General features: G+C 42.6%; 1 protein-coding gene across 1 annotated transcript; it reads left to right on the forward strand.

Moving 5' to 3' along the window:
* Positions 1 to 4,411: 4,411 nt before the first annotated feature.
* LOC132404596 (stearoyl-CoA desaturase 5-like) lies at positions 4,412 to 102,342 on the forward strand. Its single transcript, XM_059988869.1, has 5 exons — positions 4,412 to 4,718; positions 11,170 to 11,300; positions 74,529 to 74,734; positions 86,165 to 86,397; positions 97,060 to 102,342. The coding sequence occupies exons 1-5, from the start codon at positions 4,562 to 4,564 to the stop codon at positions 97,248 to 97,250; spliced, it is 918 nt and encodes a 305-aa protein (XP_059844852.1). The 5' UTR covers positions 4,412 to 4,561; the 3' UTR covers positions 97,251 to 102,342.
* The last annotated feature ends 41,837 nt before the right edge of the window (positions 102,343 to 144,179 follow it).

Consider the following 144,179-nt stretch of genomic DNA (forward strand, 5'->3'; position numbering starts at 1 on the left):
GTTATTATTGTTGCAAGTACCAGGGTACAGTGAAATGCTTGTCTTGCATGCTGTTCATGTAGATCAAATCATTATGCAGTATATTGAGGTAGGACAAGGTAAAACTGTAACAGACTGAAGTGTAAAGGGTACAGTGCAGGTAGACGGCAAGGTGCAAGGCCACAGCAATGCAGACTGTGAGCTCTACAGTCTGTTTTATTTTACTAGGGAACCATTCAATAATTTTATAACAGTGTGGTGGAAACTGACCTTGAGTAGAGTTACATGCTTTCAGGCATTTTTATCTTTTGCTCAGTGGGAGAAGGAAGAAGATAGAATGTCTGGGGAGTGGGGTCTTTGATTATGCTGGCTGCCTTACTGAGGCAGCAAGAAATATCCACAGAGTCCGTGGAGGGCAGACTGGTCTCTGTGAGATGCTGAGCTGAGTCCACCACTCTCTGCAGTTTCTTACCGTTATCAGCAGACCAATGGCCTAGCAATACATCCAGACATCTCACACAAAATGCTGGAGGAACTCAGCCAGCCAGGCAGCATCTATGGGAAAGAGTAAACTGTCGACGTTTCAGGCCGAGACCCTTCATGAGTTGATGTAGACACATGCTCTGACCCCTCCCCTTCTCAAAGGCTCTCGTTTTCATTAGCATTTCTTCATCTTCTTCCTGTACTCCGATTCATTTTGTTTGAGATACAGCCCATGACAGTGGTGCCATCTGCAAACTTGTAGATGGATTTAGATCAAAGTCTGACCGTGCATTCACGAGTGTACAGAAAATAGAATAGGGCACTGAGGACACAGTGTGTGGGGCACCAGTGTTGAGAAAATTCATGGGGTGTTGCTACAGTCAGAAGTGAGGATATTCATTGCTGGTTACAATGTTCAACTGCACAGCAATTTCAGCTGTCCAAACTTCCATTCAGGAAGACCTAGATAGCATTCCAGCGGAGACCGATAAAAGGCCACTTAACATCCGTCCCAGAAAAGTTGCAGACAATAATCATCTCCGTCAAGACAGAATCTAATCCTACCCTTGCCCATTCAATGATATTTCCATTGCCGAGACTGTCATCGATATCCTGGGAGTTCATAATGACCAGAATCAAACAAGCGGCTGATGTCCTTCAACAAGACACTCACCCCAGGTCCTTCTCACCATAGAACAAAGCATGAGATGGAATACAAGATGAGTACAGCTCCATTTAGCCCAGGGGTTCCCAACCTCCTTTATGTCATGGACCAATACCATTAAGCAATGTGTCCACGGACCCCAGATTGGGATCCCTGATCTAGAGCAAACCACCACCCTGCATTTAGTGCTACCTACCAATGGCATGCAGCACCTCCCTGCTGCTACCCAGATGCACAAGGCAGCAAGCTCAGGGGGCCATCACTACCAGCAAGTTCCCTTCAGATTCGATGAATCTAAGTCCTAGAGCTTCCTGCTTGACAACGTTGAGGGAGTACCTTCACCGAAGCATGTCTCACCACTACCCCTCACAGAGAGAAATCTGTGGAATACTCTGCCAGAGACTGCGGTGGAGGCCAAGTCTATGCGTATATTTAAGGTAGAAGTTGATTGTTTCCTGATCGGTCAGGACATCAAAGGATATGGCGAGAATGCAAGTGTATGGGGTTGAGTGGGATCTGGGATCAGCGATCAGCCATGATGGAATGGCAGAGCAGACTCGATGGACTGAATGGCCTAATTCTGCTCCTATGTCCTATGTCTAATTGAAGAGGACAATAATACTAGCCTAGTCTTAGTACCCAAGTCCATATATACACCCCACCCCCAAAAAGTAAATGTAGTTATCACAAGAACTTCTAACTATGTCTCTCCACCCCTGTGGTCTTACTGCAGGCTCCCTGACTTCTGGTTCTGAAGGAATCTAATGGCGATTGACTGTTTTAAACTCCCTTGTGACGGTACTCAAGTTGTGGCCTGGTTACCCAGCTGCTGAAACCCATCTGCGAGATGGTTCCTCTCGTGTCGAATGCAGACGTACATCTCCCGCAGGGTAAGCTCTAGCTGCTGGGTGTACGTTGAATGCTGCTGTCTAGGCGTTTTTAAAACGCGAGAACCTAACAAATGGGGCTTACCGTACTCATCTTCCCCAAGCCTTCAAGAGAAGGGTCTCCAAATTCGTGTGTTCTGGGCAATATATTTTAATGGCTTCATCGTTCCCTCTAATATTTTTTAACCAGCTGTGCGGACCAATCATTGAATTTGTTACACAGACTGAAAATTGCGGGCACTTCAAATGTTTTGTTTGTAAGAGGCATTGTATAAATATTTAGAATGAATGGCTCCGTGGCATGGGGGGGGGGGGGGGAGGGGGTGCGGGAGAATTACAACGACACCGCACAGTTCAGCGGGACCAGTGCTTTTGATCGTTTTGGTAGTAATTTGATGGCACCGGCCGGGGAGCCCTGTAGTCCCGGGCTCTCTGGCTTGAGTTCTGCCTCCGTTACTCCTGATGCGCACCTCCGGCCTCCAACTTCGGTCACTTTGGGTGCACGCTCCAGTCTCCATTCTGTCAGCCTGATCGTTCATTCCGGTTGCTCTTGTGTCTGCCGCCCTGGGTACACGCCCCACCCCATGCTCCGTTATCAGTCAGTCCGGGTGCACGCCCCCCGGTTCCGGTGTCTGTATGTCTGAGTGCACGCCCCCCGGCTCCGGTGTCTGTATGTACGCCCCAGCAGGCTCCGGTGTCTGTATGTCCGGGTGCACGCCCCCCCGGCTCCGGGGTCTGTATGTCTGGGTGCAGGCCCCCCCCCCCGGTTCCGGTGTCTGTATGTCCGGGTGCACGCCCCCCCCGGCTCCGGTGTCTGTATGTCCGGGTGCACCCCCCCCCGGTTCCGGTGTCTGTATGTCCGGGTGCACGCCCCCCCCGGCTCCGGTGTCTGTATGTCCGGGTGCACGCCCCCCCCCCGGCTCCGGTGTCTGTATGTCCGGGTGCACGCCCCCCCCCCGGCTCCGGTGTCTGTATGTCCGGGTGCACGCCCTCCCCCCGGTTCCGGTGTCTGTATGTCTGGGTGCACGCCCCCCCCCCCGGCTCCGGTGTCTGTATGTCTGGGTGCACGCCCCCCCCCCCCGGCTCCGGTGTCTGTATGTCTGGGTACACGCCCCCCCCCCGGCTCCGGTGTCTGTATGTCCGGGTGCACGCCCCCCCGGCTCCGGGGTCTGTATGTCTGGGTGCAGGCCCCCCCCCCCGGTTCCGGTGTCTGTATGTCCGGGTGCACGCCCCCCCCGGCTCCGGTGTCTGTATGTCCGGGTGCACCCCCCCCCGGTTCCGGTGTCTGTATGTCCGGGTGCACGCCCCCCCCGGCTCCGGTGTCTGTATGTCCGGGTGCACGCCCCCCCCCCGGCTCCGGTGTCTGTATGTCCGGGTGCACGCCCCCCCCCCGGCTCCGGTGTCTGTATGTCCGGGTGCACGCCCTCCCCCCGGTTCCGGTGTCTGTATGTCTGGGTGCACGCCCCCCCCCCCGGCTCCGGTGTCTGTATGTCTGGGTGCACGCCCCCCCCCCCGGCTCCGGTGTCTGTATGTCTGGGTACACGCCCCCCCCCCGGCTCCGGTGTCTGTATGTCTGGGTACACGCCCCCACGGCTCCGGGGTCTGTCGGTCCGGGTGCACGTCCCCCCGGCTCCGGGGTCTGTATGTCTGGGTGCACGCCCCCCCCCCCGGCTCCGGGGTCTGTATGTCTGGGTGCACGCCCCCCCCGGCTCCGGGGTCTGTATGTCTGGGTGCACGCCCCCCCCACGGCTCCGGTGTCTGTATGTATGCCCCAGCAGGCTCCGGTGTCTGTATGTCTGGGTGCACGCCCCCCCCCCCGGTTCCGGTGTCTGTATGTCTGGGTGCACGCCCCCCCCCCGCTCCGGTGTCTGTATGTCTGGGTGCACGTCCCCCCCCCCGGTTCCGGTGTCTGTATGTCTGGGTGCACGCCCCCCCCCGGCTCCGGTGTCTGTATGTCTGGGTGCACGTCCCCCCCACGGCTCCGGTGTCTGTATGTCTGGGTGCACGCCCCCCCCCGGCTCCGGTGTCTGGGTGCACGCCCCCCCCCCGGCTCCGGTGTCTGGGTGCACGCCCCCCCCCGGCTCCGGTGTCTGGGTGCACGCCCCCCCCGGCTCCGGTGTCTGGGTGCACGCCCCCCCCCCCCGGCTCCGGTGTCTGGGTGCACGCCCCCCCCCCCCCCGGCTCCGGTGTCTGGGTGCACGCCCCCCCCGGCTCCGGTGTCTGGGTGCACGCCCCCCCCCCTCCGGCTCCGGTGTCTGGGTGCACGCCCCCCCCGGTTCCGGTGTCTGGGTGCACGCCCCCCCCCCCCCCGGTTCCGGTGTCTGGGTGCACGCCCCCCCCCCCCCGATTCCCTGCCGAGGAAGGTGTTGCTGCAGTCGGCGCTACAGGTTGAGCCGCGCTGATGCCTGGCTCTGATTGGCTGCGCGCTGCCAGAAGGCGGCCGGCTGCCGGGTCCTGGGTCCCGAGCTCCGCTCACTGGCGCGAGATGCCCGTTCTGTCCGCCTGAGCGCGCTGGCGCCGAGGTGAGACGACGGGCGCACTGGCCGGCATGGAGCGTGAGGAGAAGACGGGCGGTGGGCGGCCGGAGGTCCGGCCCACGCACAGCATCGTCTGGAGGAACGTCGCGCTGATGAGTTTGTTGCACCTGGGCGCCGTGTACTCGCTGAGCCTCGTCCCGTACGCCCAGCCGCTGACCTGGCTCTGGGGTGAGTGAGCGGCCGGCCGCGGGAAGTCGCCCCGATGGCGCAGCATCTTTCCCCGCCGTCCAAGTGGCGTTGGCCCGGCGCCCAGACTCCCTCCAGAGCAACTTGCCCGCTGGGGTAAAATGTCGAAGTCGCTCCCGAAATGAATGCTTGCTGTGGTACTGGGGAAACTGCGGGTCTAGCGGGCGCCCTTAAATACTCTGAAGGGTGAGAAACGAGCACCCAGACAGTTGGCGACCCCCAGCCGCCACTCAGTCTCATCAGTACCGACCTCAACTCTGCTGTCTTTGCCCCGTCTCCCCATTTCACACTCCTCCTCTTACCTCCCCCCCCCCCAGCCTGTCCTTTCAGTATCCCCCTTCGCCTCCCAGCCCCTGACATTTCCGTCCCCCACTCGGCCCTTTGCAGTTGTGACCCATGATGGTCCAACTTTATTCCTCTTCAGCCCCGCTTATTTTATCCCCCGTTTCCAAACCCCTGCAGCCTGAATTCTCAAAAAAAATCACCCGACCTGCTGCTGAGAGCGCAGAGCTGCATCGGTGAATGCACAAGTGTAACAATGACTAATTGTCCACGGTTAAAGAATTTTCATGCATTTGAATACCAGTGGTGAGAAGAACACGTTTTTAATCGCACTGATGGTTTGTACCACGGTGCTTGCTGTAAAAGTCTGCAGTGGCTCAGGGAAATTGCATTCACAGAATGACACATCAGATTTGATTTCCATAAGTATCAATGTCTGGTCAGGGAAAGGGAATGTATTAGTGCTTAATCTGGTATCATGTGAATAATTGAACATTCTTAATTCGATTTTAAATGGTTATTTGCTTAAAAGTGCATGGTGAATGTTTGTGACCCTCTTTAAATAACTCGTTTATTTAACACTTTCTTAATGCAGTACTGTAAATGCTCCCACGGCATTTTACAGGAGTGTAAACCAACACAATTTGACGTAGAGCCACAGGAAATTAAAGGTGATTAGTGGTTTGGCTAGCGGCATTTTTAAAGAGATGGGAAAATAATTAGAGAAAGGTGTTGCCCTATTCAGATTAATTTCAGTCTGCAAATACAGATGTCAAGAAATGTTATAAATTTAATTCCATTGAGGTAATCTTGTCTTAATCTATCAAGAGAGTCAAAATATTGCCAGTCATAGAGTTATGACTGACAGAATTCCCAGTCTGGGTAAATAACATAACAATAACTTTCTATAACATGTAGGAATTCAGTGTTTCTTTAGCTGAACAGATTTGCAGCTGCCCTTTATTGCAGAATTAATAGTGAATAATTTATGTTTTACATAAGCTGCAGCAAGTGCAGCTTTTGTCTAAAGATATAAATTATTAGATAATCTTGAAGTTAATTAAATTAGCATGAACTGTTTAATGGAAATTCAACAAATTGTTTAATGTTAACTTAAAAGCCAAATAAAACTATCCTTAACTAAAAGGAAGTTGCAGGTCTTGAATTTTGGGTTTGAAATCTGAATTGTCTGATATTCAAACTTTAATTGTTGTGCCTCTTGGGTGACTGTAGGCATGCATTCACATACAGAAAGTCAACAGGACATGCATTGATTCAAAGCAATATAAAAGGTACCAGTGGTAAGCAGAAAATTAAACCTTCCATTATTACAAATCCACTATTTAAAGTTATAAAAACATATTGACATAGTTATCCAGTAAAATGTTAAAGAGAATTCGATGAGCTTGGTCACCCTTTTCGGTCATCATGGATGTTTTTGTTTAAAAAAAATATTGAAAACACCAAGTTTATAAGCAACTGCCTATGTTTAATCAGAAACAGCTGTAATGAATGAAATAAGACTTAAATTAAAATGTAAGATATTTCTTTTTCTTTTCAAGAATTTTCTGTAGATTTATTTTGAAAACTAGCCTTATTCAAATGGAAGTGATGGCAGTAATCTTTATTTTATGAAAAACAGTAAGTTGCATTTATAGAGCATGTGTTTATAACTCAAAACACCCCAAGGCAGTTCACAAGAGTATCAACAAACAGAATTTGACAGGACATATGTGAAGATGCTAGCAGAGGTGACTGCCACCACTGGGATCTTGTCTTTGATGTCCACAGAAGTTATTGTCATCTCCAAATTGCTTTAGGTAAGTCATAACAGGTGTAGATAACCAACACAAACAGAAATTAACTTCTCCAATAGGCTACAGTAGTGATTAAAATCAGGTTTAATAACACTAGCAAATGTCATTAAATTGGTTGTTTTGCAGCAGCAGTACATTGCAATACAAAATAAAAACTATATAATAAGAACTATATATGTAGTGCAAAAAGAGAACAAATAAATGAATCAACCATAATCCATAAACTTGAAAACATTGTCACAGTGATTCACTCTGCATTACAGAAAAAATTGTCCTTAATAGCTGAGTATTAAATTGTAGTTGTCAAAGACAACTAGCAATTAAAAATTGGATGACTAAAAACTTTGACAGAGATTTTTGGGAACAGCAGGATGAGAGGTAGAGGTTTAGCAAGAATTTCGGATGAGGCCATATTGTCTAAAGTATGGCAGCATAAGTAAGTAAATAATTTGCACATTTAAGCCAGAGCACAGTATGTCTTGTTCAAATTTTGTGTAAAACTTAACTTCTTGTGCACAACCTATGCATACCACTTCCTAAAACTTTGCATAAAGGGAATGAGTTGTTCAGAGCATGAGTTAGTTTAGTGACTTTATTTTGCATTTGTTGTCAATTTGTTTTTGTCAGTCACAGTGGGTACATGAACTTCTGGTTCAAATTCAATTGTTCAACCATGAATACAGCCAGACGAGACAGCGTTATTTACACTGGGGCCAAGTTTCAAAACACAGTACAGTACCAGTAGTCACACACAGAACAAGGCACATTTAGTGCATACAAGTACAGTGACTTTCCATAAAATTCCATTTCGAGATCACAATGGCAGAAGCAGAAATTTAGGGGCTTGCTAATTCAAATGAGTTTAAAAATAGTCTTATGTACAGCAATTACATAATCCCTCTGCTTAAATGTTAAGAGTGCGATATAGTTTTGTGCCCACAGAGAAATTAGAGTGAAAAGATTCAGTAAAGTTCTATTATGAAAGTATAGGTGGTATCTAGGAACCGATGTTCATTGTTTAGCTCATAACAAGCAACATACTTTAATCAACGAAAGCAGTATATTTAGTTCTACATATTTTTCCTAACGCTTTATATTATACATTTTAAGAATAAGAGTGCATTGAATTTCAGCCACATTAGGATTATTACTTTTTTCAATTTACTCTTCCTGCTAGGCTTGCTGCAACATTAATCTGTCAGTAATATCAGATAAATCTTTTGGATGTGAATCTCTCAGTGTTCAGATTTCTCTCCAATGTTCCCAAGGTTGTATATATCATCCATCACTTTTTCACATCTTTTCAAATTTTAGGGAATAGAGAAAATAATGGGTTGCTTTTGCACATATGGTTACCTTTAAAACAATGTGGGGAAAAATGAACTTTGGGAAAAGAAGGAAAATCAATATTCCCAACACATAACATTAAAACTATTTCTTAACTGGTTAGATCCTGGATTATACTTCCTATTTTCGGACATATTGAGAGTGAAGTTCAGCTTTATTGGAGCAAAGTAAAATTTCTTATTGAATTTGCAACCTATTTTATACTAATTTTCTTTATCTGTGAAGTCAACAGGAAATAAAATGAGAAAGTGTCACTTTTATGTTGCCTTTTTTTGCAGAAATGCCCAAGACAAATTTATAGCGATGTCTCCACCACACCCCACCTCACCTCACTACCGGTATTTAGAAAAAATGATCCTGTGTTATCTCATGAGATACTTTAAAAGATAGATTGTTCCAGACCGTATTTGGAGTTTCCGTACAGTTTGGTCATCCCATTACAGGAAAGATGTCAAAGCTTAGGAGAGGGTGCAGAAAAGGTTTACTGGGATGTATACTGCGTCCGGTGCGGCCTTTTATGTATTGGTGAGACCCAACGCAGACTGGGAGACTGTTTTGCTGAACACCTATGCTCTGTCTGCCAGAGAAAGCAGGATCTCCCAGTGGCCACACATTTTAATTCCAGGTCCCATTCCCATTCTGATATGTCTATCCATGGCCTCCTCTACTGTCAAGATGAAGTCACGCTCAGGTTGGAGGAACAACACCTTGTATTCCGTCTGGGTAGCCTCCAACCTGATGGCATGAACATTGATTTCTCTAACTTCTGTTCATGCCCCCCTCCCCTTCTTACCCCATCCCTTATTTATTTATTCCCCCCTCCTTTTTACTCTCTCTCTGCCCCTCTCACAAATACTCTTTGCCTATTCTCCCTCTGGTGCTCCCCTCTGCCTTTCTTTCTCCTTAGACCTCCTGTCCCATGATCCTTTCCCTTCTCCAGCGGTGTATCCCTTCTGCCAATCACCTTTCCAGCTCTTAGCTTCACCCCTCCTCCTGTCTTCTATCATTTCAGATTTCCCCCTCCTCTATCTTTTTCAGTTAGTCCTGAGGAAGGGTCTCAGCCTGAAACGTCAACTGTACTTCTTCCTATAGATGCCTGGCCTGCTGCGTTCCACCAGCATTTGTGTGTGTCACTTTAACAGGATGTTGCCAGGATTAGAGGACATGGGCTATAACGAGAGATTGGACAAACTTAGGTTGTTTTCTTGGGAGCGGTGCAGGCTGAGTCAAGATCTGGTAGAGGTTTATAAGATTATGAGAGGCATAGAAAGAGTAGACGAGTATCAAAATTTTTCCAAGGGTTGAAATATCTAATACCATGGGTGTGCAATTAAAGTGAAAGGGGTAGTTTCAGAGGGGTTATGAGGGGTAAATTGTTTACAGATTGTTGGGTGCCTGCACTTAAGGTGAGAGGGGTATTTTTCAGAGGAGATATGAGGGGGGTAAGTTTTTTTTAAGCTAAGTGTTGGGTGCCTGGAATGAGCTGCCTGGGGTGGTGGTAGAGACAGAAACATTACCAACTTTTAAGAGATAGGCACATGAATGTGAGGAAAATGGAAGAACATGGACACTGTGTAGGCAGAAGAGACTAGTTTGATCATTTGATTATCTAATTACTAGTTGGCCATTTGATAACTAATTTAATTGGTTTGGTACAGCATTGTGGGCCAAAGGGCCTGTTCCTTGACTACTGTTATATGTTCTGTTTTCCAGCCCAAAATGCTCTTAGTTATTTTAATTAGGTTGGGATAAAAGGGAATGCAAACATTGAAAATCTGAAAAAACAAACATTACAGGTATCCCTATTAGGCAAAATCATCTAGAGCATTAGCCCCTTGTTAGTGTTTAGTAATTGTGTCTGCTGTAGTTTTGTGAGATCTGAGGTAGTGGATGAAGCCAAAATAGAAATTGCAGACTCTGCCTCAGGTGGTACATATTGGGGTGGGTGGATGGGTGGTTTAGAAGGCAGGGTTATTGTGTGTTTGTGTGCTGAAGTCTTGGTGTCATCATTTTGAGTAGTCACTGCACAGAGTTCCCAAGAATCAGTAGCACTATTACCATTTTTCGAAGGAGGTGGATCTTTTCCTCTGTCTTAACTTTGTCACTTGCTGTGATAGAGCTCTGAATAGATGATCTGTTTTGGAAGTATAATATAGACCATGAATTTGTCATCTGAGCTGATTAAATGTAACTTGGGACAGAAACGTTGCCCTGGAAAAAGATGCTGATCACTTGCCCAGTCATTGGGTTTGGATAAATGTGTTGAGTAGCAATGGTTAGGCATGTTGAATCACCAGTGAGCCTTGTTGTAGGAGTCCATATCCCAGAGGTCTGTAGGAGGGCATAGATGACTGCTTCTAGGAAGGCCATGAGCTTGGTGCCAGGTTTGAGATCTTTTCTTTGGGTAGCCAGAGTCTTTGCTGGCATGGTGATGATGAATTTCATCAACATCTGCCTTCATTAAGCGGTGACAAATCAGTCTTGTTTCTAAACGCAATAAATTCTGCAGATGCTGGAAATCCAAAGTGAGACACACAAACTGCTGGAAGAACTTAGCGGGTTAGGCATGGAAATGAAATGATTTTTCAGTCCTGAAGAAGGTCCTTGACCCAAAACATTGACTGTCCACTTCAGTGGATGCTGCCTGGCCTGCTAAGTTCCTCCAGCATTTGTGTGTGTGTTTTTTTTAATGGGTGCTACATGACATGCTACGTATTTCCCTGGTTTTGTTTTAGTATTGTGTACACTTTGCTCAAAAATTTCATGTTTGCAATATAATTTGGAAATTATCCCTTGGGTCAGGCATGCATCTATCTGCTTGAGGTTAAGGAGTGAAGAAGCAATTATTTCACTAAAGAGATGAATAACAGTGAATGCATGGAAATCACTTGCATGACTCACATTGTTTTACTGAATGTCCCAGCAGGCAGTCATGAGCATAGGGATAAAAAGTGCCATGATATTAATCCCACTTTTCTGCTCCACAGCTTATATTTGTTTTCTGATAACGGCCCTCGGAGTGACAGCTGGTGCACATCGTTTATGGAGCCATCGGTCTTACAAGGCAAAACTGCCACTACGGATGTTCTTGGCTGCTGCCAACTCCATGGCTTTTCAGGTGACCCTTCTGACTGTAAAATGTTTTAAATCTAGCATTAATATCTTGGTCATTAAATTGTGGATATACTTAAATTTATTATGTAGAAATGAATTTAAATCAAACAGTCTAAAAATACATTTTGATCTAATTTTTATTTAATATGAAATATTCTACGTTTTATTTGAACTTGACTTGCGTTTAAAAAAAAATCACTGAATTTAAACCCTTTGGCTCCATGCAAACATTCTGTTACCCATTTCATTCAGTCCTTTGTATTTTATTGGATCAGTAGAGAGTTTAATATCAGCGATCTGAAGTATTCTTTGTAGTAAGCAATTAAAATATAAACTTTAATCCATCTAGGATGTGATGATGGTGCATGCCATAGGCAATGAATCTGTAATATATTAATATGTTAATCATGAAAGAATAGGATGTGTAACAAAAACAGTTTATTCTGCAAGAGACTAGACTTAATAGCTAGTGAGTCACAATTAGTTCTGTGAGTGGGATTCAAGTTAAATAATGTGGCAATTAATTACACACTGTTTATGCTACACTTGAGTTGAATTCAAATGAATAAGACTTCAAGACAAGTGCTGCTGTCAAATGAGCTGTGTTGCTGTGTGAATTGACTTACAGGCATCAATAACTAATTTGTTGATACTGACTGCAATTTGTAATGAAGCATGACTATGGACATACCTTGGAACACTATGTGAAATATTATCAAATGACGTTTTGGTAGGGTGACACATGAAAGTCTGGTTTAAAGGGTGATCATAATGACACCTTAGATATCTGTATTCTCTTGTTTAGTAATTTACTTACAAACTAAACATTTTGCCCAGAATTTTTAACTAGTTGCTTTTCTGAAGAACCCCCAATCCATTTAATGCTTAGATTTAACTAATATCTCTTTTGCCTTATTTGATTTCTATATCAAAAAGCTGAGTAAGAATTCTGAACCAGAGTTGGTTTTTCTCTGTTAAAATCCCTTTATTGAACAATAGTTCTAAAGGCAGAGGCTTAGAAATTCGTCTACATCCACTAAAGGTCTCACAACCCTTCCATGTTGGAAGTGCATATCCATATTGGTAAAACATGTCCACTGACATCCAGGATTTCTACTGAAGTTTAATTAAGACACTCTGATATTAGGATACTCCTATAGCCATATTGACACTAACAGAATGGATGAGTGGGTGGTATTTTGGGTGGTATTTTTAAGTAATCATCTAATCGTTTTAGAATCTTTTAATATGGCTGTCTATTTGAGCAGTTTGTACTAGTGATGCTGACCTGAAATGTTCTAATTTTGAGATAATAAAATAGAAGGGAAGAATTTTGTATGGAAATCTCATTCTACTGTAAAACCTCTTGCTGACAGGTCTTTTGAGGGCATATATGACTGCGCATACTTTGAATTTGCCAACAGGGCAGCTTTGTTTTATAGAGCAATAGTTGTGTTCCTACAGACAAATGTTTCACACAGTCACAAAAATGGTGAAAACTTGGCAGAAGCCCTCAAAAACAGCAGATTGTCAAGAAAGGCCACTATAAATTATGGTCAGAAATTGCTTTCGACTTTTGAAGCCTCATATTTTTATACAGTGGTTTGAATGTAACTTCTAATATTTTGCTCTTACGATATGGCAGATCACTTGTAATTCTTTAATTGAGAAAAACAGCTGAAAAATAGAATTGATTTTGGTCAGGCTAGCACTTTGAGGAAGTTTGTTTTTCTGGGCCCTCTTGCAAGCAGTAAGTCTTGTTTATTTGCAATTACTCATATTCTTCTGCCCTACGTTGAGCTGAGGCTGCTTCCTTTCCCCCCATTATCTGATGATAGAAAGTAGAATATGAATTCTAAAATTGGGTATCTAAATTTTCAGCAACAGCCTTTCTAAAATAGCATGTGACTGACTTAAAAAAAAGTTGATGCAATGAGGTAATTAAGCTGGAAAAAGGTGTAGAGAGGATTTAAGGGTGTTGCTGGCACTCAGACTGAGTTATGGGGAGAGTTCAAACACATTGCAGGGGGTTGGGAACCTGAGTGCCCGGGAGGATAGTGGAGTGGATATGGGAACAAATGTTGTTAAGTCTACATACAGAGATAAAAATCAAATGGTCAAGCAATGTTCTGAGTTGTGTATGCAAGGAGTATTGTAGGAAAGGTGGATGAGTTTAGAGCATGGAATTGTAGCCATTAGTGAGACTTGATTGCAGGAGGGGTAGGACTGGCATCTCAAAATTCCAGGATCCTGGTGTTATAGATGTGAAATAGCAGGAGAGATTAAAGGAGAAAGGTGCCATTACTAGTCTGGGGGAATATGTTCAAACAGGCCAGACTGGAGTGCTAGTCTATTGAGGCTATATGCCTTGAAATGAGAAAAGAAAGGGATGACTGTGTTAATCAGATTATATTATAGACCACCCAGTAGTCAGCAGGATTTAAAGGAGCAGATTTCTAGAGCGATTGCAGACCGTTGTGAGAAAAATAAAATTGTGATAATGGATGATTTATCTTTGCAAATACTGACTGGGATTCCCACAGTGTAGAAGGGTTGGATGGGATAAAGTCTGTCAAATGTGTTCGTGAACATTTCTTTTATCAATACATAGCAAGCAGAGAGTGAGATAATGTATATTCTATTAGGGAATGAGACCAGTTAGGAGATAGAAGTGCATGTAGGGGAACACTTTGGATCTAGTTTCAAGATGATTATGGAGTAGGATAGATCTGGTCCTTGTGTTGAGATTCTGAATTGGAGAAAGGCCAATTTTGATGCCATCAGAAAAGATCTGGCAAGTATAAACTGGGATGGGTTGTTTTCTAGCAAAGGGATGCTTAGTAAATGGGAGGCCTTCAAAGGTGAAATTTTGAGTGTACGAGGTTTGTACGTTCCTGCCAGAATTAAATGGCAAAGCTTTCTTTTTTCTTTTTACAATATTTTTATTCAGAAGAAGAAAAAAAGATTTACAGAGTGCAACACATAGGTACATCTCAACATAACTTGTGTACATTCATATATTGTGATAAAATTGATCAAAATGTTATAGCATAACACATAAAGGTATACCACTCTGTAATCAAAAATTTAAAGATAGGTCATACATCATAAAAGAATTTTTTTTTACATTAAAAAAAGTCAACCCCCTACCAACTACCAAAGAAAAAAAGCTGATGGATGATAATGGATAAATTAGTAAAGAAAACATATTGGCTTAAGAAGAGAAGATAAAAATATACATAAAAGACTGTGCACTGTTAAACTTTATAAATTGGAAAAGTAATTTAGGAAAGGTCCCCAGATATCATAAAAAGATTGTTTCGAATTTAAGACTGGGCAGCGAACCTTTTCTAAATTTAAATAAGACATAATATCACGCAGCCATTGAAGATGTGTAGGAGGGGTAGACTCCTTCCATTTAAGCAAGATTGGTCTCCTTGCTAAAAGAGAGGTAAAAACTAAAACCTGTAGGTTAGAAGTATTTAAAGTTATATCTTCACCTGCAATAATACCAAACAAGGCAGTAGGGGGATTTAGGTCAAATTGGACCCTAAAAAGTTGTGAGAAGGTATGGAATATTTCCTGCCAAAACTTTTCAATTTTAGGGCAAAACCAAAACATGAATTAAAGAGGCATCCCCAGAGTTGCATTTATTACAAAGTGGAGAAACATTCAGATAAAAACTGGACAACTTCTGTTTAGAAATGTAAGCTCTATGAACCACTTTAAATTGTAGAAGAGAATGATGAGCACAGAAAGATGATTTATTAACCCGTTTAAGAATTTTATTCCATCCAGCATCAGAAATCTGACAATTTAGGTCATACTCCCATGCTTTTTTAATTTTATCTAAAAAGTCTTGTCTAGATTCAATCAACAAGTTATAGATACCAGTAATAGAACCATTAACAAAAGGTTTTAAATTTAAAAGACTGTCCAGTAAATTTTTATCAGGATCTATAGGAAAAGTAGTTAATTGGAAATGTAAGAAATCTCTAATTTGAAGGTATCTGTAAAAATATGTTTTTGGGAGTGCAAATTTAGTTGACAATTGGTCAAATGAAGCAAGAGATCCTGAGATAAATAGGTCCCAAAAACACTTAATACCTAGTTCATCCCAATCCTTAAAAGACTTTATCAGTCATGGAAGGGATAAAAAAGTAATTAAGGAGAATGGGAGATGATAATGAAAAATTTGCTAAACCAAAAAATTTTCTAAATTGAGACCAAATCCTTAAAGTTTGCTTAACAATTATGTTATTTTATTTGCTGAAATAGAAGAATATGATCCAAGAAGAGAGACAATAGAGGAATTTTTTACAGAATTAACTTCTAAGGAGACCCATGATGGGCAATCTTTACGATAAATATAATAAGACCAGAAAGTAACTTTCCTTATATTGGCAACCCAATAGTAAAATCTAAAATTGGGTAGGGCTAATCCACCCATCTCTTTATTTCTTTGTAGTGTTACGAACCCTGTAACTGGGTATCTTACCAGCAAAGATAGGAGTATCCGTTGAAGTCTGATGGTAGTATTTTTAACAGTATTTATTAGTAAAAATACACAAAAATAATATCAATGCAAATATACAGATAATATGACATCAATACTAAACCTGAAAGTGCGGGTATAATAATAATCAATAAGAAATAAGCTCTATCGTTGTCTAGGGGATAATGAATTGTCCGATGGAAATATAAAGTTCAGTTCATGCAGGCTGCTGTAGTTGCTGGTCACTGTGATGCAATTGTTGGAGAGAGAGAGGGGGAGAGAAAAAGCAGTAACAACTATTAACTTGCCGACTTTCCTTTTACGATCTTGATCCTTCGATGCGTTACTGTTGTGGCCATTTACGTATGACCCCTCCGTCCTTGAGCTAGACCGTTCCGTGGAGGACTCGTCACCTAGGCAAGGGTGGACACACACAAGCCCCCACTGGTCTCGTAGCGTCTGTCCTGGTGCGTCTGAGGGGTGTTCCCCAGACCCTACTTTTATCCCCACTCACGGGGTCTCAGATGTCAATCAGGTTGGGATGATGCAATCCCTCAACCAGACCACTCTGGTTGCCCCCTGAGGGGTTTCAATGAATAGAACAGTACTCAGTACACGATTCCTTCTCCAAGAGACAATAAAAGTAATCTCTCTCTTTGTCAATAGGAGACATTTCAACCTGTGCTGTGCCCCTCTCTCATAAATTTGTATGAGCTGTTTATCTCTCTCATTTCCTTTGATAACAGCATCGGAATAGTAGCGATTTGCGATTCTCCAAGGGGGGGGTGCATTGGCAATTCTGTACCCTTCTGCCTATCAGAGTTGCTCCTCATTCGTAACACCCCCATCCTTCTAAGAATTTTTACCACAGGGAAAAATTAACTAAGAGTCTTACAGAATTTCAGAATCTAACACAATACAAAACAGTTTTTCACTACAGAGTAATACAGTTATACATTCAATTTAGCATCTAAACAGTTAGCGATTACATTGTCACTTCCTTTAATATCTTGTACCTTAACAAATTCCTGTAGCACCAGACTCCAATTTAATAACCACCTATTTTTATTCCTTTTCTTCAGCAAAACAAAACTAAAGGGTTGTGATCTTAAGTGTATAATACAAAATGTGAACCAATACATGTGTGATTATTCTGTAGTACATTACAAAAGATTATGCAAATACTAATCTTTATTTTACTTTTAAACTCAACAGTCAATCTTCCATGGTGGTGTCTTTATTATTTACATGCTTTGTTGAAATCCCTTAAAACCAGATTCTGTTATTTAAAGTGGCATTTTTTTCAATCTTCGCCCCTTTTCCATTTAATTCTCACGTGGTTAGCTTGCTCACCAGTGTGGAATAGGTTTTTGCATACTCCTTTCATAGAAGTTATTTTATCAGCAATGTTTTCCAAACTTAGCCCATCTTCTGAACTTCCACACAATTCTTTATTTTTAAGCAAGTCGTTAGTTTTATCTTCAGGACTCTTCATTCTATTAGTTTTCAGTTTAATATCTGCAAGTGATCCCTCTTTGTCCAAACAACATTTCAAATTCTGCCTCTTCACAGCACACCCTTGAATAACATTAGCGAGTGGGATACCTTTTCATTCCAAATCAAACTGTAATTGATTCGCAGGCACCTTGTTAACAAGCCATTGTTCCTTCAGCCTGGTTACTGCTTCTGATACCAATCCAGACTTTAAATTTTCTTCATTCAATTTAGGAACTGCACTTTTCCCTTCTCCTTTAATAATAATATCCACATCACCACCTTTTATCTCCTCACTAACTTTTAACACACCTTCGAACACAAACAACTGGGAATTCTCACTTCCCACTATTACCAAGGTTAACCCTTTCTTCATTGAACCAAGTCCATCTGACCCACAAGGACTGCATTCCTTTTTAACTGAATCAGATACCTCAGACTTTTCCTGAGTTTCATTACTAGGTTCAGTACCACGTGCGTCCACATCTTGAACACACTCAAACGGGACATCTGCCTCTTCCAGGCTTTCAATACCCGTCCCCTTTTCAAATTCTAAGTTCCCCTGATCCTCCCAGTTACTTTCTGGGCAACTCCCTTCTGGAGTAAACTCAACCCTGCGGGCTGAAACAACCTCATCTGCCAACCCATCAGACTCCTTCAAGGTAATGGCATCCTTTTCATCTAGGACTGCCCTTATTTCATTATCGGGAACACATTTAAATTCTTCAACTTCTTCAAACAGATCTGTCAAGCCAGACAGATCATCCATGTCCAACCCTGGACCTTCTAACAGCCTTATCTGTTTCTCGTTTTTACTCTGTGCCTCTATAAATTCCCTCCTGGTTAAGGGTAGGTCTGTCTCCTCTCCATTACTCTCTTTCACCTCCCTATTCTCTGTTTTACCACCCTCTAACCACTCATGGTACAGGGTCAGTAAAAACGTCTCAGCCAATTCGATACAGGACTCATTTAAACTGGTCTCTTTCTCAGCTGCCTTTCTCGACGTGCTGCGAGTGATCGCACATGCGAGATAGATCTTGGAACCTAGGGGCGGGTCATCAACACTTACAGGCTTGCTCGTCAGCTTCACTGCTGAACACACGTCACCACCTGCTAAATTGTTACCAAGAAGGACGTCCACGCCTTCTTTTGGGAATTCTACTTGCACCCCTATTTCAACTGGTCCAGATACCAGATCACAATTTATAATGATCCTATGCAAAGGTACAGCTTCTGTCCCTTTTCCTATGCCTCTCAAAACTACCTCTCCCGTCTCAGGACCAAAATCTAGTACCTTACCGAGAATCAATGACTGCTGAGCTCCAGTATCTCTCCAGATTCGCACGGGAACTGGTGTTTCTCCCTCTTTCACAGACACGGTCCCTTCTGAAATAAATTTCTCACGCCCCTCTCGTATTCTATCTACCTGGGGCTTTCTCGTCGATTTGCTGATCGACTCAATACAACTTGTAGGGACTGCTGCTTTCCCTTTTCCTGTCTCCTTCCTCGGAGCAAAGCACTTAGATGCAATATGACCAACCTTTCCACAATTAAAACAGGTCAAGCCAGGAACCTTCCTGCCAGCCTACCTTTCTTCCTCCTCATTTTTACCACTAGCTCCTGGCTTAGTTTCCCCTTTAGCCGGCAGGCTTTCTCTACCGTCCCTACGGTCTTTCTGATAACTTTTATTCGAGAAAAACTGTCTTGTGGGTTAGGGCATATTCATCTGCGAACCTGGCAAATTCTGATAAAGACTTATTCGGCTTCTCGTTCAAATACATCCGGATATCATCTGAAACACAACCTTTAAATTCCTCAATCAAAATTAACTCCCTGAAACGCCGAAAATCCTCTTCCACCCTTTCTGCTGCACATCAGTGATCCAAGAGCACACCCTTCTCATAGGCGAACTCTGCATACGTCTGATTTCACACTTTCTTTAAATCTCTGAACTTTTGTCTATAGGCCTCAGGTACCAATTTGTAGGCCCGAAGAATAGCCTGTTTTACTTCCTCGTAATTCTCATACTCCTCCTCCTCCACAGACAACGCCGCATATGCCCATTGTGCCTTCCCTTTTAACACACTTCGTAACAACGCCACCCACTGATCTCTGGGCCACTTCTGATTCACTGCCACCTTTTCAAAATGCAAGAAATAACTATCAACATCCGTCTCCTCAAACGGAGGTACTAACCTAAACTCCCTACTAACATTAAACCTCTCCTCTCGGTCTGCCCCTTGAGCTCTTCACTGTTGCCTTAACTTCTCCATGTCCAGCTCATGCTGCCTCTGTTTCTCCTTCTCCCTCTGGTTTTCAGCTCTTCTCCTTTTCAGCTGCTTCCAGCTGTTTTGACCTAATTTCATGCTCCCTCTTCGCCTCTAACTACTTTAGCTGGAGCTCATACTCCCGTTTCCTCTGTTCCGTGTCCAGCCTCAATTTTTCCAACTCTAACTGAACCGTCCCACTAGCTGGTACCTTTTCAGGGGTAGGTTCCGCTACCTCAGCCAAAAACACCTCCTTATTAACATAATACTGAACTCTGGCCTTCTGTATCTCCCACTTTTTCATTGACGACTTCACCTCTGTGAGTTTTAATCTTTTCACAATATTTACGAAGTCCGACTTTGTGGCATCCTCTAGTGCCTCCAGAGTAGGTTTTTTTTGTAAATTCGTCTACGTCCATCTTTGCTGGTTTCCCATCTGGTTACCCATGCAACCAGATCCAAGTCTGGACTTAAAAGCCCAATGCACTGGCCTTCCAATTCAGTATCAATTCTCGAGAAGAGGCCCCAAGTTGTTACGAACCCCGTAACTGGGTATCTTACCAGCAAAGATAGGAGTATCCGTTGAAGTCTGATGATAATATTTTTAACAGTATTTGTTAGTAAAAATACACAAAAATAATATCAATGCAAATATACAGATAATATATGACATCAATACTAAACCTAAAAGTGCGGGTATAATAATAATAAGAAATAAGCTCTATCGTCTAGGGGATAATGAATTGTCTGATGAAAATATAAAGTTCAGTTCAGTTCATGCAGGCTGCGGTAGTTGCTGATCACTGTGTTGCAAATCACTGTGTTGCAATTATTGGAGAGAAAGAGGGGGAGAGAAAAAGCAGTGACAGCTATTAACTTGCTGACTTTCCTTTTACGATCTTGATCCTTCGGTGCATTACTGTTGTGGCCATTTACGTATGACCCCTCCATTCTTGAGCTAGACTGTTCTGTGGAGGACTCGTCACCCAGGCAAGGGTGGACACACACACAAGCCCCTACCAGTCTCGTAGCGTCTCTCCTGGTGCGTCTGAGGGGTGTTCCCCAGACCCTACTTTTATCCCCACTCACGGGGTCTCAGATGTCAATCAGGTTGGGATGATGCAATCCCTCAACCAGACCACTCTGGTTGCCCCCTGAGGGGTTTCAGTGAATAGAACAGTACTCAATACACGATTCCTTCTCCAAGAGACAATAGCAGTAATCTCTCTCTTTGTCAATAGGAGACATTCCAACCTGTGCTGTGCCCCTCTCTCATAAATTTGTATGAACTGTTTATCTCTCTCATTTCCTTTGATAACAGCATCGGAATAGTAGCGATTTGCGATTCTCCAAAGGGAGGGGCATTGGCGATTCTGTACCCTTCTGCCCATCAGAGTTGCTCCTCATTTGTAACAGTAGGTAAACTTTACTTAAATAACTTTACTTATTATTCCAAATATAAGATGTTAAAATTGAATCTAAAGAATCAAAGTAGGTCTTAGGAATAAAAATAGGTAAGGCCTGAAAAAGATAAAAATTTTAAAAAGATATAAAAATTTAGGGAGAATCTTCATTTTAATCAAATTAATTCGGCCAATTAGGGATAAAGAAAGAGGAGACCATTTAGAAAGTGTCTTTTTCACATAATTCAATAAGGGGTTTAAGTTTTCTTTAAATAAATTTTTGAAGTTTTTCGTAATTGTTACACCTAGATATGTAAATTGACTTGTAACAACTTTGAACGGAAATTTGGCATTTGATGACATTAGGTCATTTAAAGGAAATAGCTCACTTTTATCTAAGTTCAGCTTATATCCTAAAAAAAAACTAAACTGGGAAATTAAAGAAAGAACCGAAGGTAAAGAAGTTTCAGTGTTAGAGACAAAAAGTAAAATATCATCAGTGTATAATGAAATTTTATGAATCATACCTTCCCTTAGTGTACCAGAAATGTCCTTAGATTCTGAAAGTGCTATTGCTAAGGGTTCTATAGCTAAAGCAAAAAAGTAAAGGACTAAGAGGGCAACCTTCTCTAGTTCCCCGCTGTAATTTAAAGGGCTTAGAAATTTGGGAGTTAGTAATAACCTGAGCGGTAGGAGACAAGTAAATTAATTTAACTCAACGAATAAAATTACGCCCAAAATTAAACTTTTCTGAGGTCTTAAAAAGATAATTCCACTCAATCCTATCAAAGGCTTTTTCTGCATCTAAGGATAATATACACTGATTTTTTTTTGGATGGTGAATATGTCACATTCAATAACCGATGTATATTAAAATGTGAGTAATGATTTTTAATAAATCCTGTCTGGTCATGTGATATAGTAGATGGTAAAATATTTTTAAGTCTTCAAGCTAAGATTTTGGATAAGATTTTTGCATCAACATTTAATGAAGAGATCGGTCTGTATGAAGAACATTCAGCTGGATTTTTATGTTTTTTTAAAGAATAAGAGCTTCATAAAAAGATTGAGGGAGTTTACCTGATTTAAAGGGCTCTGATAAAACAGGATAATAAATAAGGTTTAAGTAAAGTAGTGAAAGTTTTATGAAACTCCCCAGGAAAGCCATCAGTTCTTGGGGTCTTACCAGAATGTAAAGCACGTGTAGCCTCAGCCACTTCTTCATTGGAAATAAGCTGATCTAACTGTGTTAGGCTATCAGCAGACAATGTAGGAATGTTGATATTACTGAAAAAAACATTCATATAGGTATCGTCTAAAGAAGAGTCAGACTGATACAACTTAAGGTAAAAGTCTTTAAATACGTTGTTAATTTCAGAATGGTCGGATATCTTAGTACCATTATCTTTAAAAATTTCTATGATTTGACGATTAACTGTAAAAGATTTTAAGCGATTGGCTAATAAACTACCTGATCCGTCCCCGTGAATGTAAAGTTGAGTTTTATCTCTCAACAGCTGTCGTTCAATTGGGTAAGTCAGCAGAAGATTATACTTGGATTTCAGTACGCTTATTATATATACTTGGATCTGGAGATGGGGCATACTTTCGATCAAGATCTTTTAATATTGCTGCTAGGTCAGACCTTTCTTTATCAGCTTTTTTCTTTATATAAGTAGAGTAAGAGATAATTTCTCCATGAATATATGCTTTAAAAGTATCCCAAACTATAGTACCAGCAGTATCTCCTTTAAAATTTTCTTTAAAGAAAAAAGTTTTCCAAAAACTTAAGAAAATTTTTATCCGATAACAATGATAAGTTAAAACGCCAACTTCTATTTGGTACAGAGCAAACAGGTAATCTTAAAGCCAGAAGCACAGGTGCATGATCAGACAAAGCAATCTCCTTATAATCACAGGATCGAACCAGTGGAAGCAAGTTTCTATCTATAAAAAAAGTAGTCAATCCGAGAGTACATATGATGAACCTGAGAGAAATATGAATATTCCTTTTCTTGGGGGTGTAAAAAATGCCACACGTCGATAATACCACATTGAAATAGAAAAGATTTAAAAAATAGGACTGATTTATTAGTGACAGGGGTCATACTTGAAGAGCGATCTAATATAGGGTCAAGCCAAAAATTAAAATCTCCACCCATCACTAAGGAATACTGATTCAAATCAGGCAGAAAAGAGAAAAGACGTTCAAAGAACAAGGAGTCATCTGTATTTGGAGCGTATACATTCGCAAATACGATTAGTTTATTCTTAAGACTACCCGAAACAATAACAAAGCGCCCATTTGTATCAGAAATTACATTATGTTGAATAAAGGATACATCCTGATCAAACAGGATAGAGACGCCTCTCGATCTTGATTGAGAGGGTGAGTGAAAATGTATACCCTTCCAACCTTTGAAAAAGCGTGAAATATCATCTTTACGAATATAGGTTTCTTGGAGAAAGATTATACGAGTTTTAATTCTCCTGATATAAGAGAAAATCTTATTTCGCTTAACAGGGTTATTTAGACCTTTCACATTAATATACTCAGTTTTAATAAAAGAATCCATCAAGTATCCTTTAGTAATGTATAAAAGGTAATCACAGACATTTAGATAGCGAATAAATAAAACAGTAAAAACCTCCAATCAGCTTTCTGGAAGAACCTATTTTCCCCCCCTCCCCCCTCACCTCCCCCCTCCAAAAGAGAGAAATCAGCCAAGGGAGGTTGAAGACTAATTCTAATGTTCCCAACCCAAAACTCCGGTGGCTCAAAAAAAAATGTATAGCTGAGCTGAGTAAACGATTGTAAATATATGTATACAAAAACAAAATATCAAAGTAAATAAGTTCACTATTTACGAGAAAAAACCATGGGAAAATATAAGTATTAATTTCAGTAAATAAGAAAGACAAATAGGGAAAATCAAATAAAGAAAATCAGTAAGTAAAACAACATATACTTACCGGCTACAAAGAAAAGGATTAAAGAAACAAATAGAAAATAATTAGAAAGGGAAGTGGTTTAGATAACTTCCTACATGACTAATTTAAGGCCTTCAAGGGAGAAAAAAAACCAAAATGACAAAATGTAAAATAATGAAAAAAGCAAAAACTAGCAATAGAATATTGTATACTATTGAAAAACAGTAAAAGACCGAAAAGTGTATAAATAATCAAAAGATAGGAAAAATCTGAATGAATTTAAAGTAAAGCAAAACACCCTAGTTTCATTCCTCAGTAATTACTACATGTATACCCTACATAATTACTTTCAGTCAAATTACTAAAAGGAAGGTAAAAATAAAAATATGACTGAGAGAATATAACATTTTGTTTAAAAAGAGCTGTGAAAAAGTAACATTAGGACCCATAAAAGGCAGAAAACAACAAAAGAGAAAATGGATGCAGTCTGCCTGCATATTTTGCATAGTTTGAAAGATAACAAGGCGTCAGTTACTTAAACAAATGGTTAAAACTTAGTAAAACCAAGAAACCTTGTTATCAACAAAGCACCAATTACTTGATTGAACACCTGAAATTAAAACATTTAGCATAAAGCAACTCGAGGTTAAATTTAAGCATGGAGACTATGTAAAAATTTCTTAGCTTCTTCAGGCTTCGTAAACCAAGAAACCTTATTAACAGAAGTAGTAACCTTGAGTTTACACGGATCTCTGAGAGAAAGGCGACAGCCAAGCTTAAAAAGATCAGACATGACCTCTTTAAAAGCCTGTCTAGCTCTTAAAACTTCCGGTGGATAATCTTGAACGATCCTAAACTGTTGATCACGAAATTGTAATAAGCGTTTCTTCCTTGATTCATGAAGGATCTGTTCTGTAATCTGATAGTTATAATAGCGAATGATAATAGAGCGAGGTTTGGCAGGATCCCAGTTAGGCAGGGCAATTCGGTGAATGTGCTCAAATTTTGGTAGTTCCTATAATATATTGGGGAATAAATCTTCTAGCATTTAAGCACAAAAATCGATAGGTTGATTACCCTCCAGTTTTTCAGGAAGCCCAAGAATTCTGATATTGCACCTTCGGCTCTTAGTCTCCAAATCTGTCAGTTTCTTCAGTAACGTGTCGTATTTTTTAAGTTGTTCCTTAGAAATTTTCTTGAAACCTTCGATATCCTTCTGTAACACCGGCAGAGATTCTTCGTGTAGTTTAATACGAATTTCATGGTCATTCACAGTCTGCTGTATACTTCCAAGTTTCCGATTAAGCGTTTTCAGTTCAGATTTAACCAGGTCAAAGGATTTCTGTAAGAAGTCAAACTTGGATTCCAAGTCATCCAGTTTATCCAGTTTTTCGAGTCTCTCTGACATTTGTTGAGACATTTCAGCCAAAGTCTCTAAAGTAACATCTTTTCTAGAGTGTTTTCTACTCATGGTGCTCTCACCGAAGTAGGTTTAAACAGCAAAGTAAGTGAATAATTTCAGAGCATGTAGCTACTGCAACCTACTCCATTACAGCCACCGGAAGTCCAGCTAAATGGCAAGGCTAACATGTTTAGGGGACCTTAGTTTTCGAGAGTTATTGTCATCCTGGTTAAGAAGAAGATGATGCATAGCAGATATAGTCAGCAAGGAACTGATGCACCATCAATAACTCTAGGAGACTGGAAGTGAACGATAGGCTTTTATTAACAGCGAAAAGGGAGCACGACCATGTCGAAGACTGAGGGAGGAGCAGTGCCCCAATTGCCTTTATACAGGGGTCTGTGGGAGGAGCCACAGGAGCAGTCAGCAGAGGGGCATGTCCAGACAGGTATACATAGTTTACCACAGGAACAAATTAAGTACTTGAGTATAAGAAGTGCAAGAGAAATCAGGGGTGCTAAAAGTAGGCATGAGGTTGCTTTAGCTGACAAGGTGAAGGACAAACTCAAGGTTGTCTACAGTATATTAAGAGCAAAAGGATAGCAAGGGACAAAATTGGTCCTCTTAACAATCAGTGTGGTCATCAATGATTGAGGTCAAAAGTGATGGAGGGAGAACTTAAATAGATTTTTTTGCATCTGTATTTTCTCAGGAGTCAAACACAGGCAATAGAGGTGAGGCAAAGCAGCAGTGAGGCCATGGACCGTACTCAGATTACAGGAGGAGATACTTGCAGTCTTGAGGCAAATTAGGGTAGATAGATCCTTGAGGCCTGACAGGATGTCTACTCAGACCTTGTGGGAGGCTAGTGCAGAAATTGCAAGGGCGCAAGCAGAGATGCTTAACAAGTCCTTGGCCATGATGAGGTGCCAGAGGATAGGAGGACAGCTACTATTGTTTTACTGTTTAAGAACAGTGAAAGAATAAGAATTTTGTCTAAGAATAAGCAGAGAAATTGTAGGCTGGTGAGACTGACGTCAGTAGTGGATAAATTATTGTAAGGTATTCTAAGGTTCAGGATATATAAGTATTTGGGTAGACAGGGACTGATTAGGGATAGTTAACATGGCTTTGTGCGTGTTAGGTCCCGTCTAACCCGTCTAATAGTTTTCGAGGAAATTAACAGGAAAGTTGATGAAACAAAAGCAGTAGATGTGGTCTATGTGGACTTTAACAAGGACTTTAACAAGGTCTCACATGGGAGGCTGGTCCAGAAGGTTGTGGCTCAGCATTCAAGATGAGGGAGTTAATTAGACTAGACATTAGTTTCGTGCTTTTCTGAAGACCTGTGCCTGTTGGTGTGTAATAGGGGTTAGTGCTGGGTCAAATGTTGTTTGTCATCACTATCAGTGATTTGGATGATGATGTGTTAAACTAGATCAGCAAGTTTGTGGATCACACAGATTGGGGGTGTTGGACAGCGAGGAATGTTATCAAAGTTCACAGCAGACTCTAAACCAGCTGGGAAAATGGGCTGAAAAATGGCAAATGGAATGTAATGCAGACAATCAGAGGCAGATAAGGTAGATATGTGGAATGCTCTGCCCCAGAAGGCAGTGGAGGCCAAGTCTCTGGATGCATTCAAGAGAGAGTTAGATAGAGCTCTAATAGATAGCGGGGTCAAGGGATATGGGGAGAGGGCAGGAACGGGGTACTGATTGTGTATGATCAGCCATGATCACAGTGAATGGCGGTGCTGGCTAGAAGGGCCAAATGGCCTACTCCTGCACCTGTTGTCTATTGTGAGGTGTTGCACCCTGGGAAGACAAAGTTCTGCCAGTCTATTGTCGCTGTTACCATCTTCTATGTAGTGGTGTGCTGAGCAATGGTCTCAATAAATTGATTAGAAAGGCTGGCTTTGTTACAGAGTCAAACTGGACACACTGGAGGCTGCGGTAGAACAAAGGACCCTCCAGAAAATCCTGGAAATTCTGGACAATGTTCCTCACCCTCTGCATTCCACCTCAGTTGAACAGAGGAACACTTTCAGTGATAGACTAAAACAGCTGTGCTGCTCCAGAGAGTGTTACGTGAGGTCATTCTTGCCCTCAGCCATTAGGTTCTATAATGAGCCAACCTATAGCCAGGGAAGTGATGAATCCCTCCTGTTAAACTGTTATTCACCTTTGTTTAACACACGCTGTTATCCTGGTACTGAGGACTGTGGTAGAACAAAGGGATCTGAGAATACAGGTCCATAATTCCTTGAAAGTAGCATCAGAGGCAAATAAGGTTGTAAAGAGTTCATAAATCAAATTACTAAGTAGTGAAGTTGGGATGTTATGTTGAAGTTGTACATGATGTTGTTGAGGCCTAATTTGGAATGTTGTGTGTGCACCTACCTACAGGAAAGATAACAAGAAGATTGAAAGAGTACAGAGAAAATATGCAAGGAAGTTGCCAGGTTTTGAGGACCTGAGTTATAGGGAAACTGAATAGGTTAGAAATTTACTCCCTGAAGTTTAGGAGCATGAGATAGAGGTGTAGAAAATTATGAGCGGTATAGATTGGGTAAATGCAAGGAGGCTTTTCCCACTGATGTTGGGTAGACTGAAACTAGAGGTCATAGGTTAAGTGTGAATGGTGAAACATTTAAGGGGAACCTGAGGGAGAACTTCTTCACTCAGATGGTGGTGAAAAAGTGTAACAAGCTGCCAGTGGATGTGGTAGATGCAAGTTTGATTTCAACATTTGGGTAAGTACAGAATGGGAGGCGTAAACCAAAAACATAAGAGAGTCTGTAGATGCTGGAAATCCAAAGCAACACACACAAAATGCTGGAGAAACTCAGCAGGTCAGGCAGCATCTATGGAAATGGATAAACAGTTGGCATTTCAGGCCTAGACCCTTCTTCAGGACGGAGAAGGAAAGGAGAAACTGCTGAGTTTAAAAAAGTGAGGGGAGGGAAAGAGGCTAGCTGGAAGGTGATGGGTAAAGTCAGATTGGTGGGAAAGGTCAAGGGGTAGAGAAGAAAGAATCTGATGAGAGAGGAGAGTGGAGGTGTATGTAAGGCTATGGTCCAGGTGTAGGTCGATGGGACTAGGCAGAATAATAAGCATAGACTAGGTGGGCCAAAGGACCATGTTTGAGCTGCAGTGCTCTATGACCCTAAGTTGGGATGTGTTGGAATGTAGGAGTATGAGGGAGGATTATAAAACTGAGAATCGTAGATCAGGTCAATGTGCATAGTCTTCTTCCCATGGTTGGGGAAGTTGAAAACATAACCTTGATCATGGGCTCCTGTGCTTTGTAAATAGAGGAAAAGAGTGTAAGGTCAAGGAAGTCATGATAAATTTCTTTCAAATATGGCTCAGAAACAACTAAAGTACTTAGCCCAATTTTGGGAGCCATAATCTAAGATGAAAGTCAAGAGTGCACGGAAGAAATTGACCAACATGATTTAATTTGTGTAGATGAATTGGATAAGTTGTAATTCTCCATTTCAGAATGGAGGAAGTTCTGAGAGGGTCTGAGATACAGATAGACAGACATACTTAATTGATCCCGAGGGAAATTGGGTTTCGTTACAGCCGCACCAACCAAGAGTAGTGAAGAAATATAGCAATATAAAACCATAGATAATTAAATAATAATAAGTTAATCATGCCAAGTGGAAAAATAAGTCCGATACTCTGAGGGAGGAGTTGTAAAGTTTGATGGCCACAGGTGGGAATGACTTCCTATGACGCTCAGTGTCACATCTCGGTGGAATGAGTCTCTTGCTGAATGTACTCCTGCGCCTAATCATTACATTATGGAATGGATGGGAGTTGTCGTCCAAGATGGTATGCAACTTGGACAGCATCCTCTTTTCAGACACCACTGTCAGAGAGTCCAGTTCCACCCCCACAACATCACTGGCCTTACGAATGAGTTTGTTGATGTCTGCTTAAAAGTGGATGGCGAGAAACACTTTTTATTGGTACAAAAGTCAGAAACAAAGAATCCAGTATGAAGGTGAATGCTTAAAGAAACAAAAATAGCATGAGCAAAAGTTTTGTTTTAATTTAGAGCTATTGCGTTTTGAGATTATACAGCTCTGGGTAATGAAGAGGCAAATTCAGCTGTAGTATTCAAAAGTGAGCTGGGTAACTGATTGGTCAGTATTGACAGGGCTGAGAGGAATGGTACTTAGCTGCTTTGCTCTTTTATAAAATCATAATGGATTTTTGGTCAAGTGGACAAGTACCAATGTGTAATCTTCTGATATTAGCTGCATGTGTCCGCTGTAAGACTACATACATCCTTCTTCCCTTTCATACTTTGGAGCAGGGGGTGTCATCTAGACTTTTTTAATCAGCTGAAGGTTACTTTTAAGAGAAATACGAGGATCTTTTTTATTCTTGAAATGAAGATTTTTCCAAAATTTCTAGAGTAAAAATAATAAGATCATTACCATGTTTTAAAGTGTCTACAGCATCATCTTTATAATTTGTTTTCAACTATCATTATTTTCTTTTAGTTTTAAGGCATGTTTTATATTTTTAATTTTCTATTGTAACATTTGTTTGTGTACTAGTGGGGATTTTCCATGGAATGATTTTTCAGAAATGTGTGGTTGAAAAATGTGTGGTCAGCAGCTTCCCGAACCAGTGAATTATTTGTCCTTTGTCGCCATGGCTGCTGAAACATCAATGCACTATACTGCTCAATTAACTTGAGAAATTGATTACTGTTTGAAGAGGATTGAGCTCAAGTTCCCTCTTTGTTAAGAATTACAAGTTCTGTATCCAGCTATTAGATTGTAAATTTTAGTGGAAAGAACAATATAAAATTATGATGGGCATTGATTTGGGAGAATACCCTTTACAGTTAGAAACTTGGACACAGAACGGTCTTAATTGAGAAAGGCTTCCTTGTATTTACAGCTGAAAGGGTAAAAGGCCATTATGTCATGGAAGATTTGCAAATCATGCTGTTTCCCTCCAGAATTTGTGCATAATAACAGGTGAGTTTTATTTACAAGACTAGGCAAGATTTGGCCCCAAATCTGCTTCCTTATCTTAGTTTAGCATTTGAAAGACTGGTTCCCCAAACAAAAGCTGTCTGCAGACATACAGAAAGTGTACCCATGGGGTCATTAATCAGATAGATGTACCTAATTAAAAACTCGGGACTCGGTGTACAATGATGATCAATATATACTTGTAGACTGACTATGGTGACCTGAATTGAGTTATTGTATTTTTACAGCCACTTCTACATTATCTGTAATATAATGTGATATGAAAGCATGGTGTGTTTTAAAATCTAAAATGTGTTTCATGCTGGTCTTTCTTGCAGACTTTAGGCTTCAGGTTGATTTTAAACAGAATGCCTTAAGGTTATTATTGCTGCTGTACACCTGTACTGAGTGAACCACGTGTTCTGGACCTGAAGAGTTGACTCTGATTTATTTCCTGTGGATATTTCTTTGACCTGATGAATATTTTCATTGTCGTCTGTTTTTATTTTAGTTTTACAGCATCTTTAGTTTTTATTTTCATTTGCATGTGTTCAGATTGACCAGCTTTTGGTGGTACAGGGCCTGCGGACTTTTCTGAGGCATTTGATGGGTGGCTGCCGTCATGTGCCATGAATCTAATGTGCTCTAAATTGTACTGGCCTTTCATTGCTCAGCAGCCTGAAACCCACTTGGCATAAAATGTCATCTTCCTGATTTAAAGTTGAAGGTAATGAATAGCCTTTGTATAATAGTTAATAAGTTTACAATCAGCATTAAGCAGATAAATAAAATTATAGGAACTTTTATCAAACTCCTTGGAGTACAGAAATTTGTTTTGATGTGTTATTGGCAGTGTTGTGAAGAATGCGCAGTGAGAGTTCAAAGAGATGTAAACAGTCTAACTGTAGACAAGGACATGCAGGTGAATTATAATGTGGTAAAATATAAGATCATCATAAGTAGATATCAGGGCACTTTTTGAATGGTGCAGGATTTAAAGTGCTGGTGTTCAGAAGGACCTGGGTGTTTTAGTACACAAATTACTAAAAGTTAACTTGGAGGCAAAGTAAACATTTAAGAGGGCAAACAGTATTTTGGCATTCATTGCAAGAAGGTTTGAGTTAACATACAGTGCCTTATAAAAGTATTCAACACCCAAACCTTTGTTCACATAAATGTGTATTACAACCAAGTATTTTGGTCAATTTAACTGAGAACTTTTATTTATGAATCACATGCCCCTTTTTCGCCCCAGAAGAGCCCAAAGAAAACAGGGAAAATTGTAAAGCATAAAACTAAAAACTCAGAAACTGATGTCAGCAGTTGAAAAGCATTTATCCCGCTTTGCTCAGTACTTAGTTGAACCACCTCTTTCAGCTATTACAGCCAGTAGTTGTTTTGGATAAGTCTCTATTAGCTTTGCACAACATGATGGAGCACAATTTGCCCATTCCTCTTTGCAAAATTGCTCAAGCTGTGCCAGGTTAGTTGAGGAGAGACAGTGGACAGCAAACCTGAGGTCTTGCCAAAGATGTTTGATCGGGTTAAGGTCAGGACTCAGACTGGGTCATTCCAGTATATAAATTTTCTTATTTGAAGCCACTCCATGCTTGCTCTGGAAATGTGCTTTGTCTTTCAGCAGGACAATGATCCAAACTTCAAAGTATGTTTGTGGTATTCAACGTTGAAATTCATCTTCCCACAGACAGCCATAAAACAAAGAAACATCATAGAACCCATTCAAAGAAAACATCAAACATCCAACGTGTACATAAAAAGAACAAATCACACAGCGAAAAAAAAACAAGCGTAAGACCCAGAATATAAAACCGTCTCGGAATGTTCATAAAGCTTAATTCAGTTCAGTTCAATTTTGCTCTGTGCCATTCATTGAATGCAGGCTGCAAAGCCAGTCCACCCTGATCAAGATAACAATTTAAAATAAAAGGAGTAACCAGAGACACATCATAACAAGAAATACAGAGTCTAGTCCACAAACTGTGTTGATTAAACCTTGCCCAAGACCCTAGATTCTGGCACCATTCTCCAACAGCATTGAGCGGGAGAGAGTGACTGGTCAGATGCATGCACCTTCTTCCGGCAGCAGTGAGCGAAAGGGAGAGAGAGAGAGAGAGACTGGTCAAACAGGTAGATTGTGCTGAACACCCACTCACCTTCTGCTCTCAGTCTCGTTGACATCAGTCTTGCTCTCTGCTTTAATCAGAGTTGATCATGGGCTCGCAGCTTCTTGGTCTTCAAGCCACACCCTGACCTCATGGAACTCCCTCAGAGACAGCAAACCATCAGATCACTCATTTGGCCCAAAAACATACCATCAACATGTAAATCACAGGTTAAGAACATAAGAGATTTGTAGAACATTTGTAGTGAGATGCTGAAGATGTTCTATCAGTCAGTTGTGGAGAGCGCCCTCTTCTTTGTGGTGGCGTGCTAGGGAGGCAGCATTAAGAAGAGGGATGCCTCACGTCTTAATAAGCTGGTAAGGAAGGCGGGCTGTGTTGTGGGCACAGAACTGGAGAGTATGACATCGGTGGCAGAGCGGAGGGCGCTGAGTAGGCTACGGTCAATCATGGAAAACCCTGAACATCCTCTGCACAGCACCATCCCGAGACAGCTTCAGTGGCAGGTTGCTATCAATGCAATGCTCCTCAGACAGGATGAAGAGATCATTACTCCCCAACGCCATTCGGCTCTACAATTCAACCACCAGGGGCAAGACATGTTAAAGTGCCGGGGTTAGGACTGAGCTTAAGTTACCACTCAATGCACTTTAGTGAACTTTTTAAAAGCTATTTATTAATGCTTTTTGGGAGGGTGATCTTAGATGCATATCATATTTATACTGTTAAATACTGTATGTAATTAGTTTTGCTACAATAAGTGTATGGGACACTGGAAAAATGTTGAATTTCCCCTTGGGGATGAATGAAGTATCTATATCTATCTATCTATCTATCCGTCTGTCCGTCCGTCCGTCGTTGTGGATTGATCTAGGCCTCTGCTCCTCTCTGCAGTTTGTGCATTTTCCCCATATCTTTAAGTGCTCTGGTTTCCTTTAATGTTCCAAAAGCCCAGATGTTACCAAATGACTACTACTAGTTGGGTTGAGTTATTTATTTGTGGTGTGTTCTCTGAATGCTTGGCCATTATATACTTATCAATCAGCTGATTGGTCATCATTACGGAAACTCATTTGTGCTGTAGGGACAAATTAACAGCATGCTGATGATGTCTCTTCGTATAGTGATAAAACATTTGTAAATGAATTGCCGAGATCGGAGAATAACTCAAACCAACCATCAACCACCCAAGCTGCTCATTTTCTGACTAATTTACTGCTAGGTGTAGTCAATGGCATACAGACCAACGTGGAGTTGATAAGCATGTGTGTGAAGAAATGTGGAAAGATGCAATAGGACAAGTGAAATTTCTGCTCGGGAGAGGGGTGGCTGGCAAGAACCTGCTGAACCAAATAACCGCTATCTGTATCTTAAGGGATCAGCTTTATTTGGCACAGACATTCCCATGTATTAGTAAATTGCTGTGGTGTGTTGGTGCTACAGGGAACAAAATTATAGTACTCAGTGATTGTAAGGAATTTTATAAAATAGTTAGAAGACCAGATATGGAATAAAATGTGCTGAAATAGGTAAATACCAGCATATATTTACAATGTGAGTAGCATTATAAAGAGCATTTTATAATATTTATGGTGTAGTGACTGAGCTAATAGAGGGTGGTAGAATGATCGATCAGATTAACTGCCTTGGGGAAGAAACTTCTAAGATTGTTATAATAACCCTATAGTAGTTTCTAGAGGAGAGCATTGGTAAAGACAATTTGCTGGGTGGGTAATGTTCATAATATTTTTTTTTCCTGACTGCTGCTTTGTCCTGGACACACAATTCTTACAGTAATAGTAGACTGCAACCAATGACCTTTTCTGCTATCTAGACAGTTCACTATGGTTTTTGTATATTGTGAGAGGTTGTTGCACCAAACCAGACAGCATTGGTTGATGTGAGGATTCTCTTTATGATGACAGTGTAGAATTGCACCAGTATATTCTGGGGCAGATGCAGCTTTGCCAACTGCTGCAAGAAGTTAGTAACTTTCCTGTAATACCATGGGTTCTTAACTCGGTAAGCAGCATCAAGTGGCACCTTGTCAAAGGCATTCTGAAAGTTCAGATATACATCCACTGCATCCCTTTTGGCTATTTGACAAATAATCTGCTCAAAGGATTCCAACAGGTTTGTCAGGCAAGATTTTCCCATGCTGACTTTGTCTTGACCTGTGTCACCAAGTACTCCATAACCTCATTCTTAACAACTGATTCCAGTATCTTCCCAACCATTGAGGTCAGGCTAATGGGTCTATAATTTTTTTTCTGCTACCCTCCTCTCAAAGAGCTAGCTTGCTTTCATATTTCATCTTTTTCCTTCTAATGATTCTTTTAGTTACTCTCTAGTTTTTTAAAAGCTTCCCAATGCTCTAACTGCTAAGTTTTGCTTTGTATGCCTTCTCTTTTGTTTTTACATTAGCTTTGGCTTCCCCAATCAGCCACGACTGTACTATTTTGCCTTTTGAGTATTTCTTCATTTTGAGAATATATCTATCCTGCATCTTCCTCATTTTCCCCAGAAACTCATGCCATTGCTGCTCCACTGTCATCCCTGTCAGCATCTCCTTCCAATTTACTTTGGCCAACTCCTCTCTCATACTACTGTAATTTCCTTTACTCCACTGAAATACTGCTACATCAGACTTTACTTTCTCCCTATCAAACTTCAAGTTGAGCTCGAATCATATTGTGAACACTGGCTCCTAAGGGTTCTTTTACCTTAAGCTGCCTAATGTGCACCAGTTCATTACATAACATCCAATCCAGTATAGCTGATCCTTTAGTAGGCTCAACGACAAACTGCTCTAAAAAACCATCTTGTAGGCATTCAACAAACTCACTCTCGAGATCCATTACCAGCCTGATTTTTCCCAATTGACCTTTTCTATTTCCTGTTGTAATCTGTGGTCCACATCCCAGCTACTGTTGGGAAGCCTGTATATAATTGCCATCAGGGTCCTTTTACCCTTGCAGTTTCTTAACTCAACCCACAAGGATTCAACATCTTCTGACCCTGTGTCACATCATTTTACTGATTGGATTCCATTTTTTTTTTACCAGCAGAGCCACACTCCCCCCTCTGCCTACCTTCCTATCCCTCTGATACAAAGTGTTACCTTGGACATTCAGCTCCCAACTACAACCATCCTTCAGCGATGATAACATCATACCTGACAATCTGTAATAGTGCAACAAGATCATCCACCTTATTTCTTATATTCTGTGTATTGAGATATAACACTTTGAGTACTATTATTTGCTACTCTGTTTGATTTACATCCCTAATGCACTGTAAATCACCCTGCTGGCTGCAATTTTGTCCTGTCATCTGCCTGCATGCTATCTTTGCTTTTTTACTATCTGTCCTAATCTGAGTTCTTTCATTCCAGTTCTCACCCCTCCTGCCATGCCAAATTACTTTAACCCCTCCCTAAATGTTTTAACAAACCTGCCCACGAGAATATTGGTCCCCCTTAGTGTCAGGTGCAACCTGTCCCTTTTGTACAGGTAATATCTGCCCCAGAAGAGATCCCAATGATCTAAGAACCTGAAGTCCTGCCTCCTGCACCAGCTTCTCAGCCATGCATTAATCTGCCAAATTATCCTGTTTCTATTCTGTGGCATGTGGCATAGGCAGCAATCCAGAAGTCACTACCCTGGAAGTCCTGCTTCTCAGCTTTCTACCTAGCTCTCTAAATTCTCTTTTTAGGACCTCTTTGCTTTTCCTTCCTATGTCATTGGTGCCAATATGTACCAAGACATCTGGCTGCTCTCCCTCCCTGTCCAAATGTTGTGGACGTGATCTGAAATGTCCCTGACCCTTCTACCTGGGAGACAAGATACCATCTGGCTGTCTCTTCCACGTCCACAGTGTCTCCTGTCTGTTTCCCTGACTATTGAGTCCCCTATCACTACTGCTCCCCACTACTCCCTCCTTCCCAGTGCTGGTCTCTGTGACATTCCCCTGGGAGGTCATTCCCCACAACAGTATCCAGAGTGGTATACTTATTTTTGAGGGGAATGGCCACGGGGTGCTCTGCACTAACTGATTATTCACATTTCCATTTCTCCTATCAGTCACTCAGGTACTCACCTTCTGGAACTTCAGGGTGATTATTTCCCTGTAACTCTGATTATCTCCTCACTCTCCCGTACAAGTTGAATATCATCCAGCTGCTGCTTCAGATCCCTAATTCGGTCTTCAAGGAGTTGTAGCCTGATGCACTTCACACAGATGTAGTTCTCCCAGGACTCCAACATCGGCACGAAGAACACGCAACAGCCATTTACTAACTAGGTACACTAAGAGGGGGAAGAAAGGGAACCATACAAAAACTTACCTAGTGCCACCACCGTCTCCAAGCCGAAGCCACTTTTGAACCAAAGCTTGACGCTCCTACTCTCACGACTAGCCTACTCCCAACAATGGCTGTCCTGCTTGTCCCTTTTAGTACTTTTATTTAGTTCACCGTGCTTTGCTCCCACGGCTGATTGGTCTCCCGGAATCCTGAAAGCCTGCAAAGCTCTCCTTTTAAACAAGTGTCACTGACCTGTGAGAAAACTCTGCTCTGCTCCCGCTGCTGATTGGGCCTCCAGACTATCCTCTTATTCCTCTAAATTCTAGAAAATATTGTCTCACTTTATGATTAAACCCACCAAGTCTAATGGATCTTCTATACCAAGTACATCTTTTCGTAGGTAAGGAGGCCAAGAACATGCATCATAATTAGACTATGATCATAATGACGCTCAATACAATTGCAAGAGGCTATTTTATACCTGCCTTTAGATTCACTTGTGATAATTGATAACAAAACAGAAAATTCCTTGCTTTTTTAATTACCTGCTTGTCTTCAATGACTTGTGTACCAATGCGTTTTTCTCTTTAAGCATCAACACATTCCAATTTTTCACATTTAATAAATGCTCTTTTCTGTTGCACGAGAGTGGTAACTTCACAATTTTCACATTGAATTCCATCTGCCATTTTTTTGCCCACATGCTTGTCTATATACCATTGCGGCTACTTTACATCTCCATATACTCAGAATTCCTCCTATTTTACTTTGAAATGTTTGGTCCCCTTGGTGAATTTGATTGGATTGTGAAAAGCTGGGGTCCAAGCACTGATTTCCTTCACTATTCCATTGTGAACAATCCATCAATCAATTACCACTTTTATTCCAAATCATTGCCTCTATTTCCATGTGCTCTAACCATTATTTAAACAACCTTATTAATAGAATTTTGTCAAATCCAGATACACCACATCTCCTCTTATTCTACTCATTGTATCCTCTAAGAACTCCATTTGAACAGTCAAGTATAAGGTTCCTTTTGTAAATCCATGGTGGCTTTGCTCAGCTCTATTACTTTTGTAATGTTTTATTACATTCAGTATTTCATTATAGATTCTCTACCACTAATGTTAACTTAACAGGTCTGTAGTTACCAATTTTGTGTTTCTTCTGAATTACTGGGATCACTCTGCAATCCACAGGAACAATTCTAGAACCTGTAGAACTTTGAAAGATGATAGCTAGACTCTCCTGGAGGCATTTCTTTCAAAACTCTGGAATGTACAGTATATCAGTCTTTGGCATTTATTAACTTCAAAGCTCACCGACTTGACCAATACTAGGTTTCCTCTATTCTTCATTCTCATTGGGCCCTTAGTTCTCTAATATAAGCACCTACAAGGTACAACAGCAAGAATCTGCTAGTTTTTCTGATCTTCATTTGCTGAAAGTCCAGCCTCAAAAAGGATCACAACCTTGACATGGTTTGGTGGCTTGCATGCCTCAGTGACCCAGTGAGTATGTTGGCTGGAGTTGGGGCTTTATACTTTGTCTCTTGGTAGGGTCACCCATGCCAAACAGGTCAAAGGGTAGTAGACAGACTAAGAGCGGTCCGTCAGTACTCCAGATTTGGGGGTTCAGCTCAGATCTAACAAACCTGATTGGTAAAACAAAATTGTTATGGAAACAGCAAAGAAGAATCCTCCTACATTTGAGTGCAATGGTGTTCCTGAATATCTATCCTGGGCTTGCATGACTGACAGTGAAATCTGAGAGAGGAAACTACTGACACGTTTGAAGGAAGCCGCAACACTGCCAGAGATGGAGGACCTTCTTTGCTGCACTAGACACCAGCGGTATAGCGGGCAGTGCAGTTTAAAAAAAAGTCCAAAGACCTATCAGGTAGGTTAATTGGTCATTGTAAACTGTCTCATTATTCGGTTTGGGTTAATCAGGATTGTGGGATTTTGGGGGTGTGGCTTGAAAGGCTGAAAAGGCTCCACTCTGCACTATATCACTAGATAAATAGTGCACCCAATCCTTGCACCTGCTGCTATTTCTGGTAACTTCTGCAAACCACTGCTGGATTTACTGCTGTTTTTAACTTTTCCTTATTGGTCACTCATGAATTGCTTTCCCTATTGGGTAATCAAGGAAGGTGGCTCAGATATAATCTTGTTGTTTAATGAAGCAGGTAAGTGTGCTGACTGGTGTTGTCCTCATATTCTTGTGACCTGTGCTGCTGTTTATCACTGTATGGTATTCTTAATGAAAATTTGAAGAACCAAAGTAGCTCAGATCAGCATGGTAATAACTGTAGAGCATTTTCACAATCAGAATCTGGTTTAAACTCACTGACATATGTTGTGATATTTGTTTTGTAGCAGCAGTACAATACAATAAATAATAAAAGGAAGGCTGTTAATTGCATTGTAGGCGACACAGAAAGTACAGGAGGCTAATTCCAATGTTGAGAAGTTGCTTTGAAGAAACATTGAGCAGATTGGGCCAGTGCTCAAGAAAGTATGGAGAATTCAGAAATGACCATTTTGAAATGGTAAGATTCTGAGGAGAAATGATGCTGAGATGATTTTGTCTTTTTCAAACAAGGCTATTTCAAACTGGGAGGGGTCATTTTTTTTCAGGGTCATCCTTTAAAATGAAGAGGGTCGTCTTTGAGGGAGTGAGCTGATGCTTAACTAAGAAAAGTGTGGAGGTGAAATAATCGAATGTATTGCAGGTGGAAATTCACAATTCTAATGAGTGTGGGGGAAAGGAGGAGGAAAATAATGTTGGCTGTGTTTAGGTGGAGCAGTTATGAGAAGACAGTTGACCTATTTCTTGTATTTTGATTATTTGTGCAGGTAAAGGCCAGGTTTTCAAAAGAAAAATCAGTAGTATACAGCAATTTTGTTTGTAAATCATCTTTCATGATGGTTTGGGAGATCCTCCAGATTCTGTGGTAAAGTACTGCAGTAAACTTTGTTCTCTATGCTATCCTGTAAATTAATTGCCCTAAATGTGTCAAGAATGTCTACTCCTAATGTTTAAAATAGCCCGAATTTTGGAAATAGTCCAGTAAATCATAAGTAGATTATCAGTAATTCCACTTCCATACTTTGTGAATCTTCAGGGTTGATTTTATTAGGAGAACTAAGTGAATGTTTTTAAGCCTTCTTGACTTTCTTTTTAATGACAATTGTGGCAATAGTTTATCTTTAAATAAGTCATATGATGGAGCATATTTGAATATGTCATTTACTGAATATGATCTTTTTAAGGGGTTTTGCATTTATATTGTCTTTTTATTTATGTGAAATTAGTTGTTTTGATGTAATGCTGGATCTGTCATTCTCTGTCTTTCATACCCATTTATTCTAATTTGAGGATTTCTCCAAAATAAATTAAGTTATAAATGGTGATTATCAATCAAGTGGGGAATTCAGGAGAAACTTTCTTGCCCAAGATATGTTTAAACTGTGAGCATACTTAATTAACCGAGAATAGTTGAGGCTTTGATATTTTTAGGGAGAGACTAGGTAAGTTTGTGAGAGAGGAGGATAAAGGATAAAATGATAGCAAGTAGAAGCTGAATTTAAAAGCATAAACCAGTTAGATCAAATTGTTATTCCTGTGCTGTAAAGCTAATTTATTTCACCTTTTTTACCTACATGTTTTTTTTCATTGTCTCAGTCATTTTGTATTTCTATTTTTTTCTGTTTAATTAATTTCATTCAATTAACATAAGGCATTTCAATTTACTAAAGTGAGTTTTGGGCTAATCCTCTCTGTCCTCTAGACCTTGACACGTCTCTTTCCTTCCTTTGCCTCTACCTGTGGGACATCATAGATGTGAAGTAGGTTGCCTGTGTTTATCTACTATGTGCTGCCCTTTTCTGTGTGACTGATAAGTAATTGTAGCTGTGATTGACAGATTGGTGGGGCTTGTGCCAAGTCCATGGCAATGTGCCTCCTTCACACTAAACAAAACATGCACCACCCTTAACTTTTCATAGTAGTTCTGGCACTATAGTGAGTCTTGGCTCTGAGTTAACCTTTGGAGTGCTTCCTCAAACAATGGCTACATTTAGATGAAATAGCTTTTTGCAGGACTCCAAGTGAAGTGTTAAGTGGGTTCACAATTGAAATGATCACTTCCAGGCATAAGTAAGCTCTAACGTATCTCCAAGACACTTCATCTGGAGAGGATATCGAGGTGAGGTCCTGTGCCTTTAAATGAGGAATTGTCTTTTTTTTCTGGATTATTTTATTGGAAAGTATTGACTTCTCGCTCCTTTACTGTGGCGTAATGCTTTGACATTTGGTGTCCTGATGCATGGTCTTGGCCCAAAACACAGACCATTCCACTGCTTCCACAGGTGCTGTCTGCCTTTCTGAATTTCTCCGGAAATTTGTTTCACATTCCAGCATTTGCAATCTCTTGTGTCTCTCTGACAATGACTAGTGCTCTCACATGCCCAAGTTGGATATTAATGACTTCTGCTGCAAAAAGGAAAAAAATTGGCAAACACTGGCTCAGGGGAAGTTTATATTGATGAAGCTGCAGCACAGTACCACTGCAATCTTTTTATGCCAAACTTAATCAGGTTTCGTTCTAAGGGTCATAAATAACATGCTTATGCAGGTGTTGGTAATAGAACTATATTCATTTCATCCCTGAAGGGTAATGCATTTAGTATAACTTGGCTGTTTTAATGAAAAGTCCACTGTTTCTCATAAACAGTGACCTTGTAATAAAATGAGATAGTTGAAATGCATAATTTGTGTGAAAGTGTAATTTAATGAACCACCAATAAAATTAGTTCAAAATATTACAGTTTTAAAAAAATTCCTAATTGTTAAAAATATCATTCATAAACTGAAAAAGCCAAACACCTTGAGAAGTTATAATAATATTGTCTATCGTGTATTGCTGGAATAATATGCATTGTTAAAAATCTGTCTTTATAATTCATTTTAAAGATCTGGTATTGCCCTTTACAAAGTGGTGGTAAAATACCTTCTTGAATTACTGCAGTCTTCCTATTGAGATTGCACAGTGCTTTTGATTAGGGATTCCAGGATTTTGAACCTGCAAAATATTTCCAAGTCAGAATTGTGTGTGACTTAGAGCAGAACCTGCAGAATGTAGCATTCCCATACATTTACCCATGTCCTTCAGGATATTATACTGCAAGACATTTTTAGCTATTATGTATACTATTTTAAGCTGGCTTTTCTGAAACCTTTCAAAACAATTTATGTCATCCTTTTTCACATTCTGTTGTTGCTTGAGAGAAAAAAAAATCTCCAATTTAGCTGATTGTAATGGGTTTCAACAGTTCCAACCAGATCCCCAGCTCATGGTAATGAACTAACAAGTTGGATGCCACAGTAGTGTAGTGATTAGTGCAACACTATTATAGCTTGGGGCTTCGAATTTCAGAGTTTAATCCTGCTGTCCTCTGTAAGGAATCTCTGTATGTTCTCCCAGTGTAATGTCTGGGTTTTCTCTGGGTGCTCTGGTTTCCTCCCACAGCCTAGAGATGCACCGGAGGGGTTAATTGACCATTGTAAATTGTCCTATGATTAGGTTAGGGTTAAATCAGGGTTGTCAGGGGTTGCTGGGCAGAGCAGCTCGAAGGACTAGAAGGGCCTATTTTGTACTGTAAATAATCTTGTTAATAAAAATCACACAGTTCTATTATGAGGAAGTGTTTGATTTGTAGAATGGTTACCAGAAAAACCTCATAAAACTAATTCTAATTCTGCTGAAGGCCTAATACTGTTTATGACGTTAAAACTGAATTGCCCTTTTATGTTCATTGTACACAAATATTTGAGATGACATTCTGCACAGTTTTAGGTGAAGTACTATGCAGCTGTGTTGTGGAATTATATTCTGACACAGAAGACTTAACCTAACATGCAGCATTGATGTGAGTATAATATGTAATTGTCTAGTAATCTATAAAGACATCCTAACAAGAGACAAGTTTAAAGTGAGGCTTGTGGCTCCAATGAGAAATTCCCTTGCTTTTGCTTTGAATTGGTCCATTACACTAGTAGCTGCAGCCTTCTGGTTAAATAGGAAACTAGACTTGAGTTGCTTGAATAAACAGCAAAAAACACGAAAATCTGCTTTGGAACCAGATTTATTTAGTATTGGATTTTAGTCAATTATTCAAAAGTAGCTGGCACTCTTTAAAGTACACTAGGTTAGAAGATGGACTGTCCTGGAGCTGAAGGCTGTTTAAATTCCGAACCATGTATTGATTTTGGTGCTCGGGCATTGCAATTACTTGAGTAAAGGGAAGCAGAAATTGGTGCTGTTCAGATAACTTCAGAAGATTGCCCTGAAACTAGATAGCCTAGCTGCAGAAAAATCTTAGTGCGTCTTTAATTGCATCAGCACCTTAAGCTAAATGAGAGATCTGAGATGTTCTATCCTGGATAATTTTTCTTCAACAGTATTCTTCCCAGTGAGTGGAAAATTCTCAGTTTGGACATTGTAAAGTGCACTGAGCAGCACTGTGAACCGCACATTGCATGGTATCAGCATCTGATCTGTTCTGGTAGCCAAGGAATTGCAGGGAGGTGCAGTTGGGTGTTTGACGGTTGTGTGGGGTGAGTTTTGGTTGATGTATACAGTGTAGGAAGTGTGAGGAAGTGGAGCTTTCATTTACAGAAATTGTACAGGCGCAGTATCAGTCACTGCATTACTGGAGAAATTGACGATAAAACCAAGCTTGAAATTCACTAGTGAACTGTGCCCTGACAGAGTATAATCATTTTTGAGAGTATTGAAAAGTGCTAGACCAAAATTTCTATCCTAAGCAGCTTGTTATGATGTTCTAAGTCTTGTGATAATATACTTTCTCCAGCCAAAACCAGGTATGACTCCAGCCACATTTATTCAAGAGTCCATGTATTTACTTAATTCTTAGTTGATTTGGTGGAGGTTGATTTATTTACACTCAATTTCTGGGGGCTAGTTAGTTATATCAGAAACCAGTGGAAGATCTATATACTCTGCCACAAATTGGTAATTGGGAAGATTCAAGATTCAAAGTACATTTATTATCGAAGTGTGCATGCAGTGTACAACTCTGAGATTCTTCTTCCCACAGACAGCCATGAAACAGAGAAAACCACAGAATCCATTCAAAGAATAAACATCAATCCTCTCTCCCCCCCCCCCCCCGGTGCAAAAAACCCCAAAATGCACAAATGGTGAAAAGTGAGTGAAAAATACACAATATAAAACACAGTGTTTGTTATCCGCAGGCCACCTCGATTCAAAATCGGCCAAAATAGCAACAAAAAAAAAGGAGTGAACAGAAACAAGCTGATGACTTGTTTTGACTTTTGCACTGAACTTCTTGATGATGAATGGACTTGAGATTCTTGACGTCATCCTGGATTTTGGACAAGGGCTTCCCATGAGCGAGTGAGAATATTACACTTTTTTAGGGAAGTATTTGAAATCTTTCTTCAATCAGTTTCTCATTCCACCCTTTACTTTGACAGAGTTTGTAGTCAATTACCTATTTGGAGTCTGTTAGACATGTAACAGATAGATAATCTGATAGATAACAACCTGCAGATAGATAATCCTGCAAATTGGAGCTGTTGACTATAATTAGAGGCCTAATGCTGGGAATGTTGGATCTGTGAGAGAATGCTGACTTGGTTTGTTTATCTTGCCAGTGGAGACTTTGGAGGAGCTCCTTGAGGAGCCAGCTGTTGTATACTTCTGAGATGCCTATCAGTGAGAGGACAGAGGATATTAAATCACAGGCTTTATTTGCAAACACGCCTTTTCTCCGTTGTCTGAGAACTGAGCTGTCACTGATAGAGTTGATCTTTTTTGAGAGACTTCTTCCAAGATTTGGACCATTGTCCATTTTTCCCAGGGTCTTGGCTGTGACTGAGGGCAGGTTGGTGGAGCTCTGTGCTTCCATGATGATCTGTTCAAATGTGTGCATTAAGAATTCAATGACTGAGGTTAGATGACTTTGGATCTAAAGACAGGATGATGTAGATTAAACAATTTCCCATTTGCCCTATAAATAACCACTGCTTTAACAGTGAATTGTGGCAGATACCATGCAGCGTTGTTGTGAGAATAAGTCTTGCTTGATACTGGTCCATACTCACCGAGGCTGTGAGGAACCCATTGATCAAAGTCATGGCTTGCATGTCAACTTTCCCAGACTGACAAGAAGAAGAAGAAAAGGCCACATGATAACTGAAGGGCAGCAAGTCCTTGGGTGAAGATAATGTACCTGTTGAGTTCCAAAAATTGGTGGAAAGGAACTTCTGACACAAATTCACAACCTCATCTTGGGGAAGTGGAGGACCAGCCAGGGAACCTTGTAATCTCCCTCCATAAGGTAAGTAGCTAGAAGAAAGGATGTTATGACGAATTACAGAAAAATATGCCCCTCTGCTGTAGGGGAAAATCATTCTTCCTCAGTAGCACTACCTCCATCTGGTGGTTGAACTGCTGCTTCCTGAATCAGTGTTTCAGGGAAGAATTAGACATGGAACATAGAACAGTGCCATCCCTTTGATCCATGATATTGTACCAGCCTGTAAGCCACAATCAATCTAACCATTCCCTCTTACACAGCCCATAACCCTCCATGTTTTACATCCACATGTCTATTTATGAGTCTTTTAAATGTCCTTTTCTATCAGCCTCTATCCCCACTCCCTTCAGTGCATTTCAGATATCCATTATGGTGTTTATTTAAAAAATATCCTTCCTCTGACATCTCCTGTAAGCTTTCCACCACTTGCTTTAAATTCAAGTCCTCTGGTATTGGCCATTGCCACCCTGGGGAGAGAAAAAGGTACTAGCTTCCCACTCTCCATGCTTCTCTTAATTTTGTACACCTCTGTCAAATCACCTCTCATTCTCCATTGCTTCAGAAAGCCCGAACTCGCTCAACCCTTCCTCGTATGACCTGTCCTCTAATCCAGGTAGCATCCTAGTAAATCTCTTCTGCACTCTCTGAAGCTTCCACATTCTTCCTATAAAGAGGTGTCCAGTACTGAATGCAGTCCAAGTTGAGCTAACCAAGGTTTTGTAGAGCTGCAGCTTAACCTTGCAGTCTTGAACTCAAAGGTTTCAAAGGTGCATTTAATGTCAGAGAAATGTATACAATATACATCCTGAAATTCTTTTTCTTTGCAACCATCTACAAAAACCCCAAAGAATGAATGACAGTTAAATGTTGGAACCCCAAAGTCCCCCCCAGCTCCCCCTTCCATACATAAGCAGCAGCAAAGCAATGACCCCCCCCCCCCACCAGCAAAAAAAAAGCATTGGTGTCCCTCCACCGAGCACTCAAGCATGCAGCAAAGCATCAATAAAGATACAGACTTGCAGTACCCCAAAGACTATTCATTCACCAGGTAATTGGACATACCATAGGCTGTCTATCTCTCTCTCCCTAATAAAGGAAAAAGAAGTGTCCGAGTTTCATAGCGAGAGGGGAGACATAACAAACAAGTCGCTGATTTATGATGTTAAAAGTCTGTTGCGTCACTTCTTCTGAGCTCTGTGCCCAAAGAACTCAAGTTTCTGGGCACACAGCCAGCAGCCAGCTCAGTACTTTTGATCTTCCATCTCCCACAATACAGCTGCTGGCAGCACCGACCTTGAGTCTGCCTGCCTCCAGGGCCATGAAATCCTGGAACCCTGGAGGCTTTCTAGTCTTCTAGGCCGTGTCCTCGGTATATCGAATATCAGCCAATCAGGAGTCCCTGAGAGTGGGGCCCATTCCCACAAAGAACCGAAGTCAATGTGTAACTCCAGGTTAGGGTCTTCAAAAGAACCCTGAAAGGGAAAAATAGAGATATTAAAGATAGAAATAGAGCTGTTTGTGAAGATGTAAGCAAAGAGATCACTGTTAGGTGGCATTGTCCTCCTAAGCTGCACCCCAGCTGATAAAGACCAGCACACAATATGTGTTCTTAATCACCCGATCAACTTGCATGGCAACTTTTAGGGGTCTGTACCGGGAACTCAAGATCCCTCTGTTCCTCCAAACTGCTAAAAATCCTGCCATTGACCTTGCACTCTGCTTTCAAGTTCAATATTCCAAGGTGTATCCCCACATCACACTTACCAGGATTAAATTCCATTTGCTTCTTCTCTGCCCAACTCTGCATCCAGTCCATATCCTGTTGTAACCTTTGACAAATACCTACACTATCTACAGCACCTCCAATCATCATGTCATATGCACTTCCACGTCTTAAGTCATTCATAAAAATCAAAAAGAGCAGGGATACCCAGAACAGATTCCTGTAGAACACCACTAGACATGGACCTCCAGGCAGAATAAGCTCCATCTATGACTACCCTCTGCCTTGTGTAGGCAAACCAAATCCCCTTGGATCTTCTACCTCATGATTTTCTGGATGAGTCTACCAGAATGAACCTTGTCAAACACCTTATTAAAATCCATATAGACCACATCACCACTCTCCCTTCATCAATTTGTTTTGTCGCTTCGGAAAGATTCAGCCACATTTGACCTCCCCACCCCTCACACAAATTATGCTGTTTATCCATCATGAGATTGATTCTCCAAATGCTCCTGAAGCCTCGCCGATAATTTGTCCACTACTACTACTGCTGTAAGACTTGCAGGTCTATAATTCCCAGGATTTTTCCTTTTATCTTTCTCGAACAATGGAACAACATTTACCATCCTCCTATCCTCTAGTATCACTCAGTTGGCAGTGAAGGCACAAAGATCATCGCCAATACCCCAGCAATCTCTTCCCTCACTTCTCGAAGTAACATAGGGTAGATGTCATCTAGCCCTGGGGGCTTATCTATCATATTTTACAGAAGCTCTAATGCTTCCTGTTTCTTAATCTCAGTGTGTTCCAGTACATGTTGGACAGCCAAGTCTCTGTAATGACCACAACATTGTAATGCTACTTACTGATCTATGCTGTTAGTTCATCACCTTTATTCTTAATACTTCTCCTATTACAGTGCACACATTTCAACCCATCAAACTGACTCCATTTATACCCTATCCACTTGCCTATCCTTCTTCACAGTCTCTCTGCCCATAGCGTTATCTGACTTAACACACTGATCCTCACTCTCCTGCCAATCTAGTTTAAACCCATCCTAAAAGGTCTAACAAACCTAACCCACAAGAACACTGGTCTCTCTTGAGTTCAGGTGTCCCTGTTCCTTTTGTACAGGTCATACTTTCCCCAAAAGAGATCCAAATGATCCATAAATCTGAAACTCTACACCAGTAACTCATCCATGCATTCATATGCCATATCATCCTATTGTCCTTACTGGCACATGGCACAGACAGCAATTCAGAAATTACTACACTTGATTCCTGCTGCTTAGCTCCTTCCTAACTCTCTATATTCCCGCTACAGGATCTCATCCCTTATCCAGCCTATGTAGTTGATCCTTGTCAGTTCTATTCAGTTTGACTTGTACAGTATCCAAAGCACAGTGCTGTGCTTGTCTAACTAGAGACATAGTGAACATGATTTTTTCTGTACATTAACTCCAAGAGACAGGCCTTGTTGATTTTGCTAAGCCATTTCAGTCCATTGGTTGAATTTTATGAAGCATCTGACTCAAATTTGCTAGCTCACAGTATGTTGTGGTCTCCTATGTCTGCTACCATTCCTGTTTCTCTTCTAGTATTTTGCTCTGTCATTATTCCCTGTTCCTGTGCTAGAGTGGACCCTGACTTCATGCCCTGAGGTTCACGCAACCCAACTACCTGCCATACTCGGGCTGGATTAGTAGTATACCTTTGTGAAACATTTAGTGTTCAAATATGGCCATGCTCCTTCAGTTCACCTAGGTTAAGATGATATGCACAAATTGCTGCATACAAGCAGAATGCTTGGTCTGTTCCCCAAATCAATAGTTTGGGCATGGAATATATTCACAGTTGTTTGGGTTGTGCTCAGAAAAGCTGAGGTTGGGCTCAGACTGGGCCTTTGTTTTATAGTTCAGCAGACCTTTGGTCTGGATACAGCCACTTATGGATAATTTTGTAACTTAAGAGAAATGATAACTCCTTTCATCCGCCATCTCCAACGGGATCCCACTACCAAGCACATCTTTCCCTCTCCCCCCTCCCCTTTCTGCTTTCCATGGGGATCATTCCCTACGCGACTCCCTTATCCACTCGTTTCCCCCCCCCCCCCCCCCATCCCTTCCCACCGATCTCCCTTCTGGGACTTAACCTTGTAAGCAGAACAAGTGCTACACCTACCCGTACACTTCCTCCCTCTCCACCATTCAGGGCCCCAGACAGTCCTTCCAGGTGAGGTGACACTTCACCTGTGAGTCAGCTGGTGTGGTATACTGCATCTGGTGTTCCTGGTGTGGCCTTTTATATATTGGTGAGACCCAACGCAGACTGAGAGACCGTTTTGTTGAACACCTATGCTCGGTCTGCCAGAGAAAGCAGGATCTTCCAGTGGCCACTCATTTTAATCTCAAGTCCCATTCCCATTCTGATATGTCTATCCATGGCCTCCAAGATGAAGCCATACTCAGGTTGGAGGAACAACACCTTGTATACCGGCTGGGTAGCCTCCAACCTGATGGCATGAACATTGACTTCTCTAACTTCCGTTAATGCCCCTCCTCCCCTTCTTACCCCATCCCTGATATATTTAGTTTTTTTCCCCCCTACCTTTTTTTCTTTCTTTCAGCCCATCACTCTGCCTGTTCTCCATCTCCCTCTGGTGCTTCCCTCTCCCTTTCTTTCTCCCTAGGCTTCCCATCCCATGATCCTTTCCCTTCTCCAGCTCTGTATCCCTTTTGCCAATCACCTTTCCGGCTCTGAGCTTCACCCCACTCCCTCCGGTCTTCTCTTACCAATTTGCATTTCCCCCTCCCCCTCCTACTTTCAAATCTCTTACTATCTTTCCTTTCAGTTAGTCCTGACGAAGGGTCTCGGCCCAAAATGTCGACAGTGCTCCTCCTTATAGATGCTGCCTGGCCTGCTGTGTTCCACCAGCATTCTGTGTGTGCAGCTCCTTTCATCCATAGGTTTTGTGGAAGGTTTATGTTGGAGTAATTGTACATCTGAAATTTTAGCTGATTTGAAAGTAACCTTGAATACAGCAGAATTTGCATTAAACCTTAAGTAACAAGAGTTTGTCCTAATGACTTTCTGAACTGTAGCCACTTGCTGTAATGTTTGATTACACTGCAACCAATTTGTATATAGTGATATCCTGCACAAGGCAGATATAAAAGTGGAGAATCTTGGAATTCTGGAGACTTGTCATGAGCATTAAGTGAACAAGTCTCACATTTTTAACATTTGTTTTGTTTGTGTATGGTAGTGGTGTGGCTTGGGCTTTTGTCCTGAGAGTGAAGCTTGTGTTGCTGATCTGACTTCATTGCTTATTTTTAAATCTTGCTGAAATTGATTTATTACTGAATGGTTTGCCAAGCCACTGTATAAGTTATTAATAGTCAAACAGTCTGTTTTTGGTTCTCGTACAAGTCCAACTGAATAGTATTAACATGATCCTTCCCTGTTTTGAAGAAGAAACATTAGATCTACTCAGTAGGTTGAGCGGCATCTAAGAAAGATTATTGATGATTTTTCATCAGAATTGAAAAGAAACTGGTAAAATTGTTTCCAAATTCAACCTTGCAGTTGCAAATTTAACTGTGTTAAATTTGAATTTGCAACCTTTGAGATTCTAGTCCAATACATTAACATTTTACTGCTGTATTCCACTTCATAGCATGTATTATGTGGGGTATGCTGGCATTGTTAGTGACCTTTGAATAACTAACTAAAAAACCTAATTAGAACCAGGATTAAGGAAAAAGAAACTGATGCGACGGTTAAAGTAGGTCTGGCTATCTTCTGAGGATAAGGAATATTTAGTCCCCATGTCAACACAATAACCCCCCCCCCCCCACCCCAGAGATCTTTGGTATATCACTAAAGACTCGCAAATTTTTACAGATGTACCATGAAGAGCATTCTAACTGGTTACATCACCATCTGGTATGGAGGGGTCACTGTATAGGATCAGAAAAAAAGCTGCAGGAAGTTGTAAACGCAGCTGGTTTCATCATGGGCACTAGCTTCCTCAGCATCAAGGACATCTTCAAAAGGCGATTCCTCAAAAAGCCGGCATCTATCATTAAGGATCCCTGTCACTCAAGACATGCACTCTTCTCATTGCTACCATCAAGGAGGAAGTACAAGAGCTTGAAGACACAGCTTTTTAGGAATAGCTTTTTCCTCTCTACCATCAGATTGGTGAATGGAAAATGAGCCACTTTTTTTGCTTTAATTTGCTATCTTTTTGCACTACTAATTTAAATTGCTTTTAATCATCAACTTCATTCCTAGGTATAGTTCATTCAGTTTATAAAAGCATTGAAAATGCTTTTATAAACTGAATGAATGATACCTAAGAATGAAGTTAATGATTAATTAAAATTTTGTACCTGTTTCTTGTACCTTGTGTGAACACGTGTAAGTAGAGAAGAGCATCTAGCGTTGAGTAAAGGAGATGTCAGTTGTAACCATCAGGATCAGCCGGCTGCTTTATTCTAGAGGTAGACAGTCTCTGCCCCCCGCCAAACTTGTGAAATCTCCTTTGTGTGGATGCTGTGTGATATATTCCCCTGTTACAACTCAGTACCATGAAATATCAGACAGTACACCATATGCAATTAAACAATTAAGCTTTATAATTCTTAATTTGACTATAGGGTTACTAAAGAAAACAAAAAGAAAAAGGGCCCATTTTAATGAAAGTATTGTGCATGTTAGAGGTCATGGTTTTCCGTCCTTGAATTCCCCATCGATTTCCTCCGAGTGTCATCGACTCCCGGGCCCTCACTCCAAGTCCACTCAGCCCTGCGATCTACCAGCTCGTTCCTCTCACGTCTTCTCTCTTCATCTCTTGCCAACAAAAGACCGCAAATACCTCCTCTCAGACACATGAGAAAGAAATAACACTCCCTTCGTTGGATGGCGCACGTTCCATTATCTCCAGTCGTAACCCAGAGAAACAATTACATTAAATGTGAAACCTTATAGAGTGTTACACCCTGCAGTCGCCCTGCATTGCTGCAGAGTTCTCTTACTAGGTGTAGGCTCCAGGTTGGTCTCTGGGTCAACCTGCACCTCTTGTCCCAGAGGCAGAAGGTGGTTCTGATGGAGAATCTTGACAGGTCCATTCCCATCCTCTGGTTTCACCTGGAAAGTTGGTACATTTGGCATCTGACTCTCCACCCAGAGGTTGGCCAACTTATGTTTCCCTGGTAGCCTCAATTTCCTTATGAGGACTCGGCTTCCCAGCATGAGTTGGAAGAACCTCATCTTTTGATCATACCTCCTCTTGTTTCCTTGATTCTGCTTGGCAGCCATGACCTCAGCTAATTCATAAGCCTTTTTCATTTCCCTTCTCATATCAGACACATATTTCAGATAATTCTTCGGTGGTAAGTCACCATTGTCAGTCCCAAAGCAAAGGTCAATGGGTAACCTCGCCTCGTGCCCAAACATCAGATAATGTGGCGAGTACCCGGTAGCTTCATTTCATGTACAGTTGTAACAGTGAACCAGACGTCCAATACGTTGACTCCACCTGCTCTTCTTGCTGATCTCCAAGGTTCCGAGAATGTCTGGCAAGGTCCAATTAAACCTCTTGGGCTGGGGATCACCCTGCGGATGATGGGGAGTAGTCCTCAACTTCTCGACTCCAAGCATGCCCAGTAACTCGTGGATGAGCGTACTCTTGAAATCCCATCCCTGATCACTATGTATCTGACTGGGGAGGCCATAATAAATGAAATACTCCTCCATAACACTTTGGCCATTGTGGACACCCTCTGGTCCTTGGTAGGGAAAGCCTGCACATGTGTTGTGATGACTAAGACATTCACCATGTTCCTGACATCTGGCTGTATTGACAGGAAATCCAGATGCACCAGGTCTAGGGGCGTTGGCAGCATCTTCCTCTGTATGCATCGAATGTATGACTTGCAGTATTCTTCGACCTCTGGCTTCACTCAGGACCAGTAGAACTGGTTTCTGAGCAATCCATAGGCCTTTTCAACTCCCAAATGTCCAGAATCATCATGAAGTGACTTCAACACAATCCTCCGATACTTCTCGGGCAGGACCAGCTGAGAATGCCAGGGGTGATGTGACTCGATATAGGATCTGGTTCCTCAACTCCGATCTGGGCCATTCTGTCAGTAATGGAGGCACTACAGAGTGTTTTGTCTTCTCCACCTGACCTATGTCTCCGTTTTTGACTGCTGACCAAACAGTACTGATACCCAGATCATCTTGCTGAGCAGCTGCCACTTCTCCAGAACTCAGTTCCGGTAACTGGTTTGTCTTCAGAGCAGTCAGGCTACAGTAAACTGGTGGAATGGTGTCATCAGAGCACTGCCAGTCATCTAGCAACTGAGAGGTCTGCTCCGCCCAAGTCTCATACTCCTCTTCCCCCTCGGGGGTGGGTGTTATTCCAGAGAATATCTTTAGCTTCCAGTGGGGACCCTCTGCCTGTGCACTGGGCCACATATTCGCCAGAGAGGTAAGAACCATAGAACATTACAGCACAGAAACAGGCTTTTTGGCCCTTCTTGGCTGTGCTGAACCATTTTTCTGCCTAGTCCCACTGACCTGCACCTGGGCCATATCCCTCCAAATTGTTATCATCCATATACCTGTCCAAGTTTTTCTTAAATGTCAAAAGTGAGCCCACATTGACCACTTCATCTGACAGCTCATTCCACACTCCCACCACTCTCTGCGTGAAGAAGGTCCCCCAATCTTCCCTTTAAACTTTTTCCCCCTTCACCCTTAACCCATGACCTCTGCTTTTATTCTCCCCTGGCCTCAGTAGAAAAAGCCTGCTTGCATTCACTCACTCTATCTATATCCATCATAATTTTTTACACCTCTATCAAATCACCTCTCATTCTCCTACGCTCCAGGGAATAAAGTCCTAACCTATTCAACCTTTCTCTGTAACTCAGTTTCTCAAGTCCCGGCAACGTCCTTGTAAACCTTCTCTGCACTCTTTCAACCATATTAATATCCTTCCTGTAATTAGGTGACCAACACTGCACACAATACTCCAGATTCGGTCTCACCAATGTCTTATACAATCTCACCATTACATTTTAACTCTTATACTCAATACTTTGATTTATAAAGGCCAATGTACCAAAAGCTCTCTTTACGACCCTATCTACTTGTGATGCCACTTATAGGGAATTATGTATCTGTACTCCCAGATCCCTCTGTTCTACTGCACTGCTCAGTGTCCTACCATTTACGTTGTATGTTCTACCTTGGTTTGACCTTCTGAAGTGCAATACCTCACACTTGCCCGTATTAAACTCCATCTGCCATTTTTCAGCCCATTCTTCCAACTGGTCCAAATCCCTCTGCAAGCTTTGAAAACCTTCCTCACTTTCCACTACACCTCTAATCTTTGTATCATCAGCAAATTTACTGATCCAATTTGCCACATTATCATCCAGATCATTGGTATTGATGACAAATAACAATGGACCCAGCACTGATCCCTGTGGCACACCACTAGTCACAGGCCTCCACTCAGAGTAACAATCCTCTACTACCGCTCTCTGGCTTCTTCCATTGAGCAATTGTCTAATCCAATTTACTACCTCTCCATGTATACCTAGTGACTGAATAACTAACCTCCCATGCGAGACCTTGTCAAAGGCCTTACTGAAGTCCATGTATACAACATCCACTGCCTTCCCTTCAAGAGACCAATTTTATCCCTTACTATCCTTTTGGTCTTAACATACCTGTAGAAGCTCTTAGGATTATCCTTCACCCTGACTGCCAAAGCAACCTCATGTCTTCTTTTTGCCCTCCTGATTTCTTTCTTAAGTATTTTCTTACTCTTTTTATACTTCTCAAGCATGTTATTTCCTCCCTGTTGCCTATACATGTTATACATCTCTCTCTTCTTTATCAGAGTTCCAATATCCCTCGAGAACCAAGGTTCCTTATTCTTATTCATTTTGCCTTTAACCCTGACAGGAACATACAAACTCTGCACTCTCAAAGTTTCTCATTTGAAGGCCTCTCACTTACCAATCACATCCTTGCCAGAGAACAACCTGTCCCAATCTACGCTTTTTAGATCCTTTCTCATTTCTTCAAATTTGGCCTTTTTCCAGTTTAGAACTTCAACCCGAGGACCAGATCTATCTTTATCCATGATCAAGTTGAATCTAATGACGTTATGATCACTGGAACCAAAGTGTTCCCCTATACACACTTCCGTCACCTGCCCTAACTCATTTCCTAATAGGAGATCTAATATTGCGTCCTCCCTAGTTGGTACATCTGTATATTGATTTAGAAAACTTTCCTGAACAAGTTTTACAAACTCTAACCCATCTAGACCTTTAACGGTATGGGAGTCCCAATCAATGTGTGGAAAATTAAAATCCCCTACAATCACAACTTTCTATCTCCTGCAGTTGTCTGTTATCTCTCTGCAGATTTGCTCCTCCAATTCTCGCTGACTATTGGGTGGTCTATAATACAACCCTATTAATGTGGTCATATCTTTCCTGTTTCTCAGCTCCACCCATATATCCTCAGTAGACAAGCCCTCTAATCTGTCTTGCAGAAGCACTGCTGTAATATTTTACCTGACTAGCAAAGCCACCCCCCACCCTTCATCCCTCTGCATCTATCACGTCTGAAACATTGGAACCCTGGAACATGGAGCTGCCAGTCCTGCCCCTCCTGTAGCCAAGTTTCAGTAATGGCTGTGATGTCATAATTCCATGTGTCAATCCAGGCCCTCAGCTTGTATGCCTTTCCCACAATACCCCTCGCTTTGAAATATACACACCTCAGAAGATTATTACCACCACACACAACCTTACTATTTGTGACTGCATGAACTATTGAAATCATTTATTTTTACCCCCATTCCTCTATCTACTCTGGCACTCTGGTACCCATCCCCCTGCATTTCTAGTTTAAACCCTCCCCAATAATACTAGCACACCTCCCTGCAAGTATATTGGTCCCGTTGTAGTTCAGGTGTAACCTGTCTCTCTTGTGCAGGTCCTAACTGCTCCAGGAGAGGTCTAGAAATCTGAAACCCTGCCCCCTACACCAATTTCTCAGCCACGTGTTCATCTGCCAGCATCCTACTCTTACCCTCACTGGCACGTGGCACAGGCAGCAATCCGAAGATTACTACCCTCAAGGTCTTGTTTTTCAACTTCCTACCAAGCTCTCTGTACTCACTCTTCAGGACCTCCTGACTCTTTCTACCTATGTCATTGGTACCGATGTGTACCACGTCATCTGGCTGATCACCCTCCCACTTAAGAATGCTGTGCATGCGATCAGAGACAACCCTAACCCTGGCACCCAGGAAGCAACAAACCATCTGGGAGTCTCTGTCACGATCATAGAATCTCTTGTCCATACCCCTGACTATGGAGTCCCCTATCACTACCGCTCTCCTCTTCTTCCTCCCTCCCTTCTGCACTGCAGAACCAGACTCAGTGCCGGATATCCGGCTGCTGCAGCTTGTCCCAGCTAAGCCATCCCCCCCAATGGTATCCAAAGTGGTATACCTGTTTTGGAGGGGAATGGCCACAGGGGAACCCTGCACTACCTGCCCTTTCCCCTTCCCTCACCTGATGGTAACCCAATTACCTGTGCCCTGTTCCTTAGGTGTAACTTCCTCCCGGAAGCTGCTATCTATAAACTGCTCAGTCTCCTGAATGATCTGGAGGTCATCCAGCTCCTGCTGCAGTTCCCTAGCGCAGTCTGTTAGGAGCTGCAGCTGGATGCACTTCTTGCAGGTATCATCGTCAGGGACACCGGAGGTCTCCCTGGCTTCCCACATCTTGCAAGAGGAGCATTCCAACATCCTGCCTGGCATATTCTCTGGTCTGAACACAAAAAAAAGAAAAACAGAAACTTACCGGAACCTACCCTCACCTCTGCCTGTTTCTTGTTGAAGACAGGTTGAGCCAAAGCCGACCCACTCTGACTCAGTCTACTCCAATGATGGCCGCTGTATATGGCGGTCTTTTTTTTTTAAACCTTGGCGTGCTATGTCACGCGCCTATGGAGTCTAGCCTCTTTTCCCAGAAAACGACCTTCCCTCCGATGCTTCAGTCTTCCACTCTCAGCCTCTTGTTTTGATTGAAAGGGCTGATGCCAACTCAGAATTCTCGCTCTTCACTGGGGATGGGGAATAATTAGGCATTCCAAATGCGACCACTCCTTCTGTTCACTCCTCAGAAACGATAGAACCCTGTTCTTGAAGTCTCCGCCCCCCCCAGCTATGGGAAACTCGACTTGTGATTTGGCCTGCTCCGCTACACTCTCTTCTTCCCTGACGGTATGGATAGTCCACGGCCCCACTTCACCTGGGGCACTGATAGTACTGGGCAGCTCCACTGCCATTACGTCAGCGCTAGTCTACAGTAAAATGAGGTCTGTGCCTGCCATTTTATCAGACCTCCACCCCGCAATTGTAATTTTGCTGACAACTTTAACAGTACTCAATATGCACGCATTAGTTACCGATAACCCTATGGGGGCACACCACTGCTTCCCCCACTGGCAGCGTCCATACCAACAGAGACTTAAACACACAACCCACTGGTTCAGTGCTCAGGGCAATCACACAGCATCCAACAAAATCAATCCTGGACAAGCCTCCACAATTGTAACCCCCCAGGTTTGGCCAGCTGTACTAGTCTAGGGGAAGACTGTCTCTGCCCCTGTCAAACTGATGAAATCTTGTTTGTGTGGATGCTGTGTGATATATTCCCCTGTTACAACTCAGTACCATGAAATATCAGACAGTACACTATATGCAATTAAACAATTGAGCTTTATAATTCTTAATTTGACTATAGGGTTAGTAAAGAAAAGAAAAAGGGCCTACTTTAATGAAACAGTCTATTGTGTATGTTGGAGGTCATGGTTTTCTGTCCTTGAATTCCCCATTGATTTCTTCCGAGTGTCATCGACTCCTGGACCCTCAATCAAGTCCACTCCGCCCTGCGATCTACCAGCTTGTTCCTCTCACATCTTCTCTCTTCATCTTTCGCTGACATAAGACTGCAAATACCTCCTCTCAGACACATGAGAAAGAAACAACACTCCCTCCATTGGATGGCGCAGGTTCCGAAGGCTCTGCTATCTCCAGTCATAACCCAAACACTGCTGCTACAGAGAAACCGTTACATTAAATGTGAAACCTTATAGAATGTTACACAGTCAAGGGAAATACTCTTGAGATTTACATGATTAAAGTGGAATAGAAATCCCAACAGCATAGGTTTGCCTTTTGTTCTATAGTAAGGCCTGATTCTTACTAAGATTTTCTAACAATGAAAGACATTGTCGGTTGGGAATGAAGTATCTTTAAACTTGTGTGTGTGTGTGTGTGTGTGCGCGCGTGCGCGCACCCACCCGCCCGTCCGCCGAATGGTTTTAGATGTGATACAGAATGTAACAGTCAGTTCTTCTTTTCTTACAACCTTTTGAAATGTTTTTAATTTCCACTGCCAAATGCTTGTTTAGGTTCTAGCTACTATAATGTAACTTGGCCTCTTTAAAAATGAAGCATCTGAAAACATTGTGTACAAAGAAATCAGCTTTTCCTCAACAAGAATTTAACTAGGAGTAGAAGTAGCTTGGCTGAGCTATTGAACTTCTCTACTATTATGTAAGCTATGACTGAACTTGCACCTCAATTGTGGGGGGGGGGGGGGCCTAAGCTGTCCTTAGTCACTGATGAGGTGCTAGGGGATAGCTAATGTTGTTCTGTTGTTCAAGAAGGGCTGAAAGAATAAGCCAGGAAATTGCAAGCTGGTGGATACAGTAGATTGTCGAAGTGTATTCTAAGGGACAGGATGTATAAGTATTTGGATAGACGGGGATAGTTGGGGATAGTCAACATGGCTTTGTGCATGGTACCTTAGAGTTTTTCAAGGAATTTGCCAAGAAGATTGAAGGAAAGACGGAGGATAATGTTTACATGGATTTTAACAAGACCTCTGACAAAGTCATGTGTGAAAGACTGGTCCAGAAGGTTAAGTTGCTTGGCTGTCAGGATGAACTAGACAATTAGATTCAACATTAGCTTGGTAGAAGTCAGAGTGGTAGTAGATGGTTGTCTCTCTGACTGGAAGCTTGTGACTACTGGAGTGCTGCTGGATTTGATTGGTACTGGGTCTGTTGTTGTTTATAATCTATACTAATGATTTAGATAATGTAATAAACTAGATCAACAAATTTGTGGATGACACCAAGGATGGGGGCAGAGTGAATAGTGAGGAAGTCTGTCATAGTTTATAGTGTGATCTTGACCAGCTGGAAAATGGGCTGAGAAATACCAGATGGAATTTAATGCGGGCAAATGTGAGATGTTGCACTTTGGGGGACAAATCAATGAATGCACAGTGAATAGTAGGGGACTGGGGTATGCAGTAGAACAAAAGGACTAGGGAATATAGATCCATAATTCCTTGAAGTGGCATCACAAATAGTTAGGGTCATAGAGAGAACTTTTGGCACATTGGCCTTCATAAATTAGGACATTAAGTAAAGGAGTTGAGATGTTATGTTGAAGTTGTACAAGATGTTTGTGATGCAAAATTTAGAGTATTGTGTGCAGTTCTGCTCACCTACCTATCAGGGAAAAAATATTAATAAGATTGAAAGGGTGCAGAGAAACTTTACAAGCGTATAGCTGAGACGTGAGAATCTGGGTTGTTTAAGGGGAAGGTTGAGTATGTTAAGAATTTATTTCCTGGAGTACAGGAGAATGAGGTGAGAACTTTGATGCATACAAAATTGAGGGGATATAGATGGGCTGAATGCATACAGGCTTTTTCTCCTCAGGTTGGATGAGACCAGTGTTACGTACCTGTGGGTATTTTGTACTTGTCACGTGACAGTGGTGTTGAAGCTATACTGGACTTAAGGTAGTGGTCTTGTGATGGTGGAGTGACGTCATTTTCCTGCCAGTAGAGGTCATGTGACAGGTTTTTTTACACAGGGTATAAAAGTAGGACCCCTCCCTGTGAGGAGGGGCAGTTCGTGGCTGGATTTGCCATTTTGACTCCATGCCACTGCATGGTCCAATATTATGACACAGTTTGGTTGAAAGGTGGAGTTTTATTTAATGCCTGAAGTTTAAAAGGTCATTCCCGGCAGTTTCTTTATCATACTGCCAGTTAAAAATCAGTGGAGAGTGAAGATCGGAGTTCGGGAGTTAAAAGATTGAGGAAGGTCGATTTCGACGTTGAAACAGGTTCGACCTTGTTTGATCCTCATTCGGAAGGAATTTGTTGGCTGTCCCTATGGTAACCCCTGCAAGTGGTAGCAGAAAGGGGTTGGGCACAGTTTTGTAAAGGAAAGGTCAGTGCCTTTAAGCCGTTTCATTTTCATCTTCGTAAATTCTCCGGGGAAAAGTATAGTTCGACTGGGAACCGCAGCAATACGACGTGAAAGAGAATTTAAATCATCTTAAAAAGTCTCTTCTTTAATGGACTGTAAGCATTTTGAACTTTTGCAGTACTACTTTGAAGAACTGTTTTTGCAACATCATTTAAGAACTGTTTAAGCTTTATTGCTTTAAGAACTGTTTAAGCTGCCGCACAGCAGCTAATTTCCGGTTACGTTAGTTGTTTGTTTACTTTTGGAGGTGTGTTTTTCAGTGTTTAATAAATGTTTTATTTGTTATAAAAACCCTTGCCTCACTTGTATATTTATTGTTGCTGAATCCGTAACACTAGAACTGGACAGCATTGGTTTAGGATCAAAGATGAAATATTTAAGGGGAATATGAAGGGGAAATTCTTCACTCAGAATGTGGTGTGAGTGTGGAACGAGCTGCCAGTAGAGTGGTTTTTAAGGTTCAATTGTAACATTTAAGAGAGGTTTGGATAGGTACACAGATGAGAGGAATTTGGAGAGAGATTGTGCAGGTATTGAATTGAATTGAAAATACACGTGGACTAAGATGTTAACTGTCCTTTGCTATCATCAGTGGGTTCATCAGTTGATCTGCCACCTGTCTTCAGGAGTTTCAGCCTGCTTATGATCAAGACTTTCTCAAGGTGGTGGGCCAGCAGTGCTAAAGCACCACCTCCCACTGATGAGCTTAACAACTTGGCATCTGCCTCTACGGGAGTTGTTGGTCGCTTCCATTCAACAGATAGTCTACTCTTCAGGTGTCTATGCAGCTACTGAAGAGCTTACAAAAGATGAATACACTGTCCGACTATCTGCCCCTCTGGACGTACTTAGTCCACACCCATGATGATCCTGCCTCTGCTGCCTCAGCTACAGCCCTGCTGGTTGACTTGATCTCTCTTCTAGTAAAGCCAAGGTCACACAGCCGCTTCTGGAAAGTGAACACAATAAAGCCATGGCACCCTACTTTGAATGGATAGCATGAGACCTTCCACCCTCTCTCAGCACTCTGATCTTAATTCTGCATACTTGGTTAACTTGCGCTCATGGGCATCATCGATGTTGTCTTCCCAGGGGACTGAGAGTTCACCAATAACCACTTCTCTACTGGTGTCAGACCAGACGATTATATCTGGTGGACACAATGTGGTGAAAACTATTTGCTCCGGGAAACTGCCTTTCCCATCCAGGTTGGCCATTCAGTCATTGGCTGAAGAAAGTATGGTTGATCGTGGGCCTGTGCTGTACACCCTTGACTTAGAGCCTTCTTTCACAAATGATATGCAATGTTCTGTGCAGCAATGGGGCATGAGATAAGTTGTGTTATAGTACTTTCTGTTCAAGTGCTTCTGTTACAACTTTGAGAATGTTGTTACGTCTCCAAATGAACATGCTGCTGGAAAGATCGACTCTGCATGCACTCAAAATATGCTGAAGTTTTCCCTTCTTGCCACAAGCAGCATACCTGTCTGTCTTATCTTCATACCAGGTGCTGAGGTTGGCAGGCGTTGGGAGCAGGTCATGCACTGCTCTGTATAGAAAAGAGATGTGGAGCGGTTCCATCTGCCACAGGACATTCCAAGATAGATGTTGTTGTTCACCACTTTCCCACCAGGTCCAAGCCCCTTGTTTGGTCAGGCCAGCTGCTTTAGCTAACCTTTTCTCCTCTTCTACCTCTCGTATTTCATATGTTACAAGCTCACGGCGCTCCTTACCTGTAGAAGATGACCACCACTTGTGGGTTGTCCATCCAAGTCCCTGGCGGCCTAGCTGGGTAGCCCCAGCCGTCTCCTTGTGCTTCAATCTAGACTGCCTCATGAACTGCTGCCCGGGCTGACCACTTCCTGACTGATCTCACATCTCGCTGGATGTTCTTGATGACAGGGTCTTTTGAGTCTCGAAGCATCAAGAATGATCGTACCTTGGCTACCTTGACCTCTTCAACAAGGGATTGCACTTGTAAGGTAACAAGGGTAAGCTTTGTCTGGCTACTGTGGATTGCAATATTAGTGAGGCTGCTCGGTACTCCAAGCCACTTCTTCACATACTTGTTGATCTTCTGTTCCATTGCCTCAACATGGGACATTGCCACTTCATAGACAGTTAGTGGCCACATTATCCGTGGCATCTGTCCGTACTGCAAGCACCACAACTTCAACCTGCCAGGCAAGCCATGCTTGTCGACAGACATCAGACCTCTGCTGATCTGTTCTCCTGTCTCTTGAACCCTCTTGGTGTCTCTCAGCTCCTCTGTGTATCATCGCCCAAGGCTCTTAACTGGTTGGTCCTGAATGGATGGAATCTCCTCTCCACAAAGGGTGAAATGAAAGTCAACCAGCTTTCCTTGCCTAAGAACAAGGCTCCTTGACTTCTTGGACTTGAACTTCATTCTTCCCCAATCCATTAGCTTCTCGAGTCTAGATAGTACACTTTCCACTGCCTCCATGCTAGGACCCAAAAGGGTGAGATCATCCATGAACGCTCTTATTGGTGGCAATTCCCCTCCGCCATCAAGTGCGACACCTGGTCCCACTGATTCTGCAGCCCTCACAATGACCTCCATGGCTGACACAAAAAAGATGGGTGAAATCACACATCCCACTGTGATACCAATGTCCAAGCGCTGCCACCTAGTTGTAAACTGCTGAGTGGAAAACCTCATCCGGAAATCGTTGTAGTACTGCATAACGAAGTTCCTCACCTTAGCAGGAATCCATAGGAATTCCATCGCAAACTCAATCAAGACACGGGGAACGGAACCATACACATTTACAAGATCAAGCCAAACTACAGCCAGATTTCGTCTCAACCTTTTCAACTCCTGGATGGTATGCCATATCATACTGGCATGTTCAAGGCATCCTGGGAAGCCTGGTATTCCTGCCTTCTGCACAGATGTATTTACCAATCCATTCTCTATCACAAATGAAGATATTCTTTCTGCTAGAATGCCAAGCATAATCTTCCCCTCTACATTCAGGAGTGAAATTAGTCGGAACTGATTCAATGTAATAGAAATCTCTTCCTTCAGGATGTATACTCCTTCAGCCTCACTCCATGACAAAGGAACAACACCTTGTCTCTACACCACCTTTAACAATCTCCACAAGTATTTCCTCTTCACACTTCTTGAACACCTTATATGGCACTCCATTAGGTCCTGGCACTGAACGTGACCTTGCATTTTTGATGAACCGCTCGACTTCTGCCATTTTGGGTTCTGACAGATCGAACTTCACTCCTGGCTCGGTAGGCTTCACAAGCCCAGAAATGTCAAGCAAAGGAGCCTCCCTCTGTTCGTTAGAGTAAGTGCTTGTCAGGTGATCCTGAAGTTCTTGTTGAGAGATGTTAAGCTGCCCGCTCTTATTTTGTTCAAACAATCTCTTTGTGAACTGGTGAGGGTTCTCAAAGAATGCCTTTCTTGCCTTCTCTCTCTTCTTTCTCTTTTTACGCTATGACTCTGCACAACGGAGTGATGCTAACTTTATTTGAAACTGTTCTCGGAGATCAGCAAGCCTTGGTTTGTCACCCTCACTTGCTACCTTCCACCTTTGTCTCAACGATCTAAGCTCTCTCCTCAACCTACTAATCACCTTCTGGTGCCTGCTTGGTTGCTGTGTAGGCTTTGCTTTCTTCAACTCAACTAAACCAAATCTGTACTTTCCAACATTATCAGTCATATCGCCCATCACTTCCAACTTTCTCTTTGATGTTCCCCTGAGAGTGTTCTCAAACATCATACTGATATCCTCATCAAACATACGCCAAGTCTTCTCATCTGCCATTGCTGGCCACTTGACCTTCCTCTTCTTTACCACTTCACCACCGCCATCATGCAAAGGACCTACCTGGGTACTGTGGTCGGCAACCTGACCTGGGTTATCTCTCATCTGACCTGGAGTATGATGACTCTCTCCAGAGTGAATCTCTGTGGCTTGTGTATCTGGTTGAAAAGATCACATCTTCTGTGCTTGGTGAAGTAGTTGAAACTAGGCAGAAGATCAGGTCAGCATGGACTAGATGGGCCATAGGGTTTGTTACTATGAACGTAGAGCACAGAAATCTGCAGCACATTACAAGTCCTTTGGCCCACAATGTTGTACTGACCATGTAACCTACTCTAGAAACTGACTAGAATTTCCCTAGCACATAACACTCTATTTTTCTAAGCTCCATGTACCTATCTAAGAAGCTCTTAAAAGATCTTACTGTACCTGCTTCCACAGCCGCCACCGCCAGTGCATTCTGAGTCAAAAACTTACCCCTGACATCCCCTCAGTACATCTTTCCTCACAAGCTTCCTACAAGCTGTGTCTACTCTCCATCCTCTGCCTCTTCACTTCAGTTCACACCCTCCTGCAAATCTAGTTTAAACCCTCCCTAATGGCATTAGCAAACCTCCCCGCCAGGATATTGGTCCTCCTTGGATTCAAGTGCAACTTGTCTTTTTTGTACAGGTCACACCTGCCCCAGAAGTCCCAGTGATGCAAAATTGGAATCCCTGTCCCCCTGCTCCCAATTCTTCAGCAATGCATTTGTCCTCCACCTCATTCTATTCCTATCCTCACCGTCGCGTGGCACAGGCAGCAATCCTGAGATTTCGACTTTTGAGGTCCTGCTTCTCAGCTTCCTTCCTAACTCCCTATATTCTGCTTTCAGGACCTCCTCCCTTTTTCTACCTATGTTGTTGGTACCAATACGTACCATGGCTGCTCACCCTCTGATTTCAGGATATCTTGGACGCGCTCATACATCCTGGCACCTGGAAGGCAAACTACCATCTTTGTTTCTTTTTCGCACCCACAGAATCGCCTGTCTGGCCCCTTAACTATAAGAGCCCCCTATTACCACTGCCATCCTCTTCTGTTCCCTACTCTTCTGAGCCACCGGGCCAGTGTCAGAGGCATGGCCACTGTTGCTTCCCCCAGGTAGCAACTCTCCCCCCCCCCCCCCCCGCCAGCAATCAAAATGGAGTACTTATTGGGTGCTCTCCACTACCTGACTCCCTTCTTTCCCTCTCCTGACGGTTATCTACTTACCTGTCTCCTGTTGCCCCGAGGTGACTACCTGCCTGTAGCTCCTGTCTTATCACTTCCTCACTTTCCTTTCCTTGTCTCTTTGAAATGTACCTATGCAGAATGCCAGACAAATATCCCCTGAACATTTGCCACATTTCTGCCATACATTTCCTTGAGAACATCTACTCCCAAGTTTCCAAGTTCCTGTCTGATAGCTTCATATTTCCCCTTCCTCCAATTAAACGTTTTCCTGACTTGTCTACTCCTATCCCTCTCCAATACTATGGTGAAGGAGATAGAATTGTGATCATTATCTCCAAAATGTTCTCCCACTGAGAGACCTGGCACCTGACCAGGTTCATTTCCAAATACCAGATCAAGTACAGCTTTTCCTCTTGTAGGTCTATGTACATATTGTGTCAGAAAACTTTCCTGAACACACCTAGCAAATTCCACCCCATCTAAACCCCTTGCTCTACAACTTTTTATTAGAGAATCCACTGCTGATGTATAACCAAACTGCTGATGCTACTGTCACCTTACTTAACTATCAGAGAGGAAGGAGCCAGATCAGGATACAAAAAACAGAATATTAAGTACACTACCCCATTCAGGTACCGCAGCTGAGGGATATTGATAAGGATATCAGGATGTAGCTGGCTGTGGATTTTCCTAGGAAGCTGTTCCAAGCAATTAGGAGAGACTTGCTTAGCTCATCTATTGGGTGCACTCTGTTACTACCCATAACAGACAATATTGTATTCTTTAAGTGCTCATTTGTTTCCCCAGTGTGTTGCTATGTTTCTGTCAAAATGGAGTGCAAACACATTATTATCTTTCCTCAGCATCATCTAGATCATCATGTATTGTTCTTTGAAAGATGTGACAAAGTTTTTCTCAGTGGGAATTTACTTGCGAAAGTTCAAGCATGGATATTTGTTTTGTCTTGTGTGTGTTTTTGGTTTGTGCTTCTGGTTTGTTTCTTTATTAGTTTTCCATATAATTGGCTTGAGGGAGACACTGGTCATGTGGAATCCAGGTTAAGGTGATGGAAATCTCTGTTTCTATATTCTGGATATGAGATGGCCAGATTTCAGATGAATATCTGCATTTGGAGAAATTAGTTATTGTGGGCATGTAAATTGGGAATTTGAAATTAACATTTTGGAGTTTGGAATATTTGGGTCGCCTCCTAAAAGTTGCTTTTTACTAGCAAGAATTCTTTCTTCTTACAGAACATGAAAGATGTTGCTCAAGACTTTTGACATTGATTTTGAGAATTTCCAAATTCTTTGGAAAATAATTTTGATGCAATCGTATGTTTGTCACGTAAATTACAATTGAAAGTTCAACGTAAATATTGGGCTGGTCCAAAAAGAAGTTCAGCATTAACTCCTTCACCATCTTAAAGCACACATTTAGTGTCTAGCTGCTGCTGGATGTTCAAAATTAAAATAACTTGATTGTCTGTCCTGACACTACAGGGTTGAGATGTAGTCATAATGTGTATTAAAGTATCTGCCTCCTTGTATATTGTACTAGAGAACCGCATGGGTATCAGAATATGAACGCAAATGATCCCAAGGGACCATTTGTATCAAAACAAAATGGAGGAGGTGGAGAGATTAGATAAAGTACAAATCACAAAGGGAAATCTCTATTTTGTAAATGATTTCTCATCTACAGAAGGAGAGAAGAATTAACTGTGGGGATATACGTGAGGGTGAAAGAACACCCAAAAGCTCACTCAAAATTATTCCAAGCGGGAATAAAAAGGCTAACAAGTTTGTAAAACGGTGTTGTAAATGGACAGAGCGGTTGCAGATTGGCCAAGTTAGAAGACAGAGGGGCAACAGGTTAAGGTTATGGATTTGGGAGGAGAAAAATAAATAAATACTAACTGATAGAAGAAGCAGGGTCAGAAATATACAAAGAGTGCAAGGGAGTGCTTACTAAAAACTGAGTGGTCCTTTGTGAAATCTGTGGTTCCAAAGGCGGAATAGATAGATACTTTATTGATCCCAAAATAAATAACGGTGTCACAGTAGCATTCCAAGTGAACAGATCAAATATACAAATATTAGATGAGAAGTAAGAGAGAATTAAAAAAAAAGGTTGCCTCAACAGGAGGGGGTCATCACTTCCCCAGCTATAGGTTGACTCTTTATAGAGCCTAATGGCCAAGGGTAAGAATGAGCTCATATTGTGCTCTTTGGAGCAGCGCTGTTGTCTTGGTCTATTACTAGGTGTGCTCCTCTGTTCAGCTAAGGTGCAGGCAGAGGGTGAGGAACATTGTCCAAAATTGCCAGGATTTTCCATAGGGTTCTTTGTTCTGCTGCAGCCTCCAAGTGTGTCCAGTCTGTCTCCTATAACAGAGTCAGCCTTTCTAATCAGTTTATTGAGCCTGTCGGTATCATCTGTGTTGATGCCATTGCCGCAGCACACCACTGCACAGAAGATTGTACTGGCGACAACAGACTGGTAGAACGTGAAGGAAAGGACCTCAGTCTCCTCAGGAAGTATAGGTGACTCTGCCCCTTCTTGTACACGGCCTCTGTGTTGGTGTTCCAATGTCATCCAGTTGCACTCTCAGGTACTTGTAGGTCCTCAACACATCCACGTCCTCGCCATCAATATTAACAGGGAGCAGTGCAGGCTGTGTTTTCCTAAAGTCCTTTGTCTTTACTAATGTTGAGCTGCAGATGATTCAGCTTGCACCATTTGGCAAAGTCCCAATGACCCCTTCGTACCACGATCTATGGGGATAACAGAGAGCACGAAGTGCCCTGGAAACACTAAATGAAAGTGTAAGCCTTTAAACCCAATATTTCATTTAACCTAAGATGAAGGAAATAATGTATTTTGTTTCAGTGGAATTAATCGTGACTGTGGCTATGTTTGGTCTTGCTCTAGCCATTACAGTAGACAAATGTGTCAACAATGATGTCAATACTTAGAAATTTTCTGAATGGACGGTGTAATGCGAGGCAAACAAAAGAGGAAGAGAGATTTTAATTTGTATTATGCTGGAGTGGATGTTTTGATGTTCCTGGGTACAAATGTACAGTTGTATAAAATTCTAGAGGTGCCATTGCTTCCAGAGGGTTTAATAACTAGTCAGTTTTTAGGGCCAGTTATTGGGCAGCCTTCAAGTAATGATGGCCATGATCACACTTGTGTGAATGTAGTGATGGACTCTGTTTCTTGGAGGGCACAATTGCAAGATTGAATACAAGATCTTGGAAATGATGGTGGATTGTCCTGTTTATCCTTGGAAAAGGAAATACCAGAAAATTTTACAAAAAAGGACACTCCTCACTAATACAAATTTAAAGTCTCTCCATTACTGCAGAGGTGATCCAAAGGGAAACCAGGAAAGACCTCACATTGTCTCAGGTCTACATGACCATCCAAAATGGCTGGAATGTGCAGCAAAAATTTGTTTCCCTATTTTTACCAGCATTGAGATGAACTTGCTCTCAATAGAAGTTGCCTTGTGCATGGATTGAGAGTTGTTGTATCATCCAAGCTAAGAGCTAAAGTGTAGGAAGAGCTATATGCTGGTCATCTAGGTGTGGTCAAAATTAAATTGTTGGCTTGAAGCTTTGTCTGGTGGCCTGGGATAGATCAGCAGATCGAGCAGGTTCATGTGGATTTTGCCAGACCATTCATGGACACAAATTTCTTGGTAGTAGTGGAGCAGCTACAAAGTGGCTAGAAGTGTTCCCAGTAGCCTCCATTACAGCCTCACACACTGTCGATATGTTGACAAGCCTCTTCTCAAGGTCTGGTGTTCCAGAACATTTAGTCAGTGACAATGGACCACAGTTTATGGCAGAACAGTTTTCAGTCATTCCTGAAAATGAATGGAATAAGACATACTACATCTGCACGTTACCACGCAGCTGCAACTGGCTTAGCAGAAAGTTTCATCCAACGTATAAAAACGCACTTCGATCAATGTCAGCAGAACACACTATACTGACACTGAATCAGAAGCTCGCCAATTTCCTCCTTGCATATCCCAATGCAGCATACTCCACAAACAACAACTCACCAGCCATGCTGTTCCTGGGTTGTCCCTTGCACTCATGCTTGGATATCCTCAAACCCAATCTCAGAAGGAGTGTGCAGGACAAACAGCTGAGAAAAACCGAAGGTATTGGAGTATAAAAGTTGCATTGTTTGCTGTGTAATCAAAACTATGTAGTCAGCTTTGAACTTGCTATTTGCTGTGCATGTATCCAATTTAGTAGGAGAATGAACTCTTAAGAATGTAGAAGACAATGGTGTGTTAAGAGAGGCTAGCTAAGAGATGTAGCTTATGTAGTCAGCTTTGAGTTTTCTATTTGCTATGCATATATCCAATTTAGTAGGAGAATGAAATCTTAAGAATGTAGAAGACAATGGTGTGTTAATGAGAGGTAGCTAGGAGATGTAGGTTAGAACATGATTAAGTCAATGGGTAGAAACAATAGTGGCGGATGTACTTGTGATACGCAATTGTAGACTGATTGGATATGCTGATGCAGCTAAACCAGGAGATTGCTATAAAAAATGCTATGTACAAGGATCGGTGGGCAATCAGCGACTAGCTCAATGATTGTCTCAGCTTTGAATTGCAAATTAAAGTTTAACCCTTCTTGAAGAATCTTCTGCGTCTCCTGGTCGTTTGTGGGGCACAAGAAACCACAAGGCTTCCCAAACAAGAAGGTTCAGTTTTTCACTCCTAATCAAGCAGTCCTGCCAAGAGACTAAAGAGATGATCAAAAGTGGGTACTTTGAAAGATAAAGGACAGAACTGGATGACTTTCCTACACAGTGGAGATTGTTTCCAGATAATATCAGACACATCAGTCATTTGGGGAGGGCAGAGTAAATTGTTAGAGAAGAGAAGTGGCTGCCTCTGTCAGACCATTTCCTGCATTCTCAGAGTCTACTCCTACAACCACCACGGAACAGGTCCCAGAACCTGACATTGTTTCACAGCTCCAAGTCTCGCCTGCCAAGCAGAGTGAACCCCCTTGTCAGGAAAGACATTATCTCACAACAGTAAGAAATTCTCCACCGTGATTAAATCCTTAGACTTGAGTGGGGCAATTTAAAATATACTAGGCTCTGGGTATCTGTATAGAAGTTGTGTTATATGGTATACAGTGTATATAGTTGAGATACATTCTCTATTGAGTTGAAGTTTATAGCTAAGCAGGGAGGAGTGTTGTGTGTTTCAGTAGGTACTTTTAATGTCAGAGCAACGTGTACAATATACATCCTGAAATTCTTTTTCTTCGCAAACATCCACGAAAGCAGAGGAGTGCCCCAAAGAATGAATGACAGTTAAACGTTAGAATCCCAAAGCCTTCCCTCCCAGTACCCCCTTCCATACACAATCCCTCCCAGTACCCCCTCCCATGCACAGTCCCTTCCAGCTCCCCCTCCCATACACAATCCCTCCCTGCCCCCTTCACAATCCCTCCCATGCACAATCCCTCCCAGCACCCCCTCCCATACACAATCCCTTTGTACCCCCTCCCATACACAATCCCTCTGTACCCCCTCCCATACACAATCCCTCTGTACCCCCTCCCATACACAATCCCTCTGTACCCCCCCATACACAATCCCTCTGTACCCCCCCATACACAATCCCTCTGTACCCCCCCATACACAATCCCTCTGTACCCCCCCATACACAATCCCTCTGTACCCCCCCATACACAATCCCTCTGTACCCCCCCATACACAATCCCTCCGTACCCCCTCTCATACACAGTCCCTCCCAGTACCCCCTCCCATACACAATCCCTCCCTGCCCCCTTCACAATCCCCCCCATACACAATCCCTCTGTACCCCCCCATACACAATCCCTCCATACCCCCTCCCATTCACAATCCCTCCGTACCCCCTCTCATACACAATCCCTCCCAGTACCCCCCTCCCATGCACAATCCCTCCCAGCTCCCCCTCCCATGCACAATCCCTCCCAGCTCCCCTCTCGCGTACACAGTCCCTCCCAGCTCCCCCCTCGCGTACACAGTCCCTCCCAGCTCCCCCCTCGCGTACACAGTCCCTCCCAGCTCCCCCCTCGCGTACACAGCCCCTCCCAGCTCCCCCCTCGCGTACACAGCCCCTCCCAGCTCCCCCCTCGCGTACACAGCCCCTCCCAGCTCCCCCCTCGCGTACACAGCCCCTCCCAGCTCCCCCCTCGCGTACACAGCCCCTCCCAGCTCCCCCCTCGCGTACACAGCCCCTCCCAGCTCCCCCCTCGCGTACACAGCCCCTCCCAGCTCCCCCCTCGCGTACACAGCCCCTCCCAGCTCCCCCCTCGCGTACACAGCCCCTCCCAGCTCCCCCCTCGCGTACACAAGCAGCAGCACGGCAATCACCCCCCCACGTTAAAAAAATGCCTTAATCAATGCCTTCCACCAAGCGCTCAAGTGTGCAGCAAAGCAATAAAGAATAAGCAATATAGGTACTCGCAGTACCCCAAGGTATTATTTGAGTAAACTTGTGTGTGTGTATATATAAAATTCTTCACTTAATAATTTATTGAGTTACATGCACAAGTATGTGAATTGCGTATGTCATGTACTGTGTGATATGGATGTGCCTCACTTAAAGTAAACATGAAGTCAGACCCACATTTTGAACTTACAAAATGTAACAGAAAACCATACAATAGATGATTTGGTAAGGATATTTCTTTATACCTTTCCAAGCCTATTTTGAGCACATGTGGAGAATGACAATTAAGTATCTCAGTTTACTAATTTGGCCATGCTTTCAGGAGGTACAAAAACTGAATTACTGTGGCTATGATTACAGAGTGACCCAGTTACATTAATATAAGGTAGAAAGTGTTTGATGCACAGAGCTATGATTCTGACCAACCTGATACTTGGCTCAGAAGGGATTTAATCATTTTATTATTAATGAGAACTCTTGACAGATTTATGATAGGAACATAGAAAATAGGTGCAGGAGTAGGCCATTCAGCCCTCTGAGCCTGCACCGCCATTCAGTATGATCATGGCTGATCATCCAACTCAGAACCCTGTACCTGCTTTCTCTCCATACCCCCTGATCCCTTTAGCCACAAGGGCTGTATCTAACTTCCTCTTAAATATAGCCAATGAACCGGCGTCAACTGTTTCCTGTGGCAGAGAATTCCACAGATTCACCACTCTCCGTGTGAAGAAGTTTTTCCTCATCTCGGTCCTAAAAGGCTTCCTCTTTATCCTTAAACTGTGACCCCTCATTCTGGACTTCCCCAACATCGGAAACAATCTTCCTGCATCCAGCCTGTCCAATCCCTTCAGAATTTTATATGGTTCAATAAGATACCCCCTCAATCTTCTAAATTCCAGTGAGTATAAGCCTAGTTGATCGAGTCTTTCTTCATATGAAAGTCCTGCCATCCCAGGAATCAATCTGATGAACCTTCTCTGTACTCCCTCTATGGCAAGAATGTCTTTCCTCAGATGAGGAGACCAAAACTGTACACAATATTCTAGGTGCGGTCTCACCAAGGCCTTGTACAACTGCAGTAGAACCTCCCTGCTCCTGTACTTGAATCCTTTTGCTATGAATGCTAACATACCATTTGCCTTTTTCACCACCTGCTGTACCTGCATGCCCACCTTCAATGACTGGTGTACAATGACACCCAGGTCTTGTTGCACCTCCCCTTTTCCTAATTGGCCACCATTCAGATAATAATCTGTTTTCCTGTTCTTGCAACCAAAGTGGATAACCTCTCATTTATCCACATTAAATTGCATCTGCCATGAATTTGCCCACTCACCTAACCTATCCAAGTCACCCTGCATTCTCCTCACAGCTAACACGGCCGCCCAGCTTCGTGTCATCCGCAAACTTGGAGATGCTGCATTTAATTCCCTCATTTAAATCATTAATATATATTGTAAACAACTGGGGTCCCAGCACTGAGCCTTGCGGTACCCCACTGGTCACTGCCTGCCATTCTGAAAAGGTCCCGTTTACTCCCACTCTTTGCTTCCTGTCTGCCAACCAGTTCTCTATCCACATCAATACCATACCCCCAATACCGTGTGCTTTTAAGTTTGCACATTAATCTCCTGTGTGGGACCTTGTCAAAAGCCTTTTGAAAATTTAAACATACCACATCCACTGGCTCTCCCCTATCCACTCTACTAGTTACATCTTCAAAAAATTCTATAAGATTCATCAGACATGATTTTCCTTTCACAAATCCACGCTGACTTTGTCCGATGATTTCACCTTTTTCCAAATGTGCTGTTATCACATCTTTGATAACCGACTCTAGCAATTTCCCCACCACTGACGTCAGACTAACCGGTCTATAATTCCCTGGTTTTTCTCTCCCTCCTTTTTTAAAAAGTGGGGTTACATTAGCCACCCTCCAATCCTCAGGAACTAATCCAGAATCTAAGGAGTTTTGAAAAATTATCACTAATGCATCCACTATTTCTTGGGCTACTTCCTTAAGCACTCTGGGATGCAGACCATCTGGCCCTGGGGATTTATCTGCTTTTAATCCCTTCAATTTATCTAACACCACTTCCCTACTAACATGTATTTCCCCCCTACTAACATGTATTTCCCTCGGTTCCTCCATCTCACTAGACCCTCGGTCCCTTACTATTTCCGGAAGATTATTTATGTCCTCCTTAGTGAAGATAGAGCCAAAGTAGTTATTCAATTGGTCTGCCATGTCTTTGTTCCCTATGATCAATTCACCTGTTTCTGACTGTAAGGGACCTACATTTGTCTTGACCAATCTTTTTCTTTTCACGTATCTATAAAAACTTTTACAGTCAGTTTTTATGTTCCCTGCCAGTTTTCTCTCATAATCTTTTTTCCCTTTCCTAATTAAGCCCTTTGTCCTCCTCTGCTGGTCTCTGAATTTCTCCCAGTCCTCAGGGGTGCTGCTTTTTTTTTTGCTAAATTTGTATGTTTCTTCTTTGGACTTGATACTATCCCTAATTTCCCTTGTCAGCCATGGATGCACTACCTTCCCTAGTTTATTCTTTTGCCAAACTGGGATGAACAATTGTTATAGTTCATCCATGTGATCTTTAAATGCTTAAATAATTATCATGTGAGATACCTTATCTTCCTGTGAGCTGAAAGCAAGGTTTTCTTAGAATTACTCTGTACTTGTAAGATGACCTGGAGCAGAGACAAAGGGTTCTTCAAAAATGGCTGAGTCTTTTCTTTAATTTGTTTTTGTGTGTTTCCTTAGAATGACATCTACGAGTGGTCTCGGGATCACCGGGTACATCACAAATACTCAGAATCCAATGCTGACCCTCACAATGCCACTCGTGGGTTCTTCTTTTCTCATATCGGCTGGCTGTTTGTTCGTAAGCACCCGGACGTGGCAGAAAAAGGAAAGAAGCTGGATGTCAGTGACCTTCTTGCTGATCCTGTTGTTGTGTTCCAGAGAAAGTAAGCACTGGAGGAGTGAGGGAATACATGGGGAATATATTGCTATAGTTGCTCTGCTAATAATAAGTACTGAAGATTTTTTTTTACTTTTAAAAAGATTTTACTCAAGCAATCATAACTGTAACTTGGTGTCTGGGAATTGTGGAGATTTCAAACTATTTTTAAGTTCAGAGTGTATTTGCTATCAAAGAATGTGTACAGTATACAACCTTGAGAGAAAAAAGACTGTTTAACACACAATGTGCAGGGAATAAAAACCACATCATGCCCATAAAAAAGAACACATTTTTAAAAAAAGAATAAAATAACCCATAAAAAAGTCATACACCTAATGAGCAATGAAAACGTAACATCATGCAAATAGTAACCACAAGTAAATAGTGTTTCTGAACTGAAGTCCACAGAGAAAGTCCCAAAGTTCAGTGCAGAGCTGAGTAAATGTCTTACCATTTATGATTACTTGCTATTTTCTCCTTCCCTCAGAAATGGGGAACATATGTTGTTAATGGTAAAGTTTTTGGTATTCCTTTTCAAATAACAATGAGTAAGTTGAATTACAAACTTTTTTTTGAAATAAGTGTTCATGCCAATGTTTGCAGTTTAGAGTGGGCAGTCTGAGCTATTTGCAACTCAACTGATAAATACACTCACTCAGATTCCATCTCCTGCGTTGAGCACTACAGGTGTGGCGTGATGAGGCCTGAGTGACTGTATCTTACAAATACATATCTTAGTGGTAATGGAGCTGATTTTTTTTTAACATACTGTGTCATTTCAGAATCAGATTGCCTGTCTACGTTAGCTGAAAATGTCAGCAATAGTGACATGGGAATAACTGGATTTTTTTTTATTTCTACAGTATTTACAAATTTAAACTAGCTATCTGCATTACTTTGCAATAAAAAGATCATTAAATTATTCTCTTTAAGGAAAAAGACAGAGAAAAGATGCTTATTTGTTCTGGAAACTCTGCAGTGTTTGCTGAATTGTACATGCCTGTCAGAACAGTGCTCAAAATCATGACTAGTGTCTCCTGTGCTTGCTGCATACTGTTGGGAGTGATCAAATGCGTGCTCTATGATCCTCAATAGCATTAAGGAAAAGTTTTTCTTTTACTTTGGGTATCATGTAACAAAGACGTGTGGAACCACTCTTCACCCTATCACTACTGGGAGCAACAGCAGTCTTCTTCGTTCTTTAGTTGCCCAGTTCTTATGTGTTGGTTAAACCACCACCTTTGATCTGTTTGCATTATCACTTGGTTGAATGATCTGCAATTGGGACTGTCCTGAGACATTGCCTTCCTGTCAGATAGTTAGCCAATTTGTTCATATCTAATCTTTGACCATTGATAGCCTCTGAGATGGGACAACAAAATCAGGCTTAATTTGCCCATCAACTGATGTGTTAGCTCTTTTTTTCTCTTTACAGGTGCTGCCTGATCTGAGTATTTCCACCATTCTGTCTTTATTTTCCAGCACCAGAGGTTTCTTCTGCTTTTCTAATTCCACCGTCGTCTAACGTCCGCATTTCAAATGAAATACTGAGAAATGTTCCTCGTTGGCAATTCAGGCTTACTTTGCTTTTTTTTCCACCCTTGTTGGGGATAAGTAGCTTGATTCAGATTGGAAAACAAATGTGAGATGTTACATTTCCCTTAAAAACATAGCTATCCAGCATGAAAGCATTAGGTACCTTTTACATAAGCTTAAGTGGTGGAGCAGCATGTGTTAGGCCTGATAGGTAGATAAATTTACCCTGACTGGTAGTGACATTGTTCACAGTAGTTAGTGGAATATTCACTGTCCCCTTCTCACAAGAGTGCAGAGAATTCAAAAGATCAAATCAGTCATTGGCAGCGGGGGGGAGGGGAAGGTCAATCATTTAACTGCTATATTTATACTGTTATCAGTTTTAACTGTAGCCACCAGAGATAATGTGATGTTGGGGGCTGGTATAAAATGGGCTTGGTGTACAGTGGGCAGTAAATCTGACACCATTGCTCAGAGTTAAAATTGTCCTTTCTATTTCTGAATTACTGTAATTTCTCCAATTATGATAAATAAAAATACAGCTGTGATCTTCCTTTCTAGAGTCATGCTTCCAGTTCATCATCAATTACACTTGTGTCAAACTTGTACTGTAGTTTTTTTGTTAGTCACCATTCTCACCATTTGTAGAAAAAAATGTATCTGTCTAAAGGATTTACATATGTAGATTTAAGCATGTGTTTATCTTGCCAGTTATTAGTGAAGAAAATACAGAGTAGTTATATCTGCTTCCAAATTATTTCCTAATTTCTTTAAATCTCAAATGTCTTTCAAATTATGGATGTTGAATCATTTCATCTGAACTAAAAATCCCAAGGGCGTTAATAAACAGAACTCGCATTTTATATTTATTCCCTTTGTCTTTTGAGACTGACTTGACTCATGAATAAGAAAGGATTGATTATTTAAATTGCTCATGGTCCTGTGTTTCAAAAAACTAAAGCATTCCTTTGGATGTGCAGTGAAAATTCTGTCAAGGTTCCTGTTAATTTTTAATGAGCTGGTTACTTTAAGAATGCAAGTTGTACTTGAATCATATTAAAAGACTTACATTGCGTTTTGTCTTTCTGCATGTTACTTTTCATAATTCTTAGCTTGGATTTTTAAAGATCGTCAAGTTGACATTGTGTTGCATTGTGAAAAGTGGTATTAAATATGTAACAGTGTTGGTATTTTAAACTGAAACCACAGACCAGAGAAAAGAAGCTCTAAGTATTGCAAATTCACCTTCAGGCTTTAAAATGTCCTTGATAAGGCATTGCTTGGCAATGGTAATAGTCATGCAGTTTCAAAGCTCAGTCTGTTCTTGGTTGGGAATATCAGAATTGGTTTTTGTGCCCTTGACTTGGCAAAAAGATATATAACCAGCCAGGATTCCAGCTGCCAAGTATTATTTGGTGACCATCTATTCAAAAGTGAATATCTGCCAAAGATGTGATCAAGTTTAAATGTGATGGTTCCTGTGATGAATAGTATGCCAGCATTTGCAATAGTTTTCATCTCTAATAATACATGCTGGCATTAGCTCTTTATCTGACTCACAACAAATTTAAAAGCAGCCTTAATGATAAGCAGTTTATTTCTAGAATTCATGGGTTTTGTCTGCTAAAGTTTTACTGTACACTTTTAAGGTAAGGTAAGCTATTGACTAGTGTCCAGATGTGGTGACATAAGATGGTGTAAAGATGTACAGACTCTGAAGATTCCAAATATGATTCTTGTCTATGCTGAAATATTTGTTCAGGTCAGATTTCAGTGCCTCTCAGGCAAAATTGGTCAGGGTCCTACAGTCATTCTGTGGCTTCAGTAGCTGGATGTTAATGGAGCTGGGCATAATTCAGTGTCCTGGTGCAGTGATTAGGGCTATAAAGGAAAGTCAGTGCTCTAATAAAGAAGGGAAAAAAAAAGATAAGTATACATAAGAAAATTCTCTATTGTGTGTAAGCACGTGTTCATGAAGGGGAAAATCATACAGTATAATAGTGGGTATTCTGTTGATTAGATTGCAGAAAATGAACCATAGGAAAATTAACTTTATGCAATAATGAATACTACAAAAGGCTATTTAATTTACAGGAAGTGGTCATCTGGCAATGAATTTACATTGGTGCCAGCTTCAACTGTAGCCTTTTAGATGTAATAGAAGTCGAGAATTTATATGAAATGTTTGATATTCTAAAGTCTTCCACTTGTGGATCCACCTTCTTTCTCTTTCCTCTGCACTTCAGTAGAAGGCAAAATCTAATGATACAGAGTAGACAGCAGTTTTGATACTATTGCTCGAATTTAAAATTGTCCGTTAATTCAGTCTTCATTGCTTCTTTGTCCTTTCAGATCGTAAATATGTGTGCTTCTTCACTGAATCCTGCAGAGTTTCCTGTTTGACCTCGTTAATCAACTGTACCTTGTCCATTATCATTTTATGAAAGAAGTTAGTCTGGAATTTGCATTAGAGGGTTCTCACAATGAGCCTCAGAGTTTTGGTGGAATATTGGAAGAAGCCCTTTTTTACACACACAATCTCTAAAACTATGAGATTCTACCTTGAAAACCAATAAGCAATTATATTGGATTTCTGCTTAAGCTGTACTATTTACTTGGGTGTTCCAACTCTGGAGTCCACAAGACCATAAGACATAGGAGCAGAATTAGGCCAATCAGCCCATTGAGTCTGCTTCACCATTCCATCATGGCTGATCCTGGATTCCACTCAACCCCATACACCTGCCTTCTCGCCATATCCCTTGATGTCCTGGCTGATCAGGGAACGATCAACTTTGGCCTTAAATATACCCATGGACTTGGCCTCCACTGCAGTCTGTGGCAGAACGTTCCACAGATTTACTTCTCTTTGGCTAAAAGAATTTCTTCTTAACTCTTTTCTAAAGGGTTACCCCTTCAATTTTGAGGCTGTGCCCTCTAGTTCTGGATGCCCCCACCATAGGAAACATGCTCTCCGCATCCACCTTATCTAGTCCTTCCAACATTCTGTAGGTTTCATTGAGATTCTCTCCCCCCAGCCCCCACACCCAGACATACGTTCTTCTAAATTCCAGCAGTCCGTACAGGCCCAAAGCTGCCAAACTGTTAACCCCTTCATTCCCAAAATCATCCTTGTGAACCACCTCTGGACTCTCTCCAATGACAACACATCCTTTCTGAGATATGGAGCCAAAACTGTTGACAGTACTCCAAGTGCGGACTGACTAGTGTTTGTAAAGCCTCAGCATTATCTCCTTGCTATTATATTCTATTTCCCTTGAAATAAATGCCAACATTAAATTTACCTTCTTTATCACAGACTCAACCTGTAAATTAATCTTCTGGGAGTCTTGCATGAGAATTCCCAAGCCCCTCTGCACCTCTGATGTTTGAACCTTCTCCCCATTTAGATAATAGTCCGCACTATTATTCCTTTTAGCAAAATGCATTATCATACATTTCCCAACACTATATTCCATTTGCCATTTTTTTGCCCATACTTCCAATTTGTCTGTCCTGCTGCAATCACATTGCTTCTTCAGCACTACCTAGCCCTCCACCTATCTTCGTATCATCCACAAAATTTACCACAAAGCCATCAATTTCATTATCTAAATCATTGACAGTGTGAAAAGTAGCAGTCCCAATATCGACCCATGAGGAACACCACTAGTTAGTGGCAGCCAACCAAAAAAGGCCCCTTTTATACCTACTCACTGCCTCCTGCCTGTCAGCCATTCTGCTATCCATGCCAGTATCTTTCCTGTAACGCCATAGGATTTTCTCTTGTTAAACAGCATCGTGTAACAAACAAGTAAATTACATCCACTAACTCTCCTTTGTCCACCCTGCTTGTTCCTTCCTCAAAGAACTCTTAACAGATTTTTCAGGCAAGATTTGCCTTTACAGAAACCATGTTGACTTTGTCTTATTGTCTCCAAGTACCTCAAAACCTCAATCTTAATAATAGACTCCAACACTTCCCCAATCACTATGGTTAGGCTAACTGGCCTATAATTTCCTTTCTTTTGCGTTCCTCCCTTCTTAAAGAGTAGAGTGACATTTGCAATCTTCTAGTCCTCCAGGACTATGCCAGGATCAAGTGATTCTTGAAAGATCGTGATCAATGCTTCCATTATCTCTTCAGCAACCTCTCTCAGGACTCAGGGATGTAGTTCATCTGTTCTAGGTGACTATTCTACCTTAAGACTTGAGTTTGCTTAGCACTTTTTCCTTTGTAATAGCAATGGCACTCATTTCTGCTCCCTGACACTCATGGATCTTTGGCACAGTGCTAGTGGCATCCACAGTGAAGACGGATGCAAAGAACCCATTAAGTTAATCTCCTATTTCTCCATTACTACTCACCAGCATCATTTTCCAGCGGTCCAATATCAACTCTCACCTCCCTTTTACTCTTTATATAACTGAAAAAACTTATGGTAACTTTATATTATTGGGTAGTTTGCCCTCATATTTCAGCTTTTTAAGTTGCCTTTTGTTGGATTTTAAGTTTCCCAATCATCTAACTTCACACTCACTTTCGCTACCTTATATGCCCTTTCCTTGGCTTTTTGCAGTTCTTAACTTTCTTTGTCAGCCACGGTTGCCTACCCCTACCATTTGAGAATTTCTTCCTGTGTACCTACCCTGTGCCTTGTGAACTATTCCCAGAAACTTCAGCCATCTCTGCTGTGTCGTCATTCCTGCCAGTATGCTCCTCCTATCCACCTGGAGAAGTTCTTCTCTCATTCCTCCGTAATTCCCTTTATTCCATTGTGATACAGATACATGTGAGTTAAGCTTCTCCCTCTCAAAATGCAGTATGAATTTAATCATATTATGATCGCAGCTTCTTAATAAGATCTGGGTTATTACATCACATCCAATTTAAGATGACCTTTCCCTGAGTAGGCAGAAGCTTTGGTAATTATTCACCAAAGTTCTCTGGACTCTAGGCAAATCCTGGCAGATTGGAAGAAGGTGAATATCACACCACTGTTCAAAGAAGTGTGACACTACTAAGGATAATGTAATGCTTTTCTGTGTAATGTTCCACTGCGGTTATGGTTTCTCTGTGGCAGCAATGTTTGGGTTATGACTAGAGATAATGGGGCTTTGGAATGCAGAGGGTATCCAATGGGAGAAATGTTGTTCGTTCTTGTGTGTCTGAGAGCTGGGTTTTTCATGGTCCTTTCGTCAGGGAGTGATGGAGAGAGAGGATGTGAATGGAGAGAGTCAGAAGACCACTGGACGGAGTGGACTGAGGAGCAAGGGTCTGAGGGCCAGCTACGGGAACAAATGAACGAATAGTGAGCTCCAACGATGTGCAATAGACTGTTTCATGAGAAAGGGCCCTTTTTTTTGTTTCTTTATTAACCATATAGTCAAATTAAGAATTATAAAACTCAGTCATTTAATCGCATATTGTGTACTGTTTGATATTCTGCAGTGTGGAGTTGTAACCGGGCAACACATCACGCAGCATCCACACAAACAAGATTTCTCAGTTTGGCCGGGCCAGAAGTTGTTTTCCCCTAGACGAATATGTGTTGGCCAAGGCTGAGGGTTACAGTTGTGGGGGCCACGTTTGAGATTGATTCCGTTGGATGTTGCATGATTGTGTTTCTGTGCTGGTATGGATGCTGCTGGGGTGGAGCGGTGGTACACCTCCGTGGGGTTACCAGTAACTAATGCGTGCGTGTTGAGTGGGGTGGATATTCATACCCTGGATGAATTGTTAATTTGATTTTTGAGTACTGTTAAAGCAGTTGGCAAAGTTGAAATTGTAGTGCGGAGTTTGATAAAATGGTGGTTGAGATCTTGTTCTAGTTCAGACTAGCATTGACGTAATGGCAGTGGGACTGCCAGTGTCTATCAGTGCCCCAGGTGAGGTGGGACCGTGGCCTGTCCATGTGCCAGGAGAAGGGCGGCGTTTCAATTCTGGTGGGCACCAACACCCCTCTTGTGAAGAGTCTCATGGGGGCCTGCAAGGAGAAGGCTGGCGAGATCTTTCTGGGAACATTGTCTCGTGCACCCAGTGTTTTGAGCTGCTTATGAGAAGTGCGTGGCTGCATTGGGTTTGATAACGAATTTAGATGAAGGGACTGTGTTGTTTACTCAATCAAAGCCAATGGTGGTACGACCCGGGGAAGTAGTGAGAGTGATGGGGACCCCAACTTCCCGGAGTGCCTGATGGCGAGGCCCTCTTAATGGATGCTCCGGAAGTCCTCGAGGGGGATGCCCCTGGTGCACCTGTTCCCAGTGACAGTAATGTCTAGTGTCCCCTGTAAGACAAGTTGGGGAGAGACTATAGGAAAAAGGGGGAAAGTTGACGGTGAAGATAGCGGTGGTTACCACTTGGCCAAAACCTCAGACTGTGAGCGCTCTGCGCTTGTTCCTTAGGTTCTGTAGTACATGTTGCCTTTTGCTAACTCCCCATTGATTGAGGGAGAGACTCCCATCCCATCTCCTATTGAGTTAGATGAAGGGGTGCGGAGGTCTCAGAATTAGGAGACCGGATAGTCTGGGCAATGTAGCACCAGGGGAACAAAGTGTGACCCCTACTGTGTTGGGGAGCTATGTCACTGCCTTTTCAACCTGGATTGGTCTTTGTGTTTTGCAGGAAGGGTTAGTGAATTATCTCAAGGTCATGAGGACATGACTAAATTCAGTGGGGGGAGAGTGTAACATACTGTAAGGTTTCACTGCTAAGGCTAATGTAATGGCTTCTATTTAATGTTCCACTGCTAAGGTTATGGTTTCTCTGTAGCAGCAATGTTTGGGTTATGACTCAAGATAACGGGACTTTGGAATGCAGAGGCTTATCCAATGGGAGAAATGTTCTTTCTTGTGTGTCTGGGAGCTGTGTTTTTCACGGTCTTTCATCGGGGAGTGAGAGGATCTGAATGGAGACAGTCTGAAGACCACCGGACGGAGTGGACTGAGGAGCAAGGGTCCGAGGGCCAGCTACGCTCAAAGGTCGATGGGAACAAATGAACAAACAACAAACTCCAACAATGCGCAATAGACTGTTTCATGAGAATGGGCCCTTTTTTTGGTTTCTTTACTAACCATATAGTCAAATTAAGAATTTATATAAAGATCAGTCATTTAATTGCATATAGTGTACTGTCTGATATTTTGCGGTGTGGATTTGTAACCGGGCAACACATCACGCAGCATCCACACAAACGAGATTTCTCAGTTTGGCGGGGCCAGAAGTTGTTTTCCCCTAGACGAACACGTGCTGGCCGAGGCTGAGGGTTACAGAAGGATGTAGGCAAAAGGCAGGTAACTATAGGCTAGTTTAACATCTGTAGTTGGGGAAAATGCCTGAAGCTACATTAAAGAAATAGCAATGCCCAGAAATGAATCCATCATGCAGATGCAAGTATGGATTCAGCAAAAGCAGGTTCTGTTTGACAAACTTACTGGAGTTCTTTTAGGATATAATGAACCCAATGGATGGAGGGGGACAGATGGATGTTCTTTATTTGGATTTCCAGAAGGCGTTCAATCAGGTGCCACATAAAAGGCATTCATAAGATAAGGATGCATAGAGTTTTGGATGAGGTATTAGTATGGATAGAAGATTGGTTAACTAATAAAAACCAGAGAGTTGGGAGACACAGGTGTTACTCTGGTTGGCAATCAGTGGTGAGCAGTGTGCTGCAGGGGTCGGTGAAGGGGCCTTCAAATGTTCATGATATACATTAACGATCTGGAAGGGGGGCCGAGTATAGTGTATTTAAGTTTGTTGATGGCATTAAATTGAATGGAAAAGCAAATTGTGCAGAGAATATGGAGAGTCTGCAGAGGCATATAGATAGGATGCTGCTGTGCAGAAAGACTTGAATCACAAAAGATGGTTTGCAGGTGCAGTAGGCTATCAAAAAGGCAAATGGAATGTTGGTCTTCATTGCTAGAGGGATTGAGTTTAAGAGCAAGGAGGTTATGCTGCAACTGTACAGGTCCACATCCGAAGAACTGCATGCTGTTCTGGTCTCCCTATTTGAGGAAGGATATACTGGCTTTGGAGGCAGTGCAGAGGAGGTTCACTAGGCTGATTTCTGAGATGAGAGGGTTAGATTATGAAGAGAGTTTGGGTCGCCTGGGACTGTACTCACTGGAATTCAGAAGAATGAGAGGAGATCTTACAGAAATATATAAAATTATGAAAGGGATAGATAAGATAGAGGGAGGAAAGTTGTTTCCTCTGGTATGTGAGATTAGAAATTCAGGACACAGCCTCAAGATTCAGAGTACATTTAGGGCAGGTATGAGGAGAAACTGCTTTTCTCAAAGAGTGGTGAATCTGTGGAATTCTCTGCCCAATGAAGCTGTGGAGACTACCTCAATAAATATATTTAAGACAATGTTGGATAGATTTTTGGATAGTTGGGAAATCAAGGGTTATGGGGAAAAAGGCAAGTCGGTGGAGATGAGTCCATGGTCAGATTAGCCATGGTCTTATTGAATGGCGGAGCAGACTCAATTGGTTGGATGGCCTTCAGCTCCTATTTCTTATGTTCTTAAGCTGCTCTAAAAGGCCATCTCGTAGGCATTCAACAAATTCCCTCTCTTGCAATCTGACGCCAACATGATTTTGCTAATCCCCTTGCATATTAAAGTCCCTCATTACAATTATGTCATTACCCTTATTACGTGCCTTTTTCAGCTCCCTTTGCAATCTCAATCCCACATCTCTGATGCTATCTGGAGGCCTAAGTATGATTCCCATAATGTTTGAACATTTGCAGTTTCTTAACTCCACCCACAAAGATTCAACATTCGCTGCCCCTATGTCAGTTCTTCCTAAAGATGTAATTTCATCTCTTATTGAGCCACACCACTGCCTACGCCTTCCTGCCTGTCCCTTCAGTACAAAGTATATCCTGTGATGTTAAGCTCCCAATTATGACCTTCTTTCAGCCATGACTCAGTGATACCCACAATGTCATACCAATCAATCTCTAAATGCACCATGAGTTCATCCACCTTATTCCGAATGCTATGGCATTTAAATACAGCACCTTCAGTTCTGCGTTCTTTGCCCTTTTGAATTTTGCCTCAATAAGAGAAAACCTGTTGGCTCATCCTCAGCTCTATCATACTGGTTCCCATCCCCATGCCATATATTTCAACCACTCGACAGCTCCAGTAAACCAGCCCACAGGGTTATCGATCCCCCTCGGATTCAAGTGCAACTGATCCCTCCTGCCCCAGAAGAGGGCCCAGTTATCCAGAAAAATGAATTTCTTCCCCCGATCCAGTTCTTCAGCCACTTATTTATCTGCCACCTCATTCTATTCCTATCCTTACTGTACTACCTTTTGAGGTCCTGCTTCTCAGCTTCCTCACTTACTCACTGTATTCTTTTTTCCAAAACAACCTATTTTCTTCCTATTTTGTTGGTATCAATCTGTACCACAGTTTCTGGCTGCTAACCCTCCCTTTTCAGGATATTGTGGATATGTCCAGAAACTGTGGCACCTGGGAGGCAAGCTACCATCTGTGATTCCTTTTCGTATCCACAGAATCACCTATCTGTCCCGTTGACTACTATAGAGTCCCCTATTACTGCTACCATCCCCTTCGGTTCCCTACCCTTCTGAACCACAGGGCCATCTGTTAAACATTAAGTACTTATGTATAATATTTGAATATGTGCAGATGTTGCCAAAGTGGCACAAAATCATCTGATATTCATCATAAAGCCATTCGCTGAATTGTCCTGTTAAATCACATTCTTGTTAATGCAGAGCAACAGAAACTGTAGACGATTAGACTGCATGCAGTTTTATTTGTTTTCCACAGATAGTAATACAGATAATCCTGCTTTCTTCATGAGGCTTGTTCTGGTAATTGTGTAATTAAGCTTTGTTCTCTATCGTAGGTATTACAAGACGTCTGTTTTAATCATGTGTTTCTTAATGCCAACTTTTATCCCCTGGTACTTCTGGGGGGAAAGTCTCTGGAATTCATATTTCCTGGCTTCCATTCTTCGATACACCATCTCTCTGAATGTCACATGGCTGGTAAACAGTGCTGCCCACATGTATGGAAACAGACCCTATGACAAGAACATCAGTCCAAGAGAAAACAGATTTGTGACTTTTGGAGCACTTGGTGAGTAGGAAACCGGTCCAGGTTGGTGCCAACTTGGTTGTTTTCAAAAATTTGACAGCAATGGGGGCTAACTGCAACTCTGGGTAGAACTCCTTACACATTTGATGCAAACATTATCCTTTTAGTGATATAATTGATTTGCCTTCTCTTTATGCCTCCTGAAGTTACTAAGCTGACTGTGTCGCAGTCAGCTAGTAGGGCCTGAACTGCACCAACAGAGGTGGTAAAATCAAATACTTGAATTGGGGATGCAATGATGTCAAGTGACCTGACATTGTTTATAACCTAAACTTGGATGTGTCACAGTAGATCTGTCTTCATCACCTGTGCACTTACAGGTTGTCCGGGACCTCTGCCAACACCGACACAATAGTTTGCATGTAACATCTGCATCAACGGTGTTTATTTGCATGGAGGCTGATGGTAAGCACACCTGTGCAACAAAGCAATTCTTCATGTGCATCTGCTGATTGACTGGAAAAAGAAATACAACATCGAAACATGCTACTCAGTGCAAATACACTTAACCTCTGATTTGGCTATTCATAAATTCCAATGGTTTGGTGTCTTGCTCACTGGTTCCCTGTTCTACTGTTCCCCTGACATTTGCTAATTCATTGAAGTTTGTTATGGTACTGAACAGTGTATGATACTTACAACTGATTAAAAGTATATTGTAATTATTAATATGAATAACATTCAAAAGGCCATCAAATTTGCTCATCAGCCTGAGGTGGTACCTTAATTGTCATTTGAATCTGTACCTCCTCGGTTATTTTGTCTATTCAAATTGCCTTGCCTGCTTTTACAGATGTCAAATTCTTCTGGCTGTGGTGGCTTATTATGCCACATTATTAAGGTCCTGAGAAGTATAATTCACAATTTGTAACCAAAAAGCTGCTTGTTGTTATGAAATTTTGACACCATTTGTTCTACCCCTGCATCCAAGTCTTTGATATGTAGTGATGCTGCCTCAATATAACTTAATAAGATTGCGTGACATACTGGCACTCTTAATAGAAAAGTTGCTTTTTAATTTTTAAGTTTACTATCTGCTCCTAGTACTTGAAGTAATATCTTATTTACAGAATTTTAGAAGTGGAAAAGTAAGCTAGTAGGGGACTTCCCTACAATTAATGAATATTCTATCTACTGTAGAAACACAAGAGACAGCAAATGTTGGAATTAGAAACAAAAGAAACATTGCTGTAGATACTCAGCAGACTGAGCAACATCTGTGTGGTGGGGGAGGGGTGGAATTGTTGACTTTTTGGGTCAAGATCCTGTATCAGGTCTGCCCATTGTTAAATATGCTTTCCCAATGAAATGTTTTATTAAGTACAATCGTGAGTAGGTTTTTTTCATCTGCAGATTGTAATGGTGGTTGTCCAGTACTTCAGCATAGAATCATCCTTGATCTGTTCGTGTTCCTCTCCAAACCATGTGGCACATTGGGTGGCAACTTTGCTGTTACTTTACTATTTGTTTTTTCACAAGGCAGAGTTGTCAGCTCGACTTGGATGGAAAGCGTGCAAGAAGCCGGCCTTGTTTGACTGGGACCACTCACCTCCAAGTCTATGTGGATGCAGTTACACCATTGGCTGGCTCAAATTATCATCCTTGATAGAAACTCAAAATTTCCTTGGGTTTTTATAATCAGCTGTCATTGTGGTCAGTTGTGATCCCACAATCTTTCCAGGGTTCTCACCAGCAAGTTGGTACTTGGAGAGTAACTTGAAACAATATCTTAGCAACGATGTCTGAGGACCCTCACCTCAGGATTCAACTCTGGATATAGTCTCTTTAGTAAAGACCAACTTTAAATACTTATAAAATTCCTGCACCATTCTCGGATCATTGTCTACAAGGTAACAGTTCTCTTCAGGACCCACCTAATAATTCCTCCTTTTTCTAATATACATACATAACATATTTCATTTCCTGTTTTGATTTTAAAATAATCTGCTCCAATCCCCACAGCTTTTCTCCTACTGTATTAATTTCTCCATTTTTTATATTCATTACTACTGTACTTGTATGCCCTCACTATGGACTTTAATGGGGGTTGTAATCTCTTTACCTTGTTGCAGCATCCTGAAATTGCAGGCATGTACTTTTTTTTGTTAATGAAATGTACCTAGAACATGGAATAGGCCTATTGGCCTACTATGTCAGTGCTGAGAACAATACAGAGTTAAACTAAACCTCATCAGCCTGTACGTGATCTATCTGTCCATTACTTGCATATTCATGTGTCTAATTGCCTCTTAATTAGTCTCTTTATCATATTCGCTTTCACCATTACCACCAGCAGCCTATTTCAGTCATGTAACACTATATTTAAAAGAAACTTACCTGCACGTTTCCTTTAAATGTTTTCCCCTTCTCTTAAATTCATGTTCTCAAGTATTTGATATTTCTTTTTCAGTTTTAATATATATGTGTTGTGGCAGCAGTACAGTGCCATGCATTAAAAAAAACTAAATTACAGTAAGAAAAACAGTACTGTGCAAAAGTCTTAGGCCCATAGTGTGTGTATATAGCAAGGGTGCCTAAGGCTTTTGCACATTACCTTGTTTGTCAACATGGAGCGGAGGGCGAGCTTGTAAATCTGCTGGGAGCAAAGGCTGTTGGGAATGGTGAGGGTGGAGTGCCGCAGGAGGGGTGTGGGACAGGTGGCAAAGGAGGAGTGCCAGTGGCACAGGTACAGACACACCCAGCCTTGAGACACCGGGCAAGGTCATTTGATTCCATATTGTTGGTTTATTGATTGTCACAGAATGTCTCTCTCTGGTGCTTCCCACTCTTGCATGGACTTTTGCATGGTACTATATATAAAAAAAATAAGTAGTGCAGAAATAGTGAGGTAGTGTTCATGGTTTGGTTCGTTGTCAGTTCAGAAATCAGTTGGCAGAGGGGAAGGAGCTTTTCATGAAACGTTGAGTGTGTGTCTTCAGGTTCTCTACACCTCCTCCCTGATGTACTCGAGCAAAAAGATAGTCACCACCTACCCTATCCACGCTTCTCATAATTCCATTTACTCCCCTCAGCCTCTGATGCTCCAGAGAAAACAACCCAAGTGTGTCCAATCTCTCCTTATGGCTCATGCCCTCTAATTCAGGCAGCATCCTGGTAAATCTCCACATTCTTCCTGTAATGGGATGGCCAGAAGAGAGAATACCTTCCACTACATGTTCAGAGTTTTAATTTGACCCTTCTTTCTCCCCTCTCCCTTCAAATAGAATTTGGTGCCTTGGTGTATTCCAACTATGATCTGCTCCTCAAGTATTTTGTGGTGCCCATATGATTCAAAAATTAAGCACCAAGTGAAAATCCCTAAAACAGTGTTATGATGTGCAGCCACTGCTTCTACCCTGTTGAGAGGCCCAGCAGCCACATCAGATGCTCAAGCAGCTGTTTGCTGTTCTTTTTCCCGTGTCTGATGTTCAGCAGTTTATGTACAATACTTGAAATGAACTAGAAATCCTTTGGTTTGGGGTGTCACTTTTGATGTGCCACTTCTTTAAAAAGTGGACAAAAATTATGTGCAGGTTTAGCTTTTATGTAGTTTCCAGTTATAGTGCACTTCACCTTTGTAACCAAGAATAATAATTGCTGATCTAGCCACGCCCAAATAGATCGTCTCAGTTTAGAGAGATAAAATAATATAAATAATAATAATAATAAATAATAATAAATAATAATAATATAAATAATATAATAGTCCCATTTATACCCAAGCACAAGATTTATTGCTGTAGCATTTCATTAAAAGTCCTCCAGCACTATGTCATTCTACCTGCAGTATTTGGCACGCCTAGATCATCCTTTCCCTGTACCTCTGGTCCACAGATAAAGTCCACATTCAGCATTTTCCATTCTTGTCTTTAAGTCACAGCCAGAGTCACCTCTGAAAGCTGGTAGTACTAGATCTTTCCTTGGCTTCCTCCAACTTGTCCTGCTCATCAGTAACGTTGGAAAATGCTTTGTTAATTTCCACGAATGGGCTAGCAAAAAAAAAAAGTTTTATCTCACAATCTATCTGTCCCTCATTGAATTGAATTGACTTTATTTCTTACATCCTTCACATACGAGGAATAAAAATCTAACGTTACGTCTCTGTCTAAATAGTAATTTATAATAACTTATAATAAATAGAAGTCAATGTAACATAGAAATACTCTCAAATCAGTGTGAATTAATCAGTCTGATGGCCTGGTGGAAGAAGCTGTCCCAGAGCCTGTTGGTCCTGGCTTTTATGCTGTGGTACCGTTTCCCAGATGGTAACAGCTGGAATAGATTGTGGTTGGGTTGGCTCGGGTCCCCAATGATCCTTTGGGCCCTTTTTGCACACCTGTCTTTGTAAATGTCCTGAATCATTGGAAGCTCACAACTACAGATGCGCTGAGCTGTCCACAGCACTCACTGCAGAGTCCTGCGATTCAGGGAGGTACAGTTCCCATACCAGGCAGTGATGCAGCCAGTCAGGATGCTCTCAATTGTCCCTGTACAAAGTTCTTAGGATTTGAGGGCCTATACTAAACTTACTCAACCGTTCTGAGGTGAAAGAGGCACTGTTGTGCCTTTTTTACCACACAGCTGGTGTGTACAGACCACGTGAGATCCTCAGTGATGTGGATGCCGAGGAACTTAAAACATTTTACTCTGTCAACCCCAGATCCATTGATGTTAATAGAGGTTAGCCCATCTCCATTCCTCCTGTAATCCATAATTAGCTCCTTTGTTTTTGCAACATTGAGGGAGGGGTTTTCTTGACACCACTGTGTCTGAGAGTTGACTTCTTCCTTGTAGGCCGCCTTGTTTGAGATTAGGCCGATCAATGTAATGTTGTCGGCAAATTTAATTAGCAGATTGGAGCTGTACAGGGAGTAAAGGAAGAGACAGTACACAGCCCTGAGGGGCTCCTGTGTTGAGAGTCAGAGGGGCAGAGGTGAGGGAGTCCACTCTTAACACCTGCCAACGATTTTACAGGAAGTCCAGCATCCAGCTGCACAAGGCAGGGTCAAGACCGAGGTCTCTGAGCTTCCTGTCGAGTCTGGAGGGAAATATGGTGTTGAATGCTGAACTGTAGTCCAAGAACAGCATTCTCACATAAGCATTATTTAATAGGTGGCTATTTAAAAAGGGAGCTTCAAGGGTGTTTGTCCATTGTACATGGCCTATCAGCAGCTATAACCAGAGGACCATTCATGAGTTAAATAGCAGGGAAGTGAGGAGGTGACCGATAGGAGCTAGAGGCAAGTAGTCACACCGGGGCCTCGGGAGACAGATAAGTGAGTAGCAGGAGAGGGAAGGGCAGGAGTCAGATACTAGAAAGTACCCCTGTGGCTGTCCCCTTTATTAATAAGTACTTGAGTACTGTTTGGGGGGGGGCCTACCTGGGGGAAGCAACAGTGGCCACGCCTTTGGCACAGTCTGGCCCTGTGGCTCAGAAGGGTAGGGAAAGGAAGAGGGCAGCAGTAATAGGGAACTCTATAGTTAGGGGGTCAGATAGGCGATTCTGTGGATGCAGGAAGGAAACATGGATGGCAGTTGGCCTCGCAGGTGCCAGGGTCCGGGATGTTTCTGATCGCGTCCACTATATCCTGAAGTGGGAAGGAGAACAGCCAGAGGTCGTGGTACATATTGGTACCATGACATAGGTAGGAAAAGGGAGGAGGTCCTGAAAAGAGACTACAGGGAGTTAGGAAAGAAGTTGAGAAGCAGGACCTCTGAGGAGTAACCTCAGGATTGCTGCCTGTACCACGTGACATTGAGTATAGGAATAGAGTGAGGTGGAGGATAAATGCATGGCTGATGGATTGGAGGAGGGGGCACGGATTCAGAATTCTGGATCATTGAGATCTCTTTTGGGGCAGGTGTGACCTGTACAAAAAGGACGAGTTGCACTTGATCCCTTTGGATCAATATCCTGGCGATGAGGTTTGCTAATGCAGTGGGGAGAGTTTAAACTAGAATTGCTGGGGGTTGGGAACTGAACTGAAGAGATGGGGGAAGGGGGCTGTTGGTTCACAAATAGTGAAAGCTGGGAGATGGTGTGAGAGGGAGGGTAGGCAAGTGATAAAGAAAGGATACGCTTAGACCGATGGTTTGAGATGTGTGCATGAACAAAGCAGGATAAGCTTAGAGCGTGGATCAATCCTTGGAGCTATGATGTTGTGGCCATTACAGAGACTTGGATGGCTCAGTGGCAGGAGTGGTTACTTAGAGTGCCAACTTCAGATGTTTCAGAAAGGACAGGGAAGGAGGCAAAAGAGGTGGGGGCGTGGTACTGCTGATCAGAAATAGTGTCACGGCTGCAGAAAAGGAGGAAGTCATAGAGGGATTGTCTACTGAGTCTCTGTGAGTGGAAGTTACAAACAAGAAGGAGTCAATAACTCTACGGTGTTTTCTTTATAGACCACCCAATTGTAACAGGGACATCGGGAGCAGAGAGGGAGACAGATTCTGGAAAGGTGTAATAATAACAGGGTTGTCGTGGTGGGAGATTTAAATTTCCCAAGTATTGATTGGCATCTCCCTAGAGCGAGGAGTTTAGATAGGGTGGAGTTTGTTAGGTGTGTTCAGGAAGGTTTCCTGACACAATATGTAGATAAGCCTACAAGAGGAGAGGCTGTACTTGATCTGGTATCGGGAAATGCACCTGGTCAGGTGTCAGGTCTCAGTGGAAGACCATTTTGATAGTGAGCACAGTTCTATTTCCTTTACCATATCATTAGAGAGGGATAGGAACAGACAGGTTAGGAATGCATTTAATTGGAGTAAGGAGAAATATGAAGCTATCAGGCAGGAACTTGGAAGCATAAACAGAGAACAGATGTTCTTGGGGAAATGTACGGCAGAAATGTGGCAAATGTTTAGGGGATTTTTGCGTGGAGTTCTGCATAGGTATGTTCCAATGAGACGGAAAGGGTGGTAGTGTACAGGAACCATGGTGTACAAAGGCTGTTGAAAATCTAGTCAAGAAGAAAAGAAAAGCTTACGAAGGGTTTAGAAAGCCAGGTAATTATAGAGATGTAGAAGATTATAAGGCTAGCAGGAAGGAGCTTACGAATGAAATTAGGAGAGGCAGAAGGGGCCATGTGAAGCCCTTGTGGACAGGATTAAGAAAAACCCCAAGGCATTCTACAAGTATGTGAAGAGCAAGAGGATATGATGTGAGAGAATAGGTCCTATCAAGTGTGACAGTGAGAAAATATGTATATAAATGGAGGAGATAGCTGAGGTACATAACAAATACTTTGCTTCAGTATTCACTACGGCAAAGGATCTTGGCGATTGACTTACAATGGATTAAAAAGCTTGAACATACAGAAACTAAGAAAGAGAATGTGCAGGAGCTTTTGGAAAGCATCAAGTTGGATAAGTCTCCAGGACCGGACGAGATGTACCCCAGGCTACACTGGGAGATAAGGGAGGAGATTGCTGAGCCTCTGGCAATAATCTTTGCATCATCAATGGGGACAGGGGAGGTTTGGGAGGATTGGAGGGTTGCGGATGTTGTTCCCTTATTCAAGAAAGGGTGTAGAGATAGCCCAGGGAATTATAGATCAGTGAGTCTTCCCTCAGTGGTTGGTAAGTTGATGGAAAAAATCCTGAGGCATGATTTATAAACATTTGGAGAAATATAATATGATTAGTAGTAGTCAGCATGGCTTTGTCAAAGGCAGGTTGTGTTTTACGAGCCTGGTTGAATTTTTTGAGGATAAGACTAAACATGTTAATGAAGGTAGAGCAGTAGATGTAGTGTATATGGATTTCAGCAAGGCATTTGCTAAAGTACTCCATGCCAGGCTTATTGAGAAAGTAAGGAGGCAAGGGATCCAAGGGGACCTTGCTTTGTGGATCCAGAATTGCCTTGCCCACAGAAGGCTACACAGAAGAGTGGTTGTAGACAGGTCATATTCTCCATGGAGGTCAGTCACCAGTGGTGTCCCTGAGGGGTCTATTCTGCGACCCCTTCTGTTCATGATTTTTATAAATGACCTGTATGAGGAAGTGAAGGGATGAGTTAGTAAATTTGCTGATGTCACAAAGGTTGGGGGGGCTGTCAGAGTTTACAGCGGGACATCCATAGGATGTAAAGCTGGGTTGAGAAGTGACAGATGGAGTTCAACCCAGATAAATGTGAGGTGATTCTTGGCAGTGTGGAGGATCAGAGGGTTCTTGGGATCCGAGTCCCTAGGACACTCAAAGCTGCTGCTGTGCGGGTTGACTCTGTTGTTAAGAAGGCATATGGTGAATTGGCCTTCATCAACTGTGGGATTGAGTTTAAGAGCAGCTATATAGGACCCTGGTCAGACCCCACTTGTGCTCAGTTCTGGTCACCTCAGTACAGGAAGGAAACTATAGAAAGGGTACAGAGGAGATTTACAAGGATGTTGCTTGGATTGGAGAGCATGCCTTATGAGAATAGGTTGAGTGAATTTGTCCTTCTCTCTTTGGAGTGACGGAGGACGAAAGGTGACCTGATAGAGGTGTATAAGATGATGAGAAGCATTGATTGTTTGGATAGTCAGAAGCTTTTTCCAAGGAGTGAAATGGCTGATACAAGACGGCACAGTTTTAAGCTGCTTGGAAGTAGGTACAGAGGAGATGTCAGGGGTAAGTCTTACGTAGAGAATGGTGAGTGAGTGTGTGGAATGGGTTGCCGGCGATGGTGGTGGAGGCAGGTACAATAGGGTCTTTTAAGAGACTCCTGGATAGGTACATGGAGCTTAGAAAATAGAGGGCTGTGGGTAACCCTAGGAAATTTCTAAGGTAAGTACATGTTTGGCACAGCATTGTGGGTTGAAGGACTTGTATTGTGCTGTAGTTTTTCTGTTTCTATGTTTCATCCTTCTCCAGATGTGTAAGGACATTGTTGCACTATCAGTTATCTTAGTACTGAATTAGAATAAATTGCCTCTGAAGATTTGCAAATGTAAAGAGGGTTTCTTCTTTTTGTTAACTAGCAGGAATGCTAATTTACTGATAACGAGAATGGTATTCCTTTGTAAACCAAATGGGGATTAATGTTCTTTCTTCTGAGTCTGTAAGCTTTTGTTGACGGGCTTTTGGGCAGATCGGCGCGAGAGAGAGGACGCAATGCTCTAAGCTGGGCGAGGATCGGACCCCAAAGGGGGGGTCCGAGGCCGGGAGATTCTCCGGGGGGGGGGGGATGAAGCTAGATGTGCTTGGTTGACCACTCGGAGGGTCCTGAGCTGTTTGGAGAGTCCGAGGAGTTCGGAGGGTCCTAAGCTGCGAGTCGAGGAGTTCGGAGGGGATCGAATGGTGGCCAGAAGACTTTAGTAATTGAGCTCCAACGGCTGTGCACGAAGTGGTTTGGACTTTGATAAGTTTGGCGCCTTTTCTTTAATTTTCTCTTCATATATACTGTATCGTTATTAATCACTTAGTTATAGTAACCTTTATAAATTGTACTCATTTAATCGCATATGGTGTACTGTCTGTTTTTGGGCGAGGCGGGGACATCACACAGCATCCACACCAGCTGATTACCCAGTTTGGCCGGGCCGAAGGCTGCTCCTCCTAGACGAGAACGAGCTGAGTGAGCCTGAGGCAACCCCGGGGGTTACACAAAGATCAAAGATATTGGCTCTTGCTAGGTTTCCAAGCTGCTAAACTTTTAATGCTAAACACAAAGTACACTGCAGATGCTGTGGTCAAATCAAGACATACAAAAAAGCTGGATGAACTCAGCAGGTCGGGCAGCATCCGTTGAAAGGAGCAGTTGAGACCCTTCGTCAGGACTAAACTTTTAATGCTGTCTGGCTATTCTCACTTTTACTCCCTTGTCCTCAAGTCCCATTGATCCATCACACACATTCTTACTGACCGATATGTTCTCCTAGTTAATCAGCATTCTCGTGCTTGATTTCAAGTTCTCCATTGACTCCTTATCCACGTTGTTTCCTCCATGTTGAAAGACTGGCAAATCTCAAATTTTCATTTGATAGACATTCTTGATTTTAATTATTCCACCACTAATATGAGTGTCTTCAGCTGTCCAATTACTCTGGAATTGCCATCCTAAATTGTTTTCTCTCTTTTTTTCCCTTTAACATATTCTTTAAAACTTATCCTTTCACCTTTTGCCCTAATGTGATTGTCAAATCTTGTTAGATAATGCATATATGGAGTGCTTTGGGACATTTCCCTGTGTTAAGGGTGCCACATTCTTGTTGTCCTCTATCCATTACAGTTTACTTGTGTCAGCAGCTTCTAATGTAGATGCATTTGGATGACAATATGAGATGTTTTTCTAGGTGGCTGTAGTGTTACAATTACAAAAAAGTTGTTCCTCGTATTTTAAAATAGCAAATCGTGATCTATTCTGAAAAGCCAAACTGGGCAATGTGGCCTGATCAAACATTACACATTTTAGTGACTTAATAGAAAAGGATTAATAATTGCAGAAATTATGCTTGATAAATATGTTGGGTGGGATGGGTTGATGGTGAAGAGTAGTACTGGCTATGAAGGTACTGGTAGGTGAAGGGAATACGGAATAATAAAACTACATAAAACAGGATATCCATTCAGATACTGTAGCAGCCCTTGTTGCATGTTACAGCACTGAAAGTGGTTATGGAGAACATTTTGGATTAATAATAAACTTGCTGTATTTCCTACCTACAGGGGAAGGATTCCACAACTATCACCATACATTTCCATTTGACTACTCAACAAGTGAGTTTGGATTTCGGCTGAACCCGACAACGTGCTTTATTGATTTCATGTGTTGGCTGGGCCTGGCAAGTGATCGAAAAAGAGCCACAAAGCAAATGATTGAAGCACACAAAATGAGGACTGGAGATGGAAGTGCTTGAAAAGAAATGGTCTCAAATTCCAAGCAGAGTTTTCATATATTTAAGTTTGTTGTTACTTTGACTTGGATATATAGTCATTGCATTCCAAGCTTCTGACAATGATGCATTTTGCTTTATGGCCTTTTCACTTTGTTTCTCAAGTTAATTTGAGTTCTTGAGTAAGTGTGTTGACTATATTCTACTGACTGCAAAAAGCCCTGCTTAATCTGCCACCAGTGGTTTAATGTAATAAATGACCCTTGTTTAAAGGGTACATTGTATTTCTTGCATTGACCTCAGGAGATTTGGGTTAAATAATGGATCTATGAATCGGGCTTGTGAAATTATCCCCACTCTGGCAAGCTGAATTAATGTTCTTGCAATAAAATAAATGTTTGGGCTTGAAGTGATTAAATTTGCAAGATGTCCATGTTGGTGGTGTTGATATTTGGTATTTTACTTTATTCAAATCAATGTGACCTTTGTAATAGAAAGTAGTTGTTCAGGAGAAAATGAGTGGTTTTGGTACTTTGCTGTCGAAGTGTAAGTGATTAAGATTTTTTATTTAATTTCAAGCAAGTTTTATTTACTTCTAGTATGGTGATGAATTGGAAAACTGCTGTGATTTTTAGATAATATGTGATAAGGAGGGATAAAGGTTAAAATATTTTTCTATGAGGTTCATCAGATGTGGCAGATATTGTGTTTTAGGAAGATATTAATAGCTATTAATCTTTTTGAGACCAAATCATGTAATAAGTGTATATTTTACATTATTGAGGGTGTGGGTTTTCCATGAAGAATTGGGTCTCATGCATGTGCAGACAAATGAATCAGGATCAGCAGGAAATTGCTTTGCTCATTGGTAAGAAGTCAACACAGAATTAACAAACTACAAGATACAAGAAACATTACAAAACTTTCATATAATGTTTTAAAAACTCCTGTGACTTAAATTTAACTTTTTGACTCCTCTATCATCTGTTGTTTGTGCATTAGATTTCAAAAATTAAAAATCAAAACAGCTCCAAAAACATCACCCAGCGGTGTTTTCAGAAACACCGCAGAAATGGTTTTGAAAGGGGTGATAAACGCACACACAACAAAAGAGATTTAATTAACGAAAATTATAACTAAACTTTTGCCTTTAATATTTTAAGCTATTGAAAGGAAATTGCAATGGTTTTGTTACCAGTGAGCTAGATGCTGTTCAGACTGTGAAAGAGAGCTGAGGAGGTTACTGAGAAGAGGGAAGATGAAGTGCAAGCAGGAGATACATGTATAGTAATATAAACCAAGCACTGTCATAATGCTTTATAATAGCTTGGCAAAGATCCATTTGTCCTTGGTGACTGTAAAGCATTGTAGTGTTTAATCAAGTATGAAGACTTTGACAAGATCCTGTGATCGATGTAATGAACCATATCTATTGAGTTCATTCTAATAGATGCACTTATTTAATTCACTCATCTTTTATATTGTGACAGAACTACACCTGGGTAATCAGCAGTTCCTTCTTCGAGTTAAATTGCCTTAGTAATGAGTTAGGTGATCCATCTACTACTCTTTGTGTTTTACTCATGATAAATCAGCATACTACACCAAATATTTCTCTTGCATCTGAATAAACCAAAGTTTGACCTTGTCATTATAAATGGATTTGAACATAGTTTGATAAGTTAAGGTGAAGTTAGCATACTGAAATTGAAAACAAAAAGGTCATCAACTTTAAAGAGTAAATATTAATGAAATCCATTTTAAAAGCTTAATTCGTATGTCAAACAACTCTGATCACAGCTTTTAAGAGGCAAAACTATAAGTTGCCTGCTTCTCACAAGAGACCAAATGTCTTTCAAAGACAATATTGGGAATGAACTTGCTGAGCATATAATTGCTTTCACTTGTGGGTTCAATTGTGACTTTAACCTAGAATGTGGGAAAGCAATATTTTGTGACAACTAGACACCTTATTGCTTGCCCTGTAATCAATATAGAGTAGGTTTAAATTCTAAGTTTTCTGCCAGAACCAAGTTAAACTTGGTGCTCTTCTATTAGGAAGGAGAAAATTGGCTTAGGGTTCCCACTTGGAATTGTTATTCTGTAAGTCCTGTTAAAGTACAAGTACATGGAATAGTTGATGTTCTCATGGTCAAATTACCCACTGGGTTTATTAACAAGGTAATCACACATACATTTTTCAGCAGCATATTCTGGTAATTCCTTTAACATCTTTTCAATTAGTGACATTTCAGCTTTGGGACTTTTCTTTAGCACTGGTTCAGTCCTCTGCTCTGGGCATGGTGATGGATGTCTGGAAGACTAATAATGTGATAGCATTGGTTTTAAAGGAGAAATAGATGGACTGAGCATGAAGAGGAATTTCTTAGCCAGAGGTTGGTGAATGTATTTAATTCATTGCCACAGATGGCTTTGGAGACCAAGTCACTGGGTATATTTAAAATGGGTATATTTAAAATGGTTCTTGATTGGTAAGGGTGTCGAAGGTTACAGAAAGAAGGCAGGAGAGTTGGGTCAAGGGGGATGATAAATCAGCTGTGAAGAAATGGTAGAGCAGATTCAATGGGCCAGACGGCTTAATTCTTCTCCAAGGTCTTGTGGTCTAGCAAATTCAAGGGAATCATTGTCAAATTATTGGAAAATATCAATATAATTCAGATTAGGAATGTATAGATTAATAAGGGACAGCTAGCATAGAGGAGTTAGGTTGTGTTTGAAGAAATATATGGAAATGAATGATAATTTATGAAGATATGATAAGGAGGGTCAATGAGATAGAACATTTGAATGTAGTCTACATAGATTTTTAGTAAGTCATTTGCCAAAGTCCTGTGTGGCAAATTGATAGGAAATTGAGAGCATGTGATATCTGGTGGGATAGTGGCAAGCTAGATTAAAACATTTTGTCCGTAGGAAAACTGTGTGCTGTGAGTTTCTGCAGAGCTCTATACAATCCCCTTGCTTAGTTTTTTGGGATAATACATTAATAATTGCTGATTGAAATATAAAAACTATGATTTAACATTTGCAATTGATGCTAAGGTTGGCATTGTGATTGACAGTGAGGAAGAGAGCTCAAGACTATAGTTGGTTGACTTAAGGCATATATTGTGTATCCAGCTGATGCATGGAATGTAAAAGTAGAGGTTATATCAGAATTGTATAAAGCTCTAATTAGGCTCTGGCAGCATGGTATTGTGTGTAGTTATTCACCAGATTACAGAATTATAGTTGAGAAGTACCTCACTTCTCAACTTGTACAACATTATGAGATGGCTAAACAAGGATGAATACAGATTTGTTTTGCTTGGCAGTGTGCTCTACAAGAGTACATAGATTCCCTGGGGCAACATAGTAGTGTAGTGTTTAGCATAATGCTTTACAACACCAGTGATTCGGGTTTAATTCCACTGCTGACTAAGGAGTTTGTACATTCTCTACATCATTGTGTATATTTCTTCCGGGTGCCTCAGTTTCCTCCCACATTGTCAAAGGCACACTGTAGGTTTGGTCACATGTGTTTAACTGCACAGTGTGGACTCAGGCCATGCTGTATATCTAAATAAAAATAACCAGATGGTCAAAGAATTGGAGGGTGGGGGGGAGAATGCTAGAAAATGTCATCCCAAGCAAATTAGGGGGTGTGGAACTTGCTGCCTACAAGGTGGTGGAAGCAACAGTAATCACCACTGTTGGAAGTTACCTGGAAGAACACTTGAAGCTTGACCTGATAGGTAGTGGATCACTGCTGGCCAGGGTAGACATGGTGGATTGAATGGCCATCTCTGTAAATTCCTGTAACTTGTGACTTGCTTCCCAAGTTTTTATTGACAGTCCACAATCTCGGGCCATCTTCAGAATATAGGGTATACTTCTGATGTTGGTGTGTGTGACAACGAATTGTAGAAAGATTTTTTAAATGTAATTTTCAAATATATTTCTTTAAAACTAACTATGGCAACTGATGCTGAATTGTACATAATTCTAAGAAAGGTAGATACTATAATCAATCTTTATTTGGAATATTTAATGAACTGTGAATATATTTGAACTTCATTGGTTTTATTTTGCTATAACTAAGAGGTTATTGGCATCAAATAATGTCCCACATTCATTTTGGAGAAGAATCCCTTGTGGATGCATTCCTGGGACTTCGATCCAACCCTAGTTTACAGCAACCTGTTCGTAATAGTGCATGTTTGCACAATTCTGTAAGAAGACACAAACCAGTTTTAAACTTGTGTACTCCTAATGTTAGATCTTGACAAAAGCTAGGGGTTATTGGTTATTAATATTTTCAATCCATCAACTACCAAACATTTGCCAAAATAACAGGAAAGGGGAAGATGAATGAAAGCAAAAGTCTCATAACTAGAATTGATATGACTCCCTAAAGCACTATTCTGCTCAGTCTTTTGGAATATATATATATATATATATATATATATATATATCTATATACACTAATATTCTAAGCAGGTGTCAGGTTTGATTTAGTTAGGATGTAGTGGTGTTTATCATTTCTGATTCCCACAAAGAAGAAAAAACACAAAACTTGACAAGTGTGAGGGCTGTATTATGTTTTAGACTATTTACAACTATTTTGTAAAAGAAAACAATACTAAACTCAATTAAAATTGAAAATGCTGCCCAACTAGTGTTATATAGCATCTTATCAAATTATCTCTCCCACATCCAACTTCTGCGTAGTGTTGTATATCTCATCTGAACCAAATCCTAAAGGGTTATCTCACTGGAAATGGCCTGGACAAGGACCTGGTAAAATCTGAACTAGCTACTTACATAATCACAGAACACTGGATCTAGAATTTGTGTATTTATTTATTGCCATAATCATAGGAGTATGAAACTCTTGGGAGAGAATAGTGAACTTTTGAGGCCATTTCTTGGATGGAAATTTAGAATTCTGTTCTACGAATACAGAAATTAAAAGTAAAGTAGCCAGAAGTAAAACTGATATTAACTCAACTCATTTGTTGAAGTAAATATTGTGTGCATATTATAGAGTTTAATGCTTTCTCATTGAATTAATTGTAGAATTCAAAACAACTTAAAATAAATGCTGCTAATTTGCCTTGTCTGTGTTTGTGTAGCTTGTGTCAACTTATTTTCTATCTGTTGTAATAAAGAGGCTTGCTTTTACTTAAAACATTCTTGCATTCAGTCTTGGAAATGGTGACTATATCTAGTTTGACTCCACTAGTACCTTTTGTTTAATTTGCAATTCCTCACTTCAGAGTTGAACATTGTTTATTGATATCTGACTGAAGACAGCAAAATCAGGTTGATGTCCTCTCACATTAATCATAAAGCAGGACTGAATGATTATTGGTGGGAATTATTACTTATTTTTCTGCTCTACTAAGGAGGCTAATCCAAAATTTGGGATTTTAGTAAAGCAGTTGACAAGATCCCTCATGGGAGGCTCACCCTAAAGATTAAATGTGTGGGATCCATGATGAGTTGGCCATTTGGATTCAGGACTGGCTTACCCATAGTAGACAGAGAGAGCATAGTAATTGAAGGAACCTATTTTGTCTGAAGGTCTCTGATTTGTGGTGTTCCAAAGAGATCTGTACTAGGAATTCTGATGTTTATACAGTACCTATAAAAATACTATTCACCACCCCTCCCAGGAAGTTTTCATGTTTTATTGTTTTATAAAGTTGAATCACAGTGGATTTAATTTGGCTTTTTTGACACTGATTGACAGGAAAGAGTCTTTTGTGTTAAAGTGAAAACAGATTTCTACTAAGTGATCTAAATTAATAATAGAAGTAAACCACAAAATAATTCATTGCATAAATATTCACCCCCTTCAAGTCAGTATTTAGTAGATGCACTTTTGGCAGCAATTAAAACCTTGAGTCTGTGTGGATAGGTCTCTATCAGCTTTGCACATCTGGACACTGCAATTTTCACCATTCTTTACAAAACTGCTCAAGCTCTGTCAGATTGCATGGGGATCGTGAGTGAACAGCCCTTTTCAAGTCCAGCCACAAATTCTCAATTGGATTGAGGTCTGGACTCTGACTTGGCCACTCCCAGACATTATCTTTGTTGTTTTTAAGCCATTCCTGTGTAGTTTTTGCTTTATGCTTGGGGTGATTGTCTTGCTGGAAAACAAATCTTCTAAGTCCCAGTTTCTTGCAGACTGCATCACGTTTTTCTCCAGGATTTCCCTGTCATTTCCTGCATTCATTCTATCCTCTACCTTCACAAGCCTTCCCAGGCCTGCTGCAGTGAAGCATCCCCACAGCATGATGCAGTCACCACCATGCTTCACTGTAGGGATGGTGTGTTTGTGATGATGTGCAGTGTTTGGCTGATGACCAAAAATCTCAATTTGATTTCAACAGACCGTAGAACCACCTTCCAGCTGACTTCGGAGTCTCTCACATAACTCTGGCAAACTCTGGCTGAGATTTCATAAGTATTTTTCAGCAGTGACTTTCTCTTTGCCAGTCTCCCATAAAGCTGTGACTGGTGAAGCACCCGGGCAACAGTTGTATGCACGACCTTTCACATCTCAGCCACTATTGTATGCGCAGTCTCTCCTATCTCCGCAACTGAAGCTTGTAACTCCTCCAGAGTTGTCTTGGGTCTCTTGGTGGCCTCCTTCATTAGTCCCCTTCTTGCATGGTCACTCAGTTTTTGAGGACAGACTGATTTAGGCAGATTTGCAGCAGTGCCATATTCTTTCCATTTCTTAATGATTGACTTTACTGTAAGGGATATTAAGTGAATTTGGAAAATTTCTTGTATCCAGCTCCTGACTTGTGCTTTTTGATCACCTTTTTGCAGAGTAGCATAGAGTGTTCTTTTGTCTTCATGGTGTAGTTTTTGCCAGAATACTGACAGCAGTTAGACCTACCAGATACAAAAGTATTTTTACTACAATCAATTGAAATACCTACGCACAGATCTCCATTTAATTAATTATGTGACTTCTAAAACCTATTGACTGTAACTGTAATGATTTGGTATGTCATATTAAAGGAGGGGTGGGGTGAATACTTATGCAGTCACTTATTTTGTGTTTTATATTTGCAATTAATTTAGGTCACTTTGTAGAGATTTGTTTTCACTTTGACACAAGTTTTTTTTTCTGTTCATCGGTGTCAAAAAAGCCAAATTAAATCCACTGTGAAACATAGGAACATAGTAAACCTACAGCACAATGCAGGCCCTTCAGCCCAAAAAGCTATGCCAAACACATCTTTACCTTAGAAATTACCTAGGGTTACCCATAGCCCTCTATTTTACTAAGCTCCATGTACCTGTCCCAGAGTCTCTGAAAGGCCCTATCATATCTGCCTCCACCACCGTCATTGGCAGCCCATTTCACACACTCACCACTCTGCATAAAAACTTACCCTGACATCTCCTCTGTACCTACTTCCAAGCACCTTAAAACGGTGCCCTATCGTGTTAGCCATTTCAGCCCTCGGGAAAAGCCTCTAACTATCCACATGATCAATGCCTCTCATCATCTTATACACTTCTATAAGATCACCTTTCATCCTCCATCACACCAAGGAAAAAAGGCTGAGTTCACTCAACCTATTCTCATAAGGCATATGTTCCTCAATCCAGGCAACATCTTTTTAAATCTCTGCACCTTTTCTATAGTTTCCATATCCTTCCTATAGTGAGGTGACCAGAACTGAGCACAGTACTACAAATGGGGTCTGATCAGGGTCCGATATAGCTGCAATATTACCTCTTGGCTCCTAAACTCAATCCCATGGTTGATGAAGGCCAATGCACTGTATGCTTTCTTGACCACAGAGTCAACCTGTGCAGTAGCTTTGAGTGTCCTTTGGACTTGGACCCCAAGATCCCTCTGATCCTCCACATTGCCAAGAGTTTTACCATTGATACTATATTTTGTCGTCATATTTGACCTACCAAAATGAACCACCTCACATTTAACTGGGTTGAACTCTATTTGCCACCTCTCAGCCCAGTTTTGCATTCTATCAATGTCCCACTGTAACCTCTGACAGCCCTCCATGTTATCCACAACACCCCCAACCTTTGTGTCATCAGCAAATTTACAAACCCATCCCCCCACTTCCTCATCCAGGTCATTTATAAAAGTCACGAAGAGTAAGGGTCCCAGAACAGATCCCTGAGGCACACCACTGGTGACCAACCAACATGCAGAATATGACCCGTCTATAACCAGTCTGCTTTCTGTGGGCAAGTCAGTTCTGGATCCACAAAGTAATGGTCCCTTTGATCCTATGCCTCATTACTTTCTCAATAAGCCTTGCATGTGGTACCTTGTCAAATGTCTTCCTGAAATCCATATACACTACATTTACTGCTCTGCCATCATCTATGTCTTTAGTCACATCCTCAAAAAATTCAATCAGGCATGCCTTTCACAAAGCCATGCTGACTCTTCTTAATCATATTATGCCTCTCCAACAATTAAGTTATGCCTATCAGGAACTTCTCCATCAACTTACCAACCATTGAAGTAAGACTCACTGGTCTATAATTGTCTGGGCTATCTCTACTCCCTTTCTTGATTACTGGAACAACATCCGCAACTATCCAGTCCTCTGGAACCTCTCCCGTCCTCATTGATGATCAGAGGCTCAGCAATCTCTTCCCTCACCTCCCACAGTAGCCTGGGGTACATCTCGTCCAGTCCCGGTGACTTATCCAATTTGATGCTTTCCAAAATCTGCTTTCTTAACATCGTTGCATGGGGTACCTTGATAACTGTATGCTCAAGCTTTTCAGTCCACTGCAAGTCATCCATACAAACGCCAAGATCCTTTTCCATAGTGAATACTAGAGCAGTCATCATTAAGTACCTATGCTATCTCCTCCAGTTCCAAACACGCTTTTCCACTGTCATACTTGATTGGTCCTATTCTCTCGCACCTTATCCTCTTACTCTTCACATACTTGTAGAATGCCTTGTTCACCAAGGCCTTCTCATGGCCCCTTCTGGCTGAAGCTCCTTCCTGTTAGCCTTATAATCTTCCAGATCTGTATCATTACCTAGTTTTGTTGAACCTTTCATAAGCTTTTCTTCTTGACTAGATTTATAACAGCCTTTGTACACCACAGTTAGAAACATAGAAAATAGGTGCAGGAATAGGCCATTCGGCCCTTCGAGCCTGCACCACCATTCAGTATGATCATGGCTGATCATCCAACTCAGAACCCTGTACCTGCCTTCTCTCCAGACCCCCTGATCCCTTTAGCCACAAGGGCCATATCTAACTCCCTCTTAAATATAGCCAATGAACTGGCCTCAACTGTTTCCTGTGGCAGAGAATTCCATGGATTCACCACTCTCTGTGTGAGGAAGTTTCTCCTCATCTTGGTCCTAAAAGGCTTCCTCTTTATCCTTAAACTGTGACCCCTCGTTCTGGACTTCCCCAACATTGGGAACAATCTTCCTGCATCTAATCTGTCCAATCCCTTTAGAATTTTATATATTTCAATAAGATTCCCCCTCAATCTTCTGAATTCCAGCGGGTATAAGCCCAGTTGATCCATTCTTTCTTCATATGAAAGTCCTGCCATCCCAGAAATCAATCTGGTGAACCTTCTTTGTACTCCCGCTATGGCAAGAATGTCTTTCCTCAGATTAGGGGACCAAAACTGCACACAATACTCCAGCTGTGGTCTCACCAAGGCCTTGTACAACTGCAGTAAAACATCCCTGCTCCTGTACTCGAATCCGCTTGCTATGAATGCCAACATACCATTTGTCTTTTTCACCGCCTGCTGTACCTGCATGCCCACTTTCAATGACTGGTGTACAATGACACCCAGGTCTCGTTGCACCTCCCCTTTCCCTAATTGTCCACCATTCAGATCATCTGTTTTCCTGTTCTTGCCACCGAAGTGGATAACCTCACATTTATTCACATTAAATTGCATCTGCAATGAATTTGCCCACTCACCTAACCTATCCAAGTCACCCTGCATCCTCTTAGCGTCCTCTTCACAGCTAACACCGCCGCCCAGCTTTGTGTGATCCACAAGCTTGGAGATGCTGCATTTAATTCCCTCGTCTAAATCATTAATATATATTGTAAACAACTGGGGTCCCAGCACTGAGCCTTGCGGTACCCCACTAGTCACTGCCTGCCATTCTGAAAAGGACCCGTTTATTCCCACTCTTTGCTTCCTGTCTGACAACTAATTCTCTATCCACATCAATACCATACCCCCAATACCGTGTGCTTTAAGTTTGCACACTAATCTCCTATGTGGGACCTTGTCAAAAGCCTTTTGAAAATCCAAATATACCACATCCACTGGTTCTCCCCTATCCACTCTACTAGTTACATCCTCAAAAAATTCTATAAGATTCGTCAGACATGATTTCCTTTCACAAATCCACGCTGACTTTGTCCGATGATTTCACTGCTTTCCAAATGTGCTGTTATCATATCTTTGATAACCAACTAGCATTTTCCCCACCACCGATGTCAGGCTAACCGGTCTATAATTCCCCAGTTTCTCTCTCCCTTCTTTTTTAAAAAGTGGGGTTACATTAGCCACCCTCCAATCCTCAGGAACTAATCCAGAATCTAAAGAGTTTTGAAAAAATTATCACTAATGCATCCACTATTTCCTGGGCTACTTCCTTAAGCACTCTGGGATACAGACCATCTGGCCCTGGGGATTTATCTGCCTTTAATCCCTTCAATTTACCTAACACCACTTCCCTACTAACATGTGTTTCCCTTGGTTCCTCCATCTCACTAGACCTTCAGTCCCCTACTATTTCCAAAAGATTATTTATGTCCTCCTTAGTGAAGACAGAACCAAAGTAGTTATTCAATTGGTCTGCCATGTCCTTGTTCCCCATGATCAATTCACCTGTTTCTGACTGTAAGGGACCTACATTTGTCTTAACCAATCTTTTTCTTTTCACATATTCATAAAAGCTTTTACCATCAGTTTTTATGTTCCCTGCCAGCTTTCTCTCATAATCTTTTCTCCCCTCCCTAATTAAGCCCTTTGTCCTCCTCTGCTGGACTCTGAATTTCTCCCAGTCCTCAGGGGTGCTGCTTTTTCTGGCTAATTTGTATGTTTCTTCTTTGGACTTGATACTATCCCTAATTTCCCTTGTCAGCCACGGATGCACTACCTTCCCTGGTTTATTCTTTTGCCAAACTGGGATGAACAATTGTTGTAGTTCATGCATGCGATCTTTAAATGCTTGCCATTGCATATCCACCATCAACCCTTTAAGTATCATTTGCCAGTCTATCTTAGCTAATTCACATCTCATACCTTCAAAGTTACCCTTCTTTAAGTTCAAAACCTTTGTTTCTGAATTAACTATGTCGCTCTCCATCTTAATGATGAATTCCACCATATTATGGTCACTCTTACCCAAGGGGCCTCGCATGATAAGATTGCTAACTACTCCCTCCTCATTGCTCACTACCCAGTCTAGAATGGCCTGCTCTCTAGTTGGTTCCTTGACATATTGGTTCAGAAAACCATCCCACATACATTCCAAGAATTCCTTAGCACCCTTACCAATTTGGTTCACCCAATCTATATGTAGATTGAAGTCACCCATTATAACTGCTGTTCCTTTATTGCACGCATTTCTAATTTCCTGTTTAATGCCATCCCGAACCTCACTACTACTGTTAGGTGGCCTGTATCTACCCGTACCTGTACCCTACCATCCTTTTCCTTTCTCATTGGAACATACCTATGCAGACCTCCATGCAACTATCCCCTGAACATTTGCCACATTTCTTCAGTACATTTCCCTGAGAGCATCTGCTCTCAATTAATGCTTCCAAGTTCTTGCCTGATAGCCTCATATTTCCCCTTACTCCAATTAAATGGTTTCTTAACTTGTCTTTTGCTATCTCTCTCCAATGCTATGGTAAAGGAGATGGAATTGTGATCACATCTCCAAAATTCTCTCCCACTGAGAGATCTGACACCTGACCAGGTGCATTTCCCGATACCAGATCAAGTACAACCTCTCCTCTTGTAGGCTTATCTACATATCGTGTCGCGAAACCTTCCTGAACACACCTAACAAACTCCACCCTATCTAAACCCCTCACTCTAGGGACATGCCAATTGATATTTGGGAAATTAAAATATCCCAACACAATAACCCTGTTGTTATTACCCCTTTCTATAATCTGTCTCCCTATCTGCTCCTCGATGTCTCTCTTACTATTGAGTGGTTTATAAAAAACACTCAGTAGAGTTATTGACCCCTTCCTGTTCCCAAATTGCACCCACTGAAACTCTGTAGACAATCTCTCCATGTCTTCCTACACTTCTGCAGCCGTGACACTATTGTCTGATCAATAGTGCCATGCCCCCACCTCTTTTGCCTCCCTCCCTGTCCTTTCTGAAGCATCTAAAGCCTGGCACTTGAAGTAACCATTTCTGCCCCTGAGCCATCCAAGTCTCTGTAATGGCCACAATATCATGGCTCCAAGTACTGACCCACGCTCTAAGCTCATCCGCTTTGTTCATAACGCTCCTTGCATTAAAATAGACACATCTCAAACCATCAGTCTGACCGCGTCCCTTCTCACCTGTCTACCCTGCCTCTCACACTGTCTCCAAGCCTTTTCTATTTGTGAGCTAACCACCTGTTCCTCCATCTCTTCAGTTTGGTTCCCACCCACCAGCAATCCTAGTTTAAATTCTCCCCAAAAGCCTTTGCAATCGTCCCCACCAGGATATAGGTCCCTCTCAGATTCAAGTGCAACCTGTCCTTTTTGTACAGGTCACTCCTGCCTCAAAAGAGGTCCCAATAATCCAGAAATCTGAATCCCTGCCCCCTGCTCCAATCCCTCAGCCACGCATTTATCCTCCACCTCATTCTATTCCTGTTCTCACTGTCAAGTGGCACAGGCAGTAATCCCGAGATTACTACCTTTGTGGTTCTGCTTCTCATCTTCCTTCTTAACTCCCTGTAGTCTGCTTTCAGGACCTCTTCCCTTTTCCTGCCTATGTCATTGGTACCAATATGTACCATGACCTCTGGCTGTTCTCCTTCCCATTTCATGATATCGTGGATGCAATCAGAAACATCCCGGATCCTGACACCAGGGAGGCAAACTACCATCCGTGTTTCTTTCCTGAGTCCAAAGAATCGCCTGTCTGACCTAACTATAGAGTCCCCTATCGCTTCTGCCTTCCTCTTCCTTTCCCTACTCTTCTGAGCCACAGGGCCAGACTCTGTGCCAGAGGCGCAGCCACTATTGCTTCCTCCAGGTAGGCCTTCCCCCCCACCCCCCCAACAGTACTCAAAAAGGAATACTTATTGTTAAGGGGGACAGCCACAGGGATGCTCTCTAGCCTCTGACTCCTGCCCTTCCCTCTCCTGACTGTTACCCAGTTATCCGTCACCCCGGGCCCCCGGTGTGACTTCCTGCCTATAGCTCCTCTCTATCACCTCCTCACTTTCCCTGACCAGACGAAGGTCATCGAGCTGCAGTTCCCTAACGTGGTCCCCAGGGAGCTGCAGCTTGATGCACCTGGTACAGATATGGCCTTCCGGGAGGCTGGGAGTCTGCAGTGCTTCCCACATCTGATACTGAGCACAGAAACCGGCCTCACACACATACTTCCTGTCTGTATTCTACACAGGCAACCTATCTCGCCTTGACCCGTTATCACCATTGAGCCAAAGCTTTCCTGCTCTTATCTCCCTCTACTCTGTCACCCGCTCCTCTGATGCCCACTTTATTAGCTGTCTCCTTTTAAACTCTTCTCGCTGTTCTCACTGGCTGATGTCCACACGCTTGCGCAGTCGTGCCCCGATCAAACTGCTCAAGAAATAACTGTCTCCCTTTAAACTCTTCTCGCTGTACTCACTGGCTGATGTCCATGTGCTTGCACAGTTGTGCCCTGATCAAACCACTGAAAAAAAACACTTACCCAAGTTGAACTCCATCTGCCACTTGTCAGCCCAGTTTTGCATCCTATCAATATCCCGCTGTAACCTCTGACAGCCCTCCACACTATCCACAACACTCCCAACCTTTGTCATCAGCAGATTTACTAACCCATCCCTCCACTTCCTCATACAGGTCATTTATAAAAATCATGAAGAGTAGGGGTCCCAGAACAGATCCCCGCGGCACACCACTGGTGACGGACCTCCATGCAGTCTATGACCTGTGTACAACCATTCTTTGCGTTCTGTAGGCAAGCCAGTTCTGGATCCACAAAGCAATGTCCCGGAGAATCCCATGCCCCCTTACTTTCTCAATAAGCCTTGCATGGGGTACCTTATCAAGTGCCTGGCAGAAATCCATATACACTACATCTACTGCACTTCCTTCATCAATGTGTATAGTCACATCCTCAAAAAATTCAATTAGGCTCATAAGGCACGACACAAGGAAATCTGCAGATGCTGGAAATTCGAGCAACACACACAAAATGCTGGTGGAACACAGCAGGCCAGGCAGCATCTATAGGGAGAAGCGCTGTCGATGTTTTGGACTGAGACCCTTCATCAGGGCACGACCTGTCTTTGCCAAAGCCAAGCTGGCCATTCCTTTTTTTTGTGATTTATTTTTTTTATCAAGTTGGCCATTCCTAATCATATTATGCCTCTCCAAATGTTCATAAATCCTGCCTTTCAGGATCTTCTCCATCAACTTACCAACCATTGGAGTAGGACTCACTGGTCTATAAATGCCTGGGCTATCTCTACTCCCTTTCTTGAAGAAAGGAACAACATCCACAACCCTCCAGTCCTCGGGAACCTCTCCCATCCCCATCGATGATGCAAAGATCATCGCTAGAGGCTCAGCAATCTCCTCCCTCGCCTCCCATGGTAGCCTGGGGTACATCTCATCCAGTCCCAGCAACTTATCCAACTTGATGCTTTTCAAAAGCTCCAGCACATCCTCTTTCTTAATATCTACATGCTCAGGCTTTTCAGTCCACTGCAAGTCATCATTACAATCATCAAGATCCTTTTCCATAGTGAATACTGAAGTATTCATTAAGTACCTCTGCTATTTTCTCCAGTTTCATACACACTTTCCCACAGTCCCACTTGATAGGTCCTATTCTTTCACATCTTATCCTCTTGCTCTTCACCTACTTGTAGAATGCCTTGGGGTTTTCCTTAATCCTGCCCACCAAGGCCTTCTCATGGCCCCTTCTGGCTCTCCTAATTTCCTTCTTAAGCTCCTTCCTGTTAGCCTTATAATCTTCTAGATCTCTAACATTACCTCGCTCTCTGAGCTTTTCTTTTTATCTTGACTAGATTTACTATAGCCTTTGTACACCACGGTTCCTGTATAACTTCCCTGTCTCATTGGAATATACCTATACACAACTCCACACAAATATCCCCTGAACATTTGCCACATTTCTTCCGTACCTTTCCCTGAGAACATCTGTTCCCAATTTAAGCTTCCAATTTCCTGCCTGATAGCTTCATAATTCTCCTTACTCCAATTAAACGCTTTTCTAACTTGTCTGTTCCTATCTCTCTCCAATGCTATTGTAAAGGAGATAGAATTATGATCACTATCTCCAAAATGCTCTCCCACTGAGAGATCTGACACCTGACCAGGTTCATTTCCCAATACCAAATCAAGAACAGTCTCTCCTCTTGTAGGCTTATCTACATATTGTGTCAAGAAACCTTCCTGAACACACCTAACAAATTCCCATCTCCTCGCTCTATGGAGATGCCATTTGATATTTGGGAAATTAGAATCTCCCACCATAACAATCCTGTTATAGAATATAGAATAGTACAGAAATGCAGGCCCTTCAGCCTGTGCTGACCCTTAAACCCTGACTCCCATATAACCCCCACCTTAAATTCCTCCATATACCTGTCTAGTAGTCTCTTAAACTTCACTAGTGTATCTGCCTCCACCACTGACTCAGGCAGTGCATTCCACGCACCAACCATTCTCTGAGTAAAAAGCCTTCCTCTAATATCCCCCTTGAACTTCCCACCCCTTACCTTAAAGCCATGTCCTCTTGTATTGAGCAGTGGTGCCCTGGGGAAGAGACGCTGGCTGGCCACTCTATCTATTCCTCTTAATATCTTGTATACCTCTATCATGTCTCCTCTCATCCTCCTTCACTCCAGAGTAAAGCCCTAGCTCCCTTAATCTCTGATCATAATGCATACTCTCTAAACTAGGCAGCATCCTGGTAAATCTCCTCTGTACCTTTTCCAATGCTTCCACATCCTTCCTATAGTGAGGTGACCAGAACTGGACACAATACTCCAAGTGTGGCCTAACCAGAGTTTTATAGAGCTGCATCATTACCTCGCGACTCTTAAACTCTATCCCTTAACTTATGAATGCTAACACCCCATAAGCTTTCTTAACTACCCTATCTACCTGTGAGGCAACTTTCAAGGATCTGTGGACATGTACCCCCAGATCCCTCTGTTTCTCCACACTACCAAGTATCCTACCATTTACTTTGTATTCTGCCTTGGAGTTTGTCCTTCCAGAGTGTACCGCCTCACACTTCTCCGGGTTGAACTCCATCTGCCACTTCTCAGCCCACTTCTGCATTCTATCAATGTCTCTCTGCAACCGACAACAATCCTCTACACTATCCACAACACCACCAACTTTTGTGTTGTCTGCAAATTTGCCAACCCTACCCCCACATCCAGGTTGTTAATAAAAATCACGAAAAGTAGAGGTGCCAGAACCGATCCTTGTGGGACACCACTGGTCACAACCCTCCAATCCGAATGTACTCCCTCCACTATGACCCTCTGCTTTTTGCAGGCAAGCCAATTCTGAATCCACCTGGCCAAACTTCACTGGATCCTATGCCTCCTGACTTTCTGAATAAGCCTACCTTACGGAACCTTGTCAAATGCCTTACTAAAATCCATGTAGATCACATCCACTGCACTACCTTCATCCATATGCCTGGTCACCTCCTCAAAGAACTCTATCAGGCTTGTTAGACACGATCTGCCCTTCACAAAGCCATGCTGACTGTCTCTGATCAGACCGTGATTCTCTAAATGCCCACAGATCCTATCTCTAAGAATCTTTTCCAACAGCTTTCCCACCACAGATGTAAGGCTCACTGGTCTATAATTGCCTGGACTATCCCTACTACCTTTTTTTGAACAAGGGGACAACATTCACCTCCCTCCAATCCTCCGGTACCCTTTTCTGTGGACAATGACATAAAGATCGTAGCCAGAGGCTCAGCAATCTCTTCCCTCACCTCGTGGAGCAGCTTGCAGAATATTCCATCAGGCCCCAGGGACTTACCTGTCCTGATGTATTTTAACAACTCCAACACCTCCTCTCCCTTAATATCAACATGCCCCAGAACATCAACCTCACTCATATTGTCCTCACCATCATCAAGCTCCGTCTCATTGGTGAATACAAAAGAGAAGTATTCATTGAGGACCTCGCTCACTTCCACATCCTCCAGGCACATTTTCCTACCTTTATCTCTAATCAATCCTACCTTCACTTCTGCCATCCTTTTGTTCTTCACATAATTGAAGAATGCCTTGGGGTTTTCCTTTACCCTACTCACCAAGGCCTTCTCATGCCTCCTTCTTACTCTCCTCAGCCCATTATTCCTCAATAGACCCATCTGATCCTCCCTTCCTAAACTTCATGTATGCTGCCTTCTTCCAGCTGACTAGATTTTTCCACCTCACTTGTCACCCATGGTTCCTTCACCCTACCATTCTTTATCTCTAACATCCTGCAAGAGATCCCTAAATATCGACCACATGTCCATAGTATATTTCCCTGCAAAAACATCATCCCAATTCACACCCACAAGTTCTAGCCTTATAGCCTCATAATTTGCCCTTCCCCGACTAAAAATTTTCCTGTCGTCTCTGATTCTATCCTTTTCTATGATAATGCTGAAGACCAGGGAGCGGTGGTCACTGTCCCCCAGATGCTCACCCACTGACAGATCTGTGACCTGACCCAGTTCGTTATCTAATACTAGATGGCATTCCCTCCAGTCAGACTGTCAACGTACTGTGACAGGAATCCATCCTGGACACACTTAACAAACTCTGCCCTGTCTAAACCCTTGGAACTAATCAGGTGCCAACCAATATTAGGGAAGTTACAGTCACCCATGATAACAACCCTGTTACTTTTGCACCTTTCCAAAATTTGCCTCCCAATCTGCTCCTCGGTATCTCTGCTGCTACCAGGGAGCCTATAGAATACTCCCAATAGAGTAACTGCTCCCTTCCTGTTCCTGACTTCCACCCATACTGACTCAAAAGAGGATCCTGCTACATTACCCACCCTTTCTGTATCTGTAATAGTATCCCTGACCAGTAATTCCACCCCTCCTCCCCTCCCCCCCCCATCCCTATTAAAGCACTGAAATCCAGGAAAATTAAGAATGAATGGGAAAGGGAACTTCAACCTTCCTTACCTATAGGGAAATGGGAGAAAATTCCCCAATTAGTTCTCTTCCTCTATTTGTGCTAAACATGCATGGATACAATTTAAGGTGGTGCATAGGACTCATATGTCTAAAGACAAGCTAGCTCGTTTGTACTCTCATATAAGTCCTGTTTGTGTAGATGTCATTCTGAGGGAGCTTCTTTGACTCATATGTTCCAGTCTTGCCCTCTTTTGGAAAAATATTGGAAAGACATTTTTGATACTATTTCAACAGTTTTGTGTATTGATTTACAACCTCATCCTATTGCTGCAATTTTTGGTTTACCAATGATGGAACACAGTTATTTATCCACTTCAGCTCATCGGATGATTGCGTTTGTTACATTAACGGCTGGAAGATCCATTTTACTGAATTGGAAAGAGATTGATCCCCCAACTACATTCCAATGGTTTTCCCAAATTATATCTTGTTTAAATTTAGAAAAAAATCAGAAGTGCCACTTTTGACCCTTTGGTTAAATTTGAAGAAACTTGGAGACCATTTATTCAACATTTTTATTAACCTTAAATATATGGATAGTGGAGCGGAGTTAATGACATTAATGATTGTATCCGATGTAATATAATAGCCCAGCTTTGTTTAGTTTGGTTCTGTTTAGCTTAGTTTAGCTTAGTTTTTTGTTTTTTCTTTAATTTGTGATTTTTTTTGTCATTTTTCATTTTTTTATCATGTTTAATTAGATTAGGAGTTTGGGAGGTTTAGTACACTTGTGTTATCTATAGCTTTTATTCGTATATGCTCTGGAGAGACCACATCTGGAGTATTGTGTTCAGTTTTGGTCTCCAAATTTGAGGAAGGACATTCTTGCTATTGAGGGAGTGCAGTGTATTTAATTCATATGTTGAAAGATTGGAGCAACTGGGCTTGTATACACAGGAATTTCAAAGGATGAGGGGGATCTGATTGAAACATATAAGATTGTTAAGGGATTGGACATGCTAGAGGCAGGAAACATATTCCTGATGTTGGGGGAGTCCAGAACCAGAGGTCACTGTTTAAGAATAAGGGGTAGGCCATTTAGAACAGAGTTGAGGAAAAACTTTTTCACCCAGAGAGCTGTGGATCTATGGAATGCTCTGCCTCAGAAGGCAGTGGAGGCCAAGTCTCTGGATGCTTTCAAGAAAGAGTTAGATAAAGATAGCGAAGTCAAGGGATATGGGGAGAAGGCAGGAATGGGGTACATTGTGGATGATCAGCCATGATCACATTGAATGGTGGTGCTGGCTCAAAGGGCTGAATGGCCTACTTCTGCACTTATTGTCTATTGTTTATTTACCAATAATGTAATCCCAATGTCTTTGTACTATTATTGTTGTTATGTTCATGAATTTGAAAATTAATAAAAAAGAAAGAAATCCAGGAATATTGAGAATCCATTCCTGCCCTGGTGCCAGACAAGTCTTTGTAATGGCCCCAACATCATAATTCCATGTATGTATCCAAGCTCTCAGTTCATCACCTTTGTTCCTGATGCTTCTTGTATTGAAGTACACACACCTTAGCCCTTCTACCTTACTACTTTTACACCCTTTATTCTGTTTCTCTTTCCTCAAAGCCTCTCTATATGTAAGATCCAGCTTTACTCCATACATTTCTTCCACTGCTCTATCGCTCTAGGTCCCATCCCCCTTGCAAATTAGTTTAAACCCTCCCGAACCATGCTAGCAAACCTACTGGCAAGGATATTGCTCCCCCTCGAGTTCAGGTGCAACCCATACAATCTGTACAGGTCCCACCCAATGATCCAAAAATCTAAAACCCTACCCCCTGCACCAACTCCTCAGCCACACACTCAACAGCATTCTCCTCCAATTCTTACCATCACTATCACGTAGCACTGGCAGCAATCCTGAGAACGCCACCCTTGAGTTCCTGTTCTTCAGCCTTCCGTCTAGTTCCCGAAACTCACACTTCAGGACCTCATCCATCTTCCTGCCTACGTCATTGGCATACCCAACCAAAACATTTCCATAGAGGGCTTCCAGACCATTCGGGCCAATCGGAATTGCACTGAGAGCGGTAAGCGTAAAGAAGGGGGGGCTTGCTGTTCTGGTTAACAAAAGATGGTGCAATCCTGGTCATATTATGATCAAGGAATGTGTTTGTAGCCCAGATATTGAACTTTTTGCTGTTGGACTCCGGCCATATTCCATGCCAAGGGAAATCTCACATGCAATCGTGGTTGTTGTGTACATTCCCTCCCTCCGCCAACCCAACGTCAGCGTGTAACATCATTCACACCGTCATAGCCAGACTACAAACCCAGCACCCGAGGGCCCTCATTACCATCCCGGGTGACTTCAACCATGTTACCATGGCTAGGACACTGCCCAACTTCACGCAGTATGTGAGCTGTACAACCAGAGGGGAGAGGACCCTGGACTTGATGTATGCTAACGTTAAGGATGCATACAGCTCCTCTCCCCTTTCCCCACTGGGAAGGTCACAATCACAATCTGGTGCATCTACGTGCCTCTGGTGAAGAGTAAACCTGCAACCTCGAGGTCATTGAGGAAACGGTTGGGGGAGGCTTATGAGGCACTCCAGGATTGTCTTGAGGCGACAGACTGGCAGGCCCTCTGTGAGCCACATGGAGAGGACATTGATGGGCTCACAGAGTGCATCACTGGTTACATCAACTTCTGTGTACACTGCAATGTTCCGGCAAGAACTGTCCTTTGTTATTCCAATAACAAGCCATGGGTAACAAAGGACATTAAGGACAACCTGAACGCTAAAAAGAGGGCATTTAGAGATGGAAATAGGGAGGAGCTGAGGATAATACCTGAAAGCTAAGATCAGGGAGGCTAAAGACAGGTATAGGAGGAAGCTTGAGTGGAAACTCCAGCAGAACAACATGAGGGAGGTCTGGTGTGGGATGAGGACCATCACTGGGTTCTGGCAAACCAGCAACAGAGGAGCTGAAGGCAGTGTGGACAGGGCCAACAAACTTAACCTGTTCTTCAACAGATTTGACACTGTGCCCCCTGTCCATCCCCCACATGATTCATCTGTTGTCGGCCCCCCAACCAACACATACTCCACTCTCCCCTCCTACCCCTCCTCACAGCCCCCCACTCTGCTCTCATGACCACACCCCTCCCTCACCTGAAACCACCACGGTGGGCTTCACAGCTGGACAGGTGAGAAGACAGCTGAAAAGGCTGCAGGCCCGGATGGTGTCAGCCCCAGGTGCTCAAAGCCTGTGCCCCCCCAGCTATGTGGAGTACTTCACCGTCTTCAACCTGAGCCTGAGTCTCCAGAGGGTTCCTGTGCTGTGGAGGACGTCCTGCCTCGTCCCTGTACCAAAGACGCCACGCCCCAGTGGCTCCAATGACTACAGACCGGTGGCATTGACCTCCCACATCATGAAGACCCTGGAGAGACTTGTTCTAGAGCAGCTCCGGCCTATGGTTAGGCCACACTTAGACCCCCTCCAGTTCGCCTACCAGCCCCGACTAGGAGTTGAGGATGCCATCATCTACCTGCTGAACCGTGTCTACGCCCACTTGGACAAGCCGGCAAGCACTGTGAGGGTCATGTTTTTTGACTTCTCCAGTGCGTTCAACACCATCCGCCCTGCTCTGCTGGGTGAGAAGCTGACAGTAATACAGGTGGATGCTTCCCTGGTATCATGGATTATTGATTACCTGACTGGCAGACCACAGTACGTACACTTGCAACACTGTGTGTCAGACAGAGTGGTCAGCAGCACTGGGGCTCCACAGGGGACTGTCCTGTCTCCCTTTCCCTTCACCATCTACACCTCAGACTTCAACTACAACACAGAGTCTTGCCATTTTCAGAAGTTTTCTGATTACTCTGCCATAGTTGGATGCATCAGCAAGGGAGATGAGGCAGAGTACAGGTGGGAAACTTTGTCACATGGTGCGAGCAGAATCATTTGCAGCTCAATGTGAAAAAGACTAAGGAGCTGATGGTGGACCTGAGGAGGGCTAAGGCACCGGTGACCCCTGTTTCCATCCAAGGGGTCAGTGTGGACATGGTGGAGGATTACAAATACCTAGGGATACAAATTGACAATAAACTGGACTGGTCAAAGAACACTTAGGCTGTCTACAAGCTGTCTCTATTTCCTGAGGAGACTGAGGTTCTTTAACATCTGCCGGATGATGTTCTACAGTCTGTGGTGGCCAGTGCTATCATGTTTGCTGTTGTGTGCCGGGGCAGCAGGCTGAGGGTAGCAGACACCAACAGAATCAACAAACCCGTTCGTAAGGCCAGTGATGTTGTGGAGGTGGAACTGGACTCTCTGACGGTGGTGTCTGAAAAGAGGATGCTGACCAAGTTGCATGCCATCTTGGACAGTGTCTCCCATCCACTCCATAATGTACTGGTTAGGCACAGGAGTACATTCAGCCAGAGACTCATTCCACCGAGATGTAACACTGAGCGTCATAGGAAGTCATTCCTGCCCGTGGCCATCAAACTTTACAACTCCTCCCTCAGAGTGTCAGACACCCTGAGCCAATAGGCTGGTCCTGGACTTATTTCCACTTGGCATGATTGACATTATTATTTAATTATTTATGGTTTTATATTGCTATATTTCTTCACTATTCTTGGTGCGGCTGTAATGAAACCCAATTTCCCTCGGGATCAATAAAGTATGTCTGTCTGTCTGGTACCAACATGTATCACGACTTCTGGTTGCTTTCCCCCTCGTACCAGGATGTCATGCACCCGGTCAGAGACATCCTGGACCCTGGCACCCAGGAGGCAACAAACCATGCAGGTGTCCTTCTCATATCCACAAAATCTCCTGTCTGCTCCCCTGACTATAGAGTCTCCAATGACGACAGCTCTCCTCTTCTCCATCCCATCCTTCTGTACCACGTGGTCAGTGCCAGAGGCCCTGCCACCGTGGCTCACCCCTGGTCGGTCATCCTCACCAACAGTATCCAGGACAGTATACTTATTATTCAGGGGAATGTCTACAGGGGTGCTCTGCACTACCTGCCTACTCACCTTTCCTTTCCCCCTCTGACTGTCACCCAACGACCTGCTTCCAGCAGCCTAGGTGTGACTGCCTCCCTGTAGCTCTCATCTATGACTGCCTCATTCTCCCTTATGGATGACCCAAAGGTCATCCAGCTGCTGCTCCAGATTCCTTACGCAGTCTTCCAGATCACCTAGCTGCATGCATTTCTGGCAGATGTGACTGCGTGAGAAGCAAATCCCCCAAGACTGCCACATCTCACATGAGAGGCACATCACCATCTCAGGAGGCATTATAATGCCTAACCGGGAGCAAGCACACTGGCCGCTCCACTTGAGCTACGCCTCTATTTATTTGTTTGAGCTTTTCAAACTGCTTGGTCACCTGACCTCGATTGCCCAATCAGCTGCTTTCTGCTGAGTCTGAGCTATTCAAATCTTGATTGACTTGATTGCACAGTCCAACTGCCAAAACTGCCAGAATCTCTCGAGTCAAAGCTCCACTTCTTCACTCGCCCACTCACTCACTCACTGGCCGCTTTCCACCTTCATTATTACACCTTTCCAGAATCTGTCTCCCTATCTGCTCCTCGATGTCCCTGTAACTGTTGTGTGGTCTATAAGAAACACCCAGTAGAGTTATTGACCCCTTCCTGTTTCCAGCTTCCACGCAGAGAGACTCCGTAGATAATCCCTCCACGACTTCCTCCTTTTCAGCAGCCGTGACACTATCTCTGATCAGCAGTACCTCGCCCCCACCTCTTTTGCTTCCCTCCCTGTCATTTCTGAAACATCTAAAACCCGGCACTTGAAGTAACCATTCCTGTCCCTGAGCCATCCAAGTCTCTGTAATGACCGCAACATTATAGCTCCAAGTACTGATCCACGCTCTAAACTCATCTGCTTTGTTCATCATACTCCTTGCATTAAAATAGACACATCTTAAACCTTCAGTCTGAGTGCATCCCTTCTCTATCACCCATCTATCTTCCCTCTTGCATTGTCTATAAGCTTTCTCTATTTGTGAGCCAACCATCTCTTTCTTCGTCACTTCAATTCGGTTCCCACCCTCCAGCAATTCTCGTTTAAACTCCCCTTGATAGCCTTAGCAAACTCCCTGCCAGGATATTGGTCCCCCTGGGATTCAAGTGCAACCTGTCCTTTTTGTACATGTCACTCCTGCCCCAAAAGAGGCCCCGGTGATCCAGAAATCTGAATCCCTGGCTCCTGCTCCAATCCCTCAGCCACGCATTTATCCTCCACCTCATTCTATTCCTATTCTCACTGCCGTGTGGCACAGGCAGTAATTCTGAGATTACTACCCTTCTGGTCTTGCTTCTCAACTTCTTTCCTAACTCCCTGTAGTCAGTTTTCAGCTGTTATTGGTTCAGCACAATGCTGTGGGCCAAAGTGTGCTGTACTATTCTACTTTCTAACCCAAACTGAAACAGCAAATTCAACACTGGATGGATAACTAAACCCCAGACTTCACCATTTCAGTGGATTTACATTTGTGGAATGCTAATAGCTGATCCAACAAAGAAAGAAGGGAGGGTTTCACACACAGTAGATGTGAAAGGAGTTGGGGATATCATTGATATACAACATAAAAAGATGTGGTCCCGACACCAACCCATGTGGAATGCCATTAGTCACTGGCAGCCAACGAGAAAATGATCATTTGATTCCCAGTCACTACCTCCTACCAATTGGCCAATGCTCTATCCATGCCATTAAATTTCTGGTAATACCATGGGCTCTTAACTTGGTAAGCAGTCTCATGTGTGGCACCTTGTGAAAGGCTTTCTGAAAGTCCAAATATGCAACATCCATTGCATCCTTTTTATCTATCCTACGTGTAATCTCCTTAAGTTTTTCGCTTAAGGAAACCATGCTGACTTTGTCTTAACTTGTCCAGTGTCACCAAATACTCCATAATCTCATCCTTAACAATTGACTCCAACATCTTCCCAACCACTGAGGATAGGCTAACTGATCTATAATTTCCTTTCTGCTGCCTTCTTCATTTCTTAATGAGTGGAGTGACATTTGCACCATGCCAGAGTTCAATGACTTTTGAAAGGTCATTACTAATGCCTCCATTATCTCTGCTGCTACCTCTTTCAGAACCCTGGGTGCATTTCATCTGGTCCAGGTGACTTCTGTACCCTTAGGTCGGGGGTCGGCAACCTGCGGCTCCCGAGCCATTTGTGGCTCTTTCACCTCTGTGCTGCGGCTCCCTGTGGCTTTGGGAAATAATTGGTCAGTATTTAATTAAAATGTATTTTATGTTAGTTTGTTAGCTTTTGAAATGTAATTCTAAATTTGAAGATTATGGTGATCTTGTACAATCTAAGTGTGGCGACACATTTCCTGGCACATCCGAAACGGCTCACAATTAGCCAGCATTCCGGCTAAGGGAGATAGCCTACGGGGGTTTGTGAGTACGCGTCTTTTGCAGCATCTGCGTCCATGGGGGCTGGGTTGAGGGAGGCTTAAAAGCAAGGCTGTTTAGTTCGAATAAAGTTATTCGACTGCAGTTTACTGACTGCGTGAGCACACCGCTACAACGTGTTTTTATCGCTATTAATATACGTCACCACTGCCAATACCTGACACCCGCCAGTGTGCGATTTCTTTAATTTTTCGATCCAAGGTAAGCCAACTATGGAGAATTCTAAAAAAAGAAAAGTGACTGAAGAAAACAGAACGTTTAATGATACGTGGACAGATTCATTTGCTTTCACTGTTGACGAGACTGGTTTACCGGTATGCTTAATATGCAATGAGAAACTAGCAAACAACAAAAAGTCAAATGTCGCAAGGCATTTCCAGAATAAACACGCAGCCTTTGCTCAAAAATATCCGGATGGAGATGAGAGAAAAAAAGCCGTTTCGGAACTGATGCGGAAGGTTGATCTGAGCAAAAATCATTTCCAGAAATGGATGAAGTCTGGAAAATCAACGACATACGCCAGTTATATTGCTGCTCAGGAAATAGTCAGGCACGGGAAGCAGTTTACAGATGGTGAATATATAAAAGAATCTTTCATTAAGATTTCAGAACATCTATTCACGGACTTTAAAAACAAGAGTGAAATTGTGCAGAAAATCAGGGATATGCCCCTCTCTGCAAAGACTGTCAAAGACAGAACCATAAAAATGGCAGAAGACATCACAAGACAGCAAATTAAAGACATCAATTCAGCTGTGGCCTACTCGATTGCCTGTGACGAGTCTAAAGACAAAGGTGATATTGAACAAATAGCGTTGTTCTGCCGGTATGTAAACTCTGCCGGGCCACAGGAAGAACTGATTGAGTTGATACCTCTAAAAGACCAAACACGGGGGGAGGACATCTGTGAGGCTGTCTTGAATTGTTTAAGAGCCAAAGGAATAAAGACCACCCATCTGGTGTCAGTAGCTACTGATGGGGCACCGAATATGACGGGAACGCACAAGGGATTTGTGGCTTTACTGCAGAAGTCGCTGGACAGAAAGCTGCTGACTTTTCACTGCATCTTGCACCAAGAGGCACTGTGCGCTCAAACATTTCCTCCGGAATGCACAGAAGTAATGGATGTTGTCATTCAGATTGTCAATAAAATAATGGCAAAAAGTTTAAATCACCGTCAATTCCGTTTGTTACTGGACGAGCTGGAAAGCGCATATTCTGATCTCCTGCTGCACAACAAAGTCCGGTGGCTGTCCAAAGGGGAGGTGCTGAAACGCTTTGTCGCGTGTCTGGAAGAAGTGAAAACTTTCCTGGGCAGCAAAGGGCTCAACTTTCCTGAGCTGGAACAGCCAGAGTGGCTGGAAAAGCTACACTTCATGGTAGACATGACAGCGCACCTGAACACGCTGAACACAGCTCTTCAACGGGGTAAGGACGTACAGCCCTGCACATGTTGGAGGATGTTTTGGCATTCGAGCGCAAGTTGATGTTGCTTGCCAGAGATTTACAGAAAGGCACATTGTCTCACTTCCCCAATTTGAGAGAGTTCAAACAAGGTCACGACATGATAAATTCGGAGTATTTACATTCTGCAATCATCGCAATGCAAACATCGTTTGGGAAACGCTTCTGTGAGTTCAGAGAGGAAAAAAACACATTATCCTTCCCGGTCACTCCCCTAAGCATCGATCCATCCCTACTAAATACGACTGCATTGTCAGGTGTGAGTCAACCTGAACAAGTATGATAAATATTTTAATTGCCTATTATTTTACGTATATTCATATGTTTTCATTGTTCAGTGAAATAGTCCTTTTATTTTTCAGGTTGACAGCTGGCTGACGTTATTTTTGGTTTGCTGCTGGCGGCAAATTTAAGTTTGGCGTTTTTCATAAATACAAGAAGGACTCAAATAGACGTTGAGTATTTTACTTAAAAGTAACCTTCAACCCAACGTCTTTTTTTCGGAGTTCAAAATGTTTTTGTTGCATGCAGAAATGTAATTTCATTTTCTCTGCAGGAGTTCATCAATTTCATAAATGCAACACATTATAGTTTGTTTATACATAGCATAAAGGCAAAACAAAACGTTGTATGCAGTGTTATTTCATTTTAAATGTCAAGCGGGTTTTGCGGCTCCCAGTGTTTTCTTTTCTGTGGGAAACGGGTCCAAGTGGCTCTTTCAGTGGTAAAGGTTGCTGACCCCTGCCTTAGGTCTTTTAGACTAGCAATGTGCCAGATGCAAAGTACTCATTTAGTTCATCTGCCATCTCCTTGTCCCCAGGTATTATTTCTCTGGCCTCATTTTCCAGCAGTCTTATATCCACTTTCATCACTCCTTTATATTTTACATACTTGGAAAAAATTTTACTATCCACTTTGATATTGTTTGCTAGCTTACTTTCATATTTCATCTTCTCCCTCCTAATGAATTTTTAGTTGCTTTTTAAAAAAACTTCCCATTCCTCGATCTTCCTGCTAATTTTTGCTTTGTTGTATTCCCTCTTATTTGCTTTTACATTAACTTTGACTTCTTTTGTTAGCCACAATTGTACTATTTTGCTATTTGAGTATTTCTTCACTTTTGGAATACATCTATCTTGCACCTTCCTCATTTTTCCAGAATTTCGCACCATTGCTGCTCTGCTGTCATCCCTGCCAGCATCTGCTTCCAAATTACTTTGGCCAACCATTGTAATTTTCTTTACTCCACTGAAATGCTGCTACATCAGACTTTACTTTCCCATAATCAAATTTCAAGTTGAACTCAAGCATATTGTGACTACTGGCTCCTAAGGGCTCTTTTAACCTTAAGCTCCCTAATCACCTCCCGTTCATTACATAACACCCTATCAGATATAGTTGATCCCCTAGTAGGCTCAACGACAAACTGCTCCAAAACCCATGTCAGAGGCATTCAACAAACTCACTCTCTTGAGATCCATTTCCAACCTGATTTTCCCAATCGAACTGCATATTGAAATCTCCCATGACTACCATAACATTGCCCTTTTGACATGCCTTTTCTATTCTCTCATAATCTGTGGTCTACATCCCAGCTACTGTTTGGAGGCCTGTATATAACTGCCATCAGGATACTTTTACCCTTGCTGTTTCTAAACTCAACCCACAAGGATTCAACATCTTCTGATCCAATGTCACATCTTTCACTGATTTGATGCTATTCTTCACCAGCAGAGCCACACCACCCCCTCTGCCTACCTTCCTATCCCTCCAATACAATGTGTAACCTTGGACATTCAGCTCCCAGTCTTTCAGCGACAATTCGGTGATGGCCATAACATCATACCCAACAATCTGTAATAGTGCAACAAGATCATCCACCTTATTTCTTATATTCTGTGCATTGAGATATAACACTTTGAGGACTATATTTACTACCCTTTTTGATTCCTAATGCACTGATACTCACCCTGCTGGCTGCTGTTATGTCCTGTTAAGATCTGCCTGCCCATCCTGACAGTCTGACTGCACGCTGTCTTTGCTTTTATACCATCTGTCCTATCCTGAGTCCCTTCACTCTGGCTCCCACTCCCTTGCCAAATAGTATAAACCCTCCCTAAAAAACCTGCTCATAGGAATATCAGTCCCCCTCGGGTTCAGGAGCAACCTGTCACTTTTGTGCAGGTCATACCTCCCCCAGAAGAGATCCCAATGATCCAAGAACCTGAAGCCCTGATCCCTGCACCAGCTTCTCAGCCACATATTTATCTGCTAAATCATCCTGTTTTTACCCTCACTGGTGCATGGCACAGGCAGAAATCCACAGATTACTACCCTGGAGGACCTGCTTCTCAGCTTTTTACCTAGCCCTAGAAATTCTCTCTTCAGGGCCTCTTTGCTTTTCCTTTCTATGTTATTGGTACCAATATATACCAAGACATCTAGCTGCCCTCATCCTCCCCCTCCAAAATGCCGTGTACGTAAGTCAAGACGTTCCTGACCCTGTCACCTGGGAGGCAACATACCATTCGGGTGCCCCGTTTGTGTCCACAGAATCTCCTGTCTGTTCCCCTGACTACTGAGTCCCCTGCCACTATCGCACTCTTTCCTCTTTCCCTCTGGATCCAGATTTCTGAATAATTGGAATCTCTTCTGGAGAAGGTATGACTGTACAAAAAAGATAGTGAAGACATGAACTTGAGTGGGACCAATATCCTTGTGGGCATGTTGCTAGAGCTGTTGGGAGTATTTAAGCTAATTTGTCAGGCAGATGGTAACTAATATGATAGGGCTGAGGATGGGGCAGCTGGTATACAAGTATATGCAGCGTGTAGTGAGACCGTGAGGAAGGACAGGCAGCTGATAGGGAAAAATTGCAGTCAGTGGGATGAGTTGAGGTGTAACAGGGGGACAAACTCAAAAAAGGTGATGAATACTGGACTGAAAGTGTTATATTTGAATGCACACAATATACTAAAAAAAGGTAGATGATGCTGTAGTCCAATTAGAGATTGGCAGGTATGACATGGACATCACTGAATCATGGCTGAAAGAAAACTATAGTTGGGAGCTTAAGATGCAAAGATACACATTGTATCAAAAGAACAGGCAGGTGGGCAGAAGGAGTAGGGTGACTGCTCATAAAAATGAAATCAAATCCTTAGAAAGAAGTGACATGGGATTGGAAGGCGTAGAATCCTTGTGGGTAGAGTTAAACTGTGGGGGTAAAAAAAACCCTGATGGGAGTTTTATACAGCCTCTGAACAATAGGCAGGATGTGGAATACTAATTACAATGGAAGATAGAAAAAGCATGTAAAAAGGGTAATGTTATGATTGTTGTGTATTTAATATTTCAGTCATATTTAAGTAATATTGTAAATATATTGTTTGGCTAAACATTCTTTGTTTGTTACATGATTCATTACAGGTTACATGTAAAGCTACGTGAATGGCATACATCATTATACCACTATGTCATATGTGTGTGCCTTACTAAAAAGAAAACCAACCTAAGACACATTACCCCTGGCTCCATGTTTTTCTTTCAATTAGTTTCATGTTTTGGAGTTACAATGGGGGATATGAGGAACAATGGGGCATTTCAATATGATGATAAATGATAGAATTCACTTGTACTTTGAGAGGGAGATGTATCAATTACTGTGGAGTAAAAGGAATTACAGAGGCAGATGAGAGGAACTGGCCAAAGTTGATTTGAAGGGGACATTAGTGAGGATGGTGACAGAAAACAATGGCTGGAGTTTCTGGGGACAATCTGGAAGGTGTAGGATAGGTCTATCGCAAAGATGAAGGGCAGATGAGGCAACCATGACTGACCTGGGAAGTCAAAGACAGCATAAAAGCAAATAAGAAGATATATAATGTAGCAAAAATTAGTGGGAAGTTAGATAATTGGGAAACTTTTAAAAAGCAATAAGGAGAGAAATGATGAAGTATGAAGGGAAGCTAGCCAATAATATAAAAGAGGATACCCAAAGTTTTTTTTCCCAAATATATAGAGTAAAAGAGATGGTGATTGTGAATATTGGACCCTTGGAAAATTATGCTGGTGAGGTAGTAATTGGGGATAAACAAATGGTAGATGAACTTAACCAGTATTTTGCATCAGTCTGCACTGTGAAAGACACTACAGTATGCCAGGGGCCAGAAGTGAGTGAAGTTGCTTGGGAACCTGAAAGGTCTCAAGGTAGATAGATTGCCTGGACCAGAAGGTCTACACCCCAATGTTCTAAGAGGTGGCTGAAGAGATTGTGGAGGCATTAGCAATGATCTTTCAAGAATCACGAGATTCTGGAATGGTTCTGGAGGACTGGGAATTTGAAAATGCCACCCCACTCTTCAAGAAGGAAGGAGGCAGAAGAAAGGAAATTATAGGCCAGTTAACCTGTCTTCAGCGGTTGGGAAAATGTTGGCATCCGTTACTGAGGATGAGGTTTTGGGTTATTTGGAGGTACCTGATAAAATAGGCCAAAGTTACCCTGGTTTCCTTAAGGGGAAATTTTGTCTAACAAATCTTTTGTAATTTTTTGTAATAACAGGCAGGGTAGACAAAGGAGAGTTAGTGGATGTTGGTTACTTGGATTTTCAGAAGGCCTTTGACAAGGTGCCACACATGAAGCTGCTTAACAAGATAAGAGCCCATGGAATTACGGGAAATCTACTAGCATGGATAGATGATCAACTGACTGGCAGGAGGTAAAGAGTGGGAATAAAGTTGGGCCTTTCTAGTTGGCAGCCAGTGACTAGTTGTGTTCTGCCTGGTTTGGTGTTGGAACCACTTCGTTTCATGTTATAGGTCAATGATTTGGATGAAAAAATTGATGGCTTTGTGTCCATGTTTGCAGACGATACAAAGATTGGTGGGACAGTAAGTAATGTTAAGGAAGCAGAGAGTCTTCAGAAGGGCTTAGATTGGGAGAATGGGCAAAGAAGTGGCAGATGGATTGTAGTGTAGAGAAGTGTATGGTCATGCATTTTGGTAGAAGGAATAAATGCATAGACTATTTTCTAACCAGGGAGAAAATTCATAAATCAGAGCTGCAAAGGGACTTGGGAGTCCTTGTGCAGGATTCCCTAAAAGTTAACTTGAAATGTGAGTTGGTTGTAAGGAAGACGAATGTACTGTCAGCGTTCTTTTCGAGAGGACTAGTATACAAGAACAAGGATGTGATGCTGAAGCTTTATAAGGCTTTGGTCAGACAACACTTGGGGTATTGTGAGCAGTTTTGGGTCCCTTATCTGAGAAAGGGTGTGCTGGCATTGGAGAGCATCCAAAGGAGGTTTGTAAGAATGAAAGGGTTAACATATGAGGAGTGTTTGATGGCTCTAGGCCTGTACCTGCTGGAGTGTAGAAGATTGGGGTGGGTCGATCTTATCAAAACTTATTGAATATTGAGAGGTCTGGATAGAGTGGAGTGCGGGGAGGATGTTTCTGATAGTGAGTGAGTCTAGGACCAGAGGACACAGACTCATACTAGAGGGATATCTACTTAGAACAGAAATGAGGAGGAATTTCTTCAGCTAGAAAGTGGTGAATCTGTGGGATTCAATGCCACAGGCAGCTGTGGAAGCCAAGTCATTGAGTATATTTAAAACAGAGGTTGATAAGTTCTTGATTGGTAAGGGTATCAAAATTTAAAGGGAGGAGGCAGGAGAATGGGGTCAAGAGGAATAATAAATCAGCCATGATGGAAAGGCAGACTAGACTTGATAGGCCAAATGGCCTAATTCTGCTCCTATGTCCTAGGGTCTAATAAACATTGCTCTAGAATAGGGCTTCCCAATGTTTTTTATGGCATGGACCCATATCATTAAGCAAGGGGTTTGCAGACAACTAGGTTGGGAACCCCTGTTCTGGAACTTAATTATGTTCCAAGATTCTGTATTGTTCTGACTCTCAATATTGGGTGTAGACCTGTTGTACACAACTCAAATTGAAGAACCCTGGCTTCTTCCCTCTTCTTTTCCAGTCCTGATTAAGGGTTTCAGCCTGAAGTGTTGTCTGTTTAATCCTCTCCATAGATTCTTTCTGACCTGCTGAGTTCCTCCAATATTTTGTATGCGTTCTTCAGGTTTCTAGAATCCAAAGAATCCCTTGTGCTTAGAGTTCAGGCACATGAGTTCCTGAAAGTGAAGTCACAAGTAGACAGGTTTTTGGTACACTCACCTTCATTAGTTGGGCATTGTGTATAGAAATTGGGAGGACATAGTGTGGTTGTACAAGATGTTGGTGAGGCTGTACTTGGAGTATTGGGTTCAGATTTGGATACCCTGCTAAAGGAAAGATGTTATTAAACTGGAAAGAGTGCACAAAAGATTTACAAGAATGTTGCTATGACTTCAGGGATTGAATTATAAAGAAGAGGTTGGACAGGCTAGGCCTTTCTTCCTTAGAGTGGAGACTGAGAAGTTAACTTATGGGGGGGGGGTGTATAAAATTATGAGGGACATAGGTAGGGTGAATGCACTCAGTATATTTCCCAATGTTGGGAATCAAGAACTAAAGGACCCAGGTTTCAGGGGAGAGGACAAAGATGTAATAGGAACTTGAGGGTTAACTATTTTAACAAAAGTTGGCATGTATGTGGAATGAGCTCCCAGAGGAAGTGAATGAAGTAGGTACATCAACATTTAAATGACAGTTGGACAGGTAGATGGACAAATGGGACAGACTTACGTGGACATCTTGATTGGCATGTTCCTGTGCTATATGAATCTATGATTTCAACATGCTGCCTCAATAAGAAGACAAGTGATATATTGACCATTATTATGAGAGGATTTGAGTAAAATGAGTAATGAGAGAGTCGTACAACATCTTAGCAGGCTCTTTGGCTCCACCAACTACCTATCTATGGTAATCTAGTTGCCCAGCACCTTGCCTGTAGACTTCTATGTCATGGTGATCCAAGATTTCATCAGGACGCTTGCTGAATGTGAGAGTACCTGCCTCCAACATCCACTCAGACAGTGTGATCCAGATTCAAACCATCCTCTGCATGAAAACATTCTTCCCAGATTATCTCTAAACTTCTTAACCCTTACTGTAAACAATATACGATGTATTTGTGCAAAATAACATATCCCTACATTAATTTGATAGTGTGTGCGTTTACACTCAGTGGCCACCTGATACTATGCTCCTCCTTGCTTAGCTGTTAACTCCAACTCAATATAGAATGCATCTCAACTCTGGAAGCTCCTCCGTGGAGGTTGTTGGAGTTGACTCTGGGACTGCAGAAAAGTGGTTCTGATAGCTGTGGACACCTTTCCTCTGGACATAGTGACATCCCGAACAGTGCATGGCAAGCTGCTCAATCTGCTGATATATCTCAGGCCACCAGACAAAGCTTCAAGCCAATGGTTTCATTTTGATGGGCGTGTAGCTCCTCCAACACTTTAGCTCTCAGCTTGGATGGAACAACAGCTCTCAATCCCCACATATGGTAACCTCCATCAAGGGCAAGTTCATCCTGGTGCTCGTAAAATTGGGGGAGCTGGAATTTCTGCTGTACATTTGAGCCTTTTTTAGTAGTCATGTAGATCTGAGACAGTGTGGGGTCTTCTCTGGTTTCTCTTTGGATCATCTCTGCTGTAAGACTTTTGAGTTGTATTAGGAAGAATATGTCAGGAGGAGTGTCCTCTTTTCTAAATTTTTGGGCACTTCTTTTTCTAAGGATAGATGGGACAAACTAATAACATTTCAATAATTCATGTAATGAACTCAATGAATGGATTCAATCATGTAATTGTGTTTTCCAAGCAACAAATGACACCTCTGCATTCATATTATCGGTGGAACACCCTTCCATGGATTGAAAATGGACACTAGTGGTTGATGATCAGTAATGAGGGTAAACTCTCTCCCATACAAGTACTGGTTGAAACATTTTACACCCTAAACCCGACTCAATGCTATCAATTTGTATGTAATTTTTCTCTGCATGATGCAAAGGTTATGGGACATTCACTTCCATCACTCATAACATGTAACATGACTGCGCCATATCATATGGCAAGATGTCATGAAGCAAGCTTTACTGGATGATGTTGATCATAATGTGCAAGTACAGAGTCTAATGTCACCATTTCTTTTGTCTCTTGGAAAGCCATGTCATACTGCTTTATTCATTGCCAATCTGTAGTAATGAGTTGAAAAGGTGAAGCACAGTGGCCAGGTTTGGTAGGAATCTGTTATTTACAGTTCCTAAAAAGAACCACAGCTGTGACACATCCTTTGGCTTTGGGGCATCCACCACTGCTTGAATCTTCCCAGCATACTTGTGTTAATCTTGTGCGTCAATGGTGTGACCACAGTAAGTGATGGATGCTTAGTTTCAAGAATTCACACTTGTTACAGTGTGCACAGAGCCCATTATTTTCTAATCTTTTTAACACTGCCTTGGGATTTTGGAGATGTTGCTTGTCATCCTCACAGGTAACAATGATGTCATCCAGGTAACACTGAGTGCCTGGGCAGCCTTGTAACACCTGGTCCATAGCTTTCAGATGCAGATACTCCAAAAACAAGCCTGTTATAGCGATAAAGCACTTTGTGAGTGTTTATGGTGAGGAATATTTTGGACTCTTCTTCCACCTCCATCTGTAGGTCAGCCTCAGCTAAGTCCACTTTGCTGAAGTGTTTTCCTCCAGAAAGGTTTGCAAAGATATCCTCTATCCTGGGCAGAGGGTATTGATCTTCTTTCAGTGCTGGGTTGATAGTGATATTAAGGATACCGCAGATTCTGATAGACTCATCCTTCTCAGTGACTGGGGCCATTGGCATTGTCCATGGGTTCTGCTCAGCCTTGGAAAGAATTTCTTTAGTCTCCATATGATTTAGCTCACTGGCTGCTTTATCACAGATAGTATAAGGAACCAGATGGACTTTGTAAAACTTTGGTGTGGCATTTTCATTTAACACTATTTTACCCTTGATATGTTTGAATTTTCCAAAGCCATCTTTGAACACTGCTGTGGCATCATCAGTACCTGTCTTAATTTGATTTTAGTTGACTCTATTGTGGGGGATGTGTCATGCAAATGGTGGATGGATCTCCAATCAAGTTGTAGTTGTCTCAGCCGATCATGTCCCCAGAATGCTGGCCCTCCTGTTAATAGCACATACAAGCCCAATGCGGCTTGCTGGTTGTTGTATTTCACTGTTACAAATGTCAATCCTCAGAGTTATCTTTTCTCCAGAATAGGTTCTTAGTTGGATATCTGTAGGCTTCAGTTCAGTATCTTTGAAATGGCTGTTCAAACTCATTTTGTGGAATGGCTTAAAAAGCCAAGCCAGCATCCACTTCCATTTGAATTAATTTGCTGATCACTTCTGTTGTAAGCCATATTGCTTGAATTTCCAGCATCTGAAGATTTCTTTGTGTTTGCTTGTCTCTTGTTAGCTTTCACATTCGAAATCTCAAGGGTACCCAGTCCTGTGTCATTCTCATCATTATCAGATTTTCCATCAACAGCATACAGATTAATGCTCTTTTTGAAACTACAACTTGACTTCTTAGCTTTATCTTTCCTGGGCAATCCATTTATTTTTGTTTGCCTGACATGCACTTTGTATGTGTTCTACCTTGTTACATTTTCTTCAAGTTTCACCTTTAAACCTGCATCGGTCTGGTGTATGTGAGCCCCTGTCACAATGGTAACACAATTTGTTTGGCCAGGCTGATTTCTGTTTAGGTGTTGCAGTTTGGTTCACGCTCACTTTCATTCCTGATTGCAACTCAGTTGGGTCTCTGGCTTCTGCTTCCATTGATACAATGATTTCAACTGTTCTTTCAAATGTGAGTTGTGCTTCCATGTGGAGTCATTTTTGAAAGCTTTCTTGTAAGATTTCACCAACTAAATACTCTTTTAGTGCATCATTAAGCCTATCACTGAAATTACAATACTCAGTCCCTTTAATTTAGCCATGTAGGCTGAAATGGACTCCCTTTTCTTTTGATTCCACTTAAGAAACCCAAAATCTTCTGCAATCAACAATGGTTTCAGTCCTAAATTTTCCAGTATTACATTGACAATGTCAGCAAAACTGAATTCAACTGGCTTGGTTAGAGCAATTAAACTTCTAAGTTTTGCACTGGCACTTACTTCTCATTGGCTATATCATTTGCTTCAAAATACTGCTCAATTTGTTCAGTATATATCATCCGGTTATCTGTTGTGCAATCAAGTGTGTCCCTTCTGAAGTATTTCTTAAGTTAAAATCTAACTGTAGCACTTCCTTCTCTCATGCTCTAACCATTTTCCTAAGTACCCATGCCTCAATATGTGTAGGGTCACTGGGAGCAAACAGTTCCAACGTCTTTCTAGATTAATCGGTGCTATGAGACACTTAACTATTTAATTGCTGCTTCTGGTTCTAAATTATCTCGATCTAATACTAATCCATATACCCCTTGGAACACCATTCATATTTGGTAAATGGGTGTTCTTCTTTCCTCTGGTAACATTTACTTAACTCTTCTATTGGGTCCCCGCTGTTACTACCCTTAACAGTCAGTATCACATTAACTCCTCATTTGTTCCTCCAGCAGAGTGTACGTTTGGATGCAAGAAAGTTACAATCAATCTCCTTTCCACAGCATCACCTAGACTATGTGTTGCTCTCTAGTAACTAATTGCCTGAAACAGCTCCCTAGATTCATCCCAAATACAAATACGTCCCAATATCCTGAGCAATATCCCTGTGTTTTTGTGCTCCAAATAGGGCAGTGTTGGTTACATTCTGGTTTTGTTTCCTGTCCTGACTCCCCCCACTCTGTTAGTAACTGGGGTGGGGGAGTGAATCATGCAGACACTTTTGGTTATATGTTGACGAGGGACTCTTGGGAGAAGGTTCCTCATTGTAACTTTATTTGGTCACCCTATCTGCTAAATCACTCTAATCCATATTTCCATATTCATTCTCCTCCCCATTTTCAGATCCAAAAGCACATATTAATCCTCTCATATTAATGGCCCTGTAACTTTTCTGTCAGCTTTAGACACTTAGTGTGATCTCCAATGTTGCTTTTTTATCATGTACCGATTTCTGCATCACATTCAAGGTCCACCATTGGTCAGGGTCGACTATGGATTTGTGTGTTAGTGTCTACGTGTTACACAAGCCAGGGCTGTATGATATGGAGAGCAAGCTGTTGCCCATGCAGCAGCCTTTTCCTCTCCTCTCAGTGATGAATTGAAGGAAACAGCAGAGACCAATACTTTTTGGGACCAACAGCGTTGCGGAAGTTGCAAGTCAGTGTTGAACTCGATGTAGGGACTGCAGCTCTGGATGTTTCCTTGCGGTTTACCCCTGAAGCCTTTCTGTGAGTGGGAATAACCACAAGGCAGTTGAGGTTTTCCTTCCCCTGGATGAGCTGCCAACCACCACTGATGAGCCCCATCTTCTTGTTTACTCTTTTTATCCATTTTCTCACACTTCAACTGAAATTGGTTCAAGTGTATCAAATCCAGATTTCTCTCCCCCTGTAAATCAGTAAACTTTTTCTTAAGGTGCACTATCTCCTCTGTGAAGCCATTTGATTTCCTCTTCCAATCTGTCCTGCTCTACATCACCTGTTAACATTCCAGGTTTTCCTTGTCTAATCTATCCCACTCCGTTTTATCTTTCTGCCAACATTCGATAAAATCCTCAATTAAACGGCCAAATGTTACTGGCTTCCTTAATCATTTCAATTCCTTGTCTGACAATTTCCTTTGAGCAATCTTCCAAAGAGCTTCCCCAGCAGTTTTCCCTTCACTGGTGGTGTGAGCAGCATAATCCATGTCTTGTGGCCACTTGCCCAATATGTATTTCTGGAGGAGACCTCTTCAGTCAAAATAATCCAAGTCCTCTCGATTTGCAGAATTACCTGAATTTTTCATCCTGGATTAGTAACAGCTAAATACCCAGCCCCAGATCTCTCTGTACCTCACCAATGTGGCCCAACTTGAGTACCCTACTGACTCAACGAAGAAATTTATCCTTGAGCCCACCCAGGGATGCCAATTCTGTTACAAGTACTAACCCTCAACAATTATGATCAGTTAGGCAGAGAGGACCTGTATTTACTGACAAGTGTCTTTATTGTCTCAACTAACAAGCATGTGAAGTTATGAACTAAATGCCTGTGTACACACCCACTAGGTTTCCCTGACCCTCCATGAACAAAGAAAAGAAGAGGTAGCACCCGGGAAAAGGGGTTTATGCTGGCCTGATGTTCTTCCTGATCCCAAGATGGGGTCATCCACTTCTGCAATGGTTGATCTCCACAGAGTTGTTGCTGTCAGTGCTCCCAAAATCTTTCATTTTTATTTTTTTTAATCAGATCATTCTATGATGTTTCAATTTCCTTGGCTTAAGCACATCTGACATCATTAGCTTCCAATGGCCAAAGTGGTATTACTTTATGGCCCTTTCCTCGAGCCTCGTGCTTCAGGTAATTTCTTTCGTTCTGTCCAGTTCAGACAGATCCAAACCAGTCTAACCAGGTCAGCCAAACGCTGAGCCCAGATGACCGGATCTTAGGCTGTCCCTGCTATTTTACATAATGATGTGGTGAACTACGTGTGCCTGTCTGGACACGCCCCCCCCCCCCCCCCCCCCGCTGACTGCTCCTGCGGCTCCTCCCACAGACCCTGGTATAAAGGCGATTGAGGCCTGAGCCCTGCCCTCAGTCTCCAGGATGTAGTATGGTGGTCAATTGCTGCTTGTTCTTTCTTCCAGCCAATAAAAGCCAATATCTCGCCTCACGCCTCGGAGAGTTATTAATGGTGTATCAATTTTATTGGCTGGAAGTTTAAACCATGGACAGCATTTTATGTCCGGAAAAATTAGACCTTGATCTGCAAGATTCCAAAGCAGCTCTTGCCTTTGAACTCTGGCTTGCATGCTTCCAATCATACTTGGAACAGATTCCAGTGACTGAGCCTGCCACAATGTACAAAATATTACTATCTGGAGTAAGTCCGAAAGTATTCTCCCTTATCAGGGACCTACCGACCTACCAAGGGGCACTGGACGCCCTCAAAAGACAGTACCTGCAGCCGGTGAACACCGTCTACTCAAGACACTTAGCGACCCAATGAGTCGAGCGGGCAGTTTCTCCGAGCCCTACAGACACTCATGCAAACTTGAGACTGCAAAGGTCTGACAGCAGAACAACATGTGGAGCTGCTAGTACGAGACGCCTTCGTTACGGGGATCAGGTCAGTGTACGTGTGCCAGCGGCTGCTGGAAAATGCCGATCTTACCTTACACTCGGCGATCAAGACGGCCGACATGCTGGAGGCTGCTCTGCACAATGCTGACACTGTCCAGCCGCGCGATCCCCCGCTGATTCCATGGACACTGCCGACCCCGCCGCCGCTGGTTCCCGCGAGCGAATTCACCACCGCCGCTTCCAGTCGCAAGTCCATGAACTCCCCGAACCCGACCACAGCTACTGCCAGTCGCAAGTCCGCGCAGTGTTACTTCTGCGGACTCGAAAAGCACCCCTGAAAACGCTGCCCGGCCCAAGAAGCGACCTGCTCCAGCTGCGGAGAAGGGCCATTTCGCCAACGTCTGTAAGTCTGAACTACGAGCGGGGTCGGGCAGCGCTGTGTGTGAGGCATGGGGGCTGCCATCTTGTTTGCCGCCATCTTGCCTGCCCGCCTCGTGCGAGACATGGGGGCGGCCACCTTTGTCGGCGCCACCTCACCCCGCCCCCGACCCACGGGTGCTTACCGGGCACCAAGACGGCGGTTCAACTCTGGCCTCCGTAACGCTCGACCAAAGCGCTCTACACCAGCTTGCAAGGTCAATGATGGACATCCTGGTGGAGGGGCACAGGACTTGCTGCCTGTTTGACACGGGCAGCACTGAGAGTTTTATTGACCTGGACATGGTGCAAGGCTGTGGACTTGTGACACGGCCGGTAAGCCAGAGGGTCACCATGGCTTCTGGATCACATTCCACAGACATCTGGGTGGGTTGTGTAGCGACATTGGTGGCGCAGGGCACAGAATATCAGAACTTTGCATTACTGGTCATGCCTCAACTGTACACGCCTGTGCTATTGGGGCTGGACTTCCAGAGCCACCTCGAAAGTGTGACTATGGCATATGACGAGACCCTCCCACCACTCACTGTCAGGAATCCTCAGTTTTGTGGGACTTCGCCATATACCCCGCTACTGACCACACACACACACCGAACCACACATCCCACCCAACACCATGCCGACAGCTGCGCTACTGACACCACTTACAGCCTCTCAACCCTCAAGATCCCTCCCCCACCGCTGTTCGCCAACCTGACCCCCGACTGTAAACCTGTGGCAACTAAAAGCAGGAGGTTCTGTACGGGGGACAGGGCCTTCATTCAGTCAGAAGTGCCGCGGCTGCTCAGGGAGGGGATCATTGAGCCAAGCACAAGCCGTTGGAGGGCCCAGGTATTCGTTGTTCAGACAGGGCAGAAAAATAGGATGGTCGTGGATTATAGCCAGACCATCAATAGGTTCACACAGCTTGACGCGTACCCCCTACCCCGCATCGCGGATATGATCAACCAGATAGCTCAGTACAAGGTGTACTCGACAATAGATCTGAAATCCCCTTACCACCAGCTCCCCATCTGCCCGGAGGACCGCCCCTACACCACCTTCGAGGTGTGCGGCAGGCTCTATCACTTCCTGCGCGTCCCCTTCGGTGTCACAAATGGTGTCTCTGTCTTCCAGAGGGAAATGGACCGGATGGTGGACCAGTGCCAAATGAATGCCACATTTCCCTATCTGGATAACATCACCATCTATGGTCGCGACTGGCCGGATCACAACGCCAACCTCCAACGATTTTTCCAAGTGGCCAAAGCCCTGAACTCTACTTATAACAGGGACAAGTGTGTGTTCGGAACCACCTGACTCGTTATCCTTGGGTATGTCGTGGAAAACGGGGTCATTGGCCCTGATCCCGACCGTATGCGCCCCCTGTTAGAACTCCCTCTTCCCATCACCCTCAAAGCCATCAGACGGTGCCTGGGCTTCTTTTCCTATTACGACCAATGGGACCCCATTACGCAGACAAGGCCAGCCCCCTGGTCAAGTCTACCACAGTTCCCCTCTCTGCCAAGGCCCGCGCGGCCTTCAGCTGCATTAAAGGGGACATTGCCAAAGCAACGATGCATGCGGTGGACGAGACCATTCCCTTCCAAGTAGAGAGTGACAACTCCGATTTCGCGCTTGCTGCTACCCTCAATCAGGCAGGCAGGCCAGTAGCATTCTTTTCTCATACCCTTCAAGGCCCTGAAATTCGGCACTCCGCGGTGGAGAAAGAAGCCCAGGCCATAGTGGAAGCTATTAGGCACTGGAGGCACTATCTCGCCGGCAAAAGGTTCACCTTGCTGACCGACCAGCACTCAGTTGCGTTCATGTTCAGCAACCAACAGCGGGGCAAAATCAAAAATGATAAAATTTTGTGGTGGAGAATGGAACTCTCCACCTACAACTATGATATCCTGTACCAGCCTGGAAGGCTCAATGAGCCCGATGCCCTATCCCGGGGAGCGTGTGCCAGCGCACAGCTCGAACAGCTATACGCCCTCCATGCACATCTTTGCCACCCGGGGATCACCCGATTTTACTATTTCGTGAAAGCCCGGAACCTGCCTTACTCCCTTGAGGACATCAGGACGATGACCAGGGACTGCCAAGTCTATGCTGAGTGCAAACCGCACTTCTACCGTCCCGAAAAGGCGCAACTTATCAAGGCCACCCACCCCTTTGAGCGACTGAGTGTTGACTTTAAGGGCCCCCTTCCCTCCACAGTCCGCAATGTCTACTTTCTCAACATTATTGATGAGTACTCACGGTTCCCCTTTGCTATCCCCTGCCCCGACACCACTGCCACGTCCGTCATAAAAGCCCTGCACCAGCTCTGCACTCTGTTCGGATATCCCTGCTAAATCCACAGTGATAGAGGGTCCTCCTTTATGAGTGACGAGCTGCGCCAGTACCTGCTGGCTAGGGGCATTGCTACTCGTAGGACCATGAGCTATAATCCCTGGGGAAATGGACAGGTGGAGAGGGAGAATGCCACAGTGTTGAAGGCCACACTTCTAGCCCTTAAGTCAAAAGGGTTGCCGGTCTCTCGATGGCAGGAGGTCCTCCCTGAGGCACTCCACTCTATCCGCTCCCTGTTATGTACGTCCACCAATGCCACCCCTCACGAGTGCCTATTCTCTTTTCCCAGGAAGTCTGTCACTGGGACCACCCTACCGGCTTGGCTGATGTCCCCAGGGCCAGTGCTGCTCCAGAAACATGTGAGGAGCAATAAATATTCCCTTCTGGTCGAGAAGGTTCACCTTCTACATGCGAACCCCCAGTATGCCTATGTGGTCTTACCTGATGGGCGGGAGGACACGGTCTCCGTCCGCGACCTGGCGCCTGCAGGAGCAGCAGACTACTACCCCGAACACTCCACGGTAACTATGAACCCTGTACCCGAGGTGACACTGCGCACACCGAGCCCTACACAGACTCCTCACGACACTCCTATACCGGGCGTCTTGTACGTGTATATACCAGGCGCCTCGCACATGCATGAGGGATCACTGACACCTAGTGGGCTGACACCTCCAGTTAGGCTGGAACCAGCACAACCACCATCTCAGGTGCAATCACCACCTGCACCTGTGCAATCACAGCCGGTGCTACGTAGATCGCAGCGACAGATTCGACCACCTGATAGACTTAACCTGTAAATATACTTGTAAGAAACTTCGCCCCATGGGGACTCTCTTTTAAAACAAAGGTGGGGTGAATGTGGTGAACTACATATACCTGTCTGGATACACCCCCACCTGCTGACTGCTCCTGTGGCTCCTCCCACAGACCCCGGTATAAAGGTGATTGAAGCTTGGGCTCTGCCCTCAGTCTCCAGGATGTAGCATGGTGGTCAATTGCTGCTTGTTCTTTCTTCCAGCCAAGAAAAGCCTATGTCTCGCCTCACGTCTCGGAGAGTTATTGATGGTGCATCAAATGAACAGCTTCTTATCTGAGAATAGTCTCAGGTTTAGCAGAAACTCCTTGTGTCCATGTTCAGTTGCTCTGATTAAGCTATCCCTGAGCAAAACCAGTTCACCAAGCAATTCACAAAATGGTAGCTGGAAGGAATGTTTAACAAAATAGTTGCCTCCGTTCCTGCAACCAAAAGGCAAGAACAAAGACTTTTCACGAGGAAATCTGCAGATGTTGGAAATTCAAACAACACACACAAAATGCTGGTGGAACACAGCAGGCCAGGCAGCATCTATAAGGAGAAGCACTGTCGACGTTTTGGGCTGAGACCCTTCATCAGGACTGATGACTTTTGCTTTGTCTGTTTCCACTGCTCTTGCATCATTCCTGTTCACTGATTTGTGGATTATAGTTCTTTCCGGCTAACATAATTTTCTTTATAAACAAGAAAAAATCTGCAGATGCTGGCACTCCGAGCAACACACACAAAATTCCGGAGGAACTCAGCAGGCCAGGCAGCATCTATGGAAAAGAGTAAACAGTCAATGTTTCCGCTGAAACCCTTCAGCAGGACTTAATTTTCTTTAAAATATTTCACTATAATTATACCATGGTGTCAAATGGTATCAGTATATCTATTTATTTATTCATTTATTTATCTATTTACCATATCTATTTATTCACTTATCTATCTATTTATTTATTGAAATTCAGCACAGAAGAGGCCCTCCAGGCCCTTTGAGCCACACTGCCCAGCAATCTCCCGATTTAACCCTAGCCTAACCATGGGCCAATTTACAATGACTAACTAACTTAACAGACTGCACATCCTTGAGCAGTGACCATAAGGGATAGGAGCAGAATTAGGCCATTTGACCATCGAGTGTGCTCCACCATTCAATCATCGCCGACCCTTCTTTTCCCTCCTCAGCCCTTCTCCCCAAAACTTTTGATGCTGTGTCCAATGAAGAACCTATTAAACTCTGCCTTAAAAACACCCAACAACTTGGCCTCCACAGCAGCATGTGGTAATAAATTCCAAAAATTCACCACCCTCTGGCTAAAGAAATCTCTGCCCATTTAGAAAATAGTCTGCACATTTATTTCTGCCTCCAAGCTGCATGACCATACATTTTCCAACATTTCATTTGCCAATTCTCCTAATCTAAATCTTTCTCCACCCTACCTGTTTCCTCAAGGCTACCTTCCCCTCCACCAACCTTTGTATCATTTGCAAACTTGGCAAAAAAGTCACCTATTCCATCATCTAAATCATTGATATACAGCATAAAAAGAAGTGCAGGTGGACCCCATTTTTTGACCATTCGCTTTATGGCAGCTCGCTGTTACAAAAGACCTAGATGAGAAACTGTTTTTGCTAACCAAAGAGGATTTTCCCAATTGACCTGCATGTTAAAAACTCCCATGACTATCATAATATTGCCCTTTTGACACGTCTTTTCTATGTCCTGCTGTAATCTGTGGTCCACCTCCCAGCTACTGTTGGGAGGCCTGTGTATAACTGTCACCAGGATCCTTTTACCCTTGTAGTTACCTAACTCAACCCACAAGGGTTCACCATCTTCTGATCCTATTCATATCTTTGTACTGACTTGATGCCTTTTTTTTAACCAGCAGAGCCACGCCACTCCGTCTGCCTACCTTCCTATCCCTCTGATACAACATGTAACCTTGGACATTTATCTCCCGACTACAACCATCCTTCAGCCACGATTCAGTGATGGCCACAACATCATACCTGGCAATCTGTAATAGTGCAACAAGATCATTCACTTTACTTCTTATACTCCGTGTATAGAGATATAAGACTTTGAGTATTTGCTGCTGTTTTTGATTCTGCATCCTTAATACACTGATACTCACCCTGCTGGCTGCAGTTATGTCCTATCATCTCCCTGTCCTTCCTGACAGTCTGACTGCATGCTGTCTTTGCTTTTTACCAACCGTCCTATCCTGTGACCCGTCACTCTGATTCCCACACCCCTGCCAAATTAGTTTAAACCCTCCCCAGCAGCTCTAACAAACCTGTCCGCATGAATATTGATCTCCCTCAGATTCAGGTGCAACCTGTTACTTTTGCATAGGTCATACCTCCCCCAGAGGAGATCTCAATGATCCAAGAATCTGAAGCCCTGTCCCCTGCACCAGCTTCTCAGCCACACATTTACCTGCCAAATCATCCTGTTTCTGCCCTCACTGGCATGTGGCACAGGTAGCAATCCAGAAATTACTACCTGGCGGTCCTGCTTCTACCTAGCTCTCTAAATTCTCTTTTCATAACTTCTTTGCTTTTCCTTCCTATGTCATTGGTACCAATATGTACCGAGACTTTTGGCTGCTCTTCCTCCCTGTCCAAAATGTTGTGGACTTAATCTGAGACGTCCTTGACACTGGAACCTGGGAGGTAACGTACCATCCAGGTGTCCTGTTCGTGTCCACAGAATCTCTTGTTTGTTCCCCTGACTATTGAGTCCCCTATCATTACTGTTCCCCTCCTCCCTCTTTCCCTTCTGCCTCACAAACCCATGGTCAGTGCCAGTAACCCAGT

Source organism: Hypanus sabinus, chromosome 14 (assembly GCF_030144855.1).
Source record: "Hypanus sabinus isolate sHypSab1 chromosome 14, sHypSab1.hap1, whole genome shotgun sequence".
Classification (NCBI taxonomy): domain Eukaryota; kingdom Metazoa; phylum Chordata; class Chondrichthyes; order Myliobatiformes; family Dasyatidae; genus Hypanus; species Hypanus sabinus.

Excerpts from the sequence above, each read along its gene's own strand:
- LOC132404596 (XM_059988869.1), top strand. The coding sequence starts at position 4,562 with ATGGAGCGTGAGGAGAAGACGGGCGGTGGGCGGCCGGAGGTCCGGCCC. Across the intron at positions 11,301-74,528 it reads CCAACTCCATGGCTTTTCAG|AATGACATCTACGAGTGGTC; the intron begins GTGACCCTTCTG and ends GTGTTTCCTTAG. Across the intron at positions 74,735-86,164 it reads GTTGTTGTGTTCCAGAGAAA|GTATTACAAGACGTCTGTTT; the intron begins GTAAGCACTGGA and ends TCTCTATCGTAG.